The sequence below is a fragment of the Ischnura elegans genome, chromosome 10 (genome assembly GCF_921293095.1).
Source record: "Ischnura elegans chromosome 10, ioIscEleg1.1, whole genome shotgun sequence".
In the NCBI taxonomy this organism is placed as follows: domain Eukaryota; kingdom Metazoa; phylum Arthropoda; class Insecta; order Odonata; family Coenagrionidae; genus Ischnura; species Ischnura elegans.
The window spans coordinates 72,906,072-73,050,250 of NC_060255.1; the positions used below are offsets into that span (position 1 = coordinate 72,906,072).

The 144,179-nt window shown below is 38.2% G+C and overlaps 3 protein-coding genes across 3 annotated transcripts; all 3 read left to right on the top strand.

Annotated features, from left to right (window-relative positions):
* Window positions 1-369: 369 nt before the first annotated feature.
* Window positions 370-17,268, top strand: LOC124166925 (doublesex- and mab-3-related transcription factor 2). Its single transcript, XM_046544640.1, has 4 exons — window positions 370-1,833; window positions 7,975-8,144; window positions 13,174-13,460; window positions 16,725-17,268. The coding sequence occupies exons 1-4, from the start codon at window positions 1,541-1,543 to the stop codon at window positions 16,959-16,961; spliced, it is 987 nt and encodes a 328-aa protein (XP_046400596.1). The 5' UTR covers window positions 370-1,540; the 3' UTR covers window positions 16,962-17,268.
* A 44,447-nt stretch (window positions 17,269-61,715) lies between these two features.
* On the top strand, window positions 61,716-68,124 carry LOC124166661. Its single transcript, XM_046544291.1, has 4 exons — window positions 61,716-61,908; window positions 62,018-62,237; window positions 66,704-67,125; window positions 67,718-68,124. Exons 1-4 carry the CDS (start codon window positions 61,729-61,731, stop codon window positions 67,736-67,738), a joined length of 843 nt encoding a protein of 280 aa, XP_046400247.1. The 5' UTR covers window positions 61,716-61,728; the 3' UTR covers window positions 67,739-68,124.
* A 3,412-nt stretch (window positions 68,125-71,536) lies between these two features.
* Window positions 71,537-98,353, top strand: LOC124166455. The gene is made up of 10 exons (XM_046543985.1): window positions 71,537-71,773; window positions 71,852-72,057; window positions 72,276-72,436; window positions 72,539-72,649; window positions 72,734-72,913; window positions 74,050-74,250; window positions 76,349-76,427; window positions 88,216-89,112; window positions 92,857-93,141; window positions 98,232-98,353. The coding sequence occupies exons 1-10, from the start codon at window positions 71,736-71,738 to the stop codon at window positions 98,351-98,353; spliced, it is 2,280 nt and encodes a 759-aa protein (XP_046399941.1). The 5' UTR covers window positions 71,537-71,735.
* The last annotated feature ends 45,826 nt before the right edge of the window (window positions 98,354-144,179 follow it).

A 144,179-nucleotide genomic window follows, 5' to 3' on the forward strand; every position in this document is an offset into this window, starting at 1 on the left:
ACGAAGTAGGATTGCTGGAATTGGGGGTTATATCTGGAGTACCACATGGAGGTGTCAACGGTCCACTCGAGTTTCTTTTATTAGTAACCTTCGGGAGAATGAACCTCTTCCTCTAAACTCGGGATCACTCAGTCGATTAGTAGTTGGCAACCATGATCGCTTTTCCCGCACCCCTTGGAAAACACTCATTCATCCTTCCACGCCTCCTGTGAACCGCACCTCCCAAGACGTTCCCCCACCCCCATCCGCTCCCCTCTTTCCATATCCTACTCCCTCTAACCCCCTCCCCCGACCTTCGCACGCACTTCTTTTCACACACGGCACAAGGCTGGCACCCACCCCCACTCCTCTGTTTTAACCACCCCCACTCCTTTCTTTCATCCCCCTTCCAACACCCTGTCTCTCCTTAGCCCATCCCAGCCGCTACAGTATCCTCTCAATCCCCGCATGGTGCGTTACTCACCCATCTGTGTTCCTCACTCTTGTCCTCCGAGTAAAAAAGAATCTACGAGGCCCAACATTTTGCCAAAGCCAAACCTGATTTCCAGATCTACTCGTCGCCTGCACCATAGGAACCACTTTTGCATCCTTCCTTCGTTTATACTATTGAGAACACACTTTGAGTCAGAAGCTGGAGAGGAAAAGTAAGGAATCGTTCCCCTCTTCGATTGGCATTTTTATTCCACAAATAATCCAGAAGATTGGACTGATCCTGGGAGAATGGATTATCTCGAAAGGAGAAGAGAGGATTAAGTTCTCAGGGAATCGAGTGAATGCTTCTATTAACGGTGTTAGTGCTTCTCAGGCAGGATTACTTGGGTGAATTAGTCCTTGAAGATAATTGATATATGAGCATCCTTTCCTCATCTTTCCATTACCGGTTCTGGCTGCCCTAAGGAAAAGACTGACATTCTCTGGATGTATAACATCGACAAGAAGATTCGGTCATTTTACGCCACACATGGCCTTCGTCTTGATCAGTAAGAATAATGCGAGGTGACTCATCCAAAGTGATATTTTAATCTCATCAGAGTGTATGGTTGGTGTATTGAAGTGTGCTTAACATACGGACCAGTTTAAGGCCAAAAACTCCAAAACTTGTGGAGTAAATTTGTACATATTTCACCCTTTTTAGTATGGGAAACTTAGGAAATTTCACTCAAAATCACTGTTGGTAATTTTTTTTCAGTACATTTGACAATCCACATACTTATCCTAACATGAAGTAATCGTGGTGTGAATTACTATTTCTATAAGCGGTTCGAAATGGTTAATGCCATCCATATTATGTGATATTTGAAAAGTGATCTAAATTTTATACAAGAACTAAACCAACTCACCACTCAGCTCCCCTGGTTTTAACTCATAGAGACAATATCTGTTCTCTGATCAGATATTTCTGCAGCTGATGGAGCGTTATCTTCGGTGGTGCGGTCACTGATTTTTCAACGGCGCATTGTTTCACGTGACGTTTCTTCGACATCTTTTCCCCGGAGACGTATTTCTGATCCCTTTCTTGCGTGGGAGCCAAACAGTGGACATGGGTGAAGGCAAAGGTTGTCCCCGAAAGGAAGGGCAGATGAGCGGGGAGCGTTTGCCGGCCGATGGTGGCTCGACTCCCGCGAACACGGAGGGTGCGTCGCGCCAACAGCAGAACAGTCACCACCATCAGCAGCAGAGGAGGCCCAAGTGCGCACGTTGTCGTAACCACGGCGTGATCTCCGGTCTGAAGGGTCACAAGAGGCTTTGTCGCTGGCGGGAGTGTGCATGCACTAGCTGCAGGCTGGTGGTGGAGCGACAGAGGGTCATGGCGGCACAAGTGGCCCTTAGGAGGTGAGCACCGTCTTTCCTGGGAGATTTGAAATGTCATTCTTTCCCCGAACTATTGAAGATAGCAACGGTGTCTCAATTGATAGAATTAATGACGTCACTAGGCTGGCTAGGACGACTTATTTCATTTTTTATGCCCTAACATTGTTCCATTTTTCTAGCCTTGCATGGATTTATAGCTATAGTAATCACTAACCATTGTCAAGATTTGTCTTTCTATGAATATTTTGCTATTTTCCGTAATATATTTATGACTGCGCGGTGAGCATGTCGTCTTGCATTCTGTATGTTGGTCACTGATCAATCTCTGCCAAACACCCTAGAGGTGGCTCGGAGGGTATCATGTAGATGTAGATACATTTTTCCTTCATTAGATCTAACTGCCATCTTTGTTATATTTTTTTCCTATTACAATTTTCGAATACATATCATCACTCTTTCAATTGGTTTTAATGTCGTGCCCTGTCCAACTCCAATTTTACTAATTTACTAACTATTTTATTTAAATTCATTTATTTAATTTCGTTCGTTACTTCTTTTTTTGCCTTGTTTTATATAGTAATGTATGTTTTGTAAGGTCGATGTTTTAGATTTTTAACTATTTGTTTAAAAGAACATTGCTATGTGTTGTTGATAAAAAGAAGAGGATGGTTGGAAAAAAAGTTTAAGTGAGAAGACGTGTAATAAAGGGGGCAATGTCAAATTGAATGATTTCAAGGAAGTTTATATTATTTAATGGGCCCTTTTTTCTGCTCTCCTTGAATTGTGCTATTTCGGAAACACAGTTGAGCGACCTTCAGTTATAAGACTCTCTCAGTTAAACGACAAAAATTGGTTTTCCCGGTGTAATACATGATTTTCTATGGGAAGTCACTCGCAATTGTACGGTCAATTTTCCCAGCTGTACGACACAAAAAGCATAACCGCGCTTATTTATTTCAATCAATCTTATTTCCTCCGCGCTGTTTTTATGCCGTTAGAAATGTAAAAAAAAATATTTTATAATGCTAAGTAACCTTTACTGATTCGTAGGAGAATATAATTTATTTTACAAAAAATGCAATATAAGGTTTATTTATGTATGTATTCTAAATAAGCGCGTTAAACTATCTTTCTTCTTTTTAATTTGTATTTTCAATAAAAATATTTATCAGCATTGCACAAAACTGCAAAATATTTTTTTTATCGTAAAAAAAAACAATAAATGTTCCTAAATTATTTTTTATTCCGCAGATTTATTATTTAAGAATGTATTTCTCAAGCTAATTAATATGCTTGTAAGTGCACTGGATGTCACACATTAGCACTAAAGTCTGGAGCACACTCGAGGAGCACACAGGGCGAAAAGCATTCAATTGAGATATCAGGGCACAGTAAAACTTTTTTGTATCGGATTTTTTTCTGAAATAGTTTTTAAAAACAAAAATTACGTCACGAATATGGGAATAGGTTGCACATTTAAAAAGTTTGGGTTTGGAATATTAAATATCTAAAACATTCCAGTTTCAGCATATGAAAATTTGTGCGCACTTTGCATTTTAAACCATACAGCTTTTCCGTCATATCGTGGGGTAAAATGCCAGAGGAGACAAAATTATTGCTGTTACATAAAAATATTTCGGGAGAGAATACTAATACCGTACTTACGGATAAATCGCCGATGATTTAAGTGAAAATTTAGACTTAGGGATAGAATGGGGTCTCGGAAATGATCGGCTCCCACCCTTCTATTGCTATTCCCCGTTCAGACTACGATTGTCCCAGCGATCGTCCTAACGATAGTTGGCTGAACTAGTTGTGTGAATGTATGTCCGGACAACAGTACACGTAGTTCCTAACGTTGCCATTTTACGATGGCGCTGCGAAACCGGAAGAGGAAGCGAAAACGGATAGACGAAAAGTTTGTAAGGCTCCCATTAGTGATGAGCGGAACTGTGATATTCGGATCACTTCGTTACCTGTGACTGCTACTCTTCAGTAACGGTGATTCTTAACTGTGATTGCGATCACCGAGGTGAATCACTCTTAAAAGTCATCGGTGATTTGTGGCGCTGCTATGCCTGCTACTTTGTCAAATTCCAAGGAATAAGCTCTCCTTAATAGGAACGAATAAACTTATAGAAAATTGTAAAATTAGGCAAAATATTTTTTTTGAGGGAATAGTTCTGATTCCGAGTTTATATTACAATAATTAAGTAAATTTGATGTGGTAAAAGAATTGATAAGGGGCAATCATTTTTTATAGATATTTATAATCTAACCATCATAATTCAAAGCTTTAGCTGTATATTTCGCACAGAATGTCTTATTTATCATAAAAGATGAATAAGACATCCTTATATTACTATTGGTAGCATCATGGTATCTGCCGAAGCTAACTTCACCGTATTCACAGTCGCAGTGATTTCGAGTATTTGGTGATTTAGTCACCGGCAGTGATCGGCTACTTCTCTTCAATCACAGGTGGCGATATATCGCATATCACTTGGTAGCAGCCAGAGCTATCTTCACCGAATCCACTGATTGAATCACCGATCACAGTGATTTCGAATATTGAATCACCGACAGTGACTGCTACTTTTCAGTAACGGTGATTCAATCACAGTTAGCGATATATCGCTCATCACCAGCTCCCATCGCTCAATTTTTTTCGTCCAAGCACGGAAGAATATGGGCGGAAGAAAAATTACACGTTTAATGCACGTTGAGCACAGTGATATCTTAACCCTACATACCTCAACAGCTTTGCTAACCGTCAAATTCTCGTTCACTTTAGATTTCAGCACAGGAGGGCAGCACAGGTTTTAACCATCGTTGTGTTGTGAATGCCAGGGATGGCAAGTGAAACGAAACGAAAATGATTCGTTTCGACCCGAAAGGAAACGAAAATACGAGGCCTAGGTTAAGTTTCGTTCCTGCATGAAAATGAAATCACCAAGGAGTTTAGTTTTGACTAGGGACGAAACTTTACTCCCGGGAATGAAATTAAATTAATCGCAATTCCGCTACTCATACTTATGTTTCGATCCCAAAAGTTGAGGTGAAGGGGAGAGGAGAGAATAGTTTCGACACATAACGTTTGACAAAAGTGTATTGAGGTTAAAAAATTGAGCTTTAAAATCGGATGGCCAGTTTGCGTTCACCGTTCTCCTGTTTGTGGTAAACATACAAGTGCCCCATGCATCTAACGCCGGTAGACCGAACCTCTACTTCATTCAACCATACTTCGTACTCGGTGGGTGGGTCGAAACTAAACTTTTCGAAGGTGAAGCACGTGGTCCCTTCGGTGCGAAACATTATCTGCGTTTCGTTTCATTCCAAAGTTTTACTTTAGTTTCGACCCGAAGTAGTTTTGACTCCGATTTCGTTTCGCTTCCTGAGTTTAGCTGCCCGGGTTTAAGTCCATTTCGTTTCGTTTTTGCATTTCGCTACCGGCAACGAAACTATTTACATTTTACTGTTTTATACTTTCGTTTCGTTTCACTTGCCAACCCTGGTGAATGCATGATAGTTCCAACGATCGCTGGAACAATCGTCATCTGAACGAGATATTAGCGGTGCATAAAAGTGGAAGCAGGGAACCCTAGGTCTTCTTCGTGAGGCAAAACATTTGTACCGTTTAAATTATCTGCTGCAGGTGGATTAAAGCCAAAAAAGAACTAGGCAATCCAAAAGGAACTATTAGTCATCTGCTAAAACTGACGCTCATCTTTTTTTTATTTTATATTTGTTTTTAATATATAATAACATGGGGTGTCTATATTCCAAATTACTTACCTGAGCTTACATTGAACTTGGCCCCACCCCAAAGCTTTTATATGGGTGTACACGCTAAACTGTGTTAGCTTGGAGTGTTTGGTAGCGTATTGGGTAGAATAAAAATATAAAGAATGAATTTCAAATATATAATATTATGGAGTGTCCGTATTTAAAATTAATTAATATAGCCTTACATTGAACTTATACCCGGCGCTCTAACATATATACACGAAAACTCTGTTAGCGTTTGGAGCTTGGTACCTCAGTGGGTAGAGTGATTGGCTGCTGATAGAAAGGTCTCCGGTTGAAAGACCAGCTAAAGCCTAAGGATAACCCAAAATAAAAGCTTCAGAAAGTGTTTATTGTAAGCCTTAAGCCGCGTTTACACCGGAGTTTGAAACATGTGTTTCATACAAAAATTGCAAATACCTCAAAAAACGCGCATTAGCGTAGACAAAACATTTCGTTGTTGCAAACAGTTTTTCAGTGTTTGAAACAGATATTTTTGTTTACACCTGAAGTCGGTATAGATCAAAGGGTGTTGCAAACTTTTTTTGAAACGCTTGTTACGGTAACTATGTGCCGTTTAAACATGAAACAGAAACATTTACCCTGCTACCCCTCCGTAAATTTTCTGACCAATCATTAAAATTATGTATTCAAAATCCTCACTGGACATTCTTATAAAGTTTTTGAAGCTTGGATCCGTCCGCAATTTACCTGATAGAGGGTCGATATCGTCTCTATATAAATCGTACAACAGGTCATTCCCACTGTACGAAGCTCTGGATTGCAGAGACGATCTCACCCAGTAACGTCTTGGTCTACGCTGCTTTGATAAGATGACACACGCCGCTGCGGCTAGAACAACATCCTCTGCACAAGACATCCCGAGAAGGACTGGCCCCAAGAACCAGAACGTACATAGGCGAGTAGTGATCAAGGTCGAAAGTGTTTAAAACATTTTCATGAAACATGGAAATAAAAACCATGAAACCAAAATTTCAAACTTTTGTAAGAAACAACTGTTTCAAACAAAAGTTTGAAACTCCGGTGTCAACGCGGCTTTCGTAATTATAAAGTGTGAGATGGCTCAAGGGAAGGAACTGGCTCCCCTACCCTGAATGTTTGATATTCATACGCCAAGGTTTATGAGAGTTCTACCCTCAGCCATCCAAACCAAAATCTACATCGATATATTACTCTGCTAGCCACCCACATAGATGTTTTTCAGGGGGTGAAGTATCAGCAACATGCACAAGAGGACTAAAATTTACTTTCACGAGGATGTACTATGCAAAATGTACGCTACACATGAAACATAACGTATAGCATTAATCTATGTATATCCTACTTATGAAATAATCCTCAACAGTCCACAAACGCAATTGCTGACACTCAAAAAATAAATCTTAGGGTTTATTTACCGAATGTCTCGATCAGAGGCGGATTCAGCATCAAATTTGGGGGTGCTATGACCTGAGACCACGATAATGGAATACCACTCGGGTGAGAGAGGGGCGTTTTCACATTAGTGAGAGCTACACTCCACGGTTAATACAACTCAAACTTCTCTCACGTTTGGGATTCGTAGCCATTCATTTGCATATACACTCCCTTTACTCTTTTACAAGTATGTGTAATGGGTGCGGCAAAAGTCGCGGGTCGCACGCTTTGAATTGCGTGGATTCTTGCCCTTGGTGTCGGGAAGCGAATAATCACACACAAGTATTTTAAGTTTTTGACCCAGTTTATTTCCTTTTATATCCCAGTTTCGAAATCAATTTAATGAAAATACATAAATTGATGATGAATTTTTGCGTCTAGAATAGCCAAAATTTAGAACATTACCAAAAGTCTCGGAAAGGAGAGGAGCTGCTGGTGATGGCACGGGTGGTTAGCGAGGCGCTTCGGTCGCACGGGCCATACGGCCCGCGTTTCGACTCCAACTGATGGCTACATTGCTGACTGACCGCTGACTAGTGTCCCGTGACTGAGTATGAGTTACTGAGTGAGTGCCAATAGCATCTCCACCGTGCCATTATATAGGGAAGTGGAATCAGGATGTTTTCATCAAAGAGGAAGGGGAAACGAAGGAGAAGAGGAAGGTTAGGCGTTCTTGAAAGTGAAAAGGTGCAAATGCCGAGGCATAGTTTGTCATAGCTGGGTATTCTGAGACGTCACACAACAACATATTTATGCATATTTTGGAAATGGCAATCTTCCATTTCCGGATCACTACATATGCAAAAAATATTAAACTAATAAAAAATTTAAAAATTTTGATGAAATTGGGATGGGGTCATGACCCCTGTTCTCTCTCCCCCCCCCCTCGATATCGGCCTGGAACTTTGTTACATTATCCATTAACTCATCGTTTCGCAGGCAACAATCGAGCGACGACAGCGCTTCATCCGGACGGCCGGGAAGGGACGCCAACTCGAGGAATGAGCGGCTTCGCTCTGCGGAAGCCCTCCTTGCCCAGAAGAGACTATACCAGAAGCACTTGAGGAGCCTGCAGCAACAGAACTCCCTCGCAGCCGATATACTTCAAGGTAACTATAACAAATACGACCCTTGAAAATACAGATCGATATAAAAGATTTCAATTTCTCCCGGCGAATGGCTGACGAAAACTGTTCTACATCAACATAATACCATACGAGCCACCTCTAGGGTGTTTGGCAGGGGGTTATCAATCACCAGCATGCAGCATGCAATTGGAATCCCACATGCACAGTGCACACCACACGATCCAAAAAACGTCAAGCATACTAACAAATTATACTACCATATGCTGTTAGAAATAATACTAAACATTAAGAAACATGCATTAAGTTTTACATAAGTTAATAGGCTACACTACAAGTCATGCATTCTATTTATGAGTTCTAACGCTGCCGTTATAATCTCTTATTGATAGTGGAAAAAAAGACATTCTGAATCTGTTCTCGGGTTTGAAGGAATAATTCTCAGGTTTCCGAACCGAGTGTGGTTTTGGGTAATTGGCCCCAACGTTTAGGTTCTTTGCTTGAGTCTGCCATCGTCTCAAATTCTAGTAGTTCTGGGGTTTCCATCATAATCTTCATCGTAATCAGCGCAATCAAGGATGGAGATGGCGGGTCTAACCGGGATGGAAACTGTTCACACGAATCGATTTAGTTTTTGTTACATCATCATTGATAAGAAATCCTAAGACTGATTTGACGCAGCTTTTGACTCAATTTCCTTATCAGCTAATCTTTTCACACCTGCGTATATCTTCTCTTTCAAATCCTTGTTCACCTCGGAAATAAGAGAATAAACTTTGTGAGGTTCACTTCTGTATTTAGATAGGCACGACCCGGGTGTCGTAACGTAGTTACATCTTCACGTGACTGATATTACATGCATCTAATATTTATACACAATTGAGTGCGACAGTAAGGACATCTATTGGAAGGGATTGGGTGAGAGGGGGTGGGGATTAAGCAGGGAATGAAGGGGAAGGAGCAGAGACCCTGGTTTGGGCGGAGGGTTTTTCCTGTGTGGATAGGCCTTCTTTACCTGCTCCATTCACAGGGTTATCTCATAATAATGGCGCGGTTTCAGTAATCCATGGGAATATTGTAGGGATAGGGTGGCAGAGGTTTTCCCTAGGCTGCTGGCAGCTAATCTTTTCACACCTAGATATGAATTGTCTTTAAAATCCTTCCTTACCTGATCCGTATACAGGATTATCATAAAAGAATGGTGCGGATTCAGTAATTCATAGGAAGATCGTAGGGATAGGGTAGCAGAGATTTTTTAGAGGCTTCCCGAACCTGCTTGAGTGTCTTGAATGCGGCACTTAGAATGCAACACTCCGTCCGTCGGATGGGGTGTTAAGCGATGGTACCCTTGGTGCCTTTAGTTTTGCGTAGGCTAATGTCGACGCCGGTTTTCTCTCTTGTCGAGCGACTAAGGGCACACATTATGAAATCAATAGGTTACTTTAAAAAGTTGTTTGAGACGACTTATTCGAAAAATAAAAAAACGAACTTTTAGTTATACTATTTTCATTTAAAACATGCTCAAAACCGCGCCATTCTTGCATAATAACCCTGTGTTTTATTCGCGGTCTTCCCTTTCCATTATTGCCATCCTCTTGACGCTCGGGGATTGCCTTTATCAGGCTTTTCAAACACGTATAAAATATTATCTTTATATTACACTTGATATCCTGAAAACGAATAGTTAGACAAATCTTTTTGTTTCGTCGTAATCATCTGTATATGCACCCCTTTAATCATAACATTAACTTGAAATCCCTATATTTTGACGTGGCCGATGTCCCTGACGCACAGACTCAATCTTTTCATAGCTGAGAACTTAGACAGAACGTACGAGTACTAGTTCATCATTTTAGGGAAGTATATTGGTATATAAATGTGAGTATTCGCGAATTAGTTTCATGCCATCACGGTCAAATATCGAATACATATCATTGACAGTTTACCTTTTATCATAGTCATCAAAAGATTATTCCGAATAAAGAATGATAATTTCATGTTGCGAGGTAATAAAATAAAAAAATATTGAATGAAACATCCCACTTAAACTTTTCCTGAAGATTTTAATAAACAAAGAATAATTTCCTTCAGTAATGAATTCTTTGTTATATTCTCACCAAGGCCCTGGAAGAGAAGTAACTTCATGAGCTTACATGTGGTCTGAAAAAAAGATACTACAATGGCACTTACATGTGTACAGCTAATTAGAAGGGATGCGGTAAATACGCGAATTAATTAAAACTATGTTTATTTCATCGATCATGTTTTCATTATATTTTCTGTTATATCTAAGTAGTGATAACAAATGTTCACCTATTGTATGAATTCAATCGAATTTATTATGATAAAAATTATTTATGCAAATCAGTAAATTGGCTGATAAAAATTTTGTTTTTCCGTCGACTTGGCCGTATGATATCTATATACATTTTCCTGCCTTTAAAAAATGCTCCGCGAGGGAAACAAAGTCCATATTTTTCATGGAGAATCCTTGGAAGAAATATAAGTTTATTTTCGATTACTAGTCAACGAAGATCTTTTGTTCGCCGTGTTAGGCGGTTTTCCAGTCGGCATTTCCCCATATATTCAGTTCTCATCCTTTTTTTGGACCGTTATATGTTCTCGTAGGGTATCTGCGCGGTCATCGAATTGTGGAGTTGCCACATGAAATCACTGAATTTTTGTCAATCTCCATGCATCAATTGGTTGTTTGAAACACTACAGAATATAATCCCTGAGTTAACCATCACCAATCCCTTTCAAAACCTTCAATGCCACCACACTGTGGCATTAACGTATTCAATATCTCTTGTTGACTCTTATCACTTGTCCAATGTCCATGCCTAACCAATCTAATCTCGCAGTGTGAAGAGAAATGTGGCTATTTTCGGATCCTCTTAATTACCTCAGTCGAGAATTACGCGTATTAACATTTTCAAGAATAAATCTCCAACTCTGCCGCCAGGGGAGTTTTCGGGGCTTAAAACGTAAACGCTACTTGCTCTGATGGGCGGGGCATTTGACGTCCAATTTTTCGCGCGCACGATTTCTCATGAATCGATTATTATCGGGGAGATCGAATGGAATTGGAACGTGAAGATATTAACGCGATTGTTGGATTAGGGTTAAGTGGAGTGAAAACGGATTGCTTTCAGCGATTTGATCGCCGTGGGACCTTAATCGCTGCCTTAATAAAGGGTTGGGGAGGATCAGTGTTCATTCTTTTGTCATTATCACGAAAGCCAGCAACCGGAAGCGCTTTGCGTTCTTCCCTTGTCGAGGAGAAACGGCGACACCGTTTATCACCTCTCATTGCCCAGCTTAATAGTATAAATCTTGTTAGTTCAATAGTTATACGCTTACTATTTCAAGACTACATGAGCGACGAGCGGCTACAGGAACTCGGAAATAAACATGGCATTAATTAGGGAATCATTTTGAAGCCAGTGCTACCCCAATAGCTTATTCAATTTTATTAGCCATACATCATGACCTTGTGCCTATGTGTGTCTTCAGCATTCTCCGTAAACCAGTTATCCAGTCCTATCTCCGTAAACCAGCAAATAATGTAAGCTATTCAGTTGAGAGTTTTACGGAAAGTTTAGATGTTTACACACGTGGTGCATGTCTCGTTAACCTCTCCGCTAAATAATCACCACACTGCGAAAGCTTACACAATGAATTTATGCTATTTTTGAACGTTTTCATTTTTCATGTGACAGCAATAGCGTTGATAATGTCTAGGCATATTTTCAAGGATAATTTAACTGGGTTACTTACCATGCAGAGCTAAATTAAATTTATTCCGTGTATCTATATGCTTAGCTGGTATATGTGCAGTGCTTTTATCTGATTTTTTTTTATTTTGCTGCATAAGAAATAAATTCGTAATCATTATTTTCATATATAATTTCTGAATTTCCCGTAGTATTTTGCGTAAAGTATTTTAGTATTTCCCGTGAAAAATATTATCATTATCTCGGAAAACACAAAAGAATCAAAAAGGCTTTGTGCATAAATGTTAAACCTTAGATTATTGGATGGTGAGTATTCAACGTTCATTAGCTATTCTCTCATCAGTCTTGCATCAGCCATTTTCTCTTTTTACAGCCTACTTATGAAAATTGATAATTGATATGCATTGATATTATTCCAAGATTGGAAAAAAACCATTTACAATAAACATGTAAAACGTGATGCAACTTTCCGCCTTTCTGTCTCTGAAGGCCCTTTTACATGGGGCACGGAATTGCGCAGGTTAAAACTGAATTAATTTCTAAAATTGGCGTGAAATTGCGCGAATTCATGAAGGAAATTAGAACGGGCTATTTTGCCATCTCACGTCCATGTTTTATAGCAATTCACCGCTTTACACGACGCAATTTGACTACGCCTTCGTACTCGTGTCAGGTTGTGCAAGTACGTGCCTCTTGTAAAACGGCCTCGCTCTTTTCTATGCAGGCTTCCTTCTGCCATGAACTCTTATTCCAAATTTGTTTCTGATTTTGAGCCTTTTTTTCATCCCTCATCTATTTTGCACCAACTCTATAGGCCGTTTTACACGGTACACGGAATTGCGCAATCTGACGTACGTGCGAAGGCGCAATCAAAATTGACGTACGTGCGAAGGCGCAATCAAAATTGCGTCGTGTAAAGCGGTGGATTGCTAGAACACATGCGAGAATGCGTGGATGCGAGACGGCAAAATAGCCCCTGTTCTAATTTCGTTCATGCATTCGCGCAATTCCACGCCATTTAAGAAATTAATGCAGCTCTAACCTGCGCAATTCCGTGCCCCGTGTAAAACGGCCTTATCGTAATTTCCCCCCTACTCCTCACACCACCCGATGAAATGTACCATTCTTTGCTATTTATTTTTAAGTACTGTTGAATATTATTTTGTTCGTTGTTGGTTACGCATTGCTTAATATGTATTAGTAAATTATTCTCTGTCCTCTTCAACTGTCTTCGTGCTGTTTTTGGTCTCAATTGTGTAAATAAATAAACTCGTTCGGAAATATCCTAAACCTTTTTCCCGTGGTTTTCTATGCAGGCTGCAAGCAGAGGTTGACCAGGATCCCGGACTCGATGGTGCTGCCAGCCGCGCTTAGCGACCGCATGCGGAAGCGGAGGGCGTTCGCGGACCGGGACCTCGAGGTGGCCATGCTTCCCCCCGTGGTGATGCTCCAGCCTCCGCCCCCAGCGCCCCTCCCGCCCCCCGCCATACACCCCGCGCTGCTTGCACTGCTGTGGGAAGCCCGGACCGCACTACCTCCCGCCCCAGTGCTCTCTTGCCCCCAGGACCTCAGGCGGAGGGTCACAGTGCTGGAAACGTCCACGGTCAGTTGTGGTCCCGTGCTAAATATTTGTGTTCTCTTCATCAGAGGTTTAGCAAATCATCCAAGGGCGTATCCAGGATCAAAACTGGAGGGGGGCAAGCCCTTGTCGTTCAAGTTGTGACACAGAAAAGTTTATGGAAACCAAAATTTCAAGGAAATTGAGCAACAGAGAAACAGAGCTGTATTATTTTCTTAAATTATTTTCCCCAAAAAACATTTTCATTTTAATTACGTTTTTTATACTAATATCACTTTTCTTGTATTTAAAGAAAAAGATTACTTTTATTTTGAACTAAATTTACCTTTGCTTCTAGGGGGGCAGCTGCCCTCTCTTGCCCCCCGATGGTTATGCCCATGGTATCATCTACATCTACATATTACCCTGCAAGCCACATAGAGCGGGTTTGGTAGGGCGTGAATCATCACCAATATTCCCCCGAGGGTTAAAAATTACTCCCATGAACATGCAATACGTACGCTGCATGTGACACTAAATCTATGGGATCAATTGATATCCTACTTCTGACGGCAATATGCCTATTAAGCTAGAGCAGGGGTTCCCAAACTTTTTTGTTCCACGCCCCCCCTTCATATCAGCTTTCCATTTTGCAATACCCTATTTCCACGGTGACGTACATACCAACTCCTACTTGCACAAGTACTTGTACTCGTACAAGTATGTGCCTACTTGATACGGTGAGTAGGTAGATTTTTTTGTTCATTGTTGAATGCGGGAAACGCAGAATGGAAAGATTACAATTATGAAAACTTAGAAAGAATTTATTTCAAATATCTGAGGAAATTATTTTTGTAATTTTTTTATTTATTTCATTTGGGTGTCACGCCCCCCCCTGGACTTTCTCCACGCCCCCCCAGGGGGGCGCGCCCCCCAGTTTGGGAACCCCTGAGCTAGAGCATGCTAAACATACTATAAGAAATACTAGGAAATGTGGATTAACGTTTCGGAATATTGGTCTGACAATGATTTGCAAAATTGTTTGCTAACGTTGCGATAAATTTTTATATCTTTTTCGCGGCTATGAATGAGTTTTTTTCACGAAATTGATACATGAAGGCATAAAAGATTATTGCAATTTTGATTCTTGTCTCTTGTTTTTAATTTATGTACAATGTATTTCTTTTTTTATTTTATTATTCTAAAACACAGCAAAAAAACATGAACATATGTCACACAGTGTCACAACGCAGCGGTCCTCTCCCGCCATCGGCTGCGATATAGGGAGAGCGCTCGGATTAAGAGTACTTCAGAATGTCTTAGCCTGGAGTAAGAACTTGACATTCGAGTTATATTCTATGACGCAGTCTTAAACAATCGTTCCACCAGTTACGTTTCTACATCAACGTCTATATATTACCGTGCAAGTCACCTACAAAGGTCGTGGAAGGTTATTTGGGAATTCCACCGAATAAGGTTTTCCAACTCCATCTTGGCCGACGTTTCGATGTACCAGTTGTCCATCGACATCACGGCATGATGACGATACTTGCCCTGATGACGATGAACAACTCGCACATTGAAACATCGTCCAAGATGGAGTTGGAGAACCTGATCCGGTGGAATTCCCGTGTAACCTTCCACGATCATACACGCCGGGAAAGCCTGCGATCATTCTTGACCTACAAAGGTGCTTGGCAGGGGGTGTACCATCACCAGCATTCACAATGCACAACACCATTCATGGGAATTAAAGTTTACTTCCAAGAAAATACAGTGCGCTACATGCACGCTATATATAATCTATGGGATTAATCTATAGCCTCCTAATGAAGGCAATCCGCATATGAAGCTAAAACGTTAAACGATAGGTATATTAGAAATGCTAGGAATATTCAGAAATATGCGTTTAGCAATACATAAGTTAGTAAGCTGCACTAGGAGTTAACTAACCTATTTCTAAATCCTAAAGCTGGCGTTGTTGTCTCTTATCGGTCGCGGAAAAAATTACATTCTAAAACTGTTATACAGTCTATCTTATTTTATTTTTATGATCTCATCTACCGTATTATGTTGGGTTTTTGTTATTTCTAGTATTAAAACCTGTCCGGGGCAAACTCAATTACCCAAACTAAACTTCGGGTTGAATCACTGAGTGACAGAGTGATGTCTTGGACTGAAAACTAGAACGATCGTACCGCTAGTTGTGTCTCTGATATAATCAAATACAGACTGTCCCATGGGTCGTGCGTCATTTTTGACCTGTAATTTTAGTAACTTTGCATCGAGCAATATTCATGAAAATTGGCACACTTATGGGGAAAGGTCCTAATTTTGTTGAGTGTAAGCAAATTTTTACAATTTTGACCTTTTGACCTCACAATGTGGGTCCAAACCAAAAATATGAAATTGCCCTATGGGGTTTCAATGTTAACAAAATCGAGATAGAAAAAGTCTGAATTTCATTGACCAATTTGTCAATTCTTAGGTTTTCGGACACGAGAAACCCGAAAATAACACTTTTATTTACGAAAATTCAACCGTTGACCCAGTAGGTCACCGTCAAGGTCATAAGGGTGGCAAAAGGAATAGCATACCAACAAAGGTGTCGATCCATGGGTTTTATAGGGTACCCAAGTCATTGGTACTGTACAAATACCCGTATTATTCACTAATTGACCTCCGAGGGTCACCATGGGTGTCAAAGGTCATAGAGTTAAAAGCCGGGCCATAATGAAAACCAACGTGTGAAACCATAGGTTTTGAAGGGTGCCAAAGTCGGTTAGGCAGTTCATAGATCCGTATAACAGATTATAGTCACTGGCCCCACATAAAGAATCCAGCACTTACGACGCCGATTATGGTGATAAGTTTTGTGAACTTTAAAAATTCATTGTTTTTACAGTAAAGAAAAACACATGCCCCTATTCTCAGGTCACAAGTTATTTGCTTTTGAATTTATCCCTCCTATTTATACCCTATATCTTTATTGCTCTTTTATGAGCATTGTGTTACTGATCGAAGGGTCTAGGGTTAAAATATCCGTTGAAGCCTTTGACGATAGTAGTTGATAAGCCAAGAAGATAGGGATACTTATTTTACCTGATAAATTTGACATTAAAGTTATATTTAATGATGCATTCTTGGGCAATAATTCCGCTGTTTACGTTTCTACTTTACCACAGTCTGACTGCGGCAAACCCTTTCTTCGCCTATCAAAAATGAACACATCATTTAATCACTTGCTGTTTATAGAATCCGAAGGATACTGAAATAAGTCATTTATCGTGCTCACGAATGTTGTTCCAGGTGCGGGGAAGCACTTGCTCGAGGGACGAGTCAGTTGCGAGGTGTCCCAGGCCAGCTGCATCCCCGAGCCAAGGAGGAATCGCCTCATCGTGTGAGGAACCCAGGGGCCAGGGGCATGTCCGAGAAGACATCGACGTCGAAAGAAATGTGGAGACAGCTGCTCCTGATTCCTCATCCATACCGCCACACAAACCCAAGATCTCCTTCTCGGTGGAATCCATTATTGGCTCGAAATGAAAATTGAAGTTCGTCGCCAGAATGTTTTGACTAAAATGGAGGCTAATGGTTGGTGAATTACTGAGAAAAACTTAATCCCTGTCATTCATCCTGCATTTGACATTTTGTTTGTGTTGATATTTAAACTGTGAACTGCCTGGTTCCGTTTTATCGCAGAGAAAGGAATCTGAGATTTTACCAGTGTGGAAACGATTCAGAGGTGTTATTGGATTTAATAACTTCGTTCTCTCTTTCCCTGAAATGTTACTGTTGCAAGTGTTATTTATGTTTTTCTCTGTGCTTATGTGGTTTTTTTTTTATTTTTCGTTAAAAAATACACACCTTTATCCCTAACCCTGTATAATTTCGGTAAAAGAGGATAATATCAACTATTTAACATCATTTGGTTCCACCACTGCGATTTTTATCTGTATCTTACATCTTATGAGATACAAATTTTGAGTGGCATCATATCCACTCTATCTCTCCCTTTATTTGCGTTCTTTTGGAAATTGTTTTCGAGTCACATTTTTGAAAATCATTTTCTATAATTAATTTTTATTTGAATGAACAATGTGATGGTACCAAGTGATGAACATTTGAAGTGCCCATCTCTTTGAATGGAGTCATCTAACTCTGTTTTCAGGATATTCTGAAGCACGAATTCGATATTGGTACTTCAATTACGATGAGACATAAAATCTGGTCCCATTTCATTGCATTACCACCTCATGAGATAATAATAATCTACCTCATTGTTCAAAAAGCCAGGAATTGTTATTGAATATATTTCAATCGAAGTGAACTTTTATTTTTTATTTTTGTTTGTTCATTAATTTATTTTATATATCAGCATAACTTTATTCTTTCTGCCTTAAACCTATTATGACAGCTACTGTCATTATGAATTGCACAAGTACGATTTTCTGAAAAGTACGTCCTACTTGTACCTAAGAATCCAAGGCGTATTTGAAATCAGCACAGACAAAGTCTCTCGAAAGGTAGGAGATATTACAGGCTTTGATATATTTTACATATATTTTTCTTTGATTTATAAACGATAATTGCCACAGTAAAAGGTAAAAGTATCACCTACTGCAGTTAAAAAAGATCGGAAATTGATGATAAATAATACATTCGTTCGTAGGGAATATTTTATTTTTTCTTCTTTCTCTTCCTTTGGATTTTTTGAATCTTGAAATTTTTGAATTTTGAAAGTGTGTGTCACTCCCAAATGTTGATTAGTTATTGGAAATGGCTGAAATTCGATTCGAGCATCAATGATTCCTTTGATTAAATGTTTTTGCTGTGAAGGCGAGCTATTTCCATTCCCTGTTAGAGATGAATTTACCCTGCTGAGAGGAAAAAGCAACTGGGTCATACAACCCCAACACGACCAGGTAAATGCCTCTTGGGTCACGACTTTCGACTAAAGCCTGACCGTCTTCATTTGATTAGAAAACGAAAATTCCATAAGCTTTTTGTAATACATACCACTGCTTACGAGATAGGACAATATTCTAAATCTGAAAATTTACACTAGTGTCTTCGCACCAGATGACATATCTCATATCGTCATATAAGAGGTTCATTAAAGATTTTGGATTAGAAAGATTTTTAAAGGGTTTTATTATTAAATTTAAACAATTATTAATAATTGTATAATAAATTCAAATTTTGAAATCGATTTTTCGCTATGTAGCTACTCCATCGATTTTTCTCATGTATTGAGTGTAAGATAAAACCCTCCGCTACAAGATTTCTTAAAATTGCTAGAAATATTATTTAATTTAAGACAGAAAAAAATTGTGAATGCGTAAAGGTGTCCTGTACCTCTTTGTGCTCTCTGTGTCTCCATTAAACCCCTGAGAAGGCCATCGGAGGGGAGAGCCTTCTGAAAACACTGGATCCCCCTTATTCTATCCTCGGTACATATTAAGTTAAATCAATACTATACCTTTCTAGCAAAATCTATTGAGTTCGGCATGAGGTTAATGTTTTCCAATAGGTATTTAGATTAGCACTGGAGGGAGACAGTACGTGAAATAATTTTATCCATAAATTCATCGCCAATAACTAACTACTTTTTAACAATTTGAATCAATAGAAAAATGGTAGATTGGTAAATTGATCAACAGAATATCTTTTATCGGCAATAGAATATGTTCCTGAAACTGCTGCGAGCTAGTGAAATGCATCGCAAAAGTATAAAATATCCTGTAGAAGGGTTAAATACAATTAAATCCACAGTGACTCTGATGAATTTTCTTCGTTTTTTGCCTAAAACTGTATCGTGAATTAATTATTTTTGCAACTTTTTCGTGTCAAGTGTAGTCACGCCAATTTTAAAGATGACATTTTGCTTGCATGGAGGGTTTTTATAGTCTCTACACTGCACTTGCTACAAGGTATGCTGTTACCTATGCTACTTTGTTAGCAACGGTTCATATTTTATAGGGCAATTTTTTTTCTTCGCATCCATAACTACATCGCTCACAGAATATAATCATCTCAGAGACGGCATATGCCATTTGCTACTGTCCTACTAACCCTTTCTTCTGAAGCCGGTTAAAATTATCGCGCAAAATGGCAGTTAATGATATTAGGCGCGCAAAATTTTGCTGCTGCGAGAAGTCGGTACCAGAGATTATTTGCCAGTGAAATTTATATTATCAGTTATTTTTGCAAATTTTTCATGTAACGTGGAACCCCGTCAATTTTAAACTTGAAATTTTGCCGATATGGAGAGGTTTACCATCTCTATACTATACTTAGTACAAGTTATACTGTTACCTTTGCTACTTTTTGAACAGCGGCGTATTTCATGGGGATTTTTTCGCTCTATATGCATAACTACATCGCTCACAGTCAGTAAATATAATCATCTAAGAGACGATATACTTATGCCTTCTGCCACTGACCCACTAATTCTCCCTTCTGGAGCCGGTTAAACTTGTCACGCATATATACGGCAGTAAATGATAGGCACGTAAATTTTTTACGCTGCTGCGAGAGCTAAGTTTATTGTAGCGAATATTTTCTAAAAAAGAGCCGATGGAGACGAGTCCAAGGAGATATTGCAAAGCAATTATTTATACGTTTCACGGTTTTTGAATCCTCCCGTGATATTAGATCCTGTTATTTTTTCTTTTTACGTACGCTTAGTAATTCTTACAAAATTGTTAAAGCTCGTGGCGCTTGAAATTGTTTCAGCCCAACGTGGAAAATGCGCAAAACTTTGAAATGGATTGTCTAGTTCATTTTACGGTTTCTGATTCGGAGTCTCTTCCTTCCATGCGAATGGCATCTCTTCCATTTTCTCCGATCTAGCTGTTGGAATAATTTTTTATGCATCAGTCCGTCTGTTTACTCCAATTTGAAAGGAAACATTTTCAGTCATCTCTTTCTGAAAATTACAAATAAATCATTGTAAATTCATCCAGCAAGGTCAAAAACAAGGGCTTTTGAATTAGAATCAGATACAAGATAAGAACTTTTGAAATCAAAGCAGATGCTGCGAATATAGCACATCTGGAATACATCTGTCATTTCGTCATCATCGTGGTGTTCTCTCTCACACGCGGCTCAGGTTTCGTGCCTTCACTATTTTTCATATGGATCATTGCACCTAAATTCAATAAGCGTGTGACCATAGGGTTTCAGACTTAATGTGCACCACCGATGAAATTTCCCATTATTAGCTTTGATTATAAAAACATACTGCCATAATCTTAGCTTAATAACGGTTGAATGCAAGGGCGTACCCTGGATCAAAACTAGGGGGGGAAGTCATGGTTGTTCAAGTTGTAGTCAAATTTTAAGTATGGAAAAGGTGAATGAAATCAACATTTTAAGGAAACCAACAGCTCTTTATTAGTTTTTAAAATTATTTACTTGAAAAATATTATTTTCCTCAAAGACATTTGCGATTTTTGCTTCCAGGGGGGCGCAGCGCCCCCTCCTGCCCCTCGCTGGGTACCTTCATGGTTGAATGGTACACAAAAATAAAATAGATCAGAATAACTATCATTTTACCTATCGGCCTTGGATGGAAGAATTCTTCAAGTATTTTAAATTTAAACTAAACAGTATGAAACCGATACATAGGGCTGTATTCTCGAACTATGCTCAAGTTTCGATCCCGATTCTAACTGGACTCGGTTACTACATTGGTATTACGAGACCTCACTCGAGTCCCGACTCAAATTGAGTTGCCAAGCTCCAAAATGTCCGCCGCCAACGTATAACATATTATAAATCATCACATTAAAAAAAACAAAATTCCACGTGTGATGCTGTGCTTCAGTCATACTATTATTTGATGAGCAGGAAACCAGGAATGAAAATAGTTAAGCTAGATACATTCCTTTGGAAATTTCACCTCAGTTAATTTAGCTCAAGTGAGCCCATTCGAGGTTTGTACCTAAAATACTAACTCGAACTCAAACTTATATTGAGTTTTAGATTAGGTCTAAAGAGAGAACTCAAGTTTTATTCGGGTTCTGGAGTTCGGCCCTTAGAAAAACCACTCACTACCCCAACGACTTATTCCCGAATGTTGGTTAGGATGGGTGAGGATTGAGTTCATCCCGGTCTAAGCCAAGGTGTGTGATATTCACGCTTTCCGGGGGGGGGGGGGGGGGGGCTCCCTCGTGCCATCTGACGGTTCGAGAAGTTTTCGGTGGTCTCACCCGGGACTTGAATCGGAGGTCGAATTATTAAAAGGCGTTACACACGTTCCGACCACATCATCAGCCAACCAACCAAATCAACCAACAAGGTGGTTTCCTATTTTTTTATTGCCTCAATCGAAAGATTATTACTCCTGGAATACGTATTTTACGCTTTAAAATTTTTTAATGACGATCTCTATTTTTCGCGATTAATTGAAAAGTGAAAATTTTCAAGCGCGCGAAAACGCGACGGCTAAGTATGAATCCTGGGAAAAGCCCGTGTGACGTCATTCTGGTCCCCGCTGTCGCCGTGTGAGGTGACCTTGGGGCGATAAAATGTGCGCCACTTCGATGCAGGCTGCTAGCAGGTAGCGCTTGGCTTAAATAAGGATTATTAATGCCTTATCAAACGAAGAAAACTTTCCACCTTAGCCAGTTTTAATAGGTGATTAAAAGACATGTTTCCCTGAGCTCTGTGCCTCTTGCATGTATTGGTAATCTCAGACGATGTAAAACTCTTATCTACTCGTATAGAAACTAGGTCCCTGTGACGTCACGGGGGTGGCATCTCTTAAACGCCAATCTGGCCTTTTTCAAATCCGGTTAAAATTGACCATTGCCATTCTTCTGAACTGTGATTTCTAAAACCAAATAATTTGTATATTATGAATACACTAATGGTGGGTAACGAGTCGCAATCAATGCAATTCGTTTTCTTTGATGAAGGAAACTACCCTACTGTCGGGACCAACTACGTTGGCACCGACTGTGTAAGCCTGTCGACCGACGAAAAGTCGGACCCGACGGTCGCGTCAGGCGATTGTTCCTAAAAGACCATCCAACCGCCCTGCCCCGATTTCTGTGGCGTCGCAACATCTGCACCGTTATCGGCTATTTTTTCTATCAATTTAAGGTTTTATCTTGCTGAGAAACTCCATAAAAAAACACTTCGCCCATCCTCAGATAATTTCAGAAATCATTTCCATCCAATTCTCGAAGTAAATTCATGTGGGTGAAACATCAAACAGCCATTTCTTCGCCCATACCCTTCTCTTTCTTTATGTCATCAATGAGAACCAATAGGGTAGCTTCCTTCATCAAAGAAAACGAAAGGCATTGATTGCGATTCGTTACCCACCATTAGTGTTTCATAATGTACAAATTATTTGGTTTTAGAAATACCTTTTTAGACGAATGGCAATGGTCAATTTTATCCTCATTTGAAAAAGGTCAGATTGGCGCCCATGCGATGCCATTCCACGTGACGTCACAGTGACCTAGCTTCTATACGAGTGGATAGGAGTTTTACATTGTCTGAGATTACTAATGCATGCATGAGGCACCGAGCTCAGGAAAACATGTCTTAATAATCACACATTAAAATTACCTAAGTTCGCAAAGTTTCCTTCGTTTGATAGGGGAATAATAATCCTTATTTAAGCCAATCGCTACCTGATCGCAGGATACTCAGCCACCTGCTAGCAGCCTGCGTCGCATCAGCGCTCAAGCCTCGCCCCAAGGTCGCCTCACACGCCGACAGCTGGAACCAGAAATACGTCACACGGACTTTTCCCATCATTCCTACTTAGCCATCGCGTTTTCGCGCGCTTGAAATTTTTCACTTTTCGTTTAATCGCAAAAAATAGATATCGTCATTCGAAAATCTAAGAGCATGAAATGCGCACTCCAGGAGTAATTATCTTTCGATTTAGGCAATAAAAAAATAATAGGAAACCACCCTATTGGGAGGTCCAGGTTCGAATCCTGGCAAGGGTAAATATTTTTTCATTGCGAACTTCATTCTTGGTGTATTTAAACTTGCACGCGTCCGCGTGACTGCGTACGAAGTCTCTCGTTTCGCGCAGTGCTTTAAAATGTGATACGATTTTTCTTCATTTTGGAGTACCATATATGAATAAAAAGTTTTAAGAAATGTCATTTTTTTATATGCCAAAACATGATTCATCATTGTAAATTTTATAAAAAGTTTTAAAAAATCGGAATTTTTGGTGGGGGACGACTTATATTTGAAAATCATACGTGGATTCAATATGTGAGTATACGTTCTGGTACCTAATTTTTTTTTAACTAAGCGCTGCTTCGCATCAAACAACCCAAACAAGAATAAGCGATCGAAGTAGCGAAAGAAAACATAATCCTTGTAAAATGAACAGGAAGTAATAGGAAAAGGGTAGGGATGGATTTTTTTTTTAAATTACCCATGTTTTGAATGTCGCCCCAGGGGTACAGAGAGGGGGACAAAGAAGGAAGAAAAATTGGAGCGAACGAGGTCAGGCGTAGAAGCGAGAACCGGGATAGGAGGAAAAAATTTCGCGGAATGCAGCGGATCGTAAAGAATTTTCCCCCGAGGTCGGGTGGTGCGAAAAAAAATGAACGGCGAAAATATTGCAACTAAGGAATGGCAATGCAAATTTCTATCTTTGTTTTTTTTTCTATTTTTATTGCGTGTGCTCGCAGAGACGAAAAATGTTTACCCATTTCGCTCCACTCTTCTGCACCCCCGGGGGTCATTTTTACAACGACCCACCCCGTCCCCCCCTTGCACCCCCCCAGGCATTCACGCGCTAGCGATTTTGCGCGCTTGCGGGCGACGCGGAAAATACCTTTCTGCGTGGGCACCCGAGTACACTCATACCTGCTGTCCAAAGCAGAGCGCATCGCATATTTTTGTCCCTTTAAAAGTAATCTACGATTGAGGCACATATTAGTACCTGGAATTTTTCGTTGGATTCAAGAACGTTTGATATTGTATTTTCCATAGGCAAAGTGATCATTAAATCCATTTCCCAACCAGAGGTTCAAGCAGTATCTTGATAGAACTCCATTTAAAGTAGATTCGATCAATGGGGAACATGCACATTTTTTTAAGTACTACAATAAGAATGTCCCTACCTTAAATATTACTCCTACTCGCCGAAAATGTCGCGGATGAATAATGTATTATATCTGAGATATGAGTTTATAAAAATCACTCTTCATCGCCCGCTTGAAAACGGCGTCATCGGAGCGCCCGCGCGTGACGTCACGACACGGTATCTACTTAATGACAGAGCAAGGAAGAGGATAGAAAACTGGTCTATTTAGGGGCTCAAACGAAAATTTGGCGAAAATAATTGCTGTCAGACTGATTATAATATATTGCGTTGCCAAGGCGTTGTTGAAACAAAGAAAAGGGATTGTTTGGGGAGATTTGGAAAGACTATGAAAATAAGCTGATTGCAGATCGTGATCTACGTTACACACTTATATCATTTGTTTCATACAATGAGTGCATTTCAGCATGGATCTTCAAGAGGAAAAAAAATATGAAAACCATATAACTCGTGTATAATCGTGGGGAAGGTTTTTGCTTTTGTCCCAAAGAACAAAAATAAGAGAAAAAACTGGTTGATGGCACACAGAATTGAGTTAAATAGTTTATCTACATTGTCAACGGCATATTCCTCAACGTAAGTACAATCATGCATCAAGGTTACCGTAGGGTTTAGTCAAATCGTCAATTTTTCTCGGATGGCCACCAAATTTAGGATGTATCACTTAATTCATTTTCTAAACAGCCCTAAAATAGGCCTGTTAGTCTAGCCGTTGAAGGGTTAAATAAAAAGGAATTTATTTGTAGGTGGCTATCCACGTGAATGATTAAGATCACACCGAGGGGGAAAAATAAGGAATATACGAGAAATATGAGGCTTTTGGCAATGCAAGCTCAATATTTGCTCTTGTGTAGCCCTTAATGTTCGCTGCATATCAACACAAAATCTAAAATTTCGACTCGTTTTTGCAGTGGGTTTCGGTTTAAAAACAGGCACTCGAGTAAATTCAACGTAAATAGTCCTTGAAACTTATTTTTGGATCTATCAACTACTTTTTTATTACCTTTTAACGGCCATTTGGCTCTTAACTCCGGCCGATTGGAGGTGGACACATGATACGTTACTAATTAAATACATAAAGTAGATTTTCAGCTAGGAATGGATCTATTTAATCTTACTGGGCAATAAATAAATAAATATTTAAAAACGTCCACTCCACGCATCGCGGTAGTGACGAAGCAATCACTATTTTTCAAGTAATCAGCCGCTATTAGCGAGTCCACCAAAGGTAAACTGTCGTATTTACACCTTTTCAAATTCCTCTTAAGTCAATTTGTCCTTAGAATAATTACTACAAAGCTCGACGATGATTATTTACTATTATCTCTTTCGATCATGGCTACTCTCTTAGCAAAGTGAATGGTGTACCGTTCGATGGCGGCAGAAGGCCTTCAGGTCACGAGACTTCAAGCGATATTCAGACATTTAATAAGCATTTAATAACGTTTCTGGAGTACTGCGAGGGTTTTGGCTTATATATTTCGACTCGTGAGAAAATAGTCCATTCAGCAGGGTTGACAGGTGAAACCTGTCAACCCTGCTGAAAAGTGACCTAGAAGGTGAAACCTGTCAACCCTGGAACCCTGGAATCAAGAATACCACCATTATTATAGGCTATCCCTAAGGCTATTTAATTCAAATTCCGGCAGGCCCTTATGAAAAGTGCGTGTTCACCATTTTGGCTATTTCTCAAAAAAGTTATGGGATACTGTAGACCTAGATGAATGGTTTACAAATTGGCCATTTTTAATTTTCTAAGTAAAATTTTCATGTAGTAATAGCCATCAAAAGTAATAAATGACCATTCTATTGAGCTGGTTATACTGCCATTGTTGCAGTATTTTTCATTTGAAATGTTCCTTATTATATTCATTTGTTGGTTGTAAACAAGTTTTTTGTTGAATATAAAATATGAATTTATGCATCGTAAATACAAGCAAAATATAAATTACGAATGTTTACAAATCACAAAATAGTTACAATATTCCGTTATGTGTTTTCTCTCTATGTTCTCCCGGTTATTTAAATACATCAGGGTTGACAGGTGAAACGAAACGAAAGTGTCTCTTTTCGACACGGAGGGAAACGAAAATAAGAGGGTTTAGTATCGTTCCGCACGAAATTAAAATCACCAAGGAGTTTTGTATCGTCCCGAGACGAAACTTTATTCCCAGGAACTAAACTGAATTACTCGAAACTCCGCTTTTCATACTTATGTTTCGATCCCAGAAGTTTAGCGGAGGTGGATAAGAGGGAATAGTTTCGACCCATTACGTTTGACATACGTGTGGAGAGGTTAAAACATTGAGCTTAAAAATCGTGTGGCCAGTTAGCGTTCACTGTTCTCCTCTTAAAGTACGTTAAAGTAGCGTTCACTGTTGTTAAAAGTACCGCATGAAAATTAATTAATTACAGCCAAACTAAGGCCCATTCATTAGAACCACTACCAGTTTAGAGATGCGCTCGCCACACCGAATGCTATAAAATATACGGCATTGAAAACCTCCCCTTGTGAGTAAAATTCGTCTTCTTCAATGAGAGCGAGAACTGCCTTTGCAGTTTCATTTGCCATTTTGGGATGAGTAAATAAATGTATTTTACCATGTATATTAAAATAATCTGCACGCTCATTTATCCATAATGAACGTGATCCCCGAATAGAATGTCGATTTTCTTCATCGCTGTCATTCGTATTTTCCGAGAGCTGATGAAGCTGCATGCGCGCCATGCCACGTTACATCTGCCCTCAGATTAACTCGGATAGTAAGCTTTGAACGGCGGAATATCGTCAGTAAAAGAGTAAACCGAGATAACAGCCCAAAACCGAGTTAATGTATCTGGTGAAACGCGATTGATGTAATATCCCGGTTTTTGGAGAATATTATCCGAGTTGATTCAATTATCCTCGTTGGTGAAACTGGCCCTTAGTGGTAAAAATTTGAGGCCGCACTATCCCATGCATCTAATGCCGGTAGGCCAATCCTTTACCTCGCTCAACCATACTTCTTACTCGGTGTGTGGTTAGACAATAAGCTGTTCGAAAGTGAAGCACGTGATCCTTGCGGTGCGAGGCATTATCTGCGTTTCGTTTCGTCCCAGAGTTTTAGTTCGGTTTCGACCTGCGGTAGTTTTGACTCAGATTTCGTTTCGACCCTGAGTTTAGCTCCCCGGGTTTAAATCCATTTCGTTTCGTTTCTAAATGTCGCTCTTGGGGATGAAACTATTGAAATTTTAAGTTTTTCCTGGATATACACAATTACTTATACCACTTTTTCATATAAGAGCGCGACCCGCGTTTCAATGAATAATCATCATCATCAGGCGCTAATTATGATTTGTTTATCTAATTGTTACCTAGTTACTTGATGAATTTTAAAACGGACGCCAGAATAGTGGAAAAGGATGGGTAGAGATATTCATTTATAAGAGTACTGTCTTGACTTTCAATAATTTTTAAAATTTCTAACTGTTCCCTAGAATCCAGTTCACGGCGGTATTGCAAAAATTTAAAATACTCATTTTAAAATCGCTTCTATGGCAGTTACATATTAAGTGTTTAGCAAAATTACTTTTTTCATCTTTGTTATGTTTGTAAGCACTTAAATTTTCTTGTTCTTCTTGTTTAGTTGGAAATTTTAGAAGTTATTGAAAGTCAAGACAGTACTCTTATACATGAATATCTCTACCTATCCTTTTCCCCAATTATGGCGTCCGTTTTAAAATTCATCAACTAACTAGGTAACAATAAGATAAACAAATCATAATTAGCGCCTGATGATGATGATTATTCATTGAAACCCGGGTCGCGCTCTTATATAAAAAAAGAGGTATAAGTAATTGTGTATATCCAGGAAAAACTTATAATGGAATACCACAAGGTTTTTTGTGCATTGCGGGTGACTCCGTAAAAAGTTATCACCGTGGCTAGTCCCGGTACACTTAAATAACCACAACGTTAACCAAGAGTTAGTGAATTTTATTGAAATTTTACTGGTTTTGATTTTCGTTCAGTTTCTGTGCCATACCTGGTGCAAAATCACTTGTTTCATGCAGTGCTTTGGAAGTCTTAGGACTGCCGACCAGTGATGATGATGGAGCACATAATGGTTTACTGTAATCATTCTTTGACGATGTATAATTTTATTTTTCCCGGCGCACAGTTTGAAGGAAAATTTTTCGGGTATAATATTCGGGTTTCGGGTAATAAATAATACGAGGTGTGGTTTTGGGTACATTTCCCAACGTTTCAACGGCTGAGTCTGCCATCGTCTTCAGGGGTATTTTTACGGTATAATTTATCTTAATTATATTATTAATCATTTTAAATTTACGGTATAAATTATTAATTTTTCAAATCGTTGGCGAGTGTACTGTGGATGACTTTATTTCGTAACGAACAGAAATCGCAGTTACTTTAATCCTGAAAATTTATGTTTTCCTTATTTCATGAATCACACATGTTCACAGGGAAAACTTATCCCCGTGGTTTCCCACCACTAAATTTTCCAATCTGCTAGCCTTTAAATAATAACGTGCGTGATATGCAATACCTAAACCTGTTGCATTTCGTTTCGATCCTGCGTTTAGCTCCCCAGGTTAAAATCTATTTCATTTCACCATTCCGCTCCCTGGAATGAAACTATTGAAGTTTTACTGGTATTGACTTTTGTTTCTTTTCACTTGCCAACCCTGCTATTCATTGAGACTTAGTAGCATGATATACAATTTCATGCATGTTCCCTATTAAGTGCTCACGAGAACCGTTGTTATTACATGTTAGTACTTGGAATTTTTTGCCGGATTCAAGAACGTTTGATATTTTTTATTTTCCATGGGCAATCTGATCATCAAAACCGTTTTCTATGCGGGGGTTCAAGTAATGTCTAGATAGAATTTCGCCAATCGAGTCCAAACTCCATGTAAGGTAGATTCTATAAATTAGGTTCTCACGAATACCAATGTTAAATTACATATTAGTAACCGGAATTTTTGTTGGATTCAAGAGCTTTTGATATTGTATTGTATTTTCCGTAGTAAAGTGATCCTCAAATCCGTATCTAATCCAGAGGCTCAAGCAATATCAAGATAGAATTTTGCCAATTGAACTCCATTAAAGGTGGATTTATGCATTTAGGTGCTCAAGAATACCACCATTATTATAGCCTATCCCTAAGGCTATTTCATTCAAATTCCGGCAGGCCCTTATGAAAAGTGCGTGTTCACCATTGTGGCTATTTCCCAAAAAAGTTATAGGATACTGTATACCTAGATGAATGGTTTACCAATTGGCCATTTTTAATTTTCTAAGTAAAATCTTCATGCAGTAACAGCCATTAAAAATAATAAATGACCATTCTATTGAGCTGGTCGGAAGCGGTAAATTTTAATATACCTATAATTTGTACGATAATACTACTAGAGTGTTGCAAATTTCTTTATTTGAAATATTCCTTATTATATTCATTTGTTAGTTGTAAACAAGTTTTTAGTTGAATGGATAATATAAATTTATGTATCGTAAATATAAGCGTGATATAAATTTCAAATTTTTACAAACCATAAAAATAGTTACAATATTCCGTTATGTGTTTTCTCTCCATGTTCTCCCGGTAATTTAAATGATTTGAGCCATGAAATTTAAGTACGGAATTTCTGTCCACCCGTGTATCGTGATTTACAACATCAGTTCAATACCATATATTAAGATTATAATCTATAATATGAATCTCAGATTTCAATTTCAACCTCTGAGAGTATAACATTGTATGGACTACACAGTAGGATAAGGTTTTAAAGAGCCATTACTTATCACAGAGTGAAGCTTAGAATTTGTTTATTCCCTTTCTTCAACGGTGGCGAACACGCGCAGTTACGGTGTCTATCTATATATCATAAAGCCCCTTAACGACCACTCATTCATTCATTCATTCACTCACTCATACAAATGTTTGGGGTGAACGAGACGAGATACGACAAAAAGTCTTATGAAGACCCCCTCTAAAATTGTTTGAAACCCCAGGAAATATTATGAAAACAATAAATTTCCCATTATTTATCTGTCTATTCAATTAAAACTGGGTATGGGGATTAGTTTAAAAAAATGGCCACCAAATTCCAATGGCGGCGCGGCGATCAGATACAAATAAAACATCATAGCAACATATTTGTTTATGCTCACAAGAGGAGCTAAATTGGAATAAAAGATAAAGGAATTAAAACGAAAGTATGATAAAGATAAGGTAGGATATTTACTTAGTAATTTTTGAAAGGTCAATCTTTTAATAGCTTCTTTCCGTATGAACAAAAATTTGATCACATCAAAGCGTAATCGAACGAAAAGAGGAGAAATATAAGGTAAACAAACCCTCCTTGAAAGATGGGTAGGTAAAAATGATTTTATTTTCATTCTTTGTGATGGCGATAACGTTTTATTTTTCTTTACGTCCTTTTTCTGACACTAACCTTTTTAATGTGCAATGTTATCCGTGAGCTGGTGCATCAATGGCAGTGAATAATAGAATATGGAGGATAAGTGTGATTATAGAATCGAAAGTGTGGTTGTTATTAATTCCATTGTTAGCAAGTGCACATAATGTAGTTCCTCTCTTGCTACCGATACACGATTGCAGTAGAAAGATATCTAAACAATCTTTCCTTAAAAGACAGGTTGGTAAAAATTAATTTTAGCGTTTTATTTTTCTTTACGTTCTTTTCCTGTTACAATTTTGTGAGCTGGTGCATCATAGGATGTGAATAATAGAATATGGAGGGTAAGTTCAATTATAGGTATTTCTTATTCAATTATTTGTCTTACGAAAAGCACGTTTCATTGAGTGACTAAGTTATTTAGATATATAGTTATAGTTACTTAAATATATTCTAAAGCATGACATTTATGATGCCTTGTTCATCAAAAATTGTCATCTGCTACTCACCAGATGATTTAATTTCGTATTATATTGGATATTAAAGCTGTAAGGAGATGTTTGTGTATACCGACTCATTAAAAAATGTATAGAGGTATTCCTGAAGTGGTATCATTCGCGATCATGACGAATAATCTTTCAATAAAATCGTAATTTCTAAATTCGTCATACTAGGCCCAATTCATGCTAAGGATCTCCATTTTGTGCATTTTCTCTAGATATTGATATTTAGTTCTTACGTAATTCTATTGTGTGTATCGTCCTTTCTTAAGCTTGCGTAGGGGAACTGCAGTCACAGTGTTTACTCGCTTTTTATAATTCTTTATCAATTAAAATGTAATTTACTGTAGTTCATTGTATTTCGTAAATTCGTTATATTATGATATTAAGTAGGTATAAATTGAGTGTTACAGGGGAACATGCTCTCAAAGTTATTTTGTATTTGAATTGAATAAGTTAGAATCTCTGTCAGACTCACAGAAATCTATTTTATTTTTTTAGTCCCTCAGAAAAACGTTCCTCTTCATTAATATTTTATTTTCATATTGTAACCCACGTACTATACGCTCGTTTTACTTGAAAGTACAAATATTACTTATATCTAATCTAGCCAATTGAAAAGTAAAAGATCCGTAAGTAGCAAGCGGCATACAAAAAGTATAAGACCTTCCATAGCGACCAAAACAAGGCGGAAGTACCTAGTTAGTTGATGAATTTTAAAACGGACGCCAGAATAGTGGAAAAGGATGGGTAGAGATATTCATTTATAAGAGTACTGTCTTGACTTTCAATAATTTTTAAAATTTCTAACTGTTCCCTAGAATCCAGTTCACGGCGGTATTGCAAAAATTTAAAATACTCATTTTAAAATCGCTTCTATGGCAGTTACATATTAAGTGTTTAGCAAAATTACTTTTTTCATCTTTGTTATGTTTGTAAGCACTTAAATTTTCTTGTTCTTCTTGTTTAGTTGGAAATTTTAGAAGTTATTGAAAGTCAAGACAGTACTCTTATACATGAATATCTCTACCTATCCTTTTCCCCAATTATGGCGTCCGTTTTAAAATTCATCAACTAACTAGGTAACAATAAGATAAACAAATCATAATTAGCGCCTGATGATGATGATTATTCATTGAAACCCGGGTCGCGCTCTTATATAAAAAAAGAGGTATAAGTAATTGTGTATATCCAGGAAAAACTTATAATGGAATACCACAAGGTTTTTTGTGCATTGCGGGTGACTCCGTAAAAAGTTATCACCGTGGCTAGTCCCGGTACACTTAAATAACCACAACGTTAACCAAGAGTTAGTGAATTTTATTGAAATTTTACTGGTTTTGATTTTCGTTCAGTTTCTGTGCCATACCTGGTGCAAAATCACTTGTTTCATGCAGTGCTTTGGAAGTCTTAGGACTGCCGACCAGTGATGATGATGGAGCACATAATGGTTTACTGTAATCATTCTTTGACGATGTATAATTTTATTTTTCCCGGCGCACAGTTTGAAGGAAAATTTTTCGGGTATAATATTCGGGTTTCGGGTAATAAATAATACGAGGTGTGGTTTTGGGTACATTTCCCAACGTTTCAACGGCTGAGTCTGCCATCGTCTTCAGGGGTATTTTTACGGTATAATTTATCTTAATTATATTATTAATCATTTTAAATTTACGGTATAAATTATTAATTTTTCAAATCGTTGGCGAGTGTACTGTGGATGACTTTATTTCGTAACGAACAGAAATCGCAGTTACTTTAATCCTGAAAATTTATGTTTTCCTTATTTCATGAATCACACATGTTCACAGGGAAAACTTATCCCCGTGGTTTCCCACCACTAAATTTTCCAATCTGCTAGCCTTTAAATAATAACGTGCGTGATATGCAATACCTAAACCTGTTGCATTTCGTTTCGATCCTGCGTTTAGCTCCCCAGGTTAAAATCTATTTCATTTCACCATTCCGCTCCCTGGAATGAAACTATTGAAGTTTTACTGGTATTGACTTTTGTTTCTTTTCACTTGCCAACCCTGCTATTCATTGAGACTTAGTAGCATGATATACAATTTCATGCATGTTCCCTATTAAGTGCTCACGAGAACCGTTGTTATTACATGTTAGTACTTGGAATTTTTTGCCGGATTCAAGAACGTTTGATATTTTTTATTTTCCATGGGCAATCTGATCATCAAAACCGTTTTCTATGCGGGGGTTCAAGTAATGTCTAGATAGAATTTCGCCAATCGAGTCCAAACTCCATGTAAGGTAGATTCTATAAATTAGGTTCTCACGAATACCAATGTTAAATTACATATTAGTAACCGGAATTTTTGTTGGATTCAAGAGCTTTTGATATTGTATTGTATTTTCCGTAGTAAAGTGATCCTCAAATCCGTATCTAATCCAGAGGCTCAAGCAATATCAAGATAGAATTTTGCCAATTGAACTCCATTAAAGGTGGATTTATGCATTTAGGTGCTCAAGAATACCACCATTATTATAGCCTATCCCTAAGGCTATTTCATTCAAATTCCGGCAGGCCCTTATGAAAAGTGCGTGTTCACCATTGTGGCTATTTCCCAAAAAAGTTATAGGATACTGTATACCTAGATGAATGGTTTACCAATTGGCCATTTTTAATTTTCTAAGTAAAATCTTCATGCAGTAACAGCCATTAAAAATAATAAATGACCATTCTATTGAGCTGGTCGGAAGCGGTAAATTTTAATATACCTATAATTTGTACGATAATACTACTAGAGTGTTGCAAATTTCTTTATTTGAAATATTCCTTATTATATTCATTTGTTAGTTGTAAACAAGTTTTTAGTTGAATGGATAATATAAATTTATGTATCGTAAATATAAGCGTGATATAAATTTCAAATTTTTACAAACCATAAAAATAGTTACAATATTCCGTTATGTGTTTTCTCTCCATGTTCTCCCGGTAATTTAAATGATTTGAGCCATGAAATTTAAGTACGGAATTTCTGTCCACCCGTGTATCGTGATTTACAACATCAGTTCAATACCATATATTAAGATTATAATCTATAATATGAATCTCAGATTTCAATTTCAACCTCTGAGAGTATAACATTGTATGGACTACACAGTAGGATAAGGTTTTAAAGAGCCATTACTTATCACAGAGTGAAGCTTAGAATTTGTTTATTCCCTTTCTTCAACGGTGGCGAACACGCGCAGTTACGGTGTCTATCTATATATCATAAAGCCCCTTAACGACCACTCATTCATTCATTCATTCACTCACTCATACAAATGTTTGGGGTGAACGAGACGAGATACGACAAAAAGTCTTATGAAGACCCCCTCTAAAATTGTTTGAAACCCCAGGAAATATTATGAAAACAATAAATTTCCCATTATTTATCTGTCTATTCAATTAAAACTGGGTATGGGGATTAGTTTAAAAAAATGGCCACCAAATTCCAATGGCGGCGCGGCGATCAGATACAAATAAAACATCATAGCAACATATTTGTTTATGCTCACAAGAGGAGCTAAATTGGAATAAAAGATAAAGGAATTAAAACGAAAGTATGATAAAGATAAGGTAGGATATTTACTTAGTAATTTTTGAAAGGTCAATCTTTTAATAGCTTCTTTCCGTATGAACAAAAATTTGATCACATCAAAGCGTAATCGAACGAAAAGAGGAGAAATATAAGGTAAACAAACCCTCCTTGAAAGATGGGTAGGTAAAAATGATTTTATTTTCATTCTTTGTGATGGCGATAACGTTTTATTTTTCTTTACGTCCTTTTTCTGACACTAACCTTTTTAATGTGCAATGTTATCCGTGAGCTGGTGCATCAATGGCAGTGAATAATAGAATATGGAGGATAAGTGTGATTATAGAATCGAAAGTGTGGTTGTTATTAATTCCATTGTTAGCAAGTGCACATAATGTAGTTCCTCTCTTGCTACCGATACACGATTGCAGTAGAAAGATATCTAAACAATCTTTCCTTAAAAGACAGGTTGGTAAAAATTAATTTTAGCGTTTTATTTTTCTTTACGTTCTTTTCCTGTTACAATTTTGTGAGCTGGTGCATCATAGGATGTGAATAATAGAATATGGAGGGTAAGTTCAATTATAGGTATTTCTTATTCAATTATTTGTCTTACGAAAAGCACGTTTCATTGAGTGACTAAGTTATTTAGATATATAGTTATAGTTACTTAAATATATTCTAAAGCATGACATTTATGATGCCTTGTTCATCAAAAATTGTCATCTGCTACTCACCAGATGATTTAATTTCGTATTATATTGGATATTAAAGCTGTAAGGAGATGTTTGTGTATACCGACTCATTAAAAAATGTATAGAGGTATTCCTGAAGTGGTATCATTCGCGATCATGACGAATAATCTTTCAATAAAATCGTAATTTCTAAATTCGTCATACTAGGCCCAATTCATGCTAAGGATCTCCATTTTGTGCATTTTCTCTAGATATTGATATTTAGTTCTTACGTAATTCTATTGTGTGTATCGTCCTTTCTTAAGCTTGCGTAGGGGAACTGCAGTCACAGTGTTTACTCGCTTTTTATAATTCTTTATCAATTAAAATGTAATTTACTGTAGTTCATTGTATTTCGTAAATTCGTTATATTATGATATTAAGTAGGTATAAATTGAGTGTTACAGGGGAACATGCTCTCAAAGTTATTTTGTATTTGAATTGAATAAGTTAGAATCTCTGTCAGACTCACAGAAATCTATTTTATTTTTTTAGTCCCTCAGAAAAACGTTCCTCTTCATTAATATTTTATTTTCATATTGTAACCCACGTACTATACGCTCGTTTTACTTGAAAGTACAAATATTACTTATATCTAATCTAGCCAATTGAAAAGTAAAAGATCCGTAAGTAGCAAGCGGCATACAAAAAGTATAAGACCTTCCATAGCGACCAAAACAAGGCGGAAGGCCTTTTACGGAAGGCGGAAGGCCTCGCTGGGGGGGCAGAGCCCCCCCAGCGAACAAAGCGAGTTCATGAAATAAAGCCATCGAAAGTCAATGGTTTCTATCACCCATAGCACTGGCCCAGGAAGTGGCTTCAAGGCACATATTAGATCTTCTCGCGCCTCCCCTTCTAAGGTTATGGCTCTTCTCCCCAACTCTACGTGGTGTTACCTCTCAAAGTGAGATAATTGCCTCGACTCCGCCCTCTTGAGAGCTTCGCGAGTGTATTCGCTTCACTCCAGCACTAAACGGCGGGGCAGTTTCTGGGAACAAATGAAGCGTCATGCGGCGAAGTGGGAGGAAACCGAGAGATGGCGTGAAAGACGAGAAGAGGACCGGAAGAGGTGCCCTCGCGACATGAGTAATGGTCCTGCCATGTGCTCGCTCTAGTATTGGGAGGCAGAGGGTTTTAGAGTATGGGCGTGCTTTCACGCGTGAAAACCCCATTTCGTCCATCCCCCATTCCCCCTCCTAACTCATGCCGAGGAGACATACCGGCTGCACCCATTTCGGGAGAGGCAGACTGCTTGGCACCTCTTAAGAACCCAGGGGGATTCTCTTGCCCCAACGGGAGCTGCATGCCCAACTCACGCTGCAATTTGCAGGTAGCATCTTATGTTAGTAATAGTGCTTTTATCCCGACATTTAAAACTTTCAAGAACCTTCAGCGTCATGCCAAATATCTGACTAAGTTAGACTTTACCAACTATATAGCCTCAATTTCCTCCGAATGTGTTTCCAACCCAAAAGGTTTCTGGTCTACGATCAACTCCAGGCGTAATTCTGCTTCCACACCTATGGAAATGTCTCTTTGTGATGAAACTGCTGTTGGCCCTGGGCGTGCTGATCTTTTTTTCCAAGTTTTTTTTCATCCACCTACCCCTCAAACCAACTTTTGGATACCTCTGTTCTTGATATTAAATGTGCTAGTTCCCACTCTCTCTCCTCACTTTCCACTTCTCCCGATGATTGTCTTAAATTGTTGATACCCCTTTAAACTAATCGTGCAACTGGTTCAGATCAGCTGCCGCGATGTTTCTAAAAAATGCAGCCCCTTCCTTGGCTGTACCCCTATCCATCATTTTCAAAGATCTTTTTCAACGGCATACTTTCCGTCAGTGTAGAAAATTTGCAGCATTTTCCCACTCTTCAAATTCGGAAAGAAGTCTTCTGCAGAATCTACCGTCCTATTTCAATTTTGCAACTATTTTCTTTCAACTATTTGTGAGCGCATCATTCATCAACGTCTTTTGTCTTTCTCTCTTCCCATAATATCTGACGAACAGCATGGTTTCCTTCCCGGATCATTTACAGTTACAAATCTGTACATTTTGCACAAACATTGCATTGACGCTTTCGATACTTCATCACAGTAGGATGTATGCTACATTGATTTTGCCAAAGCTTTTGAAAAAATTAACCATCAATTAACCTCTTCAAATTAGAGAATCGGTGTAATGTTCACGGTAATTTTCTTTATATCTTATCATCTTTCCTTCAAAACCGGCAACAACACACTATAGTAAATAGGTCGCGTTCTTTGATGGCACCGGTTACACCTGGAGTTCCACAAGGGAGTGTCCTCAGGCCTTTACTGTTTGCTTTATACATAGTTGATCTGGTTAGCATTATCTCCTCCACCAATTGTAAAATTTTATTATAAGCAGGTGACTGCAAAATTTTTAAACAGATTGATTCCCCAAGAGATTGCCTTGCTCTGCAGAAAGCTCTTGATGCCATAGACCATTAGTCTGAGATTTGGAGTCTGACAATTAATCCAGCCAAGTCTACCATCCTAACATTCACCCTACGTAAGTCTATCCTGAGTCATAATTACCGATTATCTAGACATCATATTCCTTCAGTCACCTATCAGAAGGATTCAGGGGTTATTTTTTCCTCGAAGCTGCTCTTCCATTAGCATATTAAATCCATTTCCACCCGCGCTATGTCTTTGGTGGGTATGGTGTATCGCTACAGTGAGGTGTTGGATTTAATTGCTCTACGCACCTTCTTCCTTTCCTGTCTCTCCGGTCCTGGAATACTGCAGCCAAATCTTGTCTACGACCCTACCTTCTTCATTAAAGCTCCTAGAACGCCCGTTGATTTTTTTCCTTTCTGTTGTCCGCTACCGCCACTTTCCTTTTCGTAACTTCTCCCTCAATAAGATTCGATCCTCTCTTGGCATTGCAACTTTAGCTGATCACCGTATCCTCAATGACCGCAGACTCTTCTTAAATATCATTAATCGCAAATACAGATCACCTGACCTTATTTTTTTCCGATTCGTGTTCCTTCACGCACGACGAGGTCGAGTGACCTATTTTTTGTTCCACCCCCCGTCTCTCTGTCTCTATAATTTCTTTTCTATTCAAACTTCCTTCTTCCATTAACTCCTATGCCAAATGTGTTCCAAATTTTGATCCTTTTTTTCATCCCTCGTCAATCTTGCACCATCACTATCGTAATTTTACCCCCTATTCCTCGCACCACCCGATGAAATTTACTGTTCTTTGTTATTTATTTTTAAATACTGTTGAATATATTTTGTTCATCATTGTATACGTTGCTTAATATTATTACATGTAAATTGTTTCTCCTTTTATTGTGAGTTCTTGTAATTGGCCTCTTGCTGTTTTGGACTGAATTAAATAAATAAATTTAAAAGTGATATTAAATTCTCCTATTTTGAAGTTTCCCATGCCAAGTACCTTAGTGGTGGCTCGCAGCAAGGGCTTACCCATGATCATAACTAGGGGAGGGGGGCAAGCCATGGTCTAGGGTGGGGCAACCCAAGTTGTAACATTTTAGCATGGAAAAGGTGATTAAAACCAACATTTTAAGAAAATTATAACAGCTTTATCAGATTATGAGATTATTTCCTTGAAAAAACAGTTGTGCTTTAGTTACATATCAAATACTAATACATATCATTTTTCGTGGTTTTAAAGAAAATTTGTTGAATACTTTCACTCCAATTCAGTACTGATTTTGCTTAAAAACTTTTGCGATTTTTGCTTCTAGGGGGGGCAGCTGCACCCCCCCCCCTGCCCCTCGCTGGGTACGCACATGGGACGCAGGCATTATGTAGATGTATGATCTCCTCGTTTCCTGGCGAATGAAGTCTTGTGGTTGAACTCGTGCTGTCCTCCGGGTGAAGGTCTCCATTGATACCGACGTTTCGAAAACCGGGTCGGTTTTCGTCTTCAGGGCGAGTGATTACAGTAAACTTGTAAAAGATAGAGTAAACTCGCCCTGAAGACGAAAACTGATTCGGTTTTCGAGACGTCGGCATTAATGAAGACTTTCACCCGGTGGACAGCCCAAGTTCAACTACAAGTCTCCTCTTTTGATTTCAATATTCCTTAAGAAATTTAATACCATATAATTAAAGATGAATTTAGTTAAGAAATTAAAATTAACATGCCTCTATGCAACATGAATGGAACCCTCTGACAAGCCTTTCAGCTTAGAAGAACCAAGTTTTATTCGAAAATAAAGACAATTATCAATTTTATTTTGCAATTGCTCCCCTTTCAAATCCAAAAATGTAACAAATACAGAGTCCAAAAATGGAAACAATGCAGAGAAAGGAGAAAGTATAGTACTTCATAAAAATCCCTGAATCACTCTTTGTGTACTGGCGGTAGCTCTTATTTTATATTTGTGAGCAAAAACTCAACGTCTACAGTTTCAAGCAACCAATTTCTGGCTCATTTCATGAACCTTATTTCACTGTTTACATCTGTCAGATTCGGTGGTAGTTAGCAACCTTTACATCTGCATAATATCCTGCAAAGGCACCTCTAGGGTGTTTGGCAGGGGTTTGTCAAATCACCAGCATCTATTAGGTACCCCTCATGCGCAGCAAATGATTATCAAAAATATGTATATAATAATAAAAAATAAGACCTAATAATTCGTGCTACTGGATTAAGCTCCATCGATGAATATGATTAGGTATCGCTTGTAATTCCCCTCCAAATACAATTCGCCCCATTCAGCACAAGACTGTAAAAATCAAATACAATCACATAAAAGTTAAAATCTTCCAACGGGTTGTAATAATAATAAGTATATCATGCGAGTTTAGAATCAAAAATAGGCTTTAGCGGGAATTTAGGACAATGGCCGTAAATCTCTGCATTTTCTCGGGTTTTATTCCGCGTCAGTCGACTTGTGGACAGCAGTTTAGCTGGTCATCCTACCAAAGTCTTCAGGTCACATTCGACCTGAAACCGCTGTCAGGTTAGCCAGCAAAACTGTTTTCCACAATGTAACTGACGCGAAAGGAACCCTCAGAAAAATGCAGGAATCAAACCATCACCGCGGAAACCTTCGTTTTAACAATAGCAGTATATTTCCGTAGTGAACATACCGATACCCCCACTGCGCAAACGCTAAACAATCGCCCACCGAATCAAATCCACTCATCTAGTACTACTATGAGCGGATTTGATTCGGTGAGCCATTGTTGAACGTTTGTGCAGTGGAGGTATCGATACTGTAAGATGCTTAAGGAATTAATATATATTTTGAAATTATTTTTATATTAATATTTGTTGTTCACTTTATGCCCGCATGCACTTGAAAATAAAGAGTGAAAAAGATAGCTCTTTAGCTAATGCTGCGAACGTTCATTATAGCATTTTAGAGGAGATTCAAATGCAAATCCAATAATTATCAACTCTGCATGTCAAACTTCCTGATCGTAAAACTTAATTTCCAGTAATATAGTTCCATAATCTTTAGTGGAACGAATTAAAATTTTCAGCATACCTTTCCACGGTTCATGTCCTTCATTAATCTTATTATTAATTTCGAAATTATTAATCGCGAATTAATAACGAATGAAATCACCATTACCAAGCTATTAATTTCCCTAATTGTCGTGACTCTGAACTGGCGGATTATATCAAGCAACTAATTTAGGGGAAAATTTAATAACCCATATTACGATGATGTTGTGCAATTATCGGTTCGGAGCATGATCACAAATAGAATAGTGGATGTATCCCGATGTTGTCTCATAGACGTGACAATACTGAAGGAAGAATTTTCACAATACTATTACTCTGATTGACTACAGTTACTTCAAATCAAGCTTAACTGGTAAGGGAGGATTCACTGTAATGCTTAGTGTGATTTACAATTGGTGCACAAAACATGGTTGCAATTATGTGAAATCATTAACCGCAAAATTAATGGATTGAAAGGGAATGTGGCTTTAAATTTATTCACCTCCTGGGACCGTGTTCAAATTCTGGAGATTTTTCAGAGACTTCCCGATAAACAGAGGAGTATGAGCGTTTTGCTAGATGAGTTAGGCCGGGAATCATTTTTTGTGCGAAGAAAGAAATAGAGGCTGAACTTAATAAACAGATTCAGAGAGGAGGTTTTTCAGTTGACGTGAAAAATTTCACTTACCGTCGCATTATGGTGGAAGAAATCACGAGAGGGATATGATAGAAGTAGATTGCAGAACAGAGAAAAGTAAGATATCGTTCTTTCCTAGGGCAATCAGAGAAAGAAACGGATGTGCCATCAATGTAATTCTGCATCTACATCCACATAATACCCTGCGAGACACCTCTAGGGTGTTTGGCAGGGGGTGATCAATCCCCAGCATGCAGCATGCAATTGGACTCCCACATGCTCACCACACGGTACAAAAAGTGTCACGTATACTAACAATTTATACTACCCTATGCTGTTAGAAATAATAATAAAATTAAGAAACATGCTTTAAATTTTACATGGGTTAGTAGGCTACACTACAAGTCATGCAATCTATTTATGAGTCCTATCGCTGCCGTTATAATCTCTTATTGATCGTGGAAAAAAAGACATTCTGAATCTCTCTGTTCTACAATCTATTTCTCTAATTTTATTTATATGATCTGATCTTCCGTAGTATGTTGGCGTTCGTAAGATATGGTTAACATCGTTAGAAAATACACTGCTCTTGAATTTATCTAAAAGGTTTAGTCTACTTCTCAATCTACGGTCCGACAGAGATTCCCATCCGAGTTTATCTAAGAGGTCAGTTACACTAACAAGAATTCTAATAATACGCTCGCTAAGTCGACAAAATGCGTATTTTTTTTCTTTCTTCTTTCCTTTTTCTGGTTTTGGCTTCATAGTCCTTGTTTGCCCTTTCGGTATCTGACTAGTTTTAACCTCAGAGTAGGTAAGTACAAAACCACGACGCGGTGAAACCCGGAAAATTCAGCCTACATTACCAGCGCACCGCGGAAGCCTTCGCACCAACTCAGAGTATATACTCTGTTCCCAAACCAGGAAAGGGAAATGAATAGAGAGAAAAAATGCATGCATGAAGTCGACCTAGCGAGTGTAGAAATTAATTACATTGATGACACATCCAACCCTTAATGATCTAATACTTCTCCGGCGAAACTTTTTGATGAAGTCTTCACGGGAAATCAGCCGGGTCAGGATTGACATTACTGCCAACGTTTCAATGGCCTTCTCTGCCATCGTCTTCAGGGCGAACGAAAATATTTCACTTACCGTCGTATTATGGTGGAGGTGAAGATTCGCCCTGAAGAAGATGGCAGAGAAGGCCATTGAAACGTTGGCAGCAATGTCAATCTTGATCCGGCTGATTACCCGTGAAGACTTCATCAACATCTATCACTGATAGTCCTAGGAAAGAACATCTCAAATCTCTATGCTCTGTATTCTATTTCTTTTATCTTCCTCTCTAAATCTCTTCTACCTTATTACGACAGTAAATGAAGTATTTTCATGTCATCTGCGAACACTTCCTCTCTGAATCTGTTCAGTAGGTTCAGCCTATGTTTCGTTCTTCACGCAAGTAATGGCTCCCAGGTTAGCTCATCTAGCAATGCACTCACTCTTCGTTGTTTATCAGGCATACTATGAAAAAAATCTCCAAACACCGCCGCGATTTGAACCCAGTCCCAGGGGGTGGATAAATTTAAAGCTTCATCCCCTTCCACATGCCAGCAGGAGGTATGATAACAGGAGTTCTCACTGATTATGCATCGCTACGTGAAAGTTGAGACCAAGCAGGCAAAAGTTACAAACTTTTAAGTGGATAAATATCCATGCAGTTGCAGAAAGTTAGTTAGATGCGGAAAAGGAAAACAAGGACCGATAAATCGATACCAGAAAAGGGAACAATAGAAATAACTGCATGCATTTGGTGAATTCAATGAGTCGTACCAGCGAATGATGATATCAACAGAACTCCCTGCTAGTCTAGGGTGTTTGGCAGGAGGTGATCAATCACCAGCTTGCAGCATGAAAGAGGATTCCCGCATGCGCACCACACGGTCATAAAAATGTTACGCATACTTTATTTATTTTTATTTATTTATTTAAGGAGTTGCTCACGTACAGAGCTTATGCCAATTTATAGTGACGCAGTAACAAACATGAAATTTTAACATAAAAAATCTGAACAAAGAGTACAGGCATAAGATAGTAAAGAACAAAATAGAAGGCACGAGGAAAGGGAGGTGGAGAGGGAGGTTTATTTATTAGCCGAGGAATGGGACATGGCGAGTTTGACAAATGAGTTTAAGGGCAGAAGAAACGGACCAATATTGTCTGGTAATGAATTGAGCAGGGAGCAAAGGCGGTGTTGGAGTGAGCGCTTAACGAGGGATAGTCTGGGGATAAGCCTATGGAGTGAGGAATGTGTAAGAGTGGATCGGCAAGGCACTCTGAAATTAATGGAAGAAAGCAAATCAGGACAATCAATTCGTAAATTTAGAATATTGTAAATAAGTTTTAAATCTGTTTTAATCCTCTGTTGGCAGAGATAAGTGAATGATAGAGAAGATAGGAGTGAGTTGGTGGACATGTCACGTAAGTGGGGAAGTCTGTGTTTTACGATTCTGGCGAAGAAGCTGGTTATACTGTCAAGAGAGGTGAGGTTAGAGGTTATACTAACAAAATATACTTCCACATTCATGCAACGGCAAAACTTGCCAACTGCTTATGAAGGCAATCTGCCTATGAAGCTAGATCAGGCAAAATTTTATATTAGAAATATACTAGTCTATTAGTAATACTATAAATATTCTGAAACATGTATTAAGAAATAAATTATTTAGTAGGCTGTACTACAAGTCAACTCACCTATTAGTAAGTTCTAGTGCTGCCGTTATAGTAGATTACCGATTGTGGAAAATTCTACATTCTGAATCTATCTGTTCTCCAGTCTATCTGAATCTATTTTAACATTTATTTATTTACTTATTTTCATTCAGGGATGCCGACTTACAAAAAATATTTGGGGGGCCCAAACCGGGGATCTTTCCCCGATAAATTTTATAAGTAGTGAGTTTTAAGTTTTTTAAGAATTTTAGAAGAGTCATACGATCAAAATTAGAACCCCGATAACTCGAATCTCGATATCTGGACACTACGGGGAAAATCGACAAGCCTGACGTATTTTTTCCTCACACCCATAACGAATTTGGGCCCCCTCAGGCCCCATGGAGTCGGCGCCACTGTTTTCATTAAATCCAAAAACAGTACATGAGACCTTTTACATTGCATTTTTAAAGAAATGGTTAAATAATAAAGTGTAACAGGAAACAACAACAACCAAAAAAATGAATTAAAGACACTCAGATATCACGTAATCCTTCACCTGTATGAACTCCCCATCCGCTCATTTGTAATTTAGGAAGGCGGAGAAAGAAAAGAGGGATTTAAAGGGAAGTTTCCCGATGGCGGTCGTAAATGATGAAAAATCTACCTAAGTATATAATGACTATATAGTGGTTGAAACCGAGGGTCGGACTACCGACTTTTGAGGAACATTAATAAGTGATTTACTTCGCACTATGAATCTATTTCATTAATTCGGACGCAGTTGATGTTACTGATAATACGAGGAAAGAACGACATTTTTAATTTCTCTGCTTCGCAATCCATTCCCTTTGCCTTCTTCTCCTGATCCTTTCTACTATTCATTCCCCACTTTCAAGTCCAACCCTCCTGTTGCGAACGAACTGGAGAGCTATCCCATCCGGAAGAATTTTTCAAAAGTGCTTTCGAATGTGGGTGAGAGAAGACGAAAGACATATTCCGGGAGGCAGAAAGTCTCCCAATGTGGCGGTTAGGGTTTCAAGCGTGCGTGGGTGGTTTTAGGCCTCTAACCCACGCACCCCCTAGGGTTCCTCTCAGGGGATGGAAGGGGATGGGTAGGGTGCCCTGCTGTCTGGCGGTGACTAAAAATTTTCCACGGAATGGGGGTGGGATGGAATGTTGTATTTTTAGGGGAGATTGGGTCGAGTTCTCGGAAGTGGTGGAAGTCTCGTGGGAGAGAAGGAAGTAGTCAGGGGAGAGGTTGAGGGCGTGACCGTGAGTTTGACGGATGACCTCGATGGAGGAAAAGCTAGACTCTTCGGTCCCACGTGTAGAAATCACCGGCTAAAACCAACGAAAGCTTCTTTCAATGAGGACTGGATAGCGGCTCATAGAAGCTCGATTTTTGTTGTCACCTGGGGCAAAGGTGCAGCGATATGGGGATATTGGGGGATAAAACTCCCCCTAGAGCTAAGAGAAATTTTTAAGTTTAATCCATTTTACTTAATTGTATTTATACCGCTTATTAGGGTAAGGGTTAGTAAAAATATCCCTCAGAAAGCCGTAAACTCACTATTTTGAACCATTTACCTTGAAATTTTTCTGGGGGAGGGCCTCCGCAGCTACGGCTTATCACAGTGCGTATTACAAACCCCCAGAACCTCTAGTATTAGTTGAGCCTAAACCCCACCCCTTAGCCTTAATTCTAAGCTGCGTCCCTTGACATAGAGCACATTTTATTCGGTTTCCAAAATATAAAAGTATAAGTAATTCACTTTCCGTCGTATTATAATTGAAGATATCACGAAAGGATAAGATATTAAAATCAACTGATTTGGGCGTTACTTGGTGGAACGATGAAATGTTCATGGTGAAACAAAACTCAGTAGGTAATATTCCACAAACTTTTTATCATTAGCTGAACTAGTTTCGACGTTTATACCGTCATTATCAAGACTAAATGAATATCTTGATAATGACGGTATAAACTTCGAAACTAGTTCAGCTAATAATAAAAATTTTGTGGAATAGTATTGACGTTTGTTTCACAATGAACAAGGATATGATATTGTTGAAAATTTTTGTAAAAACTCTCTTCTTATTGACACGGTTGTAATTAATTCTTTCCCTAATAATTTTTAATGTTTACATCGAGAAAGCCATCAATGAAATCAAAGAGAAGGCTTTGGCTGTCAATATCCATGGAGAAAAAATTAATATGCTGCGATTTGCTAACGACATAGCACTCATAGCCGAGACAGAGAAGGATTTGAAGAAGACTTTGACAAATATAGCCGGCCTGGGTGGCGGTGGGTTAAAGTCCTCGCCTGCCAATCCGTGGGTCGCGGGTTCGAATCCTGCCTGAGTAGATGATGATAACCAGGGCATGGATGTTTGTGTTGTGTGTTGTTAATGTTAGAAATCCGTTGTAAAGGCTGCAATGTGCTGTTAAGGGGGAAGTGGGAAATAAATAAATAAATATGGAAAGGACAATGATCATATATCAGCTGAAAATCAACAAAATCAACAAAAAGAAGACGACCATATTAGTATGCAGCAAAAGAGAGGAGGCTAAGACAAACTTTAACCTAAAGAAGCATAAGATTGAAGAGAGGAAAGGGTTTTCTTACCTGGGAGGCCCAATTACCAACGATGGACGAAGCAAGAAAGAAATAGTCAGTAGAATAGCGCAGGCGAAGAGGGCTTTCTACAGAAAGAAGAATCTTCTTACAGCTGAGAATACAAGCATAGAAGTAAGTAAACAATTCATACGATGCTAATTATGAAGCATGTTTTCTATGGGAGCGAGGCTTGGATGTTGATAGCAGCAGAGGAGTCAAGAGTGGAAGCATTTGAAATATGGTACAACCGAAGAATGATGAAGATAAAATGGATTGACCGTTTGAGTAAGGATGAAGTGCCATGAAGAGTGGGAGAAAAGAGAAGTCTTCAAAAAACCTTAAGCAGGAGACGGGACAACTTAGTTAGCTGCAGTGTGAGGCATGATGGCCTGATGAAAACAATCGTAGAAGGGCAGGTGGAATGGAAGGAGGGCAAGGGACGGCCCCGAATGAGTTAGATAGGACAAGTTATAAAGAATAGAAAAGAGAAGAAATATGTAGCTATGAAGAGATTAGCGGGTAGGAGAGAGGGATGAAGAGCTGCATCAAAGCAATCTTAGGATTGTTGACTAATGATGATGATGGTTGCAATTGTGTGAAATCATCAACCCCAAATTTAAAGTTCATTTAAAACTATCTCATATCAGAGATTAATCACAAAATCTATGGATTGGAAGGGGGTGGGGTTTTCAGTGCGGTCCTAAGACCGGGTTCAAATCCCGACGGTGGCGGAGATTTATCTGACACCATCCGATAAACAAGCCTCCAAAGTGCTACTCGAGTTAGGATGGGAATGTTAACAGAAGTTTAAATCGAAGTGTAGGCTAAATTTACTTAGTAAATTCGGAGAAGATATTTTTTCAGACGACATGTAACATATCCTACCTTCACCGTCGTACTATGGTGATCACGAGAATAAAATAAAGGATATAGACTGTAAAAAAGAGAGATTTAAAATGTCATTCTTCCCTAGTACGCCTAGTACTATTAAGGATAGCAATGGTGTTTCAGTTAATAGAATCAATGGCGTCACTGGTTAGGACCACTAATTGCATGTTTTTGTTTTCGTTCATAGTCATAACCTTGCATGGATTTGCTGTAGGAATTACTAACCATTGGCGAGTTTTGTCTTTGCGTGAATATGCGCGTATATTTTACTGTTATACATTATATTTCTATGAACGTGCGGTGTGCATATGGCGGTCCTCTTGTATGCTGCATGTTGGTGATTGTTCACCCCCTGCCAAACACCCTAGAGGAGGCTCACAGGGTATTATGTAGATGTAGATAAATAGAGCAGCGTAAGTGTATTGCAAGGTGAGTCATTACTTGTGCGAAGAACGAAATAAAACCTTCAGAGAGAACGTGTTCGCACATAATATGAAAAGTATAATTCACTTACCGTCGTATTTAGGTAGAAGAGATCACGAGCGGAAGGTAAAAGAAATATCCTTCGGACAGAGACATTTAAAATGTGGTTATTTCCTAGGGCTATAAGGGAGAGTACAGTTGTGCCATCAATCTAATTAATCGCTGCATTCTTTAGGTGGACCGAATAAATGTATTTTTTCAGTTTTCCCTTTTCTAATTGGGGTTTGTCGGTCTTTGTTTTCCATTTCAGCAACTAACTAGTTTTATATCGCTGCATATATATTTATCCACCTATTAAGTTCAGCCGTTTGTCAGTCGAAATGGTTCGACAGAAAATCCGCGGAGCACCTCATTTTAAATTAAATTTTGGCAATATCACATTGACCACCCCTTATTCAAAACCAGTATTCCTTTATTCCGTCCTTACACTGCCGTGTCAGGGGCGGTCTGGGGCGATTGGGGGCCCTCGGCTGGAGATCATGATGGGGCCCTCCTTACTGGGGGATGCAGGAGTCCCTCCCGGAAAATTTTAAGATATCACATTCCCGGAAGTGAATTTTTACGCTATTCTTGCACTTACAACCTAGATAAAAGTTGATAAAAATAGCAATTTCACAAGAAAAAACTATGTAAAGTAATAATTTCAAAGCAGATATAATGTAATAATTTTTATGGTTCTGGTATATATTGTGTGTTGTTCCCTTAAAACTGCATTGAAATCTAAAACACTTCTAAAATAACCTTTTCGGATAACCCTTTCAAAAAAGCATCAGGTTCTCTTTTATCTTCTGACACCTTTATTTTGCTTATTTTTGTATAATCTTTTTATAATGAATATTTTGTACAAAAAACCCTTAATGACAACACATAATTTTCTAATTGCAAAAAACTTTGGCTCAAGTAATGAGTGTTTTTATTGCGCCTTTCTTATACATTTCATGATAGACGCTAGCGTTGTGGTGGCCCTCTAGTCTCGGGGCCCTCGGCGTTTACCGACCAGTCGACATGGCCAGACCGCCCCCGGTGTAGATTACCATAACTTATATTACAGTACAGAAGTTTGTTGGAAGGTGGAGTCTCTCCGCGGTTATTCCTCATCCCATTTCTCTTAATCTTTCAACTTGAAAATGTTATCAGATTACCTTTCTGTATTGGGTTACGTTTGCGAAGGTGCCGGTGATAGAGATGGAGCTTAATTTTCACTTCGTAAAACGTATCAGATTACTTTCTGTATTGGTTTATATTCGCAGAGGCGTTGATGGATTGAATAGAGCCAACTTTTTCTTTCTATAAAGGTATCAAATTTCTTTTTCGCTTTGGGTTACATTCATAGGACCTCTGGCTGGGACGAGTTCCTTTTTATCCTAAAAAATTGTTTCACATTACCTGTCGGTATCGGATTTAATTTTCGGAGAGGCAGGTGGACGGTTGTCGTAAGAAACTTCAAGGTGTTCAACCAATGAGCGCCAATTTTTGTTCACACTGTCTCATAGAAAAATCTTGAGTAATCGGTCAACCCCATCCAAATATGAACCCTGAAGATCCTGAAGACAATAATGCCATTCAGTCACTCATGTGGAACATCCTACAAGCCATTCGGCGTCTTTGTGTTGCTTATGATGGAGTAGTGAGAAGCGCGATCTCGAAGTGCTTCAGGAGGGCAGGTTTCCCGGAGAGATGCGAGCCCAGGTTCAACAGTCGGAGGAATGGGGTGAAATCAGGGGGCGGTCTGGGGTGAAAGGGGGCCCTCGGCTGGGGCTCATGATGGGGACCTCTTCCGGAAAATTTAAGGAAACTGCATGCCTTGAAATGAATTTTGACGATATTCTGGCTCTTAAAAACGAAGTAAAAGTTAATAAAAATGGCAATTACACCAGAAAAATAAATACTGTAAAAAGTGAGAATTTCACAGCTTATAAAATTTTATGATACAAATCTTTAAAAAAATACCTCAAAAATAAGTTTTTCGAATAGCCCTTTTAAAGAATAATCAGGTTCTCTTTATTCATCTTGATTTTATTCATTTTTATACGACCTTTTTACACGAAGTATGTTGTAAATAAAGCAAATCATTGAAAACTTAGAATTTTATAATTGAAAAAAAATGGTTAAAAATTGGTTGGAAAAAAAGTCATCTAACAATAAGTATTTCTTTATTACACCATTCCTCTACGTTTCACGATAGATGCAAACAGGGTCGGATCCAAGATTTTTTTCTGTGGGGGCACAAGAGTCTGACAGGTCTTCTCATATTTGAGGTTTAAAAGAAATACCACAATTACTGTTGAAAATATTCTTCACTTTTATATGAAAGGTATTAATATTAAATTAAATGATCGAGGCTGGAAATACACTAAATAAAACAAATGTAATGAAAACTGTATTAAAAATCATGTCTATTTTTTAAGCGTCTGGGGGGCACGTGCCCCCCCCCCTCCCCCTTGAGTCTACCTATGGACGCAAACGTTGTGGGTAGTGATGAGCAATATATCACTGACTTTGATATAATCACCGTTACTGAAAAGTGGTAGTCACTACAGTGTATGAAACTTACAGCTAACGGTTTGAATCATGATGGTTTTATTATAAAATAAGTTTTAAAAATGCCGACGTGATTTTAATGATTGCCCCCTTATCAATTCCTTTACCATTTCAAATTTACTTAATTATCGTAGTATAAACTCAGAATCAGAACAATTCCCTCAAAAAAAATATTTTGCCTACTTTTACAATTTTCTATAAGTTTATTCGTTCCTTTTGAGGAGAGCTCATTCCTTGGAATTGGACAAAGTAGCAGGAATAGCGGCGCCCCAAATCACCGCTGACTTTTAAGAGTGATTCACCTCGGTGATCGCAAGCACAGTTAAGAATCACCATTACTGATGAGTAGCAGTCACAGGTATTGAAGTGATTGGAAAATCACAGTTCTGCTTATCACTAGTTTTGGGGGCCCCAAAAGCTTGTGGCCCTCAGCAATCGCCGACCAACCGATCCTAGCCCCTGGATCACGTTCTTTTACGTAATTTCACTCTTTTAATTGCCAACGTAAGGCATATTTAACTCACGTGATGGTGCTTTAGTGACTAATGATGCCAATTTAATAGTTTTAGCCTGCAAACGGTGCACATTTCAAACTGAGAAAATTTTCTGCAAAGGAGAAGGGCCAAGCTGGCTTAAAATTTTCTTCAAGTGTGAAGAGGTAATTATACTGGATGAACAGCTATAAGGATTGGATTCAAATATTACCCAGCATACTCAAGGTTGGTACTGTGTTTTTGCAAAGATCAGGTGTGCAAACAAAATACCAATCGCATGCAGGCAGGCGCGGTTCCAGGATTTTTTCTGGGGGGAGGGCAAGGTTCCCACAGGTCTTATCATATTTGAGATTGAAATCAAAATACAACAATTACTGTAGAATATATTCTCTATTTTTTATATGAAAGTTATTAATATTCCATAAAATGATTGAGACTCCGTGATACACAAAATAAAACTAACATCATGATAACCATTTCAAAAATCTTGCCCGTTTTTAATTGTCTCGGGGGCAAGTGTCCACATGCCCCCTCCCCCGAAATCCACCTATATGTTCAGGTTCTGTAAAGACATCATAGCACATAGGACGATAAAAAAAATAATTAATAATTTCAATTATGAATACGCAGATTGAAAATCACTCAGTGATAGCCACGGTATTCGATGGTAATTGATGAAAAATGTTTATTAACACATTGGAAAGGGTTTTTATGGTGAATAAAGCAAGATTGAAAAATTTACTCGACTTTCATCGTAAAGCATGCGAAACACTCAGATGTACCTGTTAAGGCGTGGCCCTCCATACTACGAAACCCTCCTACAGCGAATTCATGATTTTTGCATTTCCAGCTAATTTGTTGAATGGAGGTTTCACGGTATTTCAGGCACGTAAGAGTTCTCCCCTCCCCCATGAAATATATTTCCTTGCGGCAACTACTGGTGATGCATCTGCCGAAGTGAACTCTAGTCCAGGGGCATCGATCCTTTGACTTTCCATTTATCGATATATAGACCTCTGATAATTTCTGCCAATAATGCACGATGAATTGAACTTTCAACATTATGCAAATTAAATATATAGCTGAATTAATAAAATGTATGCTTTACTGGTACGTATGTGCAAATTGGCAACAAAATATCAGTAAAGGCAACCCACATACCTCCCCTCATCCCCTCTTAATATAATACTATAAGTGGTGAGCTGTTCTCTCAAAACAATGGCTTTAACTTTTTCCCTGCTGCTAATTCTCCGGAAACCTACCTGTCACATGTGGTAAAAGCATTGATCGCACATCAGGCAGGAAGAAAAGGTATGCTCACAGCAGCCTGCCGTGTGAACATACCAGTAAGTTCAGAGCAGCAGAGGATTTATATATTTTAATTTGGGCCTAATAGAGTCATTCTATCAGACCTCAAGTTGTACATCATTGAAAGAAATAGCTGAGAAGTTCAGTAGTGACACACCTACAGTGGCGCCGACTCCATGGGGCCTGAGGGGGCCTGAGCCCCCTCGAAAATTCACTATGGGTGTGAGGAAGAATGTGTCAGGCTTGTTGATTTTCCCCGGAGTGTACAGATATCGAGATTCGAGTTATCAGGGTTCTAATGTTGATCATATGACTCTTCTAAAATGCTTAAAAAACTTAAAATTCACTACTTACAAAATTATCCGGGGCAAGATCCTCGGTTTGGCCCCCCCTAATATTTTTTGTAAGCAGGCATCCCTGCACACCTAGCATGAAGGTATTTTATTATAATTATAGTATTCTACCTATTAAGGTAGGTTTCCATGGAGCACTTATGAACCACTCTGGGAGCTCACCTTGCCTTCAAGCACTTCCCTCTTCAACTCACTGTAAAGCCTACTTCCTTTCATTCTATCTAAAAATCCTATTCTCTTCCTTCCTCTCCCTTGCTTACCTAACATTCTAACCTCCAACACCGTTTTCAGCATCCCCTTCCAGTGGTGTAGCCAGGAATTCCAGGAAGCCAGCCAGGAAGATAGCCAGGAAGGGTTCCAAAATCATGGAGGAAAATTTTTGAAAAACAGGGTACTAATGGGTTTTAAACTATTTTAACACTTTTTTAATAAAAAAACTTAATTTTTTAAAGAAATACTTTTTAAATTCATGATTTTTCAATATTTTGTTTTTTTTATGAAGGAAAATAAGTGTTTTTAAATTTCGGGGGAAGTCTTCCCGGATCCCTCCCTGGATACGCCACTTTCCCCTCCCCGCCAAGTTCTTGCTCCACCCATACCTTCCGTCTCCTCCATATCTAATCTAATAGCTGCCCCTCCTCACCCACCATGTCAAGCACATTGTTGTTTCTCCTCCTCTCCATCCACTTCACCTTCACCTTTCTTTGCCACACCTACATCTCAAATGCCTCCAGTCTTCTCCCATCCTCCTTCCTAAGTATCCAAGTTTCCGCACAATAAAGAGCTACACTCCAGATCAAACTCTTCAATACTTTTTATTTAAACTCTCACACAATGATCCTCTCAGAAGCTCTCTCTTGTTCATGAAATTCTCTCACTCCGTAATTCTTCTCGCTCTGAAGTAATGTCTGCCCTATCATTGGTCCCACTATCCTCCTGTAGGAATTTCCATGATATTTCCTTCATTTACAATGCCTTAAATGGCAAGTTCTGATCCTCAGATATGCTGCCTTTCTTTTCACTCCACATTCCCACCCGCTCCTTCTGTAATAACCACCTACTAAACCAACAAAAATTCCGTCTTTCTCTCTCTCAGAGATCACTTTTTTACACACTCCCTAGCTCCTTCAATGCCATTTCGAGTACTCACCCTTCCCTAGATCTTTCAATGTCCATAAGATTATTCAAGAGGCAGCTTCAAAAAGCCATCTACTGAATCCCTTTTTGTTTCATTTTTATATCCTTTTTATTGTTTTTTTTATAGTTTATATTTGTTAAAGCTGCAGATTTTATGTTTTGTATTCAATGTAAAGGCCATTTTGGCTGTGTTTGAATAATTTAATAAATAAATAAAAATCCTCCTTTGCTAATGCGATTCTCTTCCTGATGTCCTTACTACTGTATCCATTTTCCTCTAATGTGCGGCCTAAATAGTTGAATTGCTCTACCTGCTCAAGTTTTTCCCCACCTACTTTTATCTTGAGTCACACATTCCTCGTTTGCAATGCTTTACAAAATCCCATGACCTTGGTCTCCTTGCGATTTATCCTCATCCCATAATCCTCACATTGCTTGTCTAACACATCCACTAGAGCCTGCAGTCCCCTCACTCACAGGCTAATCAACACCCGATCATCTGTGAACCTAACTGATTTTAACATCACTCGTCCCATTTTCACTCCAGCTTCCAACTCATACCACGTTTCTCTTACCGTCTCCTCAGCATAAACATTAAAAAGCAGTGGAGATAGAGGACAGCCTTGCCTCACTCCTCGGCCAATGATTGCTCACCCAAATTCTCTGTCCACTACCCTCACTTGTTTGGGCCACATACAGATTACAAATTAGTCCCCTATCACTTTAATTTACTCCTATTTTCTTGAGAATATCCATTAAATTTACCCAGTTCACTGGATCAAATGCTTTTTCAAAATCCATGAAACAGGCATACACCTCCCCGAACTCGAGCATTGTGGGGGCCCTCTAAGCTCGGGTTCTCAGCGATAGGGTAGTTTCCTATTATTTTTTATTGTCTAAATCGAAAGATAATTACTCCTGGAGTATGCATTTCATGCTTTTATATCTTTAAACGATGATGTCTATTTTTTGTGATTAAATAAAAAAGTGAAAATTTTCAACTGCACGAAAACGCGATGGGTAAGTATGAATCCTGGGAAAAGCCCGTGTGACGTCATTCTGGTTCCGGCTGCCACCATGTGAGACCACCTTGGTGCAAGGCTATGAGCGCCGCTATGATGCAGGCTGCTAGCAGGTAGCAGTGTGCCCAGCTAGCAGGTAGCTCTTGGCTTAAGTAAGGATTATTAATGCCCTATCAAACAAAGGAAACTCTCCGACCTTAGGCAATTTTAATAGGTAATTATTGAGAGATGTCTACCTGAGCTCTGTGCCTCATTCATGCATTGGTAATCTCAGATGATGTAAAATCCTGGCCACTTGCATAGCATCTACGTCCCTGTGACGTCACGTGGAGTGGCATCGCATAGGTACCAATCTGGCCTTTTTCAAATGAGGTTAAAATTGACCATTAACATTTGTCTAAACTGGGATTTCTAAAACCAAATAATTTGTATATTATGAATACACTTATGGTGTGAAACGAATCACGAACAAAGTCTTTCATTTTCTTTGATGAAGGAAATTACCCTATTGCTGACCGGCTAACCTGGCCAGACCGCCCCTGATGGAAATGTAAAATAGAACAGGATTACCACAGCAGTCAATCGTATTGCAAACACTGTGGTCCTTTTCAAATATCCTTGGGACTGGCCCAGTCATGCAAACTGGGTCAGTTTTGTGTGGCCTTGTGGCAGGAGGTGGAACCTGCGTCTCTCATTGGCGTAGCCATGGGAGGGGGGTTTCCGGGTTATAACCCCCTCATGAGCCTTAAAAGCTTTTACTTCATCCAATAATATACTTTATTTTAACAAATACTCGTATTAACTTACTGTTTTTAAGTCCCAAAAATCACGTTTTGAGCATCAAAAATCCCAAAATTTTCAGGGGTGGACCCCAAGACCACCATTTGCACCGGTGTGTTTTCCATACACCCCAGAAGGGCCCTGAAATTTCCACTAACCCCCACATTAACATTTCAAATCCTGGATACGCCAATGGCGACTTTATGGAATTTTGATGGGTACCCAGACGGCACAGGAAGTTTTCGTACCTAAATACGAGGGTGGACAATCAAGATACAAAAATCGCGCTTAGGAAGTTACTTAGAAGGTTTTGTTTCTTTATTTCCTTTAATGACGAAAAAAGATGCAAGAGGACTGGCAAATTCATATGCATCGATAAAATTGTATCTCATCGATAAAACTGTATTCGGTCTGGGACTATTTTCTTTCGCGGGTGGTGCCATCTGGTGCCATCGTGCCCTATAGGGCATAGGATATATCCTCCTAGAAAGATCACATGCCTTCACAAGCCGTTGGAGATCGCGTCGTTTACGTCACGTCTCACTACATTTCAGGGATTTTTGTGGTTAAGTTAGTGAAGAATAGAGTGTCTGGTAATGTGGAAGTTTCCCTTATTCTTTAATTTCATTCACTGGGCTTCAGAAACGTGTTTGTGAGATATTTTTGTTAGAAATGCCTTTCGTGTGTGTATTGTCGGGATGTAATGGAAACTCCGGGACATATGGTTCAAGTTTTTAGCTCTCCAAAAGATCCTGAGTTGAAGAAGAAGTGCATTTGGGCGATAAGAAGAAAACATTTCACCCCTACGAAAAACTGTGAGGTATGTACTCTTTCTCGCTGTAATTATTTGGATGTAATTTTAAGTCAGAAGTGGCTATTCAGTACTAAAAATGGTGATTCAAAATATTGTAGCAGCAATTCTTTTGAAAATTCTTGCATTTTAGTTGTCTTTTTTGTATTAATTCATTCGGTAAACGTGTGGTTAAAGGAGAAACTAGGAATAAGCTGCCAAGTTTATAGGTTCGAATATTGCTTCTTAGCTTGCCCTATGGTGTATTACACGTCGGCTTTCATCATTTCAAATTATCTTATGCTATAGTTTAAAACAATAAAAATATCAGGCATACAAATATTTACTATATTTACGAGCCTAGTAATTTGATTTCTCATGCAGAAATACCAAAAATTGGAAATGATTTGACCTAATAAGTTACATGGTATTTTATTATTTATTAATTTTAGGTGTGTGAGCTTCACATTGCACCATTGTGATATCAGAAAGTAATCTGTGGCCTTGGACGAGAAGACGAGGAGAAAATTCTTGCTGAATGGAAGGTGCCCAGATTGGAGGAAGGTACCATTGCTTCACTGTTACCTGTCGCCAAGAAGACAGACATTGTGGCAGAAGTGACATATTTGTGGATGTGGATTTGATTTGTGCAAGTTGGTGCAGTGATAGTGGACGTTCATCGGAGAAAGTATTGACGATAGTTTGTATGTATCGACCAGTGCTCTTTTAAATAATTTTCTATTCGAAAGAGAATAAGAGTAATTGTTTCGCTAAATTAGATGTGGGATAGAAGAGAAAATTGGAAATATTATTGTGGTTGACAATAGAAAATACATAATATATGTATTGTATTTCTGTGGGTTTTTTCTTTCCTGCCTCTTTAAAATTTCTTGCGGTGGTGACTTCATGCAAAGTAAGTATAAAATCGGAGGTGTGATCTAAGAGATAACATGTTTTATTTTACAAGTGTTTATGCTGGTGATTTGGCAGGACTTTCATATTTTTAATAGGTTGATACATTTACTGCAGTTACCTAGGGACTTTTACTCATACCAAATAATTTTTCAAATACTTTAGCGCCTGATATGGGTAAGTTTTAGTAGCTGAGACTGAACTATACGTTAATTTTTGCTTGCATTTTGATGAATTCGATCATACTAATAGCAGATGTGTCAGCAATCCTGTTTCATCGGCAATTTTTATTTAAAAATCTTATTTCGTCAGGCTTTAGGGTAAGCTTTTTAATGCTCGTGGGCTATGTGATGTCTTATTTAGTGTCAAAATTAATAAGAATTTACTCTCATTAACATCTCAAGGTTTCCAAGTAAGTACGAGCCACTTAACAATGCTGGATGCTGGTGGTGCGTGAATTAGCCGTGAGAATCTCATTTTTCGCAGAGTTATTTAAGTGGCCGAGTAAGTTTTGTAAGTTCTCAATGGGTAAATAATACTATATCATGAATTCTAATTACCATGAAAAACTCACAACCGACAAAAACTTTGTCGGTCGTGAGTCTTTCATGGTAATTAGAATTCATGATATGGTGTTATTTACCTATTGAGAACTTACAATTCATTCGTATCAAGGTTCTCGCTACGGTCGGTAGTTATCGATTGTGTTGCGTTCGATACATTTTTCGATCGTGCGAGTTACGATATAACTAATTTCGACCTAATCGATTGAGATTAGCCTGAGTGCCGTGTTCCTGCGCGCTATGTATCCAATCGTACGTGCTTAGTAGCGGACATTCACATGCTGCGTACGCGCTTCGTCGACAGGCCGCGAATGGTATGTATCCATTGACGAAAAGCGACGGAGCGGCACAGTATCCCCTTAGTCAATGGGTACTATGTACATACGAATTAGATACGGAGGGTTCTGTGCCGTCTGGGTAGACATAGCAGCAGGCATTGCCATGTTTTCATTAAAGACTTTGTCACAGTATGGAGACAAAAGGCTGTGTCAAAAACTCTCTTCCCACTTCGCAGCACAGCTAACTTACTCACGAAGCATACACCACGGAGGTCTGAAAGCAACTGAATTTCATGGAGGCTAGACTCCCCTAATTGCATTTTAGTTGTTTTCAGGATGTGCCCTCCACCCAAAAAACTTAGGCCTGCCTCTCAGTCACAAAGACTTTTGAAATGAACTCTTGCATTTTACAGCATGTGATGAATGCTCTCAGCACACTAGACAGGATGTTCTCAAATGAGCTTAAATGCTCCAAAACTCTTATGCTGATTTGAAAGGGAGTCACATATCTCATGAACACTCGAGAATGTTGAAAAATGATCAGGAATATTGCTAAACACTCAATGAAGACTCTGTCATGTATGCCATATTTCAAAGTCCGCTGCGAGAACGACTGTGAAATATACATGAATTACCATGAGAAAAAATTCCCCTGAACCTTGAGTCGAACTACAGACTTTTGGCTTTCCAGACCACTGCACTATATCCAGGTTCCTGAGCTCTGTTGTGTGTTTGAGAACACTCCAAGCCATCAGCTCAGAAACACACAGGAATGGTGTTCTTAGTGTGTTCTACACAGCCAATGAACACCCCTGTGGTATGCTCTAAAATGCTCACATTTTTGCCACAGATTCTAAAAATGAATTTCTTGTAACCTAATACCCATGCAGTGGCAGAGCCGGTTCAAAACAAAATACTTAGCCAGGTAAACTGCTGTTTTGTCGTCCCCTAGCGGGGGTCTGGAATTGAAACCCTACAATTATGGGGGGTTAATTAAAATTTGTTGGCCTTTTGGGCATATGGTCACCCCATAGATATGTCACACCGGGCAGTCACCCTGTGTGTGTACATGAAAACCCAAAATATGCATCAAGAAAATGAAGCTGGCCACATCCTCCATATTACCAAAGCAAGAATGAAGCACCACTCAACTTTCCATTTGGTGTATAGTGGCATAATCTAGATAACAGCCAGCAGATAGCTTTCAGATTAAGGAGCACAGATTGGTCGAGGTTGGTTTTTATCCATGCACTGAGTGAACCAGAGCTCAATTTCTTCTTCAGGATATCAGCACATTCAGGAAAATGAGATGCTTAGATGAATAATTTGGGTTTATTATCAAAGGTAGCCTTTCCCGTAGTTTACAACCTTTTTATTTGTGGAAAGGCTTGCGAGTTCCTATGACCCCTTGAACTGTACTGGCGGGATTAATGCTAAATTATTCCCAGATCATGTCAGATTGGTCAAAGTGTCAGAGCCAGACGAAAGGTGGTCCATGTGATGGTGTCACGTAAAATAACACTGTTGGAATGGAAGTGGGAAAACATGGAGTACAACTAAATGAGCCTCGGAATCTCATCGTCCGGCACCCGTCCGCAAAGGGTGGGTATCATTCATGGCAGCGAGGTCGGCAAGGTCCTCGTGATCATAACATGGTATGTTCTCCAGCACAAGTTGAGTGGTTACACTGTGCATTGTGGCATTCATTCTCGCATTCATACATTTAGACATTAACCTGTACATGTTAATGTATCGTGTAACCAGGCCTTAATGAGTGCCGAAACAAGAAGTGTCAAGGCCTCTGGTGGCAGTAGAGGATACAGAAAAAATTGAATGGAGGGGGGTGCAAAAAATATCTTGAGCTACCTTTACTTCTGTTGAAATGAAAAAATACTGAATTCACATGCAAAGTTTAAGAAAGTTGTATTTTAATTATTTATAAATATATACAAGCGGTGTCATCTTAAGATACAAAAAATTTACAATTGCGGTTCTGCAATTTTCGGCAATGCAGGCTCTGCATGGGGGGGGGGGGGGCGCCCCCGGAACTCTCATATGTATCTGCTACTGTCTGGCAGCGGCGATTAATGTTGTTTGATTTTTACGCAATTTCAGATATGAGACCCAGGTATCAGATCAAAACTTTCAGTAGTTGAGAGAAAGTCAAATATCTGTACACCATATGGTACACAATTGCTTGCACAAGTTATATCTCCTTAGTAGAATTTAATTCAACAATTCAGGGGGCTGAAACTCTCAAAGCCCTACCCCCTGGCTATATGCCTTTATGTCTCCCAAGTTTCATAGATGGAATGTGCGCCAACTGAATATAACCACTGAACCAATGCCTTCTAATAAGCTTACTTAGTTTGGCTAGAAGGCATTGACAGACCCCCAAGTGCAGTTCCTTGAAAATTACATATGTGCGGGGCCAGTGGCGCAGCGAGGGGGGGTTTTGGGGGTTAAACCCCCCCCCCCAGAGCTCAGAGAAAATTTTAAGTATAAGCCATTTTACTTAATTGGATTGGTATTACTAATAGAATAGTGTAAGGATTAATAAAATATTCCTCAGAAAACCGTAAAACTCACCATTTCGAACCGTTTATCTTAAAATTCCGCAATTTAATAATCTCGCACCTATCGCTTATCCTGGTGGGTATACTACACCATCACACACACGGTATTAGTGCACCTAAACCCCCCCAAGCCTTAATTCCTGGCTGCGCTCCTGTGCGGGGGGTTCACTCCGTTTGTGAGTACATACATGCATATTTTCGCTACCCCGCCTCATCTCCAACCCTTGACTCAGGGCCGCATTCAGAAACCCCGCTGAACTTGCAGCGGAGGATCGGCAGCCAGTAACTCCGCTACCTCCGCTACTCAAAATTGATGGGGGCAGTGTTGCCATATGGATTGATGACGTGAGCGAATGTAGCGACATTATTTGCACTTGATGCGGACATATGAAGAAACTAATGGTGATAATTGAATAACGAATTTATCAATTCAAAACTACAGTTTTTGTTAGTAAACAAAATGGAGAGAGCGGAAGGGAGTAGAATTACGGTGCAGGAGAAGAATTTGATGTTATCATTAATCGCCGAGAGGAAAGCAGTATTGAATTGTAAAAAAGTCGATGCTGTGAGTGTTTCTTCAAAGACTAAGGCATGGAAGGAGGTGGAAATAGAATTTAATCGTCACGAAGGCGTGACGAAGGTGAGCACATTATTATTCCATGGTTTGTAAAATTTGTGCTGACGCATTTTTTATCTTATTCTTCCAATTTGTATGGAAATCGTAAATAAAATTTCTTCTTTCTGAATAGCGTTCATGGAAACAAATAAAAAGGTCGTGGGAAAACATGAAGGCAAAGAGGAAGCGTGATTTGGCCGCGGCCAATCGCCAAAGGATGGGAACAGGAGGAGGGCCATACCTCCCTATAAAGTTGAACATGAGTGAGGAACTGGAGTTGGAATTGGAAATTCCTGTTCTTGAGCATACACTACCCAAAACAGCGGATAATGACCGGGTGCCAGAGGTGGAAGGTAATGGAATATTTATCAGGTGTGCTCTTTTCATTTGTGCATTTCACCAAAGAGTAATGTACTGCCAGGGCAATGGTATAGGTATTTCTTTGAATAAACAAAATGCATGAAAAGCAGAGCTGGGCGAAATACAGGCCGAAGAATATTTAAAATACAAAGTACCGCTCCAAATGTATTTGAAAAACAAAATACCGCTATAAATGTATTTGAAATACAAAATACCTTTGACTTGGGTACTTGAAAAACAAACTGCAAAATAGTAATTTGATTACCTTTCAAAATACAAAATACATTTGTATGGAAACTTTGAGATCCCTAAAAAATGTAACCTGCCTTGGCACGTTATGGATAGTTGCAAACATGAAGAAAACGATTACAGCGAAAACGAAGTGTTATCAAAACTACTTCTAAAGTATTTCAAATACGTGCATTTTTTTATAATGGGAAAATACCAAAAATCTGTAATTGAAATAAAGTCAGGTAGTGTGTTTGAAGTACCAACTTCAAATTACAAGTGTATTTCAAATACATATTTTAAAATACTTATATTGGGAATACTGCCGAGCTCTGATGACTAGCACTATTAAGTAATGGTTCCATGATGAGACCTCTAATGATTTTTTAGTTTCATATCATCAAAATGCTGATGTTGGGGAAATGCAAATAGTGCTTGTTGAAATAAAGGCAACGTAACATCCGCAAATGAGTCATCAATATCATTGCTCTCTTTTTTTTGTACCGAATTATACAAAAGTAAGAAAGAAACAGGCCCGTAGCTTGGGGGGAGGGTGTCAGGCATCACCTGACTTGGGATACTTTTCGTCTGACCTGGGTTTTTAAAGTTATCATAGCAACAAACTTTTACAATTTACGTGTTACTGTGTTTATGGTAAAAATTAGTTTTACTTTTTACTTTTATAGTTCTTGTTGAGTGTGTTACAAAACAAAAAATTGAACTGCAAGCATTTTTACAATTGTATTCATTATGCCCCCCTTCCCCAGTAATGTATCCTAGTTGCCAACCTGACCACCTGTCTGCGGCCCCTGGCAAATAATCCAGGCTACAGCCCTGGAAAGGAAGTCACATGGTTGTTAGGGATGTGCAAGTACTGGTAGTCCCCAACTGTCACACTCAATGCATTCCTGAAAACGTGTACAAAAGTTGAATGCATGACAGTCGAGCCACTACAGGGTTACGTTCCAAAAGAGCAAAATATACATGCAAAAACCTTGGTTTTTTTACATATTTTATTTTTATCAACTAATGTTTAACAATAAATTAATAAAATTCCTCATATTATTTAATTTCTTGCATATTCATGCTTGCATTTCTATGCATTAAATTTATTCATCACGCTAGTAAGTCTCATTGAATAGACAATTTTCTCACGAGTCCAAATATATAAGCTAAAACTCTCCCAGTACTCCACAAACATTATTAAATGCTAATTAAAAGTGCTCGAATATCGCTTGAAGTCACGTGACCTGACACACCTTCTGACGTCATCGCACAGTACACCATTCACTTCGGTGAGAGAGTAGAGTGTCAGAGCCATAATGCAAGATATTGAAGTCAGCAAAAATGAGTCAAAACAGTTGGTTTTGCATTGACATGCGCCTACGAAATGGGCATCACAGTAAAACATATTGAGTTAACCTTGCCAAATGCCTCGTATTTCTCGTTTATTCTTTATTTTTCACCGTGTTTTAATCGTAATCAGTATTTATTCTGGTGAATAGCCATCTACCTATATATTTAATCCTACAATGGGCAGACTCATAGTTACATTGCTAGGGTTGTTTACAAAGTGAAATAAGTGATACATCCTAAATTTGATGGCTAGCCGAGAAAAACTGGCGAATCGATAAAACCCTATGGTAACGCTTATTCAAGAGTGTACTTACGTTGAAAAATATCCCATTGACGTGGTAGTTAACTATTTAACTCCATTCTGTTGGTCATCAACCACTTTCTTCTCTTATTTTTGTCCATTGGGACACAAGCAAAAACCTCCGGCGAGAAAATTGAGATACTTGAGCTACAGGGTACTGTACACGATTTATATGGTTTTCTTGCACTTCTTTTTTAGTATCTATGCTGCAATACCATTGTTCCATCAAGCAAATGATGTAGGTGTGTAATGTTGACCTCAATCTGCAATCAACTTATTTTCATTTAATCTTTAATCTTTCCAAATCTCCCCTAACAATCCCCAGTATTTGTTTCAACAATGCTTTGGCTACCCACAATATTCACAATATGACGATGAAACAGCAATTATTTTCTCCAAATTTGCATTTGAGCCCCTGCATAGACCGATTTTCTATCCACTTCCTCAGTCTGTCATCAGTGGATACCGTCCCATGACGTCACGGTCTGATGACATTGTGTTTTCACTCTTGATGATGAGATTTATATTTGAAGGCTCATAACTCACAATCAGCTAAATAACATTATTCATCCGCAAAAATTTTGGCGAGTACCTTTGAGGCAGGGACCTTTTTATTCTAATACTTAACACGTTGCGTACGGATGACGAGAATTCTCGTCATTTTTTTTCCGGATGGATGACAAAGATTCTCGTCATTTAGGCGCGTCAACCTAAACAATTTTAAAGCGTACATTACGTATTCGTTAGTACGTTTTCAGTTGTTGTTCGTTATTCATAATGAATTAATGCATCATAACGTTTGGTTGGGTAAAGTTATATTCTAAACATTAGCTTTTTAACCATGTTTAAACCAAAGGCATTACGCCCTAATAGCCACATATTACCAAATGGGCATTCCTAGGAATTTAAATACCCCGGTACGCAACGTGTTAAAAAAATTGTGCATGTTCCCCATTGCGTTGGGTACCGAGTGAAACTTCCTCTAGGTGTTAAGTTGACATTCCACTTATAATGTCCAGTATAAATAAAAAGACATAAAGAAGCATAACAAAATGCAATTGTTGAACCCTCACTCATGATAGCTTTAAATTTTTAGATCAAAATTCCTGGGAGGGTGACATCAGTATTCTCTTTCCATTGAAATATCAGAATTAAATTATATAGTAGTGGTGCAAAATGGCCTAGCCGTCAATGCACCTAAATCGCAATACATACTACTCCTACATCTTGTGATTGCGTATCTTTAGCATGTCTTAGCATGTATCTTTCTTATATGTTATTCAAAAAAGACAAAAGAGATTTGACATTCGGATATTTCATGCAATATCAGTGTTGTAGGTGTAAATGTCGTACATGAATTAAACAGCACTCAAACAAAAAACGTAATTACAAAGAAGCACTTTTATTTATTAATTTTATTGAAAGATGTTTGATGGCATCTTGTCACCTATTGAAAAAATCTCTCCAATGAAGTCTGAACTACAGCTTTCTTCTACTCTTGATAAAGGAGACTATGGCAGGCAGTGTCTCTCACAAAAAATCACCTTGATAAAAGTCAACATCGCCCTTAGATCGTATATTTTCATATTTCTTGCATATACAGCAGGCTCCCAATTATCTGGCTGCGGTTTATCCGGGTTGCGGATTAGAAAGGTTAAATGAGTTTGATGATAGTTCTTCTGGTTGTCAGATTCCTGAACCCACTGGCCTCAACAGCTCAGTAACCGAAACTACATGTCTCGACTTGCCTCAAATGTTCGAGTACTCGCATATCCCTAATTGTTGCAATAAAAGGCCTTAAAATATCATCCAAATTATTTTACTCAAGAGCTTTAAGTGTGTATCATCGTCACTGGTCAATAATCCTAAGATTGGTTTGATGCAGCTCGGCACTCAATTCTCCTATCAGCTAATCTTTTCACTCCTATATATTTCTTCTCTGTCACGCCCTTCTTTACCTGTTCCATATATTTTGCTCTATGTCTTCCTTTTCCGTTCTTGCCATCCACTTGTCCCGCAACTATTGTCTTCATCAGGCAATCATGCCTCAAGATGTGGCCTATAAAGTTGTATTCCTTCTTCTTATTAAGGTTTTCATGAGGCTTCTCTTGTCTCCTACTCTTCTTAGGACTTCCTCATTACTAACTCGGTCTAGCCATTTCATCCTCATCATTCTTCTGTTGCACCACATTTCAAAGGCCTCTATCCTTGCTTTCTCTGCTGGTGTCATTGCCCATGCCTTACTTCAAGTGTTTGTAAGAGTAAAGAATATTTTCGACAAACATATCTTCTAACAGTCATGCACGCTGTATGTGAACATTGAAAGGTGTTGAGGTTACATCCAGCATTGAAATTTAAAGTTACATTTTACCCATGGTTATAACCGGTTACTTAGGCTTTTGTTATGTAATTATGTTAATAATCAATATATGTAAATTAAATGCTGTAAATTTTTTTTACTTAAGTATCGGTTCTTGATCAGCTCAAGGATTGAAGATAAATATGTTATGAATTGGCTGTTCCAAATTTTTGAAGAGGCAAAACAGGACCTCATATATGTTATTCATTTTGCAGTCCCTGTTGTGGCAGAGGAAATAGGAGATGCTCTTGCAACCCCCTCTATATCCGGTGCTAGGAGGCAGTCATCAAGCCTAGCAGAGAGAGAGCTTGACGCACAGTTAGAGACAGTCAGTCGTGCTGAGGATGATGCCTATATTTGCCAGATGAGAAGGGAGGTGGCAATGATGGATTTAAAGGTGAAGGAGAATGAAATAGCTACTTCAGCTGCCAAACGTGTTGCTGCCGAGGAAGAAGCGGCAACCTGGTCCCTCAGGCGTGCAGCTGCAGAGGCTGAGAAGGAGGCAGCAGCACTGTCGCTTGAGGCAGCAAGGCTTCGGGTAATTGGAGCTCGAGTAGAGTTGGACAGTGCTCGAGCTGCTAGAGCACATCAGCAGAAGCTCTTCGAGTTGCAGAAAGAGAAGTTGAGGAGTGAAATGGTAACTATAGAATATTGTTTATTATTGGAAATGTTTTATACAAAATTTTTTCCTCCTTTATTTCTGGTCCTCAATCAAATAACCATGGATTGTGGCATGACCAGGAATACATTGAATTGTTAAGTTTCATGGGACAAATGGACTTTCTTTAGTGATAGTTTACCTTGAGTAAAAAATGAGAGATGTCATATGCATCATTGAGGCCTTACTAGATGTATGCAGACACAACTAGTGTGTTTCTAGGTGCATGTTGTCTATCTAGTTAAGAATCACCCTTCATGCCAGAAAATTTCAAATGTAACATTCATATTCCATACTTGAGATTGCCTTTAGTTACTAAAGTCAATAAATAATGGCCATGAAAATGGCAGGAATAAATATTTAACTTATAGAAATGCTTCCTTTTTACTTCTATTCCTTTGTTTCATTGCCAATTTTGACTGAAAGGAGTAAAAATATGGTTGTCAGATGCTTCTACTAAGGTCATAATTCCTGTTGTGGATTGGTTTATGGAAATGCCTTGATTTGTTAGGTATTCTTTATATAAAGAAAGCTATGCACTTTCATATCTAGTGATTATTCTACTCCACAGGAGCCTCCTCATCAATGCTGATGTCCATTTCTCCAGTTGTGCTGACTGCTGCCAATCTTCATATCCATCATTGCCAGACCTTTCAGTTTCGGCTGTAGGTTTCATCCCGCACACACTCTGCTGTACTTCTCAGTGTTGCCTTCTTGCAATTTGTTGGGTAGTTGTGCTGGTTGCCATTCATTCTGGACTCGTGTCATTCGAGGAGGGGCTCATTGCCTTTTTCCTCCTGTCTTCTCATCCTTTGGCGTGAAGTGCCTTCGTGTTTTCCCACAACTTCTTATTTGATTTGTTTCCTGGCCTTTGTGAATTCACTGCCTCCCATGCCTTCCACAGCATCATTTTCTTGTCACTCCATTACAGCTTTTCTTTTTTTTTGTTGATAATAAAGTGTTTATATTTTTGTTGTATTGAAGTATTTTTTGTTAAATATGTACTGAGCTTATGAAGGTTATTCACCTGCCGGTGCTGGTTTTGACTATTACAGCTAGCTTTTTCATCTCTGCAGTGTTTCTTTTTGGTAAAATCCTAGTCAAAGGACATGCGTCTAATAATACATGTATAATGAATATAGGTGACATATAATTTTGCTTTGTGAATTTCCTATCCTTTGCCATTCAATAAGCATTTGTGTTTTTGTTTCTTGTGGCATAAACTTGAATTTGTTTCATGTTATATTAATAGTTGATGGAAGCATGCTGAAGTATAAGCGGTGTCATTATGCATCATTGCGGTCTTGCTTTATGTATCCTGACACAACTAGTGTGTTTCTAGGTATGCATTGTCTATCTAGTTAAGAATCTTCCTTCGTGCCGGAAAAGTTCAAATGTAACATACATACTCCATACTTGAGATAGCCATTAATTACCATTGTCACTTGGGTGCTGCTATATTGACATTGTTGGTTGTACGTAAGTACAAGCATGCATGCTAGTGTTTTGTGGTGAACAAAATTACTTTGAAGGGAATTACGCTATGGGGGAATGTTAAATGTTAATATGCCTACATACTTCAATCCTGGTTTAAATTAGAGAGGGCAATGATGCTTAAAACACACTTGATGATATGCTCCATGAATGGAAAGTTAGCCTTGATTTATACTGATTTCAGTTATCCAATGTAAAAACTAGGTACATATTGTAGAACACATAAGCCAGCCTTTAGATGACTTACCATTGTGAAAAATACTTGGGTGGATGAGGTAACTAATGTGTTGCTCCACCACAAGTATTAGGCCATGTAAAATTCCATCATTTTACATACATTACACCTATGGTCCCAAAGTAAACCCAGATGGAGAACTTGCAGAATAATAACAAAAACAGGAACATGTACTATTAATTGCAAATGGAGATATGTCATGGACCCACAAGAAATAGGAAACGCTGTCACAAGATGACAACGTGCAGCACACTAGAGTTGTGGCTTGATAGAGGAGGTAACAGGTATTCTTCTTGGAGGTATAGATTACCAACAGCTACCATTATTGCACACAACGCTGGCAAATACAATATTAACTCCTGAAAGAAAGTGTGCTTTCATAATTTGTCAGCATTTATGGTAAGGATGAAATAGCAACATTCTAATGCTGGTATGCCATAAGATCCTAAGGCAATGTAGAATTTGCTGAGACAAAAGTATGTTATTGGAGTGAAAACAAGTATTTCACTTACAGCAAATTATTACTTTTTTCGGGATGCCGAAGTAGCTGGTCCATCATTTTAGCCCGAAGTGCCGTTAAATGAACACTGATCGTTCAGCAGCTCCTTGTTAGTTTCACTGATGGTCAGCAGCAACAGGGACATTGATGTTAGGCAAGTCTGGCACCATGCTAGGGATGTCATCTCTTCACTGTCTGGTAACATTTTGGAGCACAGCACAAGCCAAGATTATTTTAATGTCGTGTCTAACTTTGTTCTCAATTTAATGGTGAGGCAGACAAAAATGGCCTCTTCCAAATTCCAAAGCTCCTTTCCACCATTGACCTTGGTGGAATGTGTGCGGAGTTGTACCTAAGGTAAACTAGTAGAGTAAAAGATGGCAAAATTTCAGGCAAAATGGTGGAAATTTGATATATTTTTCACCACTTTGTCCAGATGGCTTGCAATTTCCGTGGAGACGGTCTATCATTTATGAGAAGAATTATTGTGTCGTGATTGGTAAATTTACCCACTTTTACATCAGTCTATTTAATGCATGCTTAGGGAGTGCAAGTTTGTGTGAGGTGAAACCCAAAAAACTCGAGTTTTATCAAAATTGAGGCTCAAGTATGAAGAAGGGATGGAATAGGCCTAACCCAAACTAGTGTCTCTGTACCATGATATAGAGTGATCATATACATATATGTATACCATTAGATAAGGTAGGATGGAGGGCTGTAGTAAACTTCATCTGAGGGCTGAACAACCAATGATAATGATAATACTCATCTTTATAACCTGAGAGTATGAAGATTGCGATACATTGGCAAGGTCCCCACATGCAATCTAAAAAAGGAAAAATTATGCTTGAATAAAAATTTGCCAGAAAAGTCCATGCAAGAAAAAGAATATGTACCTAGAAATATGCACAATGTTTAAGTAACTACCAGTAATTTGTTTCTTTCCTTACCAGCTTTTGATAAGTGTAAATATCACCATGAGAGAGCTTTTAAAATGGCAAAAGGCAAATCTATGACAACGGAACAAGGACTGCGGCATATAGAAGTACTGCCTATAACTTTGCCACTGCCTGTAGAAAAATCACATACCTCAACACTTCCAGTGGCGGAAAATCTTATGCATGGCAATACCTTGAACATCGGTGGCATAGGTAATCTTCGCCAGTCCACATTTTGCGGAGAAAGCATTGGAACCAGTGCATCCCTCACAGTGTCTTTGTAGAAATGATATCTTACATGGAATCCATTCTCTGTTAGAACATCCGTGGGGTTTTCTCAGTCCCTCAAGTTTCTTCTGGGAATCTGGTTGCATTCATTTTGTAATAAGTGCCCCAAAAAATTAGCCAAGTTATCATCGAGCACCTGTTTATACATACATGTCAAATGACAAATCTATGCACTAGGTGAACTCTTGACAAGTAGCATTGTACGGTGTGTGTAGAATATAGTGCCAACCGCTGTGTCAAGCCGGCTGTGGTGGCAGTTTAAGAGGCTAGGAATGGGCAAATATGCCAATATTCAGGTGGTATTGGCTTGCTAATGAATATTACGACATAAAAAACAGAAATGTAAGTGTTTTAAAAATAATGAACTCACAAAATAACAAAAGTAACAGACATCACAACCACCTCATTCACAATCATGGTCTGGACTTGGCTACACTTTTCAACAGGCCCTATAACGTATCCAGCAGAGATTCTGTTATAGTGAGGTTTTAGGATGTGGCCCTCAATCTGTAATCTAGATTTTAATTTTTATTTGAGGATAGATAAATGCCAATATTATTATTGAACTCTAGAATAACTATCATCCACCCCAGTACATTGAAAATTTAATTTTATAAATTCAGGTATCTAATGGCAAAACCCGTTTTCTCCATTTCACTATATGTATTGATTCATGTAAGTAATGTCATGTAAGTATTTTCGTATAAAACCTAATAATACAGAGATTTTTTGGTATATTTTAGCTGACAGAAACCATGCTCTACCGCGAAATGGAGAAAGGTGTATCCTTTTTTTTAAAATTGTAATCGATGACAATATGAATTCTGCAACATTTTATGCCTCTTAATGCCGCCTTTTTAAATACCGCGCCATGCGCAGCAATTTTACCCAGGTTACCCAGCGTTTCGGATGATATTCGAAGCGGCACATGTGCAGGGCTAACTTCACTTGTTCGGCCGGCTTCCTTTGAGTCGTGGTCGTGGTGGTTGTGATGTCTGTAACTTTTGTTATTTTGTGTGTAAATTATTTTTAAAACAATCATATTTCTGTTGTTTATGTCGTAATATTCATAAGCAAGGCTATAACGCCTGAGTATTGGAATATTTGCCCATCCCTAGCCTCTTAAACTGCCAAAATGGAGAATGACATACTGGATGCTTTGGAGGACATAGGGTAAGTCACAGACTTGTTTTCCATTTACAGGGTTAATTTTGGTAAAGTCCGAAATGATTTTTATGCCCTAAATTTTAGGTATACCGGCCCAATGTTGGAAGATGGAGCGCTTGAAAAAGCTATCGAAGGAGGCCCGAAATCAATTGAATACACAGAGTTGGTGTCGTGGTTATCGAATGAGCTGAAAACTCTCTGTAATCTGGAAGAGCACGTAAATGCAATCACGTCTCCAGATGATTCAAGTTCTTTTATTATGGAAGTAAGCAGCTTTCTCAAAGAGCTAGGTACGTGGACACCAATTTCGTTATAACTCTGTAATTATTCTTCAAATTCATGCGTTTTCATTTTGGTGAGATTACTATTCTTATATTGTAGCTCTTATAAAGTCAAAAAAGGGTGAAATGTGAATGTAAATAATGAATTCATGGAAAATTTAAATCTAATCCAGCATTGAATTTATGTGGAAGAATTATTTCTAATTTCCGGGCAATTTAATCCACAGGATGTCCTCACAAGTCCCTAACGGAAGGGCACCTCAGCGAGAGACTTACTACTAAAGTAAGTCGTATTCTCTTCCTCGAGTTTTTGGTTTGTGAGCTTGAGGCTGCCAGAATGATCAAAGTTAAGAAGCCCACCAATGAAAAGGGAATGCAGGTGGAATTGGTAAATATAAACTTCTAGCACCAATATGAATAGGTAAACATGTATGGGGAATTTAAATGTACATATCATATGTTTTGCAAATAATATTTATATTTATTTCAGAAAGAGAGCCCAACTGCTGGCGATTTGAAGGCGATGCTCATAGCTCTAAAATTTCCGAAGCCGCCGGCAAATATAACTTCATCAATGCTTTTTGGGAAGCTAGAGCAAAAGGTTTAATTCCACGTCATCAGAATTAATTTCATAATGGTTCTGGTTGTGCTTGATTTTTAATTCATTGGATGTATTTATTTTAAGGTGAAAGAGGTTGTGGCCAAAGCACCCTCTGGGTTAGTGGGAAAGCCTCTTTTCTTTGGCACTCTTTCTGGCAATCAGTGGCACACCTTGATGGGAATTCAACAGGAGCTTCATGAAGAGTACAGAATGCGAAGGGAAATGTTGCTCAAGAGATTAGATGTGACCATACAGTCATTTTTGGTAATTTATTTTTGTATTAATTAACCTTATCTCGTGGAAAAATAATAGTTCCTTTTGGTCCCATTATAAATTTTTGACTAAATAACTAAGAAGTGTGTGAAGTAAAAATATTAGTAAATTGTAATGATGTCTGGAAGTGATATCATTTAAAGAAGAGTTGGGTAATCGTTAATAAGACAGTTAAATTCTACACTTTGCTTTTATTCTTTCTTACTTTGTGGAAGGTGAGTGATACATATCAAATTATAGTTCTTTGCCATCTTTGCTGTCACTATATCTAATTAAAAATTAGTCATACATGATAGAATATTATATCACTGAGTCATGCCTTAGTGCAGTGAAGGCTTTCAGAAAGGAATTAGAAATCTTTAAACGTAAATGTGTTGTACATTTTCCCTGTACTCAGCATAAAAAGTTTCCTCATATTCTTGCTGGGTCAAAGATCCTGTAAAGAGGAATTGGGAAGCTGATGCTGTATAATTGCAAGGCATGTAAGAATATTGTCTGTCATGTAAATAAGTAATCACATGGAAGCCCAAGTTTGAATTATTCTATGAAAAATTAAAATATCTGGTGTCGGTTGTATTGTCTCTCTTTAACGCCATTAGATTCATATTGGTTGCTTTATCAATGTGTGAAAGTCAATAGTCATCTGGAATAGGTAGCTATAGTACCAGCTTATGTAGTTTGAAAATGCAGAATTTTCATGAAATTCTTACAGCTATAACAAAACCTTATTTTGGCTCTCCCTATGTTTTTTTTATCTATTTAATATCTATTTAGCAAACTTGCAGTCTCTGTTAATTTTATAGCCCTTTTTGTATAAATGTACTAATATGAATTCAAGAAATATTAATATCTCATCATCAAACTGAAAAAATGGAAACTGACATTTGTAGTTGAAAAAAAGTTCTACATAATTAGTTTATTATATACCAATCTTAGGTTTTTTCATGTTAAATGACTAATGTGTGCATGACAAACAATAGCATTTGTCTTTTTGCCATTTTATTAAAAACATAAAAAAAATAGTCTAAGATATTAATGATTGCTTTTAAATTGTGAATAGAGTCTCAATGCCTTGCATGCGTCCTTTTTACTGGTGAAAGGATAATTTTTTCATTTTTTATTTGCAGTGGTCTGAGCGTGCCAAAAGTCAAGAAGATCGCATTGCCCAGATATTCCAAAGTAAGCGAGCACAACTGCGTGTGGAGCCGACTGTGCAATTGTCTCATGTGCTGGCTGCGAGGGAGGATCTTGCTGTGCTGGAGAAGACAAGTTGTGCGTCTGTCCGTAAACACACACAGTCTCAGATAAACAAAGTCATCATTGGAAAGGTATTGAATCAGAATGTTGATGTATATTTACATCTAAATGGAATTGGTTGGAATGTTTTAGTTTCTTGGAATTAAATCCGTCCATACATATTTGGTCACAGAAATAGGAGTATATTTGCATCGATGTAAGATACAGGTAATGAGATGATTCAAGCAAAAATATCATAGCGATGGTTGAACAATGAACCATGTAAAAGTAATGGTTGAACTCTGTGTAAAAGTAGCTATTATTGAGCTGGAGTTAAGGAATTATCAATGCCATCTTAATATGTAAAGAATTCATTGGTAAAGGGTTAAAACATGATTCTGAGGTGTGAGGTGGTATTTTGGAACAAGAACAATTTGAACTGATTTATAAATTAGGTACCTTTTAGAGAGATATTCATGAAGCCTTAATGTTAGACAGGTTTAGATTTGGTACTTGTTTTATTATTTGTTTTTAGTTATTTGCGCAGTTTCAGTCTGCTTCAAGATATTTTTTCATAGTTTCAATCAAGTTCTCAGATTTATTTAGACTCAATTGCTTTTTTAGCATAGAATGTATGTAAAGTTCAATGGTGTTGTCACAACGTGCACATCTTTTGTGCTGATTGACTGTAGCTGTATTTCATGTTGAAATGTCCACTTTTAATCCACAAATCAAATTAACTCATAAATCATAAGCACAGAAGTCCTGGATAAGAACTCAAGAATAATAATCAGAAGCGACAACATGTACCTTTTCTTCACAAATGAAAAAAATGCAAAAACAAATTTCCTAGATAAGTACTCCAGAAGGAAAATTGGGAGAGATGACGTGTACAACTGAATGCCACTATTCACCATTACATGACTCCCTTCTTCATCATCATCATCATCATCACTGGTCAACAATCCTAGGATTGGTTTGACGCAGCTCTCCACTCAGTTCTCCTATCAGCTAATCTTTTCACACCTACATATTTCTTCTCTTTCACATCCTTCTTCACTTGTTCCATATATTTTGTTCGAGGTCTTCCTTTTCCGTTCTTACCTTCCACTTGTCCTTCGACGATTGTCTTCATCAGGCCATCATGTCTCAAGATGTGGCCTATAAGGTTGTTCCGTCTTCTTGTTAAGGTTTTCACGAGGCTTCTCTTCTCTCCCACTCTTCTTAGGACTTCCTTGTTACTAACTCGGTCGATCCATTTGATTTTCATCATTCTTCTGTAGCACCACATTTCGAAGGCCTCTATCCTTGCTTTGTCCGCTGCGGTCATTGTCCATGCCTCACTTCCGTATAGGATCATACTCCAAATGTAGGTTCTTAACTCCCTCCTTGGTTTCTTAAAAGAGAATTGTTGTCCATCACTATGTGACTCATTTTTTTCTCCCATCATCAAGGAGAATTGTTACAATGTATGTGTTCAGTGCTGGAAAGCTTGACGGTAAAAAATGATAGAAATAGGACAGTGGTCACTATCATTGCTACCATCCCTAAAAAGGTCTGAAAGTCCTTACATAGAGCTGTCATTGCTGCTATCCCAGATCTTATAAATGAGAAATGATTGTGTGATACATTTTATTTTCACTTTTTTGTTGGACGTGGCCCAATTAACCTAGTGCATATTGTTTCCAGCTGTACCTATTGCATCTGGCTCATATGCTGTATTAAAAGCCTTTTTATGGTAATTATTCATGTTCCTTTTTTATGCAATTTGTTTATTATTTAGGAAAACTTATTCTTAATGCATAGGTATCATCTGCTAATATCTTCCCTTGAAGACTCGTTTTAGGATTGCATTTTATCATTACGCTTATTTATTTTCAGTGGATATCAACAGAATGAATCCACCATTTTTCTGTTTGTTATCATACCTTGTCTTTCTTTGGCTCAATTTTTCTTTCCACTTCATTCTCGGAGTACTATATGTACAAGCTATCCAATAGTGACAATTTTTTTCCATCTCACATTTTTCTTTTTAGTTATTTTAATGATATCGTGCGTGGTAAAGCTTAGGAATTTTACTGCAGACTTATTGTTAGTTCTCTTATTTACATAGCCCTCATTTTGGCAATTACGGCTATTTCTATTATCCTGTTAACTATCATAGCTCATCCAAAACTTATATTTTGACAGGTGCCTGATAGAGGTGGCCGTCCAAGTGAACAGCAGCCCCCTCCTCCTGAGATGCCAAGTTGGCAGCAGAGGCCATCAGGTTAGTTGTAGCACACCTATTTCAGCCATCATAGCCTGAAGCTTAGCTTCCTGCTTGCAGTCTGATAAAACCTCTTTTTTTTGAAAGCCTTATCGCAAATTTAATTGAAGACTAAAATTATATTATACAGAGTGGAGAAAAATCGTTTCACGAATTTTCAATCCAGGATAGCTAATGCCAGTTGGGACCAAAATTACTAATGATGCTCCGGCCAAAAACACATTTTTTTTAAACTACAGAAACTTTGCACCAAGCACTCCAATTTGTTGTGTCCTTGCGCCTTGCAATGTATCCAAGTGTGAGTGGTCCCAACAAGTGAATGCTACTGACGTGAGGTGGAGATGAAGAGCAAGATAGTTTTCACACATTATTTTAATTGAGTTGTAAAAGCGATGGGGTGGGGAAGTTTGTTTGATTGAACATAAAATCATATATGTAATGCTGTCGGTCAGCTGACAAACAGTTGGATGGGTTTGCAAGGCCAGTTTTTTTAGCAAAATAATTTCCTTTGCTGAATAAAATAAAATTGAAGTGTTGAGACGATGGGGGATTCCATCCCAGGCCCCTAGTTTGGAAGGCTGGTGCACTATCTCTGAGCTAGTGAGCCGTCTGCCTGTGAGATTGGCAATTTGCGCCCGTTGGATACATCGCAATCTCTGGGAGGCAAAGCCATTGAGGTTATGAGTTTTCCGGAGTATCCAGCAATAGGGTTAACTCACAGTCAATCAGAGTGCTTGGCGGAAAGCTTCTATAATTTAAAAATGGTGCATTTTCAACCTAAACATCATTAGTAATTTTGTTTCCTACTTGCATGAGTTACCCAGGGTTGAAATTCGTGAAACGATTTTTTTCCACCCTGTATGTAGTTTTTTATACTATATGCCCTTGTTTAGTTTGCAATAGTCTGCCTCAAAAGTGTTTTGATGCCACATTCACTTTTTTAACTATCATGTTAATGTGCTTCAAAGAATGTGCAGTCTTTAATGCTGTTCATATTGTTGAAGTATTCTTGGAAGAGGTTTTATGAAGGTTTTTAATGATATATTATGTTTGCATGACAACTTTGGAAGCATGCAAGGCCAGGTGCTCGTTCCAGCTTTGTATTTAATAGTTATTGTGTTTGTTGTATTTTTAGTGATGTATTGGTATTCTATTTTTTCATTGTGGTGGGTTATTAATGGGCAATTCCATTTGTGATGGAATTACCCATAGGGAAAACTATTCAGTAGGATATTTCGATAATATTGTAAAATACAAAAAAATGCAATACTACCAACTGTGCATGATCAAAAAACATTTATGAAGGTGGTGCCCATATATATAGAAACAAAATTAATTATCGAAATGCCTTCTAAATATGCCCTAAATTTACAAGTGACAGAATTCCTCCCTGTTCAATCTCCTTAGTGTGATGATTTCAGACATCTTCAAAACTCTGTGAATCGAAGTATAATTTGAAAACTTTTAATAAGGCTCTGAATAATGTTACAAATACTGATTCCATAAAATTCAATAATTTTGCTGTTGATTTATCAAGATAAAATATTTATAGCCTAAATTTTAATTTGAGAGAAAAAGTTGACATTTTCATGGAAGCGCCCTAATGGTGCCTCAGGATCATCAGTGTGATGTAATAGTTTTACATTAGAATATTAAGACTAGTTTATTTTCTATGGCCTTGCTACTCTGTTGTACAGGTCAGAAGACTATGTGCACATGGCCATAGTAATTCACTTCTATGGTCATATTTGTCATAGCATTGATTGCAGCATAGGTCAGACTTATGCATATAATTTAATCATATTGCAAAGAAGAAATGACAAGTCATTTATGACATAGGTTTTGATTTCAATAGCTTCTTCCGGTGGAAATTAATCATGTAAGCTTGCAGATGTTTTGAAAAGTGAAACTCTGGGTGTTAGTAAGTCGTATTATTATTCATGAAGGTTGAATTTCAAGTAATTTTTATGAAATAACTGTAAGCAAACCAGTGTAGTACTTGCATGGAGTCACATGTATGAGCAGTCAAGGTGCAAAAATTCCACAGTGCCGATTCCGTCAGGGCAAATGAAACGGAAGTTTTTAGAAAATGATTTTAGGAGGTACTTATGTTGGTAGCGTCCTAATTTTGCCTAGTATTGTTCACAAGAAATATTCTCCTCAAATTAAATTGTAAGAGTTAATGCCTTCGATTGGAAACTTTATTCATAAGCATCAACGAGATGGATTTTTGTACATTATTTGTTCAGCTTTAAGTATACCGGAACTAGCCATGGTGAAAACTTTACAGAGTACCCTGCAATGCACAAATGGTGCAAAAATTCCACCAAGAAAAAAATCATTCACCTTGACCAGGAATGGAACTTGGATCTTCTGATTTATGTTCGAGTGCTTAAGCTAGTTAAGCTACTGAGGTGTCTTTCCCTTATTTGGAAATTTATGGGCTAAACCAGACAGAGGGGTGTGGACCGCTGAGCATACATATTATGCGACTAGCAGTCAAATTTGTGCGCACTGCACCTCAGCCAGACATTTTGATGGAATAAATCTTTAAATCATATGTAAATGTAAGTCATTATTAGGGATGTGCAAGTACTCAAAGATTCAAGTTGAGTAGTTGGTATGTACACGACTTGAATTCTTCGAGTACCATTACGAATGTTGAGTCGAGTAGTTTCGGATGCAGTGCTGTTGAGGCCAGTAGGTTCAGAAATCTGCCGACAGGAATCACTATCATCAAGCTCATGTTAAGAATAATGTTTCTAAAGTCAATAGATCGTTTAATTGCCTTGGCCAATATTACGATACATATTTGATAATGCACCAATATATTTATAACCTTTATTGTAATAGTGCTAATCCCTCTACTCTGGGCTCTTCCTAGCAGTTTGAATGCACATTTGAATCAGAGTGTCACTATATTACAAGAGGCTCATTCATTTCTATTGTTCCATGGGAACTGTTCAAGACATTAATTTTCATTCATCTCCTAATTCTTACAGAATTACCACGAACGTTCCTCATCATCTTTTGATTTTTAGGTTCATCAGGTCAAGTGCTCAGACTAGAAAATGCACTAGGTTATTGGAAAAATGAGAACATGTTGGTGCATGCATTGTTATATGTAATGCCTGGTCCCGAAATTACTGTTCTCAACTTGACTAGATACTCGAGTAGTTACAACTCGACTTGATACTCAGCTCTACATCAAAAAGTACTACTCTCTCATCCCTAAAAAAACACATTACATCGATGCCTAAAATAGATACTTCATATGGTAATTTTACATTATGTGCTACAATATTCTTCTTAAATTTACGTTAGCACATTTTGCTAGTACCACTGAATTTCAGTGGCATTGAGATGGTTAAGCCAAATTTTTTAAAAACTAGTATTAGCAAATAGAGAAAGGAGAGACATACACCTAGGAGGTTCTATATTCATTATTGTGCTAGTGTGAATAGCTCAATCTGGTTGTTTTGCGATTGGTTTCAATGGAATGGTGGATGTGGAAAAAGGGTTGGTAAAATTATAGAGTAGCTGATAGCAAGGCTCATGTTCAGTGATAAGAAGACAAAATTTGTGCTGAATGGAAGAATATGGGAAGAGTGAAACTGCTATGGTGAGAATTAGATAACATGAATTTGGGATTGCTAAATATAATACTAGACCTGCTGCATGGATCAAAATGACCTCGTATCATTTCCTCTCTTATTTTTCAAAACTATAAGTTAGGTTTTTTTTATTTTCATATAACAATGGCTTCATCCTATCTTATAAAATTTTCTCTTCATTTATACATTGTTGGTGTCTGTACGTAATGAATTCATGCTTTACATCTCAACAAAAATTGATTGCCTGATTCTGGCTTAACCTACATCAACATACTACCCTGCAATCCTCCTCAAGAGAAAAATGGCAGGCAGTTTAGCGTATGACCCATTTGCAAAAATAAGTGCGCTTTGGGCTACCGAGTCTAGCTACCTAGTATTTAGTAACGTCCTTTATTGTTGCAAGAAGAATGAATCCCACTACTATCTGTTTGGTAAAACATTGCTCTTATTTTAATATTTCCGGCAGAAGGGGGTTGGAAATTGAGTATTCCTAAGAAGAAATTGGGTGTTATTTGAACTCCAATTATAAAAAGAATAAGTAAGAATTTTTCACATTGAAGAAGAGCCATCGACACTTACCAATAATGGAAGAGATGCTGCTATATCTGGAAAACTTGTTTGACAGATTTGTTCTGCATTGCAATACATAGCCGGCCTCGGAGGCGGTGGGGTAAAGTCCTCGCCTGCCAATCCGTAGGTCGTGGGTTCGAATCCTGCCTGGGTAGGTGATCCCTAACCAGTGCATGGATGTTTGTGTTGTGCTTCGTTAATGTTAAAAACCCGTTGTAAAGGCTACAATGTGCTGTTTACGGGGAAATTAGAAATAAATAAGTCACCATTGCTATGCGGCAGCATGTTGCTGACTCCTTCCTGTATTAGCTGAGTATAGTAAATAGTTCAGCAGATGTCAAAGAGCAGCCTTGCCTTGCGGATCCATTATTTAGGCTGTTTTACATAAAGAGTGTAGACAGAGGATAGGCACACTCCTGATTGAGATCCAGCCGAACATGAAAAGAGTGATCCATTCCTTGGAAAGGGAAATTCTGTGTCTATAACATTTGTTAACTTCTCTGCATTTGGCGATGAATATGTTAGCTAATACATATATGTATCTTATTTAGTTGGGGAAAGGTAACCCATATTCAACATGATGTACTATTAGAAGCAGTAAAACCAATCAAACTTGGAGTAATTGGTGTAAAAATGATGGATGTGTGAAATAGGCTAATTTCTGAAAATTCTGTAGGTCGAACTTTCAACACTATATTTAGCTAGCAATTTTTTTATATTCAAATGTTAATGTATCATGATAACTACGTAAGTACATTTTGTTCAGAATTTTCTTAAATTTCTATCTTATACATTTCTATAACTTGACGCATAATTTAGATAAATTTTCAAGTACATATTAAGCAACTTATTCTTTTTAGATCCACGTGCCACCACTAAGTCTTATGCATTAATAAAAAATGTTTAGAGTATATGCTATGTAGCTTGTAAGAAAAATATGTGTAATACTAGCTTATATCAGTTACGTAATTATTTTACTGTTCAGGCTTGCAGGATAATAATATGTATGTATACTGTTTTTACTCTTTCACAATAAGGGTGTATTCACATGATACAATTTAAACCTAAATGCAGTCAGTTCAGTGCTTACAAATTCAGGAAAATTTATTTTGAGAGTCAGTCATGGATGTCCATTTTATGTGGTGTCAATCACTAATATTTCTACCTTGCATTAGTTAGCTTAGTTACTCTGGTAGTAATTATTCAATATGATCATGTTCATTTATAATGTTGTCTGGCTTATTGTTCCACCCCCACCTTTTTGAGTTAACTCTATTTTAGTTAAGTATTTGCTTATAGGAAATGAGGAATTTTCATATATCTATACATATGCATTTCTCTAGGTTCCTTTACAATTTCTCTCTGCAGAGCATTCTAAGATTCTAATGTTAAATAAATGTTGATTAAATAGCCTGAACGATGTTTTGTGTGAAGGATAAAGGGAAGAGTTTCTTCTGGGAATTGGAGGTAATTTTCTCTTCAGAAGATTAACAGTCAAAGCACAAGAAGAGATTAATGGAAAATCACACAAAACTATTATAAAGATTATGCATTGGCTCAGCAAGAAGATCATCTATGAAGAGATATTATGAGTTGGGAAAGAAAAATTTTAAGGAAGTTGTTAAGTGCTGCAGATGAGTGTGGAATTCGGAGAAAAAAAATATAAATTACATAATTGTAGCGGAGATTGTATAGAGAGCCTGACTAGGTAAATGCTATGGAAAGAAGATGAATCAGACATGTGGGACACTTCTAAAAAATCCCGGGAGCTACTGTTTTCTAGGCACTATAATGGAAGAGCAGAAGGTGGAAAGCAGGTTAAAGAAAAGATAGCATAGAAAGTGGTGATGAGAAGAAGTACGAGACATAATGGGGTTCCAGAGACCAAAGGCTTCAACCAAATTTCAAACTGAGACCCCTTGATCAGCATTTAAACATACTACCCACTATGTCACCGCACTCTCTCAAAAACAGGTTAAGACAAAATAGAAAAGGTTTCAGTGCTTCATAATCCCAACACCATATTCATATAATATGCAGTGTATCCACAGGGGTCTTAACCTGTTTTTGAGAGAGTGCGGTGACATAGTGGGTAGTATGTTTAAATGCTGATCAAGGGGTCTCAGTTTGAAATTTGTTTGAAGCCTTTGGACTCTGCCTTTGTGTAATTCTTGTGGTGGGAGGTTGCATAGGAAAAAGAACTGGCTTTCTTTCTCTGAATATTGCATGCAATTAGCAAAGTACATATTAGGCGAGGTCTGTAGTTACCTATTCAAACCAACCTGGAGGTTGAAATGCTTGAGTGACTAATATCACCTTCTAATTTATATGTTAGGACTGTCTTTCGCTCGCTATAGGGCTCTGCACCCCCAGATCCCTCCAGAAAAGGCCAATCAGTGGCACAGCGGGTTTCTACTGGGGCTTCTGGGGGTTTTATAAACCCCCAGAGGTCAGAGCCTTTTTTATATTTAATGTGACAAATTTTTTAACTATTATCAGTGGAACAGATGACTGACAAACTAAACTTCAAACTATTCACACAGCCGCATAACTCACCCTTTTGAACCATTTGTCTTAAATATTTTCTCGGGGAGGGTCCTCGCACCTCCTGCTTACCCTGACAGGTATTCCATACCCTGCAATACCGCAGTTGCAGTTGTGCCTAAAACCCCCCCAGACTCAATTCCTAGCTGTGCCACTGAGGCCGACGGTCTTTGCTGTTCACTCTGCCAATCCTCAAAACTTTTGTCTGTTGTTTTTCATTAGAAATCATTTTTTATGGTGATATCTAACCTACTTAAATTGAATCCTGGGAATAACAAACAGTTCTTTGCTTCCAGACTTTCTGAATGTTGTGGATTAATGGCTGGTTCAGTTACTTAGGTGCTATTAACAAGTTTCTGTGGGATGTTCAAATTCCTCATTACCATAGATTTTTTGACCTCCAAATGTCTCTAAAAAGTAACAGCATGGAGGCAGTTTGCAACACTATAAGATATAGAAAATTTAGTATTTCGGCAATTTTTCCTAGGGTTTCAGACGATTTTAGAGGGAGTCGAACCTATGACTTTTCGTCGTATCTTTCTCGCTCAGGCCAAACATTTGTATGAATGAATGAGTTAGTCAGTGAGTCATCAGTAGTGGGGGTATAGGATGTGCTAAATAGATTATGTATTTTTCTAGAGGAGATCAACAATTACAGTTCTCATTGTGATTCATGATTTGGATTCTTTCAAAATTTGTTCATAGTACTGCAATGTACAAATTTACAAATTTTATTTTACTGTCTATTGTTGTAGAGTTTGAAAAGTAAAAGACCTGTAACTTACCTTCTTTCAATCTGTTGCCTAGTTCTTGTTTTCAAGCTATTGGTGACGAAAAATTGGTGTCCTCGGCCCTTTCGCAGATAAGTTGATGACATGAAGAACTCATGCCAATTGAGACTCTGCTCCTAAACTACTCCTTAGCCCTGTGTATGGGTCTCCTGTGGTTCATTGGTGTTGGTAATCATGTGGGCGATTCCTTCTCTGATGTTCTACCTGATCAAATAAAGTGACTAAATCTCTAAAGTTATAATAAACTCATGGAAAGTGGGCAGCAAAATTTTAATTTCTTATGCTAAACTGAGTAGAGAATGAAAAAATGAAATAATGAGTAGAGAATGGCTTAAACAGGAAGATTTTTTAGATCATTTTAACTTTTTTAAATCATTTTTATTTCCCTTCCATTTACTGAATTCTGTTGATGAATTTTCTTGAGTGTGAAGCACTCCATTCTAATCCATCTCATGTTTTCAGTTAAGGAATGATTGGTGGGGTTTCTCGTGGTTATTACCGTATATCTCAGAATATAGTCCCCCTCTGAATATAGTCCCCCCCCCCTAATTTTGAGACCTCAGTTTTGGGAAAAATTTTAAAATGCAAAGGAAGGCAATTTTTCTGTGGTTAGCAAGTTAAGATTCTAGAGTTGATAAAAACTATTATTTTCTGTGAAGATTAAGAACAAATCTGTTCACATATTGTCCATCACAACAAAATAACTATACCTAAAACATGTTGTGATCCATTGCATGTATCAGTAATTTATAGATAGTTCCTTAACCTGATGTAAAGAAGAAATGAGAAAATGTTTTAAGTATCCAAGGCTATATATTGTATTTTTTTAAACATTCACCAATTATTAATATTTTTGATTTCCAAATGACTACAGACAATGTCAATATATAAGCTTTAAAGCCCATAAACAGTATTGCATTTGGCCCTGAAACTTCCTTAGATCCAGTGTAACACACCCATCAAGTCATCACAAATCCAAGTGACTAGAAGAATTTAGGAAATCTAAATAAAATTGTGTTAAATAAATTATAAATATTATAAAAATATTGCCATCAAATGCCTGCTAAGCAAAATAATTAAACTACAGGACTTACAAATATCAAAGTAATAAAATTAAGAAATAAACTTTTTCCAACAAACATTAAAACTGAAAAAAATATTATATCAATTTTCAATGCTTCGTCGCGAATCATTGCATAAGTTACACAAAGAGCTTCTGCTCTGCATTTGCGCACAAATTCGACGATATTTTCCTCTAATTCTTTGAATCTGCCGCATCGAGTCCACCGAAATGACTTCCGCGATGTATTAGCGCTTTGCAAGCGAGGTAACTTCTATTTCCAAAATAGCACAGACTTTCTTTCCACGCCAAATTTTTCAGCCGCCATATGAATACTATGATTTACGGCGTATTCTGAAACGGCTATTTTTAAATTGACATCGAAACTCCGTCTTTGATGGCCTCTAATCTGCCGCAGGATTGGTCTTCATCTTTCTACTTGATCCATCACCTCATTGTTGAACGTAAAATTATTTTTAATAAAGAAAATATCGCGGAAATAATTGCGAAACGTTATGTGACGTAATTTATCGATCCTAGTTACCCTGGCGAATTGAATATATTCCTCAATAAATTGATCACACTTTCGATGCTGAGTCGCTGGATCTCGATCAAATGCAGTAATGCCGGCGCTTCTGGTTTAAAGTCGTCTATTGCGCCTTTTCAGAAACAAATGCATCACCTATTGCGCATTCTTGTTCTGTGAAGGCGGTAAAGGCAGTGGTTGTGAACACGAACCGCACGGGCACATGGACGTATAGTAGCTACAGACGCAATGAAATGCTAAATCGTCACGAAAGGTTCACTTTATCTGTTTATTTTTCGCAATTATTTAAATCGTGTAACTATTAAATGAGCGACGGGTAGATATACTATTGATTCAAATTTAGTGTTTGATTAATGTAATGATAGTGTGTGTTTAGTTTTGATTTTAATTATTTAATATTTTGCGTCATTAAGTGTTCAGTGTCGATTGAATTATTCTAACAATACTTTTCCAAGAAAAATTAACGGCTACCTGATGGATTCCGTGAAAACGCATATTCGATATGCTATTTGAATCGAAAGAATCGTATCTTTACAACATTTGTGGTAAAAATTGTCTTAATTTCCGGTAAAACGTGGCAGTATTTACTCATATCTCCGATTATAATCCTCATAAATATACTCAAATAGAAAGACTATGAGAACATTAGCCATTATGCCGTTATTTATAACTTGATGGTCACATTTAGTATGCTAAACTGGATTACACTCGATTATAGTCCCCCCCCCTTACTTTTCCGCGGCCATTTTTGGAAAAAAAGGGGGGACTATATTCGGAGATATACGGTATATTTGTATTTTCCGTGTTTTTACTGTAGGTGCTCAGCAATGTCTGGTTTTTTCTTTTCTAGTGGCCTGGAATGGTGATATTTTGCATTTGTATGTTCATCAAAAGTCGAAAATCCTGGAATTGGTGTGATGCAGCTCTCTACTCCATTCTTCTGTCATCCAATCTTCTCACACTTGCAAAATTCTTTTCTTTTACTTCCTTGTTCTCGTATTTTCTAAAGGTATCACATCCAAGGCCTCCATTAACCATTATTCTTGTCCATATGTCCTGCGAATGATCATCAAGCCATCATCATAGTTCATGGTCATTATTCATCAATCCAAATATTTTTTGGTGTGTGTCTATGTACACTCAATTCTGATATCAGCTAGTCTTTTTACACTCACAATTACATATTCTGCTTTATATTCATCATTACCTGCTCTACGTATCTTATTCTTGGCCTTCCACTGCCATTATTCCGTTGAACAATTATCTTCATGAGACCATCGTGTCTCAGGAATTGGCTGATCAAGTTTTCTTGCTCTCTTTCAATGTTCTTCAAATGACTTCTTAAAATTTCACCTTATTTCATGATAATTTTGATTTCTTCCTTATGTGTAATTCCCTTACTTCAACCCTTGAATTTGCTGCTGTGTGCAGCTTCTTTTTTACTGAAAGCTCTCTTCTCTTGAGCTATTTACCAAACGTTGTGTGGGATTCTTAATTCATGGGTTGAATTGAATCTTCAAATTTTACCTTCCTCTTGCATTTTCTTAGCTTAAATCTATTGCCTGTTCTGTAGGTAACATAGTATTTTTTATTCCTCCTGAAACTCCGTGTTCTTGTTTTTTTCTTTTAAATTCATTGTTTCCTTGAGTTCCAATGACTTTAACAAGCTTTGGGCACCAATTGAGGTCATGTGTATGGAGTCCTACAAACTATTTATCATAGAATAAAAATTCCAAACCTTAATCTTTACATCATTTTCATTCAATCTAAATCTGTCTTTCATCAGTAACTTTTTAAAACAGTGCTTTCTTCCTCACGAACTGTCTATTGCAATTCCAATGACTGGCACTGACTTGCAATGGATGGCAGTTGTAAACGCGGATAGTGATGGATAAACCAATGGAATAAGGGATGGTGGCAATGACCATGTGATTCAGAAATGGGTGGGTCTACAGGGTTCCCACTCAACCGTGAAAACCTTAAAACCGTGAATAATTAGATTGGTACACAATCTTGTACTTAAAGTGGAAACTTTAAAAAATATTAATTGGCTTTTGGTGGTACAATGAACCTGCACAGCTAGTTTTCATATTAGATTAAGTCTCTGGTTTCCATCCAATAATAAATCCATTATTTTCTTGGAATTCTACCAAATCTTTGAATCTCTGTCCCAACTGAATTTGTGGTGTGTTTATTCAATTAAAAATGAGTGTGAGAAGTTAGATAGGGTTTACATATCGGTATATATGGTAGCACATGATCCAAAGTGATGATGATAACATCAAGGAAAGGTAGCATGTTGAACACATCTCCATAGTTGGGCTTGATTTGATTTTAAATAAGGTGATTGGTGCATGCATTGGACTGAGGAAGAGGCAAATAGTGTAGTTATTGGGAAGTTGCAGGGCCCAAAGTTACTTATGACTTAGTTACTGAAAGTCATCAGAAACAGAGCTTGTATACCTTGAATAAGTTCTGCATATAATCTTCCAAATTATATGAAAATATTACTTTCTGGTGTATTTTTATTTGTATTCTTGGTTTTTATTTAATTATTTTATTTATTCATTTTTTTATTTGGGCTATGGGCTTTTTTATTCATTTATTTTTTCGAGGCTTAGTTTTTCTGCCTGTCATTAATTTTTAGTTAATTTTATTTCAGAGTCTGTATCTAACAGATCAGTGAAGGATAAGTGCGAGAATGGCACATGGAACACGGGGTCGTTAGAAGTTAAGGGAATGCTGGAGGAAGTGCAGAATAAAATGGACCATGTGTCAGTGTCAGGTTCGGGCAAGAGATTCACGGACAAGTGTAATATCGGCCAGTTGTATGTGGGGATGGTAGAATCTCAGAAAGTATTAGATGTAATGAAATGCAACATGAAGCACCTGTCAGTTGACATATTAGGAGTCACTGAGACGCGTTGGGATGGTAAAGGGGACTTTTGGAGTGACGAGTATCGAGTGATACACTCGGGTGATTTTCACAAAAGATACGGTGTTGCTATGATGTTGAGGAAGGAGTGGGGGGAAAGAGTGAAATTTTACAACCGGTTTAATGGAAGGCTCTTGTTGGTGAGGATAGGTGGAGAACCCACAGACACTGTATTAGTGCAGATTAGCATGCCCACGTCTGAGGACCCTGATGAGGATTGTGACAGAATGTATGAAAATCTGGAAGAGGTGATCAAAACTGTGAATAAAGAGGATAACCTTATCATCCTGGGCACCTGGAATGCTTTTGTCGGTGAAGGCAAGGAGGGAACAATAGTGGGGTTCTTTGGACATGGAAAGCGGGACTCCAGGGGGGAAAAGCTTGTTGAATTTTGCCGTAAGAAAGAAATGTCTTTGGTTAACACACTCTTCAAGCAACACTATAGAGCTAATGTTATAAGAAGAAAAACTGAAGTGGACTTCATTCTTGTCAGAGAGAAGTACTTTGCCCAGGTGAAAGACTGCCAGAGCTATCACCCAGGGAGAATAAAGAAAAATCGTCACTTTGCTTTGGTTATGCAGTGCAATCTAAAGAAAAGAGTGTGGAATTATAAGGATTTTGAAGGTAAATAGCTGCTTGGGTGGCATGTTGGATAATATATTCTATGTATCAAAGTGTGTATACATATAGGTTGACTTAGGTGGTTTTAGTTTACTTGCTTATTGAATCACGACAAGGGTGGTGTGAAGTTTGTTGGGTATCCTCTTAGCTCCTTCAAGTGGTGTGTGGTAGATCTTGGAACTGATGAAGTTTCTTCGTAAAGCCTGAATCGCACAATCATTTTTTTCATCCTTTTGGAGGGACAGCATCAGAGATCGCTCCAGTGATGGGGGAACAAAATGACCGTTTCTCGTGACCATTTTCCATGTTAGTTTGAGGGATGGGCTTTCCGTCCCTTTTTCTGGGGGTGAAACAAGAGCTGGCACCATCCTTCAGCTAATCAGAATGCAAGGCCACTAACAGCATTTTTAAAATCGTGCTTGGCATTCAATTGGATGGCAGTTGTAAACGCGGATAGTGATGGATAAACCAATGGAATAAGGGATGGTGGCAATGACCATGTGATTCAGAAATGGGTGGGTCTACAGGGTTCCCACTCAACCGTGAAAACCTTAAAACCGTGAATAAGCTGTGAATTTCGTCTACCATGAAAAAACCTGGAAATAGCCGTGAATTTCACCATAAAACCTTAGACATCTCTGAATCTTAATTTTAGAAATGCGTTAGACAGATTAAAAGAAAAATCGATATTTCGATAATGTTTCAAGGCCGAATCACGTACAGATACTGTCCACGCAATTATCTGCACACGTGCATTCGAATAATTATTGATTGGTCCGTGTGTGCCATGACAGCACATTGACCTTAAGCCTGCGATTGGAAGACATTAACCCTGGCAAAAAATCAGGCACTTCTTTACTTCCCTGCCACCCTGCTCTCTCCATTTTCCCACTCACACCTTTTAGCCGGACCTGAATTTTACTAACTATAGGTGACGCTATAAGAGATAGCACTTTCATTGCTGCGTTAGCATTCAAGGCATCTGTTGCATTTGTTATATTTTTAATTGACGTGCGGCCGATGATTGTTACGTGATCAATATTTCTGCCTAAAATGCCTTATCTACAAACCGTGAATTTGATGACATTTAGACCATGAAAACATGGAAAAAAACTGTGAATTTCATAATGTATTTAGAGTGGGAACCCTGGTCTAGCGATCACTCTTTTAATCCCTTTAATCCGAAAAAATTATCATGTGATTCAGGCTTAAGATAGGTTGAAATCAGGAAGAGTGAGCGCTCACAGCACTACCACAGCAGCTGTGGAGCTATTCCTGAATGGGACCGCTACGAAGCAGGGAAGTGAGTTTCTGCTGTTATTTCTCAGAGTGGTCTTTTTGGCTGTTACTTGCCTTAGCACTCATCACTGGTTGGTAGGAGCTTAATCGTGAGTTCTATGTTGAAAATGGTGTGTTGTTAGCTGATTCTAAAGCTCCACCATAGCACTGAAATGACTTTTCCCATTCAGGGAGGTTGAAAAGATTCTATTTAGTGGTCCACTCCCATGCTGAGCAAGAGCTCTGGGCGCTCACTCTCTGTGAATTCGCCCATAGCGTGCACACTCATTTCTAAGGTGAATTGATGGATCAGGAAACCCACGAACACCTGAGTGAAACTCCAATCAAGCCCAAAGTACTGCATGAAACAAGTGGTTATATAGGGAGTAGCACCCAGTCTTGAAAAAATACATGCTGAGGAGTATTTGAAGTACAAAATACTGCTCCAAATGTATTTGAAGTGCTGAATACAAGGTACTAAGAATTGGGTATTTGAAAAACAAACTACAAAATAATATTTTGAGTACCTTTTAAAATACATTTGTATGGAAAATAAGAGATCTTAACCCTTTAAGTGTGATGGGCCAATATATCAGCTCTTACATGGTCCATTATTTAATTTGCTATTACTTATTTCAGTACTGCTTACTTACTTACTAAAACTTACAATGCTATAACTCATTTCAGTAAATGTAAAAACATTTTGTCAGTATTAACCTGCGTATTAATATTAAAATGCGTATGGATATGTAATAAAATATCTTTGTATTGTTTTTTTTCCTAGTTGCTACATTTTATGAAAATACTCTCCACATTTCTCGCCTAACCCAGGAAGAAGGATAGCACTACGAGGGTTAAAATAATATAACCTTCCTTGGCACGTTATGGAGTAGTTATATAGTTGCAAGCATGAAGAAAACGATTCTAATGAATGTAAAGTAATCTCTGAAGCATAATGTTACAGAAGTGTTATCAAAACTACTTCAAAAGTATTTTACAAATGTATTTTTTAAGATTATTTATGATTTAAAGAATTATTTTTTATTTTAGAATGGGAACATACTAAAAATCTGTATTTGAAATACAAGATACATTCATGTTGTGCTTTTGAAATACCAAATTGAAAATACTAATGTACATCAAATACGCATTTTAAAATACTTGTATTTGAAATACTGCCCAGCCCTCAGTAGCCCACACTGTGCAATCTTATTTAGACCGAGGGTGAAATTCTCTTAGGGGAAAGATGACATGGTAGAGTAACTGGTCGCGTACATAACCAGTATTAGGGAGGCATTGGTTCAAATCCCAGGTGAGCCAATTCATTTTTTCATGTCAAATTTCAACCTAGGTGTTTATCAATCCCATTGAAAACTTTCATCACAAATTGTACAAAAAGTGGTCAGGAAGGTAAATCAGTGAGTCCAGTGACCGCGAAAACCGAGAAAATGGAAAATTATGCATGAATTTTTAGTTCCCGTGATTACTCATGAATTTTCGCTCTGACCTGGAATTTCAAAATCTTTTATTTCAAATTCATTTCACATAAAATTTTGTCAGTTCAGCACCCAATTTATGGCCTATTTCATGTACATGTATTCTTTGCAATGTATTGATTAACATTTTACACTTACTTGCCAAATAATAATTTTTGTGGATTTGGCAATTTTTTCATTTCTTATTTTATTTGTTCTTGTTAGTGATGATGATGGCCAAATTCTCAGCTGCCAAGTCATAGGAAATAAACTGTAATGCTTGCATAATTTTTCCAAAGAGTAGAGACTGATAAATGAGAACAAATGAGAGGTAATTTAAAAATTTTCAGCTATTCATGTTTAAACCAAGCGTATGTTGTAGTAAGAGGCAAAATACTTATAATATATATCTATGGATAACCTGGATAACTTCGTCTTATTTGTGAAGGTTCGACCTCCTCGGGATTATGTTCAGTACTGACTCCATTACATGTATATATTTATTATTCAATTGAATGTTGTAGTTGTTATTGTTATTATTATTAAGCTCACTGCTATTATTTGATGCTGTTTTGGTTTATTGATTACATTAAATTTTGCTATCATTTTGCTCACTTCTGTGATATCGCAGTTGGGAGCGAAGTATTGAACTAGCTTGATCAAAAAAAAACATATTTGTATGATTAAGCTCTTTGGATATCTCGCTTTGATGTATACTATTGTGTAAGATCTAAAAGGAACTAACTTAAGTTGTTGGTGTGTCGTGGCTTTGGCAAACTTTTTTTTACTGTGCGTGCCATACTGTGATGATGGTGTGTCTAATATGCCATCAAATGTGGTAATTTTTTTTGGAATCACGAAGTTTTTACATTTCATTATGGTAAGCGGACTCCATGAAGTCACGCCTGAGACTACAAACTTATTTTTGTAGTTGCCTGAAGTGGTTTGTTTTCTTGTTCTGCTTATTAAGTATATCTTGTTTGTTGCTCTACAGATGGAGGTCGAGGTGGCGGAAGAGGTGGAGGAGGTGGCGGCGGAGGCAGGGTCCAGGGGGGCTGGAGCCAGGGAGGAAGGGGAGGCGGCCAGGGTGGAGGCGGGGGTGGATACCAAGGAGGCGGTGGAGGCGGCTACCAGGGGGGAGGGGGTGGGGGTTACCAGGGAGGAGGAGGCGGTGGTGGGTATCAAGGAGGTGGAGGAGGAGGTGGTGGTTACCAGGGAGGTGGAGGTGGTGGTTACCAAGGAGGTGGAGGTGGTGGTTACCAGGGAGGAGGAGGCGGTGGTTACCAAGGAGGTGGAGGAGGTGGGGGTGGTTACCAAGGAGGTGGAGGTGGTGGTTACCAGGGAGGTGGAGGTGGTGGTCACCAAGGAGGTGGTGGTTATCAGGGAGGAGGTACATTATTGCATGAATGTATCCCGTATGCTGCATCTTGATTTTTTCTTGAAAGTGCAAATGCTTATTCAAACTGAAATTTTGTCATAACCATATTTTTTAAATCACGGTTCTATTTTATAATCAGTGTTCCCACTCAACCGTGAAAACCTTAAAAACGTGAATAAGCCGTGAATCTCGTCTACCGTGAAAAAACCTGGAAATATGTAGCCGTGAAATTCGTCATGAAACCTTAAAAACCTCTCAAACTTGATTTTAGATCTACGATTGACGGGTCAAAAGAAAAATAGGTCAGTCACTCGAAGATGCTGTCCACGCACTTATCTGCACACGTATATTCGAAGCGCAAATATTGGTCCGTGTGTCATGACGACACACAGACCTTAAGGCTGTAATCGAACGACCTTTAACCAAAGTGATCATTAACCCCGGCGAGAAATCAGACACTTCTACACTTCCCTGTCACCCTCCTTTTTCTCACTCACAACCTTTAGCCGGCTCTAAATTTTGCTAACGATAGGTGACGTCATAAGAGCATTTTCATTGCTGCGTTTTGCATTCCCGGCGTTTATCGCATTTGCTATATTTTTAGTTAACGTGTGGCCAGTGATTTTTATGAGAGCAATATTTCTTCCTAAAATGGCTTATCAAACAGACCGTGAATTTTACGCAATTTAAACCGTGAAAACCTTGAAAAAAACGTGAATTTTATAATTTAGTTAGAGTGGGAACCCTGATAATAGAGTAGAAGATCGATAATCTGGAATGCTCAGGACGTGGGATATTCTGGAGTTAAGATTTTTCCAGTGCTTGAGTCTCTTTCTTTTCAATGAGCAGTTAAACTTACGAGACTACTACTGTTAAGGCCATTTTACATGGTACACGGAATTGCGCAATCTGACGTACGTGCGAAGGAACAATCAAAATTGCACCGTGTAAAGCTGTGAATTGCTAGAACACATGCAAGAATGCGTGGATGCGAGACAGGAAAATAGCCCGTTCTAATTTCGTTCATGCATTCGTGCAATTCCTCGCCATTTTAGAAATAAATGCAGCTCTAACCTGCGCAATTCCGTGCCCCGTTTAAAACGGCCTTTATAATGGAGGTGATGCATGAAGAAAATAGCTGACATCTTGGAATAATCTCTTCTTCTTGAATTTCTGCTCATCAACAAGAATGTTTGCATGAAAAATTAGGAAGTAATTATTGAATCTACCGGGTTGCATGTCTTCATCGACATTCTGCTGCAAATGCGGCACCGGGACATTTGACTCACCAGCCAGGTGATTTTTTTAAACATAACATTTTGGTCTCCTACTTCTGATCCAAAAACCGGACACTTTTTGCATTAAATTCGATCTAATGACACTTAGTCATTCCCTAATTACCTGTGACTATCTTATCTATATCTTCTTGAATCTGACTTCTATGATTACCTGATTAGGATGACAACACAATATATTCTCTTGGGAGAAGCCACTCCAGGGGTTTTCTGCAAGTGTTTCTTATTTAGGGCTTATGTTCCTTTCGACTCTTCTCTCGGTGGGTTGTCAGTCCATTGTTAGCTCAGTATTTACCCAGTGAGCTATGTACTTCCCCTTTTGAAAGAGGAGTTTTGAGTGTGTTTAGAAAAATGTTTGTTGTGCAGTTCACCATAAGATCCTTTCTTTAATCCATTCTAAGTCATTTTCCATGGAGAAACTCTGAAGGAATCTGGCAATTCTTTGGTTGGTGAGAAAGAAAATTATTTCCCCGTAGAAAAATATCTTTTATGAAGATACATTGCAGATTCCTAGTACATAATAACATGCTGATGGCTGTTAGAATGAGATTTGATCAACAGTTATTTATCTGCTTCTATTTTCTTTCAAAAGGGAAAGACTGTTGATGGTTTAACTGCTGAATCTCCTTCCATGAAAAATCTACTGTATATACACAACAAAAGAGATAAATGCAGAAAAAACCAAAGTGGCCAGAATTCCTTGGAATAAGACAGCTCATGCTGCTTTTACCATTGTGTTCAATCACCATTGACTTATATGCATAGTATAAATAATTCTATCATTTTGGATGACCTTGGAAGCTAAAATTTCCTTACCAGAGGCTTTTTAATGAAAGGCTCATTTGGCCATCATTTTTCCAGGGCTATGGATCACATATAATTGGCAAAATTGTAGAAAACCTTCCATTAAGTAATGATTCCATTGCTTAGAATTCCAGATTAACGATCTTTTTCTGCACTGCATGGGGAATAATGCGCAGTGAAACATAGGAGGCATGGTCATGCATGAATGCATCCCATATGCTGCTCCTGGATTGGTACTGGGAAGTGCCAATGCTTAATCAAACAGTACGATTTGAAAAATTGAGTCTCAATATAATAAAATTCAAGGGACCCAAAAAGTAGTGAAGTTATTACAAATCTCAAATTTTGCTCTTTAAATTTTGAATTTAAAGTAAGTGGGAGAGCATGCATTTGGTGAAAGTTAATCAATTGTTGTAATTCGTTATCATTTTTCCGTCTTAAGATATAATTTTCTAGCTTTCTTTGATTGTTTCAGGATCTATATTTTGGTCTAGATTGTATCTAAGTTCATTCTACTTTTCAAAATTGGAGTCATCAAGTAATGGAAATAAATAGCAAAATCGAGTTATTAATTTTTGCTTCAATCTCTCAAATATCCCTTATACAATGGAAAACCACATGTAAAATGTTCTACTATAATACTGTATATCTATGGTTTACGTATGGTATGGTTCAGACTGCCTATGAAATGAAACAATCCAATTGATCCCTCCTCCAAGTTCCCAAAAATGTTTATGATAGTCCATGTGCCAGCATGTTTGCCTGTTGAAAAAGGAATGCAAAATACCTAGCTTCCATGGTGTGAAAAATTGTTGCTCGAAATAGAGTGGTAAGAGGTTTGTTTGAGTGCATCTCAGTTGCGTGGTTGCATGTTTTTTATACAGTTGATTCTGTAGCATTGCCCTTTACAGAGTGTACAATCAAAAGTAGTTGTCTTCTGACCAGTGTGTGCTTCGCATGGATAATATGCATAAGTGGGATTATAATTTAACCTTGTATCACCACCATCTCAATATCTCTAAGTTAACCAATGAGAGCACCTTCACCCCTTTAAAGATCGATTTACGTCAAAAAATCCTCCAATTATCCTCAACAATTTTTATTTTATTTATTTTTTAAAGATTGTTTTCTCAGTGTCTCTATGTTTCAGTCTATATCAACAAATTCCAACTTTCCGTTCCCTCTTTGGTGTGTGTTTCATAGAATGTAAAAAATTCTTCATTTTGAATGCTTGAATCAATTGATGAATGTTTTTGGTCAGTCCTTATGCTGCAGCATTAGATTATGTTGTAGAATATATCTTGTCATGCCTCTTATGCAGTACTTGCCTGGTATAAGGTCAACTTTTCTGACTTCTGTATATATGCCTTCTTATGATGATGGTGGCTTGAACACTGCTCTATTGTTGATTCCATTCCAATATGAGTTCACTTTTGTATTGTGGCTATCAAACAGTGTGCTCCGATCTCTTTAAGTGGTCTCAGCGAAAACATACCCTCTTGGGCTTATTCCGACATAAACATAATTTTGAAAATAGAGTTATTGAGGACTCTTTGCTAAAACTTTTAATCCTCAGGGCTGTTAGTATGTACTCAAAATTTGTAAGTGCATTGTTGACCTTTTATGGCTGCCCCTCTTTTAGTATGCAGTGGTCAGGCACATACCCAGAAATTTGAGTGGCTAGCAGTTGTCCAACATTGTTATTTTGCTGATAAATTGCATGCGGAGTAAATCCATGTATCTATTTAATTAAATATGCTATGAATCTTGTTTACGTAATTCTGAAAGTCCGCGATTGTCACACGGAATTGGCCATAATCATTGTTACATTGTCTCCATTGACATTTGATCCCGATATCCTTGATTTAAAAATTTTTTTTAACAAATGAGCTCTTTCGGCATTGGATAATATGTAATATCCTATTTAAGAAATTCAGAAAAGATTGGGTTGGTTCTGGTTCAATTTTAGGTTCAGTTCCTGAAATCAGTTCGAGGTTTTGATTCTCATTCAAATGTTTCATTTTCATAGCTTAGTTTTCAAAAGCTAGTATGTATGTAATAGTTTTGCTAATGGTGTTATGAAAATTGCCTAAAATAACACATCAAGTTACCTCTCAATATCCTTAGCACCAATGTATTTAAAGTATGTACTGTTCATTTGTTGCGATGGTTTCCATGAACTGAAGTAGATACTCTCATTGTTTCCTCTGCATTGTTTCGTGTCTGATTTTGACAGTTTCACAAGAATTGTGTGTGCTAAACCCAATTTAAGAAGTTATTTTGAGAAGTTATTTTTTCTCTTTTTACACTTGTGGCATCCTCGGCTGCTTATGTGCGCCTCACTTAAGATGGCAAATGAAGTTTTATTCCCTTATGCGGTGTATACAATAAGTCCTTGACTTATGAACATTCGACTTACAAGTTTCAAAGATACGAACATTTATTGTCCAAAATTTCAAATTTGGCACCTTTGGAGTTGGCCAACGCAACTGGTGGTGCGGCGTGGAGGAACTTGCACTTTGGGCCTAACGTGTATGTGACGAATTCTTTGTCACACCGAATGTTACCTCTATTATCATTCTATAGATATTATCCTTTGAGGAAATGCCTTTGAAAATGTTGCTTGATAAACAGCATTTCGGGAAACTCTTTCAGTCTATAGAGAATCTTACTAGATGAGTTGGTGATCATCAGGAGCTAATGCAAAATTGTAACAGAGTGCTGCATGCTGCAGTAAAACTACACTTTTTTTTGCCTTGCTTGGGTTTTTCAACTTGCGAACAAAGTTAAATTACAAGCAAGGTCTTGAAACTCATCTTTTTCTAATGTTGAGGACTTACTGTTGTTGTTTTGCATTGCAATGAGTCACTTACATCTCTGACTCTGTTACAGGTGGCGGTGGATACCAGGGTGGTGGCCGTGGAGGAGGTCGAGGCGGGGGTGGAGGCTATCGAGGGGGCGGAGGAGGTGGGAGAGGGGGAAGAGATCGGGGGTACCAGCAGAGGAATTATTAACTCATTGCTGGGGGGTGGCTGAATTTTTCCTTGTTGTCTTTTTGTATTCCGAGTGTTGAGAAACTTGTTGATGAGAAATGCCTTCCTTCCCCTCATGATGAAGCTAGTGGGCCCTTATATACATACATGCATATGTCTCTCTCCCATCCTTTACGTCTCCCAGGATGCCTCTGCATTGAACATTCATACCTTGTGGTAGCTATTAATTTTTGCGTGTGAAAACAGTGGCCTTCATTGAAATGTTTTCAAGTTCGTTCTAGTTTCTACAGTTCATGTTGTTGTTTATTTTTTTGAAACTCATGTGCCAGACTGGATAGCAGTTGCTTGGAATTGGGATAATCATTGAGCAATATTTTACCCTCATCTTGCCTTAGTAACACATTTTACAGATTGAAACACCAACACGGATAAATCTTTGTGGCCTTTCCCATGCTTTGCGGTTGCTCTCCAATAATTCGCTACTGTGAAAAATATTCATTTTAGGAACTATTAGACTGTGTTTAAGGTATTTGGCCCTTATCAGCATGCAAAAAAATCAACTCCCGTTTAATTAATACGTAAGATTATCATGTAACATGGAAATCAACTCTCATTAAATTAAGACCTTATTAGGTGAAAAGATTTAAAGAGCCATATTAATATTAGGTGACTTCAAATGTTATACTCCAATGTTACCCGTGTGTTTAATATGCATGCAAGAATTATTAGATAGGTGAATGTGAGAGGTGTAATTATTTTTATTATTATTATATGGCCAATAACTGTACATATTTACCACTTCAAGATGTTCCATCTATATTTTACTGTTACTACATATTAATCTGATTAAAATTGGTTCTGTCTTAAAGCCATTTTGATATAAGGATTGATTGTCAAAATTAGGTGTAGTTAACTTATTCTTAAGTGATATTATTTTGCTGTCTTTCGAAATATTTTTGAAATGTTTTGTATTTCGTATGCATTTATATTGGAGTCAATATGAATTGCTATTTGTATTTTCCTAGTAACTGAGTTATTTTCGAATATTGGTTAGGGCATTTCAATTAAAAATGCATACATGTCTGAGAGGCCCTAGTCTTTATTTCTTGCACACAGACTGTGAATGTGTGAGCTGATTGTCGTTGATGAATTACAAGTTTGTGAGAAATTATTCCTCTCCTCACTTAAATGGGGACTGAAATGAATACCTTGCCTCCTGAATTTTCTTCATAGCGGAAAATTTAAATCTTTTTTTTATAGCAATGAATGATCTCACTCGCTAATGAATGGAAATGAATTTTAAGTGGTGAATTGACCGTAGGGTTGAACCCAATTCCATATCTATTTTTCAATTGCAGTTGATTGTAAGTGTTAATGTTCAGCAATAACTAGGCGCATTGGAAAAACACCAAAATGTTAACTAAAGGTATAAGTTTAAGTCCCAGTCTTCCTAAACTGACGTATTCCTGTAATTTACTTTTTATGTACAGTTGTAGCTTCAGTAGTAGATGTTTTCTACTAATCTCAAGTTTAAATTATTTTCTATCGGATGATATTTCTAGTTGATGTTAATGATAAGTACATATATGGTGAGATATGTAATGAAAAATATATCTAGATATTGCTGTACATGGCACGGTCAGTTTTATGGTTGTCAGCAGAAAAATTGTTTTTTGATTGCCTTGCCTTACCCAAGAATAAATTAACAAGTGTGCTTGGATTTACTTGTTTTCAAATCAAGAGAGTTTCTCTCAAAGCTTATTTTTTATTCAGCATACTCCTTTGGGTGACTGCAAATTGAGTATGGTATTGCCCGAAGCATTGACATTAAATTTGACAGTGATGTAATTTTTTGTGAAAATAACTTCTTGTATGCGTTTTGAATTTTCTTGGGGATAGCTCTTGCCTTTCCCACATGACAGTGTTATTCAAAATAATTTTGTCATAATAATAAAGCATTTTAACATACAGAAAGTGGGTTATTTCTTTGATACTTGGGACTAAATACCCATGTACAAGGTGTGTAATTTAAGATATGAGATTAATTTTTCCATTTTTTTAATAGAATAAAATTACAGTTTCACATGGTGTCCTTCAAGCTAACTACCTTGGGAAACCGCACACTGCTGGAAAATATTCTTCCATTCCTCTTAGCATTGCTGGAACTTGGCTTCAGCTGGTTGGTTACGGCACTTGAATTTTGTCAAATGCCCCTATATGATGTCCCTTGAGGTGATTTTTCAATCTTGGGAACTGAGAAATGTGGCATTGACCCATGTTGGGTGTATAAGGAGACCGAGTAGCTACAGAAATGTTTTTTCTGGCGAAAAACAGGTAAAAATCGTGGTGTGACAGCGAGCATTGTCTTGATTGCCAACACCACAGATTGCAGAGATATCCTCGTCCCCAATTCATCAGTCAAAATGGATGAACAGCTGCATTAGTGAAATCCAACCTTTCAATCTAACACACGAGATTGCAGATACTGCTTTCTGCGGCAATGCTTGTTTTCAATTTATTCTCTTTCTTCTGAAAATGTCTTTAACACATGAGATCTGAAAAAACCTGAGATCTGAACAAATCACTGTTGTCATAGGCATGGTGCAGTTTTTCAAATCTTTTCATTGCACTTTGTGTGTGTGAAGCAAAACCTGATAGTACAATGATGTGCGATATTGATGTCACTCAATTTTGGAAGGCATACTTGAAATGCATCATGTTGTGACCTCTTCTCATCAAAATTAAAAATGGCTACATTTTTTATCCTCTGCTGGAGACTTTGTTACGGCTAATTATCTCACCAAAGTTGTTTTTTGTTATCCATGAGTCAAAGTTCATTTCATTCAGGGAAATAAAAATCAGGACTGGAAGCATAAAAATGTTAGGAAACAGAAAATTTTTATGTTGGGCATGAGGTGGGCATTTTGTTGCCCTCCTTGCAGGGCCCCAGTGCAGAGGTACATACTTACTTGACTCTATTGCTGCTTGACTTAGAAACCATAGAAGTAGACATTTAATGTCATAAAATGTTACCTTTTGCATCAAAATGTTAGTATGTATTGTGTATAAGATATGCTCTCAGGATTGAGTGTGTGTAACAAAAAGGGGCAAAGATAAACAAATTTTGGCAAAATGTTCCTTGTTCTGTTAAGCATTGATTTAAATAAATTTAAAAGTTTTTACCTTTGTGGCATGGATAAAGTTCTGTATTTTAGGTTGTTTGCATAAATTTACAATTTTGGTGACCCCTTCTGAAGTAACCGAAGTTAGGTAAGTAATTTTTACATTGATGTCTTTTTTAATAAATTATTTCAACTATCTATCTTTTACAAAAAAAGTCGTTTCAATAACGTGATTCAATAATGCTATCAGTGAAGAAGAATAGAAGTGGAATATTAGAAAGTAGTAAATAATAATAATATAAAGTAAATAGTAGAAGTGGAATAATAGTTAAGTTGTGTTGCAATGCGCATATACTCAACTTTTCTAGTGTGTATAATCGCCTATGTCACCATGTGCATATATCAGTTTGAGTGATGTTGAGTCTTATGAAAATGAGTTCTCTGCGCCGGCTTCTTCATATAATAATAGGTAAAATGAGATAGATTTGAAATTGGCGCATTTGCGCCGGCCCTCGTATTTCATTTGTCTAAGGATCGTACAGTGGCGCAAATTTGACCATTTTGACTCGGCTCGTAAAGTTCTGTGTACTATTTAAATAAGTTTTGTGCGACTGTGAATGGATATCATCAAACTTAGTTCGTGTTTACCATCATGCTCTATGGAAGTTGTAATGTTTAACTCCACAACTGTGTTTTCGCATGTTCGTTACGGAGAGAAATGAAAGATGTTGGAGTATGTGAAATAGCCGTTCGAACTTACTTTGTGTGTATCCTCAGACTTTGTTAAAGTTAAGTGATCGTTAATTCCACAAATATTTTTTCACATGCTAGTTACCGTGAACAATCAAAGGTGTTGGGTTGTTTCAGTGGAGTTGAGAATATCGCTGTGTAAATGGCAAGCGGATGTAAAGTCCGGTGAAATTTCAACCGACGTATTAGAAGAGAACAGGTATGACAATAATTAATAAAAAATCTGTAACTGTTCTGTACAGGTACGATAATAATTAATAAGTACTGTAAACTTCAGTTCTGGGAATTTCTTTTTTCTTTCATTGTGATCCGAAAAATATTAACCCTAATCAGAAACTTTGGTAAAAAGACATGTAGAATTGGATTTGAATTTAGGGGGACATTTTATTTCTTTTTGATGTGCAACATTGCGTTGATCAGCACACTTTTCCTGGCCAACACTCGGAAGAGATTTGTTATAACTCTTATACAAATGTTTAACATTGAAGGTCAACAACTGGCCTTTACGTAAGTTACATGAAATTCTGTGAATTGGTGATCACACAATTTAAATTTCTTCAAAAAATCTAAAAAATATTCACCATGACCTATTTTCAGCACTCCCTTCTCTTATTCATGGTAAATTTTCATATCAAGGCAACTTTTCAGCTTAATGAGAAACTTAACCTGGTAATTTTTCTTTCAAGCACCTTACAGTCTTTGCTCTCTTTGCTATACAGTTGAAAAGTACAAAACTATCATCAACATCTATGCCAACATTAACAACATAAGAACCTTCTCTTTTTACTAATCCACATGGATCACATTTAGTGAATCCTAAGGATTTGAAGAAGTCTCCTGTATATTCTCATCCCAAGCTCTACCTGCTTGTTTGAGACCGTAAATGGTTTTCCTCAGAGTGTAAACTTTGCATTGAGCTGCATAACATCCTGGTTGCTTCATGCCAATGGTTTCTGTTAGGTATTTATTTAAGGGAGCCTGTTAGGTATTTATTTTAGTCTTACTTAACATCCACAAAGTTCCTTCTTATAACCCCCCAGGCCCTCCCATCCCCTCCAAAGCATATTCCTAGTTACGCCACTGATTTCTATGATTTCTGGATTATCAAGGTTCAATCTCCACTTTTCACCTTAAGGTTCTCTAGTTTTTTTCAGTTGCGATGCAATGTCATAATCCATGTTCCTGTACTTAAAATTTTATCACACTTGACCAATGTGTTCTCTCTGATAGTTCCTGCTAACAGATCAGAATTAGGGACTTGTTAATCTACGAATTTTATTCAAAAAAATTTCATTGTGTCTGATTTAAAATAAATTAGTGGAGTAGTTTTGAATCCTGAGAACAATTATAATGTGGTTATTATTCCTTGTCTTCTAAATCATAGCACTACAGCCATTGAAGGCAATTTTAGCTGTGCCTGTAGTGAAATGTGGGTCAGTGTACTGACCAATGCGGTCTCCACCTTCATACAAATGAAGAGTAGCTGTGCAGCAACGTTGCTCTCTCCCTTGGATGATGAGAGGAATTACAATTCATGGCCTCCTATTGACTAGTATTCGTTACGTCACTTATTACAATGTGATCTCAGTGGACTAGGGGGCATCCATTGATTACGTGAGGCATTAAGGGGTGGAGGGGTCAAGCAGCTTCTCACCAAATCTCTCACATAGGGGCAGTGGCGCAGCGAGGGGGGGTTTTGGGGGATAATACCCCCCCAGAGCTCAGAAACATTTTTAAGTTTAATCCAATTTACTTGATTGGATTAATATTACTTTCAGAATAGTGTAAATATTATTAAATATTCCTCTGAAAGTCGTAAAACTCACCATTTTGAACCATTTATCTTGAAAATTTTCTGAAGGAGTGTCCCCGCACCTCCCGCTTACCCTGGTGGGTATTCCATACTCCCAGACACCCAAGTATTAGTTGTGCCTAAAACCCCCCCAGCCTTAATTTCTAGCTGCACCCCTGCATAGGGGAGAGGGGTCCTAGCTAGTATTACATTTTGCAAGAAACAGTGTAAATTGCTATCTTAAATACTGGTCTTAATTGATCTTAAATAAAAATAATAAAAGAATTTTTTTTTTTAATTAATGAAATGCAATGAAGCATAGATTAATGTCGTTACACTTGAAATACACATTTTGAACAATCTCACACGTGAGATTAGAAGAGGGGGTTGAGCAAAATCTCATGATCTCTTTCCAAGGGGAAAGGTGTCTAATAATTGCCAAAATCACCTCATGTAATTAATGAATGCCTCCCCTATCTTTCTGAAGGATAAAACAGTACAACCTTGAAATTTAATCGCTTTTAGTCCATGAATAGTGTTGGACACTCGGTGAGCAAGTGAGCACAAACGTTCAACTGATCCCCAGAAGGAGGAGAGTGGCATGGGAATCACATTTTAAATTCTTGATGCCTCCATGGGAATGCTAACCATGCTCTGAATGAGCCTTTTTTGTGTGGTGCTCTATGCTTTATCTTTGAGCTGTGCACTTCATGCTGGCTCTATGAGGGGCTGTCTTGGAGTGGAAGTCTTTGTGCAGCACTCTTTAATGGGACTCCATGACATGGGCGTACCCATCGAGGGGCAAGGGGGGGGGGGGGGCAGGATTCAATGTAAAAAATTACTTACCTAAATTTGATTACTTTAGAAGGGGTCATCAAAATTGGAAATTTACTCAAAAAACCTAAAATACAGAACTTTATCCATGCAACAAAGTTAAAAACTTTTAAAATGAATTTATGAAGTTAAATTTATTTAAATTATGTAATGCTAAACCGAACAAGGAAAATTTTGGCAAAATATGTTTCTCTTTACCCCTTTTTGTTATACACACTCAATCCTGAGAGCTTATCTTATGCACAATACATACTAACATTTTGATGCAAAAGGTATGGGTGTACCCAGCGAGGGGCAGCTGCCCCCCCCAGAAGCAAAAATTGGAAAAGTATTTAAGCAAAATCAGTACTGAATTGAAACGAAGGCATTGAACAAATTTTCTTAAAGCCCACAAAAAATGATGTATTAGTATAAGATATGTCACTAAAATAAAACTATTTTTTCAAGGAAATAATCTCATAAACTAATGTCGCAACTTTGTTTCCCCCCCCCCTCCCTAGACCATGGCTTGACCCCCCTAGTTATGATCCTGGGTTCGCCCTTGCTCCCTGAGGGAACATTTGATGTGCTTGTGTCAGTAAATGTACTGAATGTCCTCTAAATTACTCTAAGAATGTTCCTCCTGAGCTTTCAACAGAAGTATTGTAATATTTTCTTCATGGTAGAAAAATCTTTCTCTTGTATAGGTATATTAAATTATGGTTTCTCTAATGGAAGCCTTTGTTGTCCTAATGACAGCGTGGGATTCATCATTCCCACTCCTTCCTTCCCCATCCCTATCTGGAGGTGTCATTGGGCTCACTTCACCATGGAGCCTCTGTTCCTTTTTTTCATTCCCCCTCCCGAGGATGACCGGGAGTATAAGTTTATAGCACTTGGTTTTTGGACCTTGTGGTTGTATCCTCTTGGGGCCCACCAGGGGCCTCCATCCATTACCCCACAGAGCGAACATACCCAGGATATAAAATTTAGGGGAGGAGGCAACAAGCCGTGGCCATTCAGGTTTTGACATTTTAGCTAGAAAATTGATGGATGGGTGGAGGGAATCGAGTAGCCCAAGGAAGGAGGCCAGTTTCTCTGTATTTTCAATTCAATCACTAGTTTTACAGACAAAACCATGGCCTTTCTATGGGCTCTCCTCTCTCGCCTATCCTGGGTGATATCTTTATGGATAACCTGGAAAGTGAACTGTTCAACTCTCATCACCCTCATTTAAAAAACGTGTGCGACTACTTAGATATGTGGATGACATTATTTGCCTGTGGACTGGTAGTAAGAGATAACAGGCCTCCTTTCTTGGGCTACTCAATTCCCTCCACCCATCCATCAATTTTACTTCTGAACTCGGAGGTGACTCAATCCACTTCCTAGATCTCACAATTTCCCTCAAAGAAGGCAAACATGACTTCGCAATCTACCGGAAAAGTACCTTTACGGATGTACTTATCCACACAGACTCAAACCATCCTTACTCCTACAAGATTGCGGGCATTAACTATGTGTTAAACAGACTACTTTGTATCCCAATGACTGCTTCAAGTTTCAACTAGGGACTGGATGTAATTAAATCAATATGTTCAAATAACGGCTATAATGATGACCTCATCCGTAAATTACTGGCCAAAAAAACCTGAATAAGAGTATCGCCCACCCTAACCAGTTTGCTGCCGGTCCCCAAAACAGAACCCAAACGGTGGTGCAAATTACCTTTCCTTGGCCCCCTGTCTTACAGCGTTCACAACCTCGTACTCAAAGACAATTACTGAGTGTGTTTTTACTCCCCGACCTCCCTAGGTAAAGTGATTTTTAACTCTAAGGACAAAGTGCATCCTGAAGAAAAAAGTGGTGTCTATGCTTTGACATGTGATGAGTGCAATGGTGTGTACGTCGGTCAAATGGGCCTCAAATTTAAAACTTGTATTGATGAACACAAAAGAAGTGCTCGTTTGAAAGACTCCAAATCCCAATTTTCTAAGCACCTGTCCGAATCCGGCCACAACAGTGATTTCAATATTAAAACTTTACATGTACATGACGTAAGTGTTAAACTGGATATTTTAGAAATTTTAGAAATCACCAAATGCACTCTTGCACGTAATACCAACATTTTAAATGATACAGCTGTATTCAAATGTTCTAATTTTTTATCTACTGTTTTAAAATCTGACTTCTTCCTGACAATCCTCTTCCTCCCCTTCCCATTAATCTCATTACCACCTGACCTTCTATCTGCCTCCCCCCCCAACTTTTATACTTTGTGTTTTGACCCTCCAATTCAACCAACAATGCCCAACCCCTGCTCCTCCTCTTTTAGTTCCCCCCCTCCTTCCCTCACACTATTGTTGGGTATATAAGGCTGGACATTGTACGCTATTGCTGTTAGTCTTGATAATGACGGTATAAACGTCAAAACCAGTAGACTGTTAAAATAAAAGTTTGTGGAATAGTACTATGTTTTGTTTCACCATGAAAATTTCATCGTTCCACCAAGTAACGCCCAAATCAGTTGATTTTATTCTAGTTATAGTCTAATTTTTCTTAGGTTTGAAGAAAACTATGTACCATTCAATTATATCTTGCCTCATTGGGAGGGGGAGGGGGGTAGAAGCCTCTTGCTAAGTAAGTACACACATGACTATGCCTGTATTTCCATATTTCTTGAAATGTGACAACGATCAATTATTTTATTTCTGCACATTATGGTATCCTCATGATTGAGATATGACTGATGGCCTGACAGCTGCCAAAGGTGAAAGTTGCGAGTAGTCAGTCAGTCAGTGAAAATTATTTAAGTAAAGCTTAAAACTTCTGAGGCTAAAAATTATTTGAGAAGATTCTATACTTAAAAATTAGGCATAATGGACTGGTGATATGAAGTATCAGGGAATAATTTTTGATCAGGCGGAAATATAAAAAACGTTCTTTGCTCTTATACCATCTCTTGGAATGTCAATGTTTCTATTGAGAATTTGCAGTGACATAAAGGGCATAGCCGGATAAGAGGGTGAAAACCCCTATGAAAAAATTGTATAAACCTGTTTCAAAATTTTATACAATTTATACAATTACCATGGTAATTGTATAAATTGTATAAAATTTTGAAACAGGTTTATACAATTTTTTCATAGGGGAAGTCCCCCCTCCGGGATTTTTCCCGTACTTGGGGTATGCAATTTGGGATCAAATATGACAAACCTCCCCAAATTTCCAGCCCGCTAGAGGCCCATCAGGGCCGGCTAGATCGAAAATACGATTTTCACTCTTTTTTTAATATCTCGGTCAATTGACTTTTTGAGATTTGACCTTTTGAATTGAATTCTAAAGAAGGCATATTTTTTAATGCGGTTTGCGGCATTTAAAAAATTATTTAATGGATCAGATTTCCAATTGTTTTCAAGAACTTTGAGCGAGACAAGAAGATATGGCGTTGATTTGAAAATTTCTAACGCATGTTTTTATAAAATATGTTTGAGAGGGCCAAAAAGAAAAAACGTTTTCTGGGGATGTTTTTTAAAATACCTTTCGGCTGGCTTATTGAAAAAATAATTTTTAGGTGGTGGCACATCGCGAAAAAATGCGATTAAAAATATGCGATTTTGGCCATTTGGCTCTATGCTCTAGCCCTCCATAACATCCCTTTTTATTTTTTATAGTATTCTACCGATTAAGGTTCCCACCACAGGAACAGAGTTGTATGGATACTGGTGCCGAAAATGGGGCTTCAGGGCCTCCAAAAACTGCCGAAATTCAAGAATATAGATTAAGAAAATGAGCTCGATTTGAGTTTTCCCCGCGTTGTATCTACGCACAAGTGTTGTTTCATTTGTGGATATACCGCTACAAATTATCTCCGTCCTGTTACCGTAGAAGCTATAGCTTCTACAGTAACAGGACGAAGAGTAACATATATATATTGCAGGTGAGAGAAGGTTCATCATTACTTTCAAAAATGTGGTCTATAAAGATTATCTACATGATAAGCGGTTTTTACCTATGAAATTACCACTTTCCGTATCTATTGCATAATTATTTTCTTGCATGTTTCTGAAATTCGTCAATTTGTGGACAAAGTGGCAGATTTATTTAATCGCAGTTTGACGGCGAAACCTTGTGACTTCCATTTTCCAGAGAACTGACTGTCAGCGAACTTTAACTGGTTTGTCATGGGACCAAGTAGCTGAGTAACGTCGACGAGAAATTCAGATATTAGGTCAGTTACTCAAGGGCTGATAGCGTTTTTCTTTTCAAGCTGCAAACTGGAAACATATAATCAGATTTTACTTCATTAACAGTACCAGTTCCCCTTTGCAACCATTCCCTATTTTTACCCTTGATGGGTTGTGGTTTATATGCCCGGACCTTTTTTGGCCAATCAAAATGATGCCGATTCTCTAAAATCAATCTTGCAATCGGCATATCTAATAAAAAGTTTCATGAAAAAGGGTGACATTTTGATTCTGGATAGAGGATTTCGGGATGTTGCGTCATATTTATAAGATTATTTAGTGTTCAGTGTGCTGATGTGTGAAAGGCAAGCGAGCTCAGTTAACGACTAAAGAATTGAATCGTGATTCGTGGCTAAATTAAGACGGGTAAGTAATTTTTATTTAGAATATACTTACAGCGAATGGCATCGTATGAGGCAGCATATTGACATATTGCTGTGATTGTGGTAATGGAAATAGTAGAATACCTTGCTGCACTCATATAATAGCAACAATTTATTATTTATCCAATGGACAGTACCAAGATAAAATCGCAAGACCGGCCGTGATTTTAACTAGAATTGTTTTGACGGACAATATAATAACATGCATCAATGACGAATGACCTTCAATGACGAGGACGACGAATAACCTTTCGAGACCGATTTTCATTGACATCCTGGAGTCAATATAAAATTATAGAGTGAAAATTCATCGAAAATTCATCTGTCTGGCTGGATACTGTTCACCAGATATTTTTATTTGTATGCCAACTGGAAAAAAGTTGGAACCCATTATTTTTTTCATTTCAGCAAACAGCTATCATTAACTTATGGTTAAATCCCTATGGTTTAGCATAGGTGAGGTAATTTAAATGAATTTATGCCTGATAAGGAGGACATTGAGGAAGTTCAAAAAAATTCTCATGGTGCGTTTATTACGGTAAAATCAAACCAATTCTAACGTTTGAAAGGAGTGACGGGGGGTGGGAGGGGGTTGAAGGCCGGGAAATTCTTTTTAGCATACTCGGGCGTTTTCAAGGGCAGAGAAGCCATTTTCGGCACCAGTATTCATACAATTCTGTTCCTGTGGTGGGCACCTTAATCGGTAGAATACTATGACAAATAGAAAGGGGTGTTATGGAGGGCCAGAGCATAGAGCCAAATGGCCAAAATCGCATATATTTAATCGCATTTTTTCGCGATGTTCCACCACCTAAAAATTATTTTTTCAATACGCCAGCCGAAAGGTATTAAAAAAACACCCCCAGAAAACGTTTTTTCTTTTTGGCCTTCTCAAACGTATTTTATAAAAACATGCGTTAGAAATTTTCAAATCAACGCCATATCTTCTTGTCCCGCTCAAAGTTCTTGAAAACAATTGGAAATCTGTTCCATTAAATAATTTTTTAAATGCCTCAAACCTCATTAAAAAATATGCCTTTTTGACCTAGATATTAAAAAAAGAGCGAAAATCGTATTTTCGATCTAGCCGGCCCTAATGGGCCTCTGGCAGGCTGGAAATGTGGGGAGGTTTGCCCTATTTGATCCCAAACGTATACCCCAAGTACGGGAAAAATCCCGGAGGGGGGACTTTTCACCCTCTTATTCGGCTATGCCTTTTCATGCATTTTAAATGTAGGGATGTATCTTATGTAACATTTTTAAATTTGTGATTCCTTTTATTTTTTGAGGTGAGGGCAGGAAAAATCTTGTAGCTTTATTCAGTTAAAATAAGCCACAAAAAACGTAAACGATAACTAAATATCAATATGAGAACTATCAAGGAAAATCATAAAAATTACTTTTTTCAAGGTGTGTGTTCGAGCAAGCAGTTTCTAGGACACGCGGTTTTATACGTCAGAGCGTTTCACACTGCTCTTCTAAGTCCTTTGCAGGGATGCCGACTTACAAAAAATATTGGGGGGGGCCCCAACCGAGGATCTTGCCCCGATAAATTTTATAAGTTATGAGTTTTAAGTTTTTTTTAAGCATTTTAGAAGAGTCATATGATCAATATTAGAACCCTGACAACTCTAATCTCGATATCTGGGCACTCGACCTTGAAACTCGACAAGCCTGACTCATGATTTCCTCACACCCATGACGAATTTTTGAGTGAGCTCGGGCCCCCTTAGGCCCCATGGAGTCGGCGCCACTGGTCCTTTGTATACCTCTTTGCTATTGTTACTTGCGTGGGCACATTCCGCATATAAGTCTTTTTAAGCTGGGAAGTAAGCGTATTTGCCTCAACAGAAATCGAATTTTGAAGCAAAAGATCGATTAATCGAAGAAACCGACGATTCTAAAGAAATGGTTTGTACAAAAATATGTCTATTATTTTTTCGAAAAACACTGAAATGTCGCATTCGAGTAGAAGGAAAAAATCTAGGTAGAACACACGCTTGAATTATTAGTTGTAAAAAATTACAAATTCTCGCACCTTTAAGTTTTGGTATATCACTGCTTGGAACTATTTAGAAGTCATCTAGCCTGTGTATAGTCATCAAAATAGTTCAGAATTATGTTAAATGCGATATTTTTTCGAGTTTATTAGCATTGAATGCAATCTCTTTAGTAATTTGTTCGCATACAGAACTACCACGATCTACCACGTAATAGTGGCGTATATAAATCCTCATTTTGGAAGAGGGGTCAGGGCCTCCTAGCTCACCTTCCCCACGTTCTTCCGTGAGGGGATCAGACATGATTATGGGGGGGGTCCCTCGCCCCCTTATCGACGCCCCTTCTTCATTTTACTCTCTGGAATAGCGTAAACGTTTAGGTCCCCTTTTGTTTTTTTTTCATACAACAGAACACGTCCATTTCATTCTTTCGAACTCGTACGTAGATCTGAAGGGCAGTTAATCAGTGTACACGGCAGCGCATGGAGAGTGTTGCGCCGCGGTTGATTTTGTTGGAGTCAAATGGGATGATTTGTATTCCGAAATGATTCATGAGCCCGCAATTACGATGGAATGAACTGCGTGATGAGGAAAGCGTTGGCTGCAGTGACTGCGAAAATGAGCTCGTACTCGTGAACTGAAGCTGACCTCATATGACCTGACTTCAACGGGAAAATGCCCGAATAAATTTGTTTTTCTTTGATCTTCTCCTGTAATAGTGAACAATCGATGCAACTCACACGCTCAAGGATCTTTTTTCTTAGGAAAAATCCATGACGCTAGACGTTGAGTTACGAATATATTATGTAATCCTTATATGCTAGTTTCGATCAAGTATAGTGATGGAAATATAGATTTCAATTAATAATCGAAAATCAAGTTTTAACGTTAAGTCTTCGACGAAATAGAGATTGAGCAATAAAATTCTAGTTTCGATCCTAAGTCAAATTTTCAACTTCGATATTTACTATTTCGTTTGATCTTAGCAGCGTCACTACCGGCCTGAGAAAACTTCATCCGTTCCCCGCGAATGATTTTTCTCTAAGGCCGGTATAATGGGAATGGTACGCGCTCGATCACCAAGAAAGCAAAGATCACCAGTTGATCTTTCTTAAAAAATTTAGTGAAGTCAAATGATTCCAAGCAGTGACCCATTAACGTTTATGTGCGTGTATTTGTAATTTTTTTTCCACTAGCATGTATTCTAAGTAGATTTTTTGGAGTTTTTTCTAATACTTTCACCTTTTTTTTCAAGAAATAGAGCACGTCCATTTTATCCTTTCGAACTCGTGCGTAGATCTGAAGGGCAGTTAATCAGTGTGCACGGTATCGTATCCGAAGAGTGTTGTCCGCGTTTGATTTTGCAGGAGTAGGAGTCAAATGGGATAAGATATTTATATTTTGAGATTTTTACGAATGAATTAATTTAAAAAAAGGAGGCTAATTTCTTCTTAATTAATCTGCTATTTTTGAGATACGTGTTGCTAGAAATTACAATTAGTTATCGTTATGTTAACCATGTACAATATAAGGGACGCTCATTTGCTTGATTTTATTAAAGAAATGTTTCATTGTAGCTAGGAAACAAACTGTGAATGTAATAACTTTTATGCTACGGGTATCTATCATGAGCTTTCCTTTTTGTAGTTCTCCTTTAAATGTGGCTCGCAAAATGTTGGAGGGCGGTCATTCGATTTTAACCCTTGGAATGAGGGAACATTTTTAAACGTTTTGTGTGCTGACTGCGGGAAAAACGTTTTTAAACGTTTGACCATTGCTCGACTTCCTGCGGCAGTTTCCCAAAATGTTTATTGCTATCCGGGTAGAGCCCAAAAGCAATTACCCACTATGTCGGAATCGTTAATGCGGCTTAACTCTCCCCGGCTATCCCTCACGGCAGGGGATGCCTCTTGGTGTTGAAGTTGTTTCGGGTTTCCCACCGGTCACACCTACTGGTCGCGCCGAATGCGCGTCGATAATTACTGTACCTGTGAGTCAACCTCACCTCAACCAGTCAGACAGAATAGGGTAGTTTCCTTCATCAAAGAATACGAAAGGCATTGATTGCGATTCGTTACCCACCATTAGTGTATTCATAGTGTACAAATTATTTGGTTTCAGAAATACCGGTTTAGACGAATGGCAAGGGCCAATTTTATCCTCATTTGATGATAAAATTGGCCCTTTTGGCCAAGATTGGCGCCCATGCGATTCCACTCCAGGTGACGTCACAGGGACCTAGTTTCTATACGAGTTGATAGGAGTTTTACATCGTCTGAGGTTACCAATGCATGCATGAGGCACAGAGTTCAGGGAACATGTCTTAATAATCACCTATTAAAACTGGATAAGGTCGGAAAGTTTTTTTCGTTTGATAAGGTATTAATAATCCTTATTTAAGCCAAGCGCTACCAGGTAGCAGGGTACTCCCTACCTGCTAGCATCCTGCGTCGTATCAGCGCTCAAAGCCTCGCCCCAAGGTCACCTCACTTGCGGCAGCGGGAACCAGAACGACAATGTGAATCGATATTTTACCTATAGTCGAGGAAAGATACGCAAAAATAAAGAAATTTTTGCGTCCTGGACGGATCGGAATGCGGTTTTTTTCATTCGCTTGCAAAAATTATTTGTAAAAAAGTTACCATATTTTCATTTGGGAGAAACAATTCCGAGGAATAACCGATTTCGATTTTACATTGTCGTGATGGGCGAATTTTCAAATTCGGATTTCGGCCTTGAGGCATGTGCTATATGAAAATGTGGAATCTCCTACAAAAACCGTTTAGGGTTCTTCGAACCCTAAAGTTTCAGCCTGCTTTCCCCGTAACCTTCTTGGTTAATTCATAATTAAATTCCGAAAAATATCCTGCACGCGAAAAATCATTGTCGCCATTTTTTTGTGGGGCATACAATCTTGAATATCTTAGCAACCGTTCAAGTTAGATTAATGAAATTTTTAGGGTAATACTTTAATCAAAAAGGTCAACTTTAGAAATTACGTCCATTCCGCTCGATCAGTTCATGTGCGAGCTGTATCGATACTAATCTCCTTAGTTACGCTTTAATCGCTAATAACTTTTTTGTTAATCAAGTTTTGAATATGAAAGTCAGATATATTAAAGCTGATAATTTGTTTTATCCGACAAAAGTTAAATCAAGCGGATCGAATGATTAGAGCCGAAGTTATTATCGATCCAACTGTGCATTCGATAGATCCCTTTTTTATACTTATTTACATAGTTACGGGCATATAAATTTTAATATTTTGTTAAGATAGAAAAGCTCTATGCACACATGCAAATAATGTTGATGGGTAACGATTCCTAATGAAAATATATCGATATGAAATTATATCGATAGGACTCATTTTCTCCTTTGCTATTGACCGTACCTCTCCGATATTTTCAGGGTAGTACCTGATCGGTAATATAGATCGTTGATAATGGCTTCCGGGTGCAGCTGCGTGTTGCGCTTTGTCGTGCAAGCTTTCGCGACCGTTGCAGGACGCATCATCAGGCGATGAATGAAATTACGGAATCGGTGGTCAATTAATATACTCGTCCACCTCCCCCATCCACCGGAGTAGTGGGGGAGGGGGGCGGAGTTGACGTCAGCAGAACTCTCACCCCTGTCCTTGAGACGGTAATATAGATGTTTCGTTATAATAAGGGCTCCATGGCAACCATAGTTTTCATTTTATATCGACATTAAATTTCAATGTAAAGTAAATGGCGATACACTCATATCGTTTTTACGTACGATTTGATTCAGGATTTCGAAGTGGTTGCTAAGGCTGATAGTGATTGCTGATGTCTGGTAAACTAAACTCTACTACACGTAAGCGTAACCAATTCATTATTTTGGTTTATTTTTTGTAATGGTTGGTTTATTATTTGGTTTGGTGTAAAATTACATACTACATTACGCATCATTGAAATACGAAAAATTCAATATTCAAGGCGTATCCTTACCCATTGAATCATAGTAACCGGTAATACTGACCATTATATACCAGGGTTGCTTTTTCCCGTGGTTATTTAACCACACGAAATTACGGATAGTTTGCTATTAAAGAAAGTTCTTGGGGATGACGTCCAGGTCCAGGTTCTGGCGCACCAGATGTCCGGGGGAGGTTCGCCGATGCCATATTTGAATTCAGCGACCCAAAAAACCCCCGGATGCCGCTTGTTTTTCCTTTCCCGCATGAACTCTGGGACAGTTCCACGGAGGTGACGTTCGACGGTGTTCCTGAGCCCCAGGTGGTCCGGGTGTCAATTTGAACATCATAATCGTGATCAGCGACCTTAAAAACCCCCGAGTAGCCGTTCCGGGCCAGTTCTGACTCTTTTCTACAAAGTTATTACGTTTTCCAAAGGGCGTCTCAGAAATTGCATTTTCCGAGTGCATTTTGGCCTGCAGCAATGCAACTAAAGGTTTCTCCCAAATGAAAATATGGTAACTTTTTTACAAATAATTTTTACAAGCGAATGCAAAAAACCGCATTCCGATCCGTCCAGGACGCAAAAATTTCTTTATTATGGCCTTTTTTCGCGTATCTTTCCTCGACTACTATCACCTTTATACTTCCCTCTCAACAATTAAATATCCATGGAAATATCTCTAATTCCGGTTCACCATGAAATCAAACTTTTAATATCTCACATAATTTCCCAGTAAACTGAGCGAGACGAAACCCTAGAAAGGTAATGAAAACGATCATAACTAAGGGCAAGTTAGAAATTTGATATGACACTCCATAGACAATCACACGTTCCACGTTCTCGCCAATCAATGGGTGAATTTTAAGGGAAATACCAGGAAAATTTCGAAAATCTATTAATAACTGTTCCCTATAGGTTTTCCCTAGCATTTTAAAGTGGGATGGACACCATCCTCACGTCTATTAAAAGTTAATATTTAAGTCTAAATTAAGTAAGTTGCCTGATGAAATAGTAAAACTTTCCTCCGCTATTTTTGCGTATAAGTTACAACCAGTAATTTTGCATGAAAATTACTAAAACCTAAAAATGGTTCAAAATAACAAATATACTTGATTAAAGATGAAAAATGTCGTCCACAATCGATTTTTGAGCGATCGAATTTAAACCAAAATGAAAAGCTCAACTTTTTAACAAAATTCGAAAATTAACAACTCGAATTAGAACCAAAAGATCGATTAATCGAAAAAGGTCGACGATTCTTTTTAAAAAAGAAATACAGACAGTAAAAAAATGTGTTTGTTATTCATTCGTAAAAATCTCATATTATAAATATCTTATCCCATTTGACTCCTACTCCTACAAAATCAAACGCGGCGCAACTCTAGTTTTTGTGCATTTCTTCTAACAATAAAGTTTACCTTCCATTGTTGAGAAAAATATCACTTGTACCTGCGAAGTTTCAAGTTTATAACTCAAAAAAAGCCATTTTGTAATTTTGTCCGGCTTTTTCCGATTTCCGCCCACTGTGCGGTGGTTGATTTCACGTCGTTAATTGACGCGCCGCAGGCGCGAATTCGGCCCTACCCTTAAATCATATCACCTTACACAGCCAGTTCACAATGGATTAAATATTTTGCGCCTTTGAGTGTGTTGTTGGTGTGGTGTTGGGTGTGTGCGAATGGAAATTTACATCTAAACAATTTTATATGACATGAACAAATAAATTCCTTTTTGAAGTTATTATTATTATTATTTTATATTTTTTAAATTTTATTATTTTTAGTACTTGCTTTTCATTTTTTATTCATTTTTATTGCATTTTTGCATTATTTTATTATTATATTTTATTATTATTTTGCAAGTAGCAGTTATTATTCTTTTTTTTCGGCGGTTGATTTCATTGTTGGGTTCTTATGGGTTATGCGGCGTACACTCATGTTTGGCAATGATGGTAATGAAACATAATTTTTTAGCCGGATGGAACTTTATCCTTGCTTTTACTGTGTCCTTCAACAAAGTTCTCTTCAACTTCTCTTCTCTTCAACTTCCCTTCAACAAAAATCGAAAAAGAGACGCGAAGATTATTTTTTCAACATCTTCTGAGACTGGAGAGAATTCATATGATGTTTGGTGTAACTCTTTAAAAGTGAAAAATAGATGATCCAAAAGCGAGCAAACTGGGTATTCTGTTTCCTCTCTCAGTAATGACACTCAAATTTAACGTCCAAGTTTTTGAAATATATATTTTTCCTTGTAGTTGTTGGGGAATGACGTGCAAAAAATTTGTCCTTTTGTGTTCCCAGTGATGCCTATATTTTTCGTTGATGTAATTTGCTGCGACGCTATGCTATAACTGATCAGTGACTCCTAAGACCTTAGTCCATATTAAGAGAAAATTAATTTACGGTCACGCCGTAATTTAAGTGATCCGAAGGTTGGTTTGAATAGGTGTGGGTATAGCTCGCCCGGGACTAGGCCTCAGTCGTGCAAACTTCACATATTGAGAGTATGGAGTCAGATCCTTTCCCTGGGCCACCGCGCACTTCGAGGATTTTGATCAGGGGTGCTCAAAGGCTTCACCTGGGATATGAACCGGGTACCCTTCGATCAGTAGCCAAGTGCTCTCTCCTCTACACTAACATCCTCCCAGTTCTCGGTAGAAAAGTATTTAATTTTAATCCGGGACAAAAATTCCTTACAGGTGGTGGGTATAAGCAGCAGTGGTCTTAAATCCTGAATTTAATTACAGATACAGGCATGTGTAAGCTAAAGTTCACATTTTAGTACTATGGCTTCGAAATCATTCAGGCTACTGGCCTTAACATTGATAAGGATAGGTTTTTAAATTATAAATATGACAGTGGTGGTCGTAGGTCAGTGGCGTGGCCAGGACTTTCGTTCGGGCGGGGAGGGGCGTCCAAAACCATGGGGAAAATTTTTGAAAAACGGTACTAAGTAATGTGTTTTAAGCTAATTTTAGCTCTTTTTAAAATCGAAAAAAACTTCTATGTTAAAGAAATATTTTGTAAATTCATTATTTTTCAATATTTTGTTTTCTTTTATGAAGCAAAGTAATTGGGTTTTAATATTTAGGGGGTGGGGGATTGCAAAGGATTTTTTCGCAAAAAATATCCTTTGCAAAATTTGGAAGTAGAACTCTCGTCTGTTAAACTAATCTCTGTGCTCATAGTATGTGATTCTGCCCTCAATGCTTTATAAGTATGCAGTTAATGCCTCGTGAATAATCAACCAGATAGCATACATCCTCATTTCAAGCCAAAATATCCTGTCCGTATGTAAGATTTCACTTTTTCCCGGCGTATGATGGCGGTGAATTCTTCTCGGGTTTCCATCCGGGTGAGCTCCGTCTCCATCGCTGCCGACGTTTCGATAGAATCCTTTTCTATCGTCATCAGGGTCGATGATGCCAGTAGGAAAGCGCCAGGTTTATATATCCTCGGTCGTTATGTTGGGTCGTTCTGATTGGCGGAGAAAGAGTGCGCTTTTCCCGCCACTTTCACTCCAGCGGCTACTGGGATCGCCTCACCAAGGAGGCAATTGAAATACGACTCTCCAAGAAAAACTTCAACAGAGACGAGGGTTTCAACTAAAGTAAGGCATGGAACCCGATTTTGAAAGTGGCGGAAAAAGCGCACTCTTTCTCCGCCAATCAGAACGACCCAACATAACGACCGAGGATATATAAACCTGGCGCTTTCCTACTGGCATCATCGGCCCTGATGACGATAGAAAAGGATTCTATCGAAACGCCGGCAACGATGGAGATGGAGCTCACCCGGATGGAAACCCGAGAAGAATTTACCGCCATCCTGTCCGTAGTTCCTTATGCAATGAAAATGAGGGCGTGGTGGGTTTTCATTTCGTCGACCTCAGCCCATGGAAACACATGGAGTATCTATTTAGAAGTTAATTTATAATGCAGGGTTTTCGTAAGAGAGTGATGCATTTTTCATATGATCCATAGGAAGATAAAAGGGATGGGGCGGCAGAGATTTTTCAGGGGCTGCCCGACCCTTGCTTGAGTGCCTTGCGGAGGGAACTTAAGTGCACCACTCCTTACGTCGAATGGGACGCAAAACCGGGGTCCGCATGGCTCCTTCCGTTAGTAGTAAGCGTGTGTCAACGCCGCGGTTCTCTCTTGTTAAGCAACTATGGGCGCACATATCAATCAGTAATTTTGAAGAAATAACTCTTTGAGACGACGGATTCGAATAATAAAAAACGTAAACTGCAAGCAATTCATTTTTCATTTTAACCATTTTCAAAACCGCACCATTCTCTTATCGATGGCTAAGTTCTAACAACTCGTATCGCATTCGACCGGTTTGAAACAGGCATCTTAAAGCGTAATAACATTGAAAAAATAAAACACAACCAAAACACGACTCTTTGTTTACAAATGAATGCTTCTTTTTCAATTTTATGAACTTTTGGTTTTTAATTTCAGTGTGCAAGTAACCAATATTAATCGTTTTTTTGCTCTCCTGAAAATGTGCTATTTTTGAGATACGTGTTGCTAGAACTTAGTTATCGTTATGTTAACCATGTACAATATAAGGGACGCTCATTTGCTTGATTTTATTAAAGAAATGTTTCATTGTAGCTAGGAAACAAACGGTGAATGAAATAACTTTTATGCTACGGGTATTTATCATGAGCTTTCCTTTCTGTAGTTCTCCTTTAAATGTGGCTCGCAAAATTTTGGAGGGCGGTCATTCGATTTTAACCCTTGGAATGCGGGAACATTTTTAAACGTTTTATGTGCTGACTGCGGGAAAAACGTTTTTAAACGTTTGACCATTGCTCGACTTCCTGCGGCAGTTTCCCAAAATGTTTATTGCTATCCGGGTAGAGCCCAAAAGCAATTACCCACTCTGTCGGAATCGCTAATACGGCTTAACTCTCCCCTGCTATCCCTCACGGCAGGGGATGCCTCTTGGTGTTGAAGTTGTTTCGGGTTTCCCACCGGTCACACCTACTGGTCGCGCCGAATGCGCGTCGATGATTACCGTACCTGTGGGTCAACCTCACCTCAACCAGTCAGACAGAATGGGGTAGTTTCCTTCATCAAAGAATACGAAAGGCATTGATTGCGATTCGTTACCCACCATTAGTGTATTCATAATATGCAAATTATTTGGTATTAGAAATACCGATTTAGACGAATGGCAAGGGTCAATTTTATCCCCATTTGAAAAAGGCCAGATTGGCGCCCATGCGATTCCACTCCACGTGACGTCACAGGGACCTAGTTTCTATACGAGTAGATAGGAGTTTTACATCGTCTGAGGTTACCAATGCATGCATGAGGCACAGAGCTCAGGGAAACATGTCTTAATAATCACCTATTAAAACTGCCCAACGTCGGAAAGTTTCCTTCGTTTGATAGGGTATTAATAATCCTTATTTAAGCCAAGCGCTACCTGCTATCTTCCTGCGTCGTATCAGCGCTCAAAGCCTCGCCCCAAGGTCACCTCACTTGCGGCAGCGGGAACCAGAACGACGTCACACGGAAATTTCCCGGCATTCGTACTTAGTCGTCGCGTTTTCGCGCGCTTGAAAATTTTCACTTTTCATTTGATCGCGAAAAATAGATATCGTCATTTAAAAATCTAAATACGTGAAATACTTACTCCAGGAGTAATAATCTTTCGATTTAGGGAATAAAAAAATAATAGGAAACCACCCTATTACAATGGCACAAGTGACGTGCGCATATGTTCTATTGTTGTTTGAAGTGTTGCTCGTGTGAAGTGGAAACTTAAAAACTAAAAATGGTACATTTTCAAAGAGATAGTAATACAATATCATTGATTTCTTTTTATCTTATTTATTTATATTTTTAAATATATTTTTTATTAGTATATAATTGTTTTGTATTCATTCTTTTGAACAATTGTTCTGTAAATAATAATTGATAATCTTTTTTGTTTTTTAATGGATTTTTTACAATAAGCACTTTGCCATTACATTGATATTTTTTATATTTTTTGTTTTTATATGGCAAGTTGACAATAAAGAAAAATAAACAATCATTTTACAAAACATTACAGATGGGCCTGTGATTTGAAGAAGGAAAAGACATAGAAAAGGCTCATAGACAGGTAATTTGGGAGGCAGTGTACATATATGTTGTTCCGGGATCTTTCGTGGTGTAGATGTAGATATGTTGTTGGGACCTTTGGGTCACCGGTGAGTGATCCGACTTATATAGTTTGGGCTCGTGGTTGATGACTCGTGATTTGTCCGCCTTTTCCCGCCTTTTTTCCCGGGCCTCTCTGATGTATTTAAGCACCGGTTTCCAGGAGTTGCTTAGGGCGTAATCAGAATCACGATTCAAGACAAGCGCTGATGACGATGGACGACACGGCCATCGAAACGTCGGCAGAGATGGAGAACCTCATCCGGTGGGAAACACGAAACAACTTCAACATCATCATACGCCGGGAAAACCTCAGATCTTTATTCAGATGCCTCTTGGCATTTCCTATCATACTGCCTATTTTGTATTGTTTTCTTCCATCTCCATGTGGGCCCATCTGCTGGTAAGGAAGAAAGAAGGTTTTTTTCCGGATTATATGGGGGTCGAGTTGGTGAGGTGGCTTGAGTGTTGGCTTCCCACCCCGTGGGCTCGGGTTCAAATCGGGTGGCGGAGAATTTTCAGAGACTGCCCGATCCCTGCTTGAATGCCATGTGGAGGACATATCAAGCGCAACACTCCGTCCGTCGGATGGGACGTTAAGCCGTGGAAAAGGTGTTTTTTTTTGATTGGTCTGTGAATGAATGAACAACACGTTTGGTTCAGACTGTATTTCATTCGTCGATTTTCGAAACTCGATTTTTTCGATCAATCGATCGTTTGGCTCGAATTTCGATTTTTGTCGAAAAGACGAGCTCTTCATATCCATTAAAAACAGATTTCTCGTAAAATCTGTTGGGCCGTCATTTATTCCACCGCTATTCCCAAATTAAAATTTTTTCGAGTGCTCGCGGTGATTTTAAATGATTTCCCCATTAATTCGCCGCTGTTTGGAGGTGGCTTTTTTCCCATAGCCGACGGAGTTGGCGAAAGGGTCAGTTTCCTGCTCCATGATCCAAAAATAGTCCAATTGCCCATTACGGCTCGCAATTTTTTCGCTATGTTGGTCATTGTGAATGCCATATGTTCCCTTTTCTCATTCGTTCCTTTCTCTTTAAACTCCCACACATTTCGCTTCCCCTTTAATGCGCATATAGATGACTTAGATAGAAGAAGGATTTGGTGAGAACTGTAATTACTGTTCAAAACAACGGGACCGCATAGAGGAGGCGCAATTCCATTCCATTGAAGGCTGATGTCTGTTGCCAATTCGGTCGCATTTCAATCAGCTTTCAAAAATGTGGGAAGGGCGGTGATGAGTGCAATGCGATCCACTTTTTTTTCAATATTTTGCATTGTAATGTTTGTAATTACGAGGAATAGCATTGAAAAGTTATACATATGATTGGTCACTTCATGTTGTGTATAAACTTCGGTTAACACCTCTAATTATACCTTATTTCCTTGTGAAACTCACAAAATAGAAGGCTGATTCTAGTTCCCTTTTCGGTCGCATTTAAATAGGGTGGTTTCCTATTATTTTTTTATTGCCTAAATCAAAAGATTATTACTCCTGGAGTACGCATTTCACGCTTTTAGATTTTAAAATAACGATATATATTTTTCGCGATTAATTGAAAAGAGAAAATTTTCAATCGCGCGAAAACGCGACGGTTAAGTTTGAATGCTGGGAAAAGCCCGCGTGACGTCATTCTGGTTTCCGCTGCCGCCATGTGAGGTGGCTTTGGAGCGAGGATATGTGCGAAAGAATGAAAAGAAATTCATGTATATAATCTAATTATACCTTATTTCCCCCGTAAAACTCGGATCACTTTGTCCGATAGCTACGCGAGTGGCAACTATTTAAAAGGTCGGTGGGTGAAAACACATTTAGAGGTCGACTTGAGGATCGAATTTTGTAATGTTGGTGGTTCAAAACTTCGTATCTTTCACATTTTTTAGTGTCATCCTTCGCTTCGTCTTTCACTACGTGGAAATGGCATCTCATCAGTTTGTTTAATTTTGCAGTCAGATCAGGAATTTGAAAAAAGTTAATTCATTTTTTTAGTAAAAATTTTAAAACTGAATTTTAAACGACTTAATTTATTAAAATACTGACTATCTTCATTCGACACGAAGAAAAGCATGCAGATGGCTGTTATTGAAAAATGCAGTAAGATGTTAACTATACACGCATAGCCTACTTTACCTAGTCCGAGGCAAGCTATCCTAGAGCTAAACTATCACAGGTATTATTGTCCCTTATCGTACGCGGAAAAACGACACCTTTAATCAATCGGTTGTAAATTATATCTCACAAATCTTACCCTTAACCCGCATTATATGCTAATATGGTAGGTATTTATCAATGTAAAAAAACTGTGGATTCATTTCATCTTATGCCTTTACAAGCATAGGGGCACAAGAGAGTTACTCGGGAAGCCTTAATTCAACTGAAACGATTGTAAGTAAGGAAACCAAAATTTAAAATAAACATGAAAGTGATAGAATAAAGTCGTTTCGAGAGAGCAAATGCTTGTGTCATAATCGCATCTTCTTCAATTACGATGCACTCGCCGGCCACAACATCGCTACGTTTTCCTGGTGGCCTAGCAACAGTTTTTAGGCAACCAAAATAGAGGGACAGGAAAAAATGCTAGAACTCCACTGAATCATCACCCTCTGTGATGAGTTCACCGTGGAAATTCTGCGGAAAGCACATTTTCCCTATCGAAGTGGAAAGCAATGTCGAACTTTGCCGAACCACTATAAACATCTGTGTTTTAAACGAACGGCAACTGAATGCAACGTCGACCTCTGTTGCCATTTCAGAAAACTATTAAAAGTCGCGGGTTCGTTAAGTGGTGAAGTCATCCGTGACATTACGCGTATCAGTCATTGATTGTTCGGGTGTAAAACGAATTCCCACACATATCCGTTCGGCAAAATATTTCTCTTCAGTTATCTTTTCTGTCGGACCTAGAAGTTAAGTGGGGCTCTAATATGATGTTCTGAGTGTCGCTCGTAATTCTCAATTGCGTTAGCAGTCTAAGCCTGGGGCGCAGTCTCTGAGCCTCCAGCGGCTCCCAGCCTAATTCGTTCAAAAACTGTGCAACGCTTTCTGTTTGCACGTAGCAGTTTTATACGAATCGCGCACCTTTCCTTCGTATTTTATTAAGTTAACTGGTCAAATATTTCCGCGCCGCATCCCATGTGATCGCTGCGTGTTCAAGGTATGGCCAGAAGAGTGCGAAACAGAACATATATTTTACTTTCTCTTCCAAAAATCCTTTCATAACACCTTGGACAAATCCTAGCTTCTTCTTGGCTGTCTGCAGTGACTCTTATTCATGCATATAATTTTATAAGCTGATAGATCAAACTTATTCCCGTATGGATATACCTGAGGATTCGATCATCGGCTCCTTTTCATTTGAATTGCTCCGCGAACTAATCGAGTGTGATGTAAATCTGGAATACTTTTCGCTCACGAGTTGTTTTTTACAGTTCATTCTTATAAATAGAATTAAAACGACTCATTACTCATTCCACAGTGTTGTTTTTTATGAACTAATAATTAAAAAATTGTCGTATATTTTGGCTCTAACTGTCGACTTGTTAGTGATCATTCAAGGGTTACGAGGGGATGAAGAATCTGAGGTCAAAATTCTCCAATTTTACCGTGATGATTTTATTCTGTAACGAAAACATGGCCGGAAAAAAAATCTTAGTTGTATACAGGGTGTTCAAGGAGGAATCAGCTATATTGAAGGAGGTAGTAGGGGAGACAATTTTTAGAATTTTTTGTCCAAAAATATAGGCTCACAACTCCCTAGTTACTAAGCTAAGTTAAGTAAGCAAGGTAAACCTTTTTGTGGATACTTTTTGTAGTTACCATGAAAACGCTTTTTATTGGGTATCCAGCCTTTTCGGCCTTTTTGTTTACTTTTCTGAATTTTTAAGGAAGTTTAATAATTCAGGTTGAACGATATTGTGGGATTATGATTGTCTGAAACAATTTATCTTTGATCTTAATTAAACTCAAGCTTTGAGCAAATATCAACAATACGATTGCGCAATCTCACCCATTTTGAGATTAATTGTTTCAGACAGTAAAAGTCGCACGTTTTCATCCAGATTTAATTATTTAATGTTCTTAATTATCCAGAGAATTAAATAAAATGTCGAAAAGGCTGGATACCCAAGAAACCCTTATCATGGTAACTGCAAAGTACATCTAAAAAGATGTTTGCGTCGCCATAACTCAGTAACTTAGGAGTTTTAACCCCATATTTATGTACAAAAAATACTTAAAATTGTCCCCCTGCAACATCCTGAAGTGTTGCAGATTCCATCTGTAGCATCTTGTAAAGTTGCAATTTCTTCAGATCGGAGTATGTAGGATTTCCGTAGAGTATCACCCGCTACCATTGTAAAGGTATATTCAAATTAAAAATATAATATCGACAACTTTTTTTTAATGAGTAAAATCTTGAAAGCGAGAATGCTTACCTAATTAACCATAGAGTTTCGTCAATTTTAGTGCCAATAAATTGATTTCCAGAATTTATTTGCAGGAAAAATCATTTATAAACCTCTTCCGTTATAAATTTCTGTGACAATTTAATTATTATCTTTTAGTGATAACAGAGGATTAAACGAATCTTAAAGGATCCAGTCTGCAAAACCTAAGTATTTTTTTTATACAGCATTTGACTTGAACACTATCTGATTGAGTAAATAGCTCGCGGGTCAATTATGTGACCATTATAGGCGTCATTGGCGTCAATCGTTCTTACTGTACCGTGTAATTCCTGTGATAAATCGGCATTTTATTTTACGGTCACGATGTTACGCTAAAATGTCTTACTTATTTGACGTTTACGTAAATGACCAGTTTGATTATTATTTGAGAGGGAAGGTAACCTGATATTTTGCATGAATGACCTTACAAAACGTTTCCCAGTTAAGTACTGTGGCTATTTGGCGCTTCCAGGAAATTGCTTGGCGTGCGATCCATGTCATGGAGATTAACTGCTATGAGGAAAACGGCAGATAGAAGGGTAATGCTGTATAGGAGGGTCTAACAATAGCGTGCTTTGATCCCACTCACTGTCCCCTATTCTCGGCTGGTAGGATCCTTCCGTATTACAACATTTGTGACTGCCCTTGCAGCATTAAGCACCTATTGATCGATGCTCGAGGTAATTTCTGCGGACTACCCGTCCTTGTGCCTTTAGAGTCACTAGTAAACGCACGAAAAAATGCCAAACATTCCACAGAGGAAAAGCCATTTGCTTTGTCCAGGAATAGAACCTAGGTCAGCCGAATTCTGAAAGGAAGGAGATGCCATGGTAGCGTAAGTATCAGAATATATGGTGCATATACGGGAGACTCGTGTTCGAATCCCAGTCATGGAAAATGATCTTTCATTTGTGGAATTTTCGCTCTTAAAGTTATGCATCGACGAATGCTAGAAGCATTTGAACAATGCCTTAAGGCCTTGAAGAAAAGTTATTCAATAAATTGTGATACAGATTTCTCTTCAAATCTCTATCACAGTCTGGAAATGTTGATGGAGCAGCAGTTTCATTTAAACCAGTGTAAAGTTTTTTCCGCTATCATTTCTTCAATTTAAAGTGATATTTTTAGGAAATTTAATATTGTGAGAGGAAATGTAATCAAACAAGTAGATGGCACTGAATATGTTGGAACTCATAAAATATGATATAAACCTGTATTTTAAAATTCGTTTCACACACACAATCTTAGTGGCAGAAAACATTATTCATTCCTAGCTGCGTGGAGTACAAAGTTGCTTTATGTGGACGTTGGAGATATTATTCTATCAGCATGAAAAAATATTGCATATCCTCTGGGATACACGTGAATAGTCTAATTCTACAATTTATACGATACTAAATGAGATGGTATTTTCGACCAATCCAGCGATCTATCGATGTGAAAAAGAGTTGAAAATTTGAAGGGATGACAACATTTGTAGTTATGAGCGGATTACTTTGTGGATTTGTATTGGGGAAAGATTGGCTGTTTCGGTGGGTTGCGAATTCATCTATTTCTTTACTTAAATTACTACTTTTGAGCCTTTTTTTTAGGATTATGTTACAGGTACAAAGTTAGCATTGAAATTACCCACGTTTCGAAGGATACATTATGTGTCCACCACAAATAAATTCATATCGAGTGGACCATGTTTGCGCGTATCACTGTTTTATTTCTAGTAAACCTATGATTGGTCGCGAAGAGTTCCTTCCTCATCATTGATTCATTTGGGGGATTTGGTGCGGCAAGGGGATTATTCATATAACTCATTGGTGAAAAAAATACAGCCTCAGTCACAAAAAATGGAGGTAATGGTCATGCATCAATGGGCGTAGTTAGTGGAGTGTGCCCTGAGGCTTTATCCCAAGGGGACTCTATAGAGGAAACTCAAGTCCTTCCCATAGAGATTTTATTTATACTGCCGCTCAATTTTTTAATTGTTTTTCTGCGGTGCTGCGATAGGCGAAGAGGAATTTATTCCCAATTCAATAGAGCAGATGCGGTCGCGGGGGATTAGTTTTGGTAAACTATGAATTCGATGAATTATATAATCTAAAATAATATCAATTTTGATTAATAGCCCTAAATATCCTTCTCTATGGAGCTGAATCATGGATTATCGACAAAAAAACGAAAAAAAAACTAATTACCTTCGAAAGGAAAGTTTAAGGAAAGTTTTTGGACCCTTTCATGAGAATGGAACCTGCCGAATAAAACACAACAGGAAAATCAGCGACTTTTTCAAGAGTAAGCTTATAATTATCAGGATTACTCAGAACCAGATGACAATATTCTAACACTTTTTCTATAACTATTGGAATTTTATCCCTATTTTTATACAGACTTTAAAACTAAGTATGGAGATTAGTGAAAAAAAGGCCACAAAATCCGTTGGTCGCGCTGCGATCATTTAAAGGAAGTAGAATTTTGGAAATCATACCAAAATTTGTTTTCATCGAACTCTATTGAAAAATTGTCCCAAAATATACGATGTTTCTAGAAAAAATATTTTAAATTAATTTTGTGTATATACTCTAGCGCAACGCACAGCTAAGCAATTTGTTCTGGTTAATAGTTCGCTGACAGCCGTATTGGTGTAGAAGCGCAACGATCGTACTTGGGTACAATCACTTTGAAAATTTATGGGACCAAGTTCGCCAATCCTGCTTCTCAAGGAAATTTGGTTTCCCTTACTTACACCTTTTGTTGTCATTGGCTATTCATCGCAAATATTATGTTTGCGCGTGAAGATATGTGCACTCTGTGGGAGAAGTTACTTCATTATTGAAAAAATTTTTGTTTTGGTTTATGTTGGAATAAATAATTATTTAATGTGTATTTACTGAGTTCTTGCCCCGATTTTCGGTGTTGGTTTATATTTTCCGTATTACAAGACTTGGTAGTTGCGGTGGCCTGGTTGAGTATATGTGCTGCAGTGAATGTTGTGATCGTTGGATTGGGTCCCGTTGCGGCAAACGTTTTTCGTCACTTTTTCAGCTCGTTTACTCTTTTTGTATTTATTCTTAGATTCCGAGTAATTTCAAAATCATTGCAACTGTTTTACATACTTATTTTGATGGAAACGAGTCGTATAAAATTAGGAATCGGGCAAGGGCTGACGTATATTTCTAATAATTGGCTACATTTTAAATGTTAAGGAATTTGCAAATGAGGGTAACCCAGCAGTACATGGTGAATAAATACGTGCCGGATAGTCAAAAGACTGGCGCAAGGAGTCAGACACTTCATTTTATTATTAGAAAATTATCATACTGTTTCGATTAATATTGTTTTTAATAATTTGCTGGTGTTTATTCAAAAATAACTTGCCCCAGTTTTCTTTGCTTTATTATAAGACTTGCGAAGTTATCCGTGTTTATTAATAAATATTCGCAACCGTCAAAGCTCCACATTCTTTATAGGCCACTGCAACTATTTATGTTGTTAGACGCAATAAGTACTTATGGAGTAATCATTAAATCCAACATAATTCGAAACGGAATACTAAATTTCTGAGTGAGTTAATCTCTTCACGCGAAAACAAAGTATTTGTGGTACGTAAACATGGACTACAAAAGGAGTACCTCGAGAAGCAGAGCTAACGCCCCAAACTATCCTAAAACTTTTGAAAATGACTACGTTCCGGTTTGCAAGTTCTCTCCGAAGACATACTTGAGTTAGTTACGCGGTATATACTTAGGTGGCACGTTTGGATTGGAATTTAGCCTGTGTTGATCATCCTGCCTCCCATGTTCTTGCTATTCCATGCCGTATATTTCCATTACCCCTAACCCCCCTAACCAACTATTCACCCCCTCTATTTAATGAACTCTATATCCCTCACAAAAGCTTACGTCTCATATATGCGCAGTAAAGGAGAGGCGTCATGGCAAACATGATTAAAAGCATAGTTTATGAGTTTAGAAATGGAAATCGCAGACGAAACCAACAACGGGCTTTTCCACCATTTATTTCTTTCTTCTCGTCCGTTTCATGATTCATCCCTTCCTCCGTTTGGTAACAATGTTACAATAATAAGATAAATACATAATAAATTACGCCTGACGTCGATGATTACTCATCGAAATTAGGTAGTAGCCCGGTGAAAAAGTTCTGGTATAAGTAAAAGTTAGCTTACCAAGAAACCTTTTAATTACTGGTAATATTACTTTCATTTATTCAATCAAATTCCTGTAGCTTGAGATGATCGGTTGCAATTTTCTCAGAGTTGAAGTGAATATAAAGTAATGAAGTTTCATACTTTGAAATATCGTTTTCCCTCCAATGATTGTATTTTCTAGATAAATGAGTTTTCAAAACTAACTCAATATTTGTCCTCTGATTTCAGCCCCTGCATTTTCTCAGTACTGAGGAAATTGGTTCTAAGAATGAGAAAACAAATAACAAATATGTCTTTCTTTGTGTACAAAAATCAAATTCTTGTTTATTTTTGGTGTATTGGTTATGTGATAATGACTATTTTAAACGATTTTTAATACACAAATACGGAAAAATATGAATATTAGCATTTTATGCATGATAAAGGTCGAACGTAGCGTTCACGGTGGAAAAATAAAAATTTTCTCAAATATTTTTTCCATGCTTTTGAATAGTATTGGACTAGTGTCACGTGAAACATATTTATTACAAAAATATCACAGGTTTAGTTTGTGTGCCCACAAAAATTAACTTTGTCCTCATGCGATATTAAAAACTGACCAAAGTTAGCTTTATTAAATTTCACCGCAGAGGGCCAGAGTATTTACGTAAATATGATATGCATGACCCATTGGGCTAGGTTCACGAGCAATAAATTCGTATTTATTTTACAGGTCAAAAGAGGATAATACATTAATGATTAATGACTCAGATTTGTGACTTACTGCGTTGTGTTGTGAACGATCTCTGTTTTCCATTACAGAGAGCGTATTTCCTCCAAGTCCCAAGTTTTCCCCATAGATTTTCCTGCATTATTTTGCATGCATGAAACGGTAATATTGAACTATAAGTTAGCGGGAAAGTGTTGAAGCGTTGAAAATGTTGACGCAGGAGGAAAGGCAATCGCTTATGCAAAGTCAGTATTATCAATTTAAAAGGTCCGCTATGATAGACGAGATTAAGGAAAATTTTCCAATATGTAGTGAAGTATTATTTGCCATTCTTTTCGGTCCATTTTCGATTAAAAACTATTTTGGTCTCTAAATTGCGTTTAATTGTTTTCTGTTTTATCCATCACTTACTGGGAAGCATTGTGGAATAGTATGGTCACTTGATGGATGGAGAATTACAATTGAGTGGGTGAGAAGCTAAGAGGTACATGTGATTTCTTTTTTCTACACTGAGTTAGGCACAGAAATTATGTATAGAAAACAAACGAGATCAATTAGATGTTTAGTAGTGCCTTTTATTTTCCACTCGATGTCAGCACAGAACAGAAACTCACTCGTATCCCTTGGCAAACAAGTTTTTGTGTTTTTTTCCAACAATAAAATTTACCAAAATCTGTTGAGAAAAAAATCACTTGCACCCCTTGGCTTCTCAACCCCTCAATTATGGTATGAGCAGGGAAAAATCGCTAAGGAAAACAAGCAAGCATATTTGATTGTAGCTTGACGTTCGAAGCTGGTAAATCAGCAGACTTTTCTGGTGAAACGTTGGTACATTATTTGCAAAACCTCGCGATCGCGAATGTTCTTGGGGATTGTACTGTATTTCCGAATGAAAATTTCCACATTCGAGCTTCAAATGAACTATTCAAATGGTCACTCATCGCTCGAGGCGACGACGAGGACACGGTGGAAATGATCCGTTCCCGTGGAAGTAGGCCGTTACACGTGCGCCGCGAGCGGTCATTTCTTGAACTTCCAAAAATGCCTATATTTGTATGAACCAATGACGCGTCCGAAGTTAAGCGCTTATACGGATAATTCCCCTGTGGAGTGCGGGAGGTGAAATAATGGGTGGGAGCGGTAACGAAAGGAACACTATAGTCTGTTCACTTTATGTCTGCGGGAGAGCTTTCGTGAGAGCCCGGACACTATCGGATGGCTTCGCTGATAGGGGAGGGGTAGTACCGAGAGAGAGGAGGAGCGAAAGTAACGTTGCCAAATGTACTATCGTTTTCAAAAGTATGTAGACACCCACGAGCCCCATTTAACTGATGTGGTATGGTCGGTAAAAACTTGGAAGGTTGGCACATGAGGTAGCCTGCATCTCTCACCAGTACGCCGACAAGAGCCGACGAGTACGGACGCGGGGGCGATCGGGATAGCGAGACAGGAGTCAAACTACAGGCGCAATAGCCCAAGCGGATGGAATGCACTGAGGAAACTCACGTCCACGCACACATTTTGGCCCTATGGAGATTTTTCATCTGGGCTCTGTGGCGAGGTTGTTCCTCTCTTTAGATTCAAATTTGGACTCACCGTGAACACGGAATGTGTGTGTATGTGGCTCCGTAGTTGAGGAGGATTACTTCACGCGCATTTGATGCACTGATGTTATGGGGGAGGGGTTTCGAATCTGAGTCAATTGTATTTTACTTATTTTGTGAAAGGTCAATTGATAACATCAAAATTATAGATATAGTTGACTCAATAAAAAAAAATAACACCGAATTTTTTCAGCGACTATTTTTTTTTAAATCCTCAATCCGCCCAATCAATGACTCAATAATCCTCAACACATTTATTTTTCAGCAAATTTATTCAAAGAGTGGATATAAGCAGGGGAAGAGGAAGAGGTTGTAATTTGTCCTTGCTACTGTCCGTTGAAGAAATGGATGATATCCATCCGGTCATAAATTTATATTATTTATATCAATGACGAATTTAAATAATTTTTTCTCATGAAAACAATCTTAATTTTTGCAATGATGTTCTCCCTGTTATGGATACTCTTAGTTTCGAATACAACACAGATGATTAGCTTCATTGATTCCTGTAACGACAGTTTAAAGGCTGTTTTCTAACATAATGGAATTGAACTCCCCTTGAAAGCATTAGCTCATGGAACTGACATGAAAGAATCTTACAAGAATATGTAGTAAATTTTTCACTACGCAAACTTTGTGGAAAATTAAAATTAGCTGCATTTTTACTAAGTATATAGTTTGACTGCACGAAATATTATTGCTTCTTCTGCGATTGGGATAGCAGAGACAGAAAAAATCATTACTTGAAAAAAGATTGGCTATAACGTAAGCACTCGTTACTGGATTCAAAAATGTCCTTTCATCTTTTTTTACAATCCTAAAAATATTATTTTGCCACCTCTAAGTATTAAATTAGGGCTTTTTAAAAATTTTGTAAAAGAAATGTGTAAAAATGGTGCAGTTTTTACTTATTTGAAGCAAATGCCCTAAAAATCAGTAAAAAACAGGCAATAGAAGGATTTTGTATTAGGCCACAGATTTTTTGCAAGAAGCGCTGAAGAATTCGTAATTTTGACAGCAAGAGTTCAACAAAAAAAGCGCGTGGAAGGCATTCAAAAATGAATTTGAAGGTTTTCTAGGAAAGAGAATGGCTAAATATCACCACAATCTGGTGGTTAATGTAATTAAATAGCACAAAAAATGGGCTGCTCTACGTATTCAAAACAAATCACCTCATTCGCTCACACCTGGACTTTTTTCCTACAAACCTTGGCGCCGTTAGCGTTCAACACGATAGGTGTTTCCACCAGAATATTCTACTGATACACGAACGGCACCAACAAAAGTTCAGTAACATTTTATCAGATTAGTGGTGGACACTGAAAAGGGATTCGACAGAAGCTAAATGTGCGAGAAAAATGCGAGTGAGTACCCATTTTTCACATTATTTTAACTCACAATTGATTTACTTGAACTCCCTTGAATCCCCGTTGAATCCGATTGTCCTAAAACAACTGAACGTGATAGAAAACATCTGGGCCCAGTTTCGGATTCAGCCCGAAAAATACCAGAGGATCGACAAAAAACATGGCTAGAACAGGAAAAATTATTTTTTGGCTGATCAGTGTTATCGATTGAGTTGCAAACATCATGATCTACGACCATCATTCTGATTTCAACGAGTGTATCTGGCTATTTATTGAGTATTGTCCGTAATATGAGTAGAAATGTTTATCAATGGAAATTGGACAGTAGTAAGGACAAATTACAGCCTCTGCCACTTCCCCTGCTAATTTCCACTCTTTAAATAAATTTGCTTGGAAATAAATGTGTTACGGCAGATTGAGTCATTTATGTTAAAAAATTAGTCGCTAAAAAATTCGGTTTTAATTTTTTTATTGAGTAAACTATATCTATTATATTGATGTTATCAATTGACCTTTCACAAAATAAATAAAATACAATTGGTCATAGGCGGATCCAGGGGGGGGGGCACGGGGGCACGTGCCCCCCCCCCAGACCCTCAAAAATATGCAAGATTTTTAATACGGTCCCATTATGATTGCGTTCGTTTTGTATTACGAGGTATCGTTGTGCCCCACCCAGAACAAAATCCTGGATACGGCCTTACTTGTGCCCCTCCCAGAAAAAAATCCTGGATCCGCGCCTGCAATTGGTTCATATTCGAATCCCCCCCGGCGTGAAGTGTTCCCACTCAGCTACGGAGCCACAGACACATTCCGTGTTCACGGTGAGTCCAAATATGAGTCTGAAGAGAGGAAACCCTCGCCACGGAGCTCGCAAGAAAACACACCGAAGGCCCAACATGAGCGTGGACGTGAGTTTCCTATCCACAAGGGCATTTGAGCCTATAGTTTGACTCCTGTCTCGCTAGCCCGGTCGCCCCCGCGTCCGGCCTCGTCGGCTATTGCTGGGGTACTGGTGAGAGATGCAGGCAACCTCATGTGCCAACCTTCCAAGTTTTTACCGAACCTACCACATCATTTAAGTGGGGCTCGTGGGTGTCTACATACTTTTGAAAACGATAGTACATAGCCGCCCTACTTTGCCACTGAAAACGTGTGAGACATGGGTGGCCACAGGTATTTTGGCCCCGGCGCCGAGACAATATACCTACTCATTTGGAAGACATTGGGGATAATCCTTTCACAGATGCCTATGACATTATCAGCTACCGCGCTGAATGAGGCGCTGTTGGTGGAAGGCATACTTGTCAAACACAAGGTGAAGGCATGAGGTCTGGCAACACTGCTCCACGAGCAGATTCACGATGTTTATCGGAAAGATAGAATTAATCGAGTTGGGGGCGGAGTTTTTATAGCTGTAAAGAATTCAATCGTCAGCCAAGCGATAACCGTAACTGAGACCAGCGTTAAATCTGTGTGGTGTTTAATTAAATGTCCAAAATTCAAAACTATTTTATTATGTTCGTATTACAGACCACCTAACTCAGATATAACGTCAATGTTGGATTTTCAAAATCAAATAAACAGCGTAGCATCCAAGTATCCTGAAAGAAACATGATTGTGGGTGGAGATTTCAACGTACCTTCTATAGATTGGGAGACTTATAGCTTCATTCCTGGTGGGAGGGATAAAGTGATCTGCGAGGCTTTACTACACACTTTTACATCTAATTCATTGCTTCAAATAGCATCCGCACCAAACAGAGGAGAAAATATTCTTGATTTATCAGCGACAAATATACCACATCAGGTAATAAACGTTGGCACTGTCGAAGGAATAAGTGACCATAGGGTAGTAACTGCAAAGTTTTCTCTAAATACCGCTGTAAACTTTAAAAAAGAGCGTAAAGTTTTCATATTTAAAAGAGCTGATTTTGATGGGTTTAAGAGTCATCTGAAAAATGCTTTCCCCGAGTTTCAAGAATCAGTATTAAAGTTAAATGTAGAGAATACTTGGAAAGCTTTTCTTTCGCTCGTAACTTCGGGAATAAATAGCTACATCCCTAGTAAAATAGTAAAAGAAGGCAGCGAACCGAGATGGTACGACGCGGAAGTGAGAAAATCATTGAGGCGACAGAGAGCGTGTCATGCTAAAATGAAAAAAGTAAGCACGGATTTATCCGCTAATGAACGCGAGCTAATAATTAAAAAATATAGGATGACTAAAGCCGCCACGAAGGAAGCGTTCAGGAATGCGTTCACGAATTTTAAAAGAAAAACACTAGTAGAGCAGTTACAGGATAACCCAAAAGCATTTTGGTCATATGTTAGGGAAGTTCAAGGTAAACGATCTACCGTATGTTCGCTGAGAAACGACAATGGAGATGTGTTGACAAGCAGTTACGATAAAGCCAATTTATTAAATTCCTACTTTAAGAGCGTGTTCACGGAGCCTTCCGAAAACTCACCCGAGACCGATGACAATACCTGTATACATAAGATGTCAGCTATTGACATTAGTACGCTCGGAATAGAAAATATATTGAAATCGCTTAGTCCAAATAAATCACCTGGTCCAGACGAAATACCTTCTCGCGTATATAAAGAACTAGCCTCAGAACTTGCCCCCTACTTGCAGTTAATATTCAGTAAATCCATCAAGCAACACGAAGTACCTGATGACTGGAAAATCGCTAATGTAACGCCAATATTTAAAAGTGGAGACAAGGAACAGCCATCTAATTACAGGCCGATATCTTTAACGTCCATCTCTTGCAAAGTCCTTGAACACACCGAAGTCAGCTCGGTAATGAAACACCTAGACGCGCAAAACTTATTAATGGGAACTCAACATGGATTCAGGAAAAGCAGATCGTGCGAAACTCAGTTAGCGCTTTTCGCCCACGATATTTTAGTCTCCGGGGAAGACAACATTCCAGTAGACGCGATTTTTCTTGATTTCAAAAAGGCATTTGATAAAGTACCCCACGGAAAGTTAATAATAAAACTGAAATCTTATGGTCTAGACGAAAATGTCATTTCCTGGATTAGAGAATTTTTGAGCGACCGCGTCCAAAGAGTAGTATTAGACGGTGCAGTCTCCAATGAGGTTAGAGTCACTTCTGGCGTTCCTCAGGGTAGTGTCATTGGCCCACTCCTATTCCTTCTTTATATAAACGACATTGGCGAAGTAGTGCAGAGTAAGTTACGATTATTTGCAGACGACGCTGTAGTTTACAGAGAAATCCGTTCCAGCAAAGATATAGATGAACTAACGAATGACCTTGCTGCTATCCAAGCTTGGTGCGATGCTTGGCAGTTAGAATTAAATTTGGAAAAATGCGTCGTAATGAATTTCTGGAAGAAGAATAACTCCCTACAGCGTAACTATATCATTCGAGGCACGCAGTTAAAGGCAGTTGAATCCGTGAAATATCTAGGGGTTAGACTCAATAATGATCTGTCGTGGAATAAACATATTCGAGAAATAACCGGTCAAGCTAATCGTAAAATGGGTTTTGTTAAAAGAATATTAGGAAAGTGCGACGACAAAGTGAGAGAAATTAGCTACTTTTCCCTCGTTAGACCACATTTGGAATACGCTGCCAGTGTTTGGGACCCTCATGAAAAAGGCTTAATAACAGAGTTAGAACGCGTGCAAAGAAGAGCTGTCAGGTATGTGAAAGGTCGTTACGATAGTCTTGTTAGTGTAACTGACCTGTTAGATAAACTCGGATGGGAATCTCTGTCGGACCGTAGATTGAAAAATAGACTAAACCTTTTAGATAAATTCAAGAGCAGTGTCTTTTCTGACGAAGTTAACCATATCTTGCGGACGCCAACGTACTACGGAAGATCAGGTCATATAAATAAAATAAGAGAGATAGATTGCAGAACAGACAGATTCCGAATGTCATTTTTTCCACAATCAATAAGGGATTATAACGGCAGCAATAGAACGCGTAAATAGATTGCATGACTTGTAGTGTAGCCTACTAACCTATGTAAAACTTAATGCATGTTTCTGAATTTCTATTCTATATTCTATTTCTAACTGCATATAGTAGTATAGTTTGTTATAATACGGGACGTTTCTTGGACGGTGTGGTGTGCATGTGGGAGTCCAAATGCATGCTGCATGCTGGTGATTGATCACCCCCTGCCAAACACCCTAGAGGTGGCTCGCAGGGTAATTTGTAGATGTAGATGTAGATGTTCACTCGGCGGAGGTCTGAGAGCTACTCACTGAGGCCACGCCTACTGCTTGCTGATAGGCAAAAGGAAAGCCACATGTCGAGAAACTTTCCCTCCCCTTATCTCCACTTGCTTTGGCCACACCAGCTCACCCGCAGAGATAAAATGAACTGAGTATAGAGAAGGTGACTAACAGATTGACCAGTAAAGCGTCCTGGAATGTTACAATGGAGAATTCTCAAGTCCGCCGCTTGAATTTCTATCGCTCTGCGCGCATTAAAAATCATATATCAAAATCGCCACTCGCGGCGCTAAAACTCATCGATTACCACTTTTCGCGAGAAAATACACGGAAGAAATACGTAACTGAGCCAATAAATCACATAAACCACACATTTAACGCTTGCGAGACAATTATCAACTACGAAAGATCGCATCCACTACGGTTTATGGCGAAAGTCACACTGAGCAAGTATGGAATGTTTAAAATCTACGTACCTATTCGCTTGCAATTTTCACCGTTAGATAAGTAAAAGTGAATTCCGAATTCGCTGAGCTTGTTAGAAGGGCCAGGTTCGGAGAAGGTATGGTACGATAAAAAATCGGACGTCTGGTTTAACACTTTTAATTCACGCACACTGCAGATACATTGTTGCCTTCAGACGCACAGCACAAGAATCCCCAAGTCCCATAGCTCGCCCAGCCACCTACCGCTCCCGCGTCGTCTCGTGACCTTCTCCCAGTCTTCCTATTGGCCGGAAATTGCTGAAATATTTCACATTACCTGTGCAACTTCCCACGAAGACGGGTCCCACGCGAAGAGGTTGCAAGCTGTTAACGGCGTTGGGTATTAGATCCACATGTAACCGGGACGCTACATCCAGATGTACTGTTACCGCGAGAGTGAATCTGAGCTTACGCGAGAACGGCAAGCGGGCACTCATACAATTTTATTAATTATCATGCGTTCTTTATTCCTTGATTATTTTGTTTTTAAACCCAAAATTACTTTTTCTCAATGAGTAGCAGCATATTTCCTCAATAACGACGGAATTTATGAATATGTCGTCGAGGATATGTATGATTACTACTTTGGCATTTTCATTTTCCCCCCAATATTTCGTTGGAACTTTACCCACTTTCGGCAGTTTTTCTTCTGTTGGCAGTAAAGCCTCCGGGCCTAGTCGCAGCTGAAAGTTATGATGTACATGCTATCAAGCCTTGGAATCCCAATTTTAATTTTGAAACACCCAGTTTATTGGCTTTTGGTAACTGCGATGAAACTTTTCGAGGCTAGAAGACAGTGTCCTTTTGACTGTGCCACTGTGTCTGCACGGTGTATCTGGATGGGAAATTTATGTCGTATCTCTCGAGCATTTGTTTCCAAGTTTCCATTTAATTAAAGAAGATGCAAACATAACAAGAAAACAAAGTGAAACCTTCAAAATACCCAAGTAATTAGTGCATAGCTCAGGAACCCCTAGTGAAAACTGAGTTGAAAGATTTTTAATTGAAGTTATTTTCTGTGAAATGAAACGCTGCAAGCTTTATGTATGTGTCTGTGGAGAGAAAAAGGGATCAATATCGTCAGGGTAAGAGTTAAGTAGGGGAAGCTTGTGGCAATATAATGAGCGCTTCATTCGGGATAGTCGTAATCTGCGGGTAATGTAAAATATTCATAAAATAACTGCAAAAGGATGAACTTAGTAATTTCCACAAGATTTTATTTTAAAATGACCGTTTCAGGCAGTTTCGCACTATCCAAATGACAATAAATTGCAAGAACGTGTGACAACTTTAAGTTAGTTTACAGTAGTTGGATTTCTTGTCACTTGAGAATGGCGAAATCTACGCGCGTGATTTTATAGAAATTATGACACACATACAAAACGTGAAAACTTCGACCTTTGAGCACTTGGATAGTTGTTTGAGGCTTTTCTTGTGGATTTCTAGCGTATTACTTAATTAACTATGTATAACTCACCGGAAATTGAACGGAAATACTTGAATATTAATTTTACGACCGGTTTCAGTCATTTTTTTTACTATCTCCAGGTGATTTTTTCTCAAAACATTTGGTTGTGGATGGTGCTCGGGAAACGGCCGTACCACCTTCTTAGCGGAATTCCTAAGCCACTCAATGACCCCCAACAAAAATATTATCAAAAATTTTGATTTTATTAGTTTAATAGTTTTTTATTCTTAAACATAAAATTGTTCAGTATCATTAATTTCTAAGAATAGTAATGAAATTTTATTCTCCAAAATTCAAAAAGGGCATTTTTAAACCTTTATCCGGCGGAATTTCTCCCGGGCGATATTCCACGCTCCTCAGAACTGTAGCATGATCCAGAGATGGACTAGGGGGGCTCTAGTGCCCCCCCTTGGGTATCCAATAGAGATGGGTTGAAAAGAACCGGACTGCCAAAAAGAACTGCTCACTGAAATTAACGGGTTCTAAAATGAACAGTTCTCTAAAAGTTCCTGATCACTGTTGATGTCTGCACTGTACACGGGCGGCGTATTTGGTCCAGTAGGCATGCTCACCAAGAGGTATTTTGAACTGCAGCTTACCCCACCAAGTGCGTTGTGGTTACAACATATGGCGGTTACAATGCAGACCATTCAAGGCCGCTGAAGTGCCAAACTGCGTCATAGATGACCGAGTCCCCCCTTCCTTTCTACCGTTCCGCTCCGTCCACGAAAACGAACAGTTAAATTGCCGAACAGTTTGAACGACTTAATATTTTTAACGGGTGTTTAAAATATTATGGCGCTTCTGAGCCGGCTCGTTTCCTCAGGGCGTTCATTTTTTGGAGGCCTTTCATTTCCTCAGGGCGTTCATTCTTCAGAGGTCGTTCGTTTCCCCAGGTTGTTCATTTTTCGGAGGCTGTTAGTTTCCTCAGGGCGTTCATTTAGGATCTTGGGTTCGTTTTGATTTCGCGTTTATTTGAACAGTTGGGTACGACGAACTGGATGCGATGTTTCAGGTTCGCAGTCAATTGTCGGGTTATCTTTTCGTAATATTTGCTATCTACTCGTACTACTATCACTTCGTGCTATTTGCTATCTACTATCCCAGCCTAATTCGCTTAACATCTGGGTAACACTGTCTGTACGCCCGTAGCAGTTTTTGACGAAACGCGCAGCCTTCCTTTGTATTTTATTCAGTTCGCGGATTATTTCTGCACCGGATCCCATACGCTCGCTGCACATTCAAGGTGCGGTCGGATGAGAGCGAAATATCACCTTTCTTTTACTTTCTCATCCGAAAATCTTCCCACAATATGCTTGACGAATCCTAATTTCTTCAAACCTATGCCCAGAGGCTTCAGGGCTATGCCGCAAATATTCTTTATGTGTTCCCCACGTGAGGTTCGAGGTTAACGTAACTCCCAGGTACTTCACTTCATCTGTTGCCTTTATGTTAATACCATCCAATGCATTAACAAGGTTAGAGTATGACGAATTCCGCAAGAAATCGTTCGTTAATATCGTTCAAAGTTATTTTAAACTTTAGGTTAAAATTTTATTTTGATTATTTATATTAATGAAGAAAAAAATTTATTTCATCAAACAGAAAAGTTAAACAAAAATTATTACATTATCTTATTTCCCTAATTAATTTTGTAATTACATTATTCGTGATGATATTTTTTTAAACTGGTGTAATCTATATTTTACCCAGTGTTGCTTTAGAGTTCTGAACGGATGATTTTGGGAAACACTAATTTGGCTGCAACTTTCATCAAATACTTGTTCGCAGTGAAATTAGGCATCGAAGGGGAAGGACGTCGTACTCTTCCGGAGAAAGTCTACGGAGGCATATATCCATCATTTTCGAAGGAATGAAAAATAATATTAAAGTGTAAATATAACTTTTTATAACTGTCTAGTTTCGTTAAAAAAATGAAAATAACTGCCTACGGACCCTTTAATTATTGAAAATTTCAAGTATTATTGATGAGAAAGTAAAATAAGTTATGGAAGTACTATTCAGATATCAAAATCGAAAATTATGGTGCTCGTGAAAGATTAGATTCGCTTTCGCTTGGAGACAAATCTGATGTATATTGACTAGCAATTATTAACTTTATAATCTCACATGCACAACACGTTTTTCGTTTTTGATGTCTGAAATATACTTCTAAGACTTGTTTTATCTTCTCATCAATGTTATTTGAAAGTTTCAATAATTTAAGGGGCCATAGGAAGTCATTTTTTTATTTGAACTAAACAGGATTTGTATAAAATGTTTTTTTTAAATAATTTAATATTATTTTAAGACTTTTTAGTTTTGTTAGGGAGGAGTTTTGCCATCGATTTAAATAAAATGAAAAATTAAATGATTAAATTAAATGATTTAAATATAATGACATCAAAATTAAAAACCCTAGGATGGGCAGTATCACAGAACACACAAGATAAAGATTAAAAACTCACATTAATAACTTAGTTTTCGGTGGCATTACCACCTTCCTCGGAGTTAAGTAAAAGACTATATATATTTCTTTAAATTATATTGTATTAAAAACCGGATTGTACCTTTTTATGTATAAATATTGTGTATCGTTTTATTCTCTGTATTTTATAATGTTCACACTTTTTCTTACATAGCCCTGAAGATGATTTAAAAAATAAATCGAAACGTTGGCTGAAACTTATTTTATAAATGACCTAAACTCCAAGAAATACTATATTATATATTAAACAAGGTCAAGGAAAGGAAAAAAAATAATAATATTTAAATATTAAATACAACCACCATGAAATATTTCTTTTCTTCCAATTCTCCAAGGAATGTTTTCCAAAATCATACTTCCTTGTTTGAAATGTGGGTTTGATAAAATTTTCGAGACAATTATAGGAGGACCACGAATCAATGTCAACCTCGCTCCAGCGGCTGTGATCCTGAAATTGAATCACATATTGCAAGAACAGGAAACATTGGCGGAAAATTGAGAGTTTGCCCTAAAAAAGCCGCCTGCTCAGCTGCATAAATAGGTATAAAACATCCCCGGTACAACACATCATTCTTCTACGAATCCCAAAAGCCAGGTGATTACAACCCCTGTTTTCCATTTATCCCATTCGTTCCCAAAATTCCAAAACGGCTCGTTCAGCAGTATTTTCGATTATCAAATGCGATTATTGTCATTGTTGTTTAAGTATTCCTCCAGCTGTGGTAGTAATAGTGCCTCGGTTAAGTAAGAAGAACTTGATGAAAATTTGGTCGGATATTATTTGAAAGACGGACTTTAAATTTTTTTAAGAAAAAGGCATTCCCATGTACCATTTTTAAGATATTTGACGGAAGGATAATTTAACATGGGCTCTTACGGAGAAAGACGATGTTTCGAGCCAGCAACGCTGTTTGTGACAAGAAGTTGTCAAGACGACACTCATTAGCTGAAATTTTTTATGGAATATCTATATATCTACGAGATGTTATATATCCATGATAAAATAATAAAGGCATTTGCGAAAAACTGCCTGAAACTGGTAAAGCAGCCGGGAATCTCTGGTACCAACACCGCAAAACGAACACCACTCCACCGACTTCGTCTAAATTACGCAATGTAAGGGTGTCGCTTGCCGTCTTGTGTCAGCTCGGTTCCGCTCTTGGGGTAATGGAAGAATCGCAGAGTCACGTTCGAGTGATGGGTCCAGTATCTGAAACTCATAACACGTTGCAACCTCTTGCGTGGGATCCATCCTCGTGCATGACTCTGACACCCTACTCCGATTAACAACTTGCTCTCGCGTGGGAATTGGTCTCCGCGTATTCCTCCAACACTTTATGCCGTAACACGTTGCAGTATCTTGGCGTGGGAAGGCGTATGATGTGCATGATCTTGCGGCCTTTTCCAGCCAATAGGAGGACGCCGAGAGGGTCACGGGACGGACGCGACATGGAAGGAAGCCTCTTGGAGGGAATAGACACGGGGAGTCTTACGCGGTACCTTGAAGGGGGAGTTTGTAACTGTGCTCTGAATTAAACGTGTGGAACCAGACTTGTCATCTCATTCTGCCTTCTACGAACCTGGCCCTTCCTATAAGCTTAGTGCTTACAGCAAATTTATTTAGTTTCCCGGCTTTTACACACGTCTTACTTATCTTCTGTTTATGAATAAATTTATTT

Coding starts and splice junctions, on each gene's coding strand:
- LOC124166925 (XM_046544640.1), top strand. CDS start 1,541: ATGGGTGAAGGCAAAGGTTGTCCCCGAAAGGAAGGGCAGATGAGCGGG. Junction 8,145..13,173: donor CGCAGCCGATATACTTCAAG/GTAACTATAACA, acceptor TTTTCTATGCAG/GCTGCAAGCAGAGGTTGACC. Junction 13,461..16,724: donor CAGTGCTGGAAACGTCCACG/GTCAGTTGTGGT, acceptor ATGTTGTTCCAG/GTGCGGGGAAGCACTTGCTC.
- LOC124166661 (XM_046544291.1), top strand. CDS start 61,729: ATGGAGAGAGCGGAAGGGAGTAGAATTACGGTGCAGGAGAAGAATTTG. Junction 62,238..66,703: donor CCGGGTGCCAGAGGTGGAAG/GTAATGGAATAT, acceptor TTCATTTTGCAG/TCCCTGTTGTGGCAGAGGAA. Junction 67,126..67,717: donor AGAAGTTGAGGAGTGAAATG/GTAACTATAGAA, acceptor TCTACTCCACAG/GAGCCTCCTCATCAATGCTG.
- LOC124166455 (XM_046543985.1), top strand. CDS start 71,736: ATGGAGAATGACATACTGGATGCTTTGGAGGACATAGG. Junction 74,251..76,348: donor ACAAAGTCATCATTGGAAAG/GTATTGAATCAG, acceptor ATATTTTGACAG/GTGCCTGATAGAGGTGGCCG. Junction 89,113..92,856: donor GAATTATAAGGATTTTGAAG/GTAAATAGCTGC, acceptor GTTGCTCTACAG/ATGGAGGTCGAGGTGGCGGA.